This window comes from Equus quagga, chromosome 5, assembly GCF_021613505.1.
Source record: "Equus quagga isolate Etosha38 chromosome 5, UCLA_HA_Equagga_1.0, whole genome shotgun sequence".
NCBI lineage: Eukaryota > Metazoa > Chordata > Mammalia > Perissodactyla > Equidae > Equus > Equus quagga.
The window spans coordinates 25224393-25358617 of NC_060271.1; the positions used below are offsets into that span (position 1 = coordinate 25224393).

General features: G+C 46.8%; 4 protein-coding genes and 1 long non-coding RNA gene across 20 annotated transcripts in view; 2 read left to right on the forward strand and 3 right to left on the reverse strand.

Annotated features, from left to right (window-relative positions):
• The window catches only part of SERINC2 (serine incorporator 2), a 20800-nt gene extending 10116 nt beyond the window's left edge, over positions 1–10684 (reverse strand). Inside the window, exons 1-2 of one of the 5 annotated variants that reach the window (XM_046662059.1) lie at positions 10655–10684; positions 10048–10098 (exon numbers count right to left, since the gene is read on the reverse strand). In XM_046662059.1, coding sequence (XP_046518015.1) covers positions 10048–10098; positions 10655–10669 — 66 coding nt within the window. In that variant the 5' untranslated portion in view covers positions 10670–10684. Of the gene's footprint in view, positions 1–6842; positions 6915–7661; positions 7788–7860; positions 7891–10047; positions 10099–10654 lie in introns of those variants that run through there. The other 4 variants (XM_046662061.1, XM_046662062.1, XM_046662060.1 and 1 more) reach the window with 4 other exon arrangements.
• Positions 10685–30856: 20172 nt separating this feature from the next.
• LOC124239532 (uncharacterized) lies at positions 30857–34864 on the reverse strand. Of its 2 annotated transcripts, XR_006888654.1 has the most exons (3): positions 34503–34864; positions 32537–32646; positions 30857–32132 (listed from the first exon to the last, which is right to left on the reverse strand). It is a non-coding gene; the product is annotated as an uncharacterized LOC124239532 (long non-coding RNA). The 2 variants fall into 2 exon arrangements; XR_006888653.1 differs by lacking the exon at positions 32537–32646 and having other exon boundaries at positions 34503–34844.
• Positions 34865–34944: 80 nt separating this feature from the next.
• On the forward strand, positions 34945–42578 carry FABP3 (fatty acid binding protein 3). Its single transcript, XM_046661659.1, has 4 exons — positions 34945–35100; positions 38611–38783; positions 40765–40866; positions 42294–42578. Exons 1-4 carry the CDS (start codon positions 35028–35030, stop codon positions 42345–42347), a joined length of 402 nt encoding a protein of 133 aa, XP_046517615.1. The 5' UTR covers positions 34945–35027; the 3' UTR covers positions 42348–42578.
• ZCCHC17 (zinc finger CCHC-type containing 17) lies at positions 35480–88688 on the reverse strand. Of its 11 annotated transcripts, none has more exons than XM_046661649.1 (11): positions 88584–88688; positions 83557–83677; positions 76739–76796; positions 68196–68296; positions 66158–66249; positions 61041–61141; positions 59090–59235; positions 58461–58567; positions 44078–44233; positions 43706–43793; positions 35480–35896 (listed from the first exon to the last, which is right to left on the reverse strand). In XM_046661649.1, exons 2-11 carry the CDS (start codon positions 83620–83622, stop codon positions 35495–35497), a joined length of 1317 nt encoding a protein of 438 aa, XP_046517605.1. In that variant the 5' UTR covers positions 83623–83677; positions 88584–88688; the 3' UTR covers positions 35480–35494. The 11 variants fall into 11 exon arrangements, 9 of the variants coding, with proteins under 9 accessions (XP_046517605.1, XP_046517608.1, XP_046517607.1 ...); XM_046661651.1 differs by lacking the exon at positions 35480–35896 and adding an exon at positions 43317–43518; XM_046661652.1 differs by lacking the exon at positions 58461–58567 and having other exon boundaries at positions 35805–35896.
• A 134-nt stretch (positions 88689–88822) lies between these two features.
• SNRNP40 (small nuclear ribonucleoprotein U5 subunit 40) lies at positions 88823–121495 on the forward strand. The gene is made up of 10 exons (XM_046663035.1): positions 88823–89008; positions 91386–91515; positions 93619–93712; positions 94898–95063; positions 105514–105636; positions 112937–113057; positions 114910–114992; positions 116220–116281; positions 120155–120258; positions 120989–121495. The coding sequence occupies exons 1-10, from the start codon at positions 88865–88867 to the stop codon at positions 121036–121038; spliced, it is 1077 nt and encodes a 358-aa protein (XP_046518991.1). The 5' UTR covers positions 88823–88864; the 3' UTR covers positions 121039–121495.
• Positions 121496–134225: the final 12730 nt, after the last annotated feature.

Below are 134225 nucleotides of genomic sequence, written 5' to 3' on the forward strand. Positions count from 1 at the left end.
AAAATGGGAATCATAACAGCTCCTACTTCTCATGTGGCAGTTGTAGGGATGAAACAGGAATTTTAACCTGTAACCCCTCAGGCTCGCTCCTCCCTTCCTTGCTTAGTTTTTCTCCACAGGAGCTCCTATCATCTGATTGGCTTTACATTTTATTTCTAGCATGTAAGCTCCCGCAGGACCAGCAGTGGAGCTCTAGAAACAGCAGGTGCATGTAGACATCTGCTGAGTCAATGGAATGAAGGACTGTGAGCGGCTGTGATCTCCCACTCCGGGGCTTTCGATGGCAGCGGTGGGCTCACCCTTCCCCTCCGGGCTCCTCTGCCCCAGCTGGCGTCAGCCCCTCCCCTCCCTGGGGCTGGCTGACATCACTTAGGGGCTGGTGATGCCACACCATTCATTCATGGGTGGCATCCCGAAAGGAGACACCTTCTGGGAGCCGGGTCCACAGCCCAGCCTTTGAGAAAACAGGCTCACATCCGGGTCCATCTGGTCAACTGTTTACTGGCCTCCAAAGAGCCCAACTCCTCCCCCAGGTATTGAAGAGTCTGGGGAGCAAGAAGGACACGGGCCCCGCCCTCCCGGCGCCTCCAGGGGCAGGAAAGACACTCAACACGGCATCACCCCTCATGGTGAGACGTGCCAAGACGTATACGCTGGCATGAGAGTAACTGACGGGGCCACATTAGACTTGGGAGTGGCGGGTCACCTCCCTGAAGAAGTGACATTTAAGCCGAGAGCTGGAGAATGAGGAAGCACTTGCCAGACCCAGGGGAGGAAAGAGCGTCCCAGGCAGAGGGCACAGTGCCCAAGGCGGCTCTGCACAAGCCGGGCGCTGGAGAAACAGCGAGAAGGCCCCTGCAGCCAGGCTGGCAGGGCCGGCGGCCACGTGCAGGAGCTGGCGATGGTCTCGAGCAGTGGGCGTCCACTCGAGGGCCTGAAGCAGGACGGATGGGGACAGCCTCACCCTCAATGACCAGCTGGGGGACAGCAGGCCAAAGGGGCCCCTGCTCCTCGGGAACCCTGCGCTCTGCTTCCTGGACTGCTCACATGGCATCCAGCGCCCTCTGCTTGAGGTGTGGCTGTCTCCTGTCTCGCCGCCACTTCTCCCCAGACGGGAAAGAGTCCTGGAAATGCTCCTGTTCACCCATCTCTCTCACCCACAAAGCCAAGTACAACATGGAGGCTAAAAGAAATGCTTGCAGAATGAAATTCTCCCTCGTGGTCCAAATCCTAATAGTCCACCCAGCCAGCAACAACTGGCTACATCTCTGAGCCCCCACCCCAAGCCCTACTCCTCTCCATGGCCGCTTTCTGGGGATGAGGAGATAAGCAAATGCCAGAAGTGTTCTGTAAACCATAAAGAGCATTCTGGTCATCAGACAGAGCAGGCTCTTGGCCCCATTCTACAGAGGAGCAAACTGAGATCAGAGAGGTTAAGAAACTTGCCAGAAGTCACACAGCAAGTGGACGGCAGTGCTGAGATTCAAGTAATGACAGACAGCTTCTCTTCATAAAGAGTCACCTAGTCCCACGCACTGTAGTAAGCACCTTATCGACATTAAGCTTCACTGACACTATAAAGTAAGTGTGTTATAACCTCCCATTTACAAATGGGGAAACTGAGACTCAGAGAGGTGACACGACCAACGTCACACAGCAAGTAAGCTGAGGAGGTGGGATTTGAGCTCAAGTCTGTCTGCACCAAGGGCCCACTAACTCATCGATGGCAGTCTTATTTAATTTCCAAACACCCCACTGATGAAAACAATCCCTCTAGTGCTGGAGAAAACCAAGGGAGGCCCACAGGCACTGATCCCGGGAACCAGGGGCCCAAGTGCCCGGGTCTGGCTTGTTACCACTTGCATTTGAGACACAAGAAAAGCTGGCTCACTGCAGTCAGCGAGCCTGGCCTTTCAATTCACTCTGGCTCCTGGAGATCAAAATCCAGGTATTCCCGAGACCTGAGGCCTCAGGATTTCCAAGGGCCTGGTTGACACCAGAGAGGCCAGGTCAGGGAGAGGAAAACACACAGCAGCCCCCAGCTGCTTCCAGAGCATCCTTGGAATTGTCCATACGTTCTGACCCAGGCCCTCCACCTCTGGGGATCGCTCCTGCAAGAACCTCTTCCTACAGAAGCACCAGCCTGCGGGAGTAAGTGCATTCACGCGCACACGCACACACCCACGAAGTTCACTGTGGCACTGTTCACGCCAGGGCAACGACGGTGAAAGCGGAAGATAACTAAACGGCCATCAATACCTCCTGGAACTCCCCTGGGAGGGGTCTCTGCTGAATGGAGCAGTGTACACGTCACACTTAAATGAGCACGTGTACAAATACAATCAAATATAAATTATAGCCCAATCAAGTTGCTCTTGCTATTAAAACATAAAAGTTTTGAATTAAGAAAAAAACTAAAATAGGCATAAAGCTTTAGGCTTTATGAGCTTATTAGAATATGAAGAAACTGCAAATGACCCAAAGGCCCAACCCCAGGGCACGCGGTGGCCCATTTACTCCTGGGAATGTTAGAGGCAGGAAGATGAAAGTCACTGGGCTGCAGAGCAATAGGGACTGACGCCTATGATGCAACAGGAAAGCCCAGGCAGGCACAAACATGACAATCACCACCCCACCCCCAAAGGCACTCGGGGAAAGGCAGCAACGGAAAAGCACCAGAACACTGACAGTGGCCGAATCTGAGCGCCAGCCAGGATCTTGGAAGGGAGAACTCCGAACTTAGGAAGCCCTGGGTCTCAGAGTCTTAAAGCTGCAAGATTCCTCCACATTCAACTGGTCCAGCCTCTCTCTGATGAAGAAGCACCCAGAAGGCAGCTGGCCACCTGCTGCTTGCACACGGCCAACAACAAGGAGCTCACTACCTCCCAAGGAGAGCTGGACAGGTCTGGAGCTGTGCATGGTTTGGCGTGGTGGGAACAAACTGTCACTGAGTCACTCACACTCTCTCCCGGTTATCCCTAGAGCCAGGACCCAGGTTCTTAGAACCACTCCCCGGGCACTGGGCGGGGGGGTGGGGGGGGTGGGGTGGCTAAGGCCTAGGGCCACAGTTTAAAGTTGCTTTGTTTAAAACACACTGGCCCTCCACTTCTGGGTATTACTCAAAAGAACTGAATGCAAGGACCCAAACAGATATTTGTGCACCCACAGTCAGTGCAGCATTATTCACAACAGCCAAAAGGCGGAAGCAACCCAAGCGTCCATGGACCGATGAATGGATAAACAAAATGTGGTCTATATGTCCACTGGAATATTATTCAGCCTTAAAAAGGAAGGAAATTCTCATACACACTGCAACATGGATGAACCTTGAGGACACTGTGCCAAGTCAAATAAGCCAGGCACAGAAAGATAAATACCATCTGATTCCACTTATCTCGGGTACCTAGAGAGGTCAAATTCACAGAGACAGGAAGTAGAATGGTGGTTCCCAGGGGCTAGGGGGAGGGGAGGGGACTTATAGTTTAACCTGGAGGAGCTTCAGTTGGGGAAGATAGAAAAGTTCTAGAGACGGATGGTGGCGATGGTTGCACAACACTGTGAATGTGCTTAATACCACTGAACTGTAGTTAAAAATGCTTAAAATGTTACATTTTATGTTATGTATATTTTATAACTAAAAAGGGAGGGGGCAAGGAGTTTTCCGGGAAGAGTAGGAAGTTAGCTAAGTAAGGAAGGGAAGGGTATTCCTACAGAGGAAATAAGACCTGCCAAGCTGTAAGGAATTCTGCATTTTCAGGGTAGCTGGGCAAGAAAGGAAGCTGGAGTGGTGATGGAGAGATGGCCAAGGTCCCCGCCGGCCACGCCAAGGAGTCTGGACTTTATCCTGATTGCTAAAGGGGAGGCATGACATAGATTTGCAGTTTAGAAATATCACTGGGCCACAGAAAGGAAGACAGACCAAGGGAGTGGCATGCGGGAGCTTCAGGAACAGGGAGAGAGAGTCAGGGGCCGTTTCCAGTGACCCAGAGAACTGATACCAAGGAAGAGACCGATTCTAGAGTTCTCCTGGGGCGCTTCACCCAACATTTACGCCTTTTCTGACAATACCACTCATTGGGATCGATCTCACTAGGGCTGTATTTGTTAGACATCCATTTTTAATATATATATGTATCATGTCTCCTAAAATAAACTACAAGCTCCTGGAAAACAAAACAAAGACTTAAAATAGTCCATTTTATGCAATGCACATTTTGCCTCCGTTAAACAGAAAACAGGTGCCAGCAAGGATGGGATGGTGCTTGCAGACTTCATGAACACCTCCCCGACTGGCTGAGCCAGCCCAGGACAGCGCACACTGCCTGCCTCCCCGCTCGCAGCGCTAAGAACAGAGCGCCTGGTCTTGGCTCTGCCACCAAATGCCATCAGACCTCAGACAAGTCTCCTTTCCCCTACGTGGGACTCAGTTTCCTCATCCAGAAATGGGCTCCTGGGCAGGACAGTAAAGCGGCTGGAGCCCAGGCTCTAGAAGGGGACAGCCCTGGGTTTCATCGGCTGCACCACGCCCTTGAAAGAGTTGAGAGCAACTGAGAACTCTGCGGAGGGCCACGGCTTGGCAGCTTCGCAGTAAGGGTGCGGGCATGCTCATCTCAGCCCCAGCCACTCCTCACGACGTGCTGAGAGACAGGGGCCACTTACAAATGGGGAAACTGAGACTCAGAGAGGTGACACGACCAACGTCACACCGCAAGTAAGCTGAGGAGGTGGGATTTGAGCTCAAGTCTGTCTGCACCAAGGGCCCGCTAACTCATCGATGGCAGTCTTATTTAATTTCCAAACACCCCACTGATGAAAACAATCCCTCTAGTGCTGGAGAAAACCGAGGGAGGCCGACAGGCACTGATCCACTTTCCCTGTGCCCCCTTCACAGACAAGGAGAGAGGCGATGGGACGGCCCCCAGTCACGCAGCCGAGAGGGGGCCCAGCCAGGATGCGAGTCCATTTCAGGCTGACCCAAAGGCCCTTCTCACTCCCTCGCACGTAGAAGGCCCTCCCTAAGTATTTACTGACCGTCCAACTCATGTGCTGGCCTGCCCGGTGCCTCCCATCCCACCGGGGGCCCATCTTATCTCCTCCCAGCCAGGACTCACCTTCAGCCCAGTACAAACGCTGACTCAGAGCACTACGACAGGCAGATACAAATACGTCACAGCTGGGAGGGTATAAAAGTTTTCCCCACCGACGTATGTCCCCCCAAACTTTCCCCCTAAAAATGCCTGGGAACCCCCTTTAGAACATCACTTCTATAGGGCAAGTCTTTATGGAAACAGGTTGTTATTGGTGTCCAGTAGCGCCCAACTACACTACTTAATACTGTGTGGCTGTGAGGAAATCACTTTCCCTCTCTGATCCAGTTTCCTCATCTGTGAAGTGGGAATATTAACTGGCTCACTGCAGTTGCTGTGAGGATTAAATGGAAGGACGCATATAAAGTGCTCACTGCAGTGCTGGGCCTGTGCCACCACTGGGTGCGTGGTAAGGATGCAGTAAAAGTGGCTATTGTTAGTATCATTATCTGCAAAGTAGGATAAGTATGTCACAAGGCTGGGGGGAGAACCAATGAGATGGCAGGGGTGAGGGGCTGGCCACAGTGCCTGGCAGGCAGTAGGTGCTCAGTAAATGTCAGAGGTCAGAGCCCCAAGGGGAGGCCACTGAAAGGAGGGGCAGGTCCCTTGCAGACACTAGCCTCCCACTAAGTGAACCTCCCAATTCTACCTTGGGCCAGCCCTGTCCCCAGGCACCCAAGATGTGGAGGGAGGGCAGGTGTGGGCAAGAAGCCTGGACCAGGAATCAGATTTTAATCCTGACTGTACGGTTCCCCATGCTTTCACTGTGCAACCTTAGGCAAGTCAGCTAACCTCTCTGGGCTACAGGTTCCTCATCTCACGAGGGTTTGAGAAGACCTGTCAGGTGCCTTCCGGTCCCAGCACTGTAGGATTCTATGACTCAGAAACCAGCACTTGGCTCCAGAGGGAACTCTCCACCCACCTTTCAAAGATGATAACAATAGCTCCCATTTGGAGCACTCGCTATATGCCAGGAACCGGGCAGGGCACTTTCCAGTCTTCCCAACAGCATTACAAGGGAGGCAGAGGGAGAGACAGAGGCCCAGGGAACTGGCAGGTCTTCTCTCAACACCCACCACGCCCAGGCCAGCCCAGTCAGATGGACATCTGGTCAACAACCAGAAAGCTCTCCCTCCTCACCAGGAAGCAAACCCTTCCTGGGCAGACGCAGCCCAAACCTTGGTTTCGGGGCGGGATCTCAGGGACCAGCTCTTGATTCCTACACAGACACACGGACACACGGACACACACACACACACACACACACGCACTTCACAGATGGGGAAATGGAGGTCCAGAGAGGACAAGAGTTCTGTCCAGGGACCCTCTGTACAGCCTCTGGGCAGACAACGAAGCATTCTCAGAAAATGGCTGTAAAGTCAATCTCTAGATGCCCCAGCTCGCGCCTCGACACCAGCCTCCTAACACACACACACACACAACTCAGAGACAAAGGAAAGTAAGTCCTGGGATTCGGCAGCCGGCAGCCACCAGACGCCCCTCTTCCTCTCTTCTCCTCTTTGTTCGGGGCAAAGGGGGAGGGGGCTGCCTGAACGAAGCTCGGGTTTAATGAGGGGAAGAGGGAAGGAGAAGGGGCCTCCGCCAGGGTCTGGCCGAAGCTCCTCCCCGGTGCTGGCTGCCCCCCAGGTCCCCGAGCCCAGGCGACCAGGTACTCCCTCCCCCCACGGACCCCAGCCTCCCTCAATTCCTGGGTTTTTCAAGCCAGAGCTGGGCCCGGGCGGCACCCGCACTCACCGCACGGAGGGCGGCTTAGAAAGGCGCAAGGGGCTTCCTCCACACCCCGCACTGTGGCTCCGGGGCCCAGAGGGGAAGTGTCTGGGGCTCGCTGGGGAAGTGGCCAGGAGTTAGCCTGAGCCAGACTGAATGAGGCAGACACACGGACGCAGAGAGACAGACAGACTGGACGGGCGGACAGACGGACAGACACCGAACCATAGACAGACAACGACAGATGGAGAAGCGATGGATGAACAAAGACAGTCGGACAAACGAACAGACAGGGACAGCCATCAGACAAATACAAATGGACAAACGGAGGCAGACGAACAGGAACAGACAGACTGACGGACAGACTGCCAGAGGGACAAAGAAGGACACACGGCGGAGAGAGACGGGGAGCAGGCAGCCCACACAAAGAGTCAGAGCGTCCGGGAGAGAGATGGGAGGCGCACGGCGAGGGTGTCCCCAAGTTGGACGAAGTGAAGCCACAGCGCCCACTCCCACCCCGGGCTCGGAGCCTCAGTCTCCCCAGCTCCCCGTAGGGGCGCCGGCCGAGGGCACTCCCCTCCCCCGCCCGGGCGCGCCCCAACCCCTCCCCCGCGGTAACCCGAGCCCGGGACACCAGCTGTCGCCGGCGCCCGCAGGCCTGGGACGGGGACGGGGACGGGGCCCGAGGGAGGGGGGACCCGAGGGGCGAGGCGGCGGGCTGTGGGTTCAGAAAGACAAGTTTGGAGGAAGGAAAAAGAAGAAACTATTTGGAGGAAGAAGACGGGACACAAGCGCAGGAAGGAAGAAGGCGGCGGCGGCGCGGGGCGGACGCGGGGCCGGACTCACGCAGCTGAGCAGGGAGCAGGCGCCCAGACAGGCCCCCATGGCGGCGGCGGCGCGGGGCGCGGGGCGCGGGGCGCGCGGTCTGCTCGGGCTCCTGCAGCCCCGCCCCGCCCCGCCCCCAGCCCCGCCCCGCCCCGCCCCGCCCCACCTGCCGAAGCCGCCGGTCACTTTCCGGCGACGCTCCGGGCCTCCCGGGACTCACCTGGAGCAGGTGCATGGGCGGGACCCGTCGGGGAAGTCGGGTTGCCTGGGATCCCCGCGGCCACGAGACCCGCGCAAGTGGTCCCAACTCTGGCCCAGGCTCGTGTCCTGGTCCAAAGTGAGGGTTTGGAAATGGTGACGCCTGGGTTCGCCAGGCCACAGCTTGAGCTCGTAACGCTGTTACCCCACTTCAGGGGGCAGAATCCAAGAGATAGTCACCCCTGACTCGGCGCTTGACGTAGAGGCTCTGCCCAAGGCGCAGGTGTTGAATAATGAATAATTGGAGACAGAAACGGACAAGCCACTTCGCCTCTCTGAGCCTCAGTTTCCCCATCTCTAAAGTGAGGATGCCTACATTATAGGGCTGTTACAACACGTGGTAGATGCTTGACGAATGTGAGCTCCCTGTCGTCCCTGTTTCTCCTGAGACTCCTCAGCACTCTTTTCCTGTTCTCCCCTCCATCCACCTGCTCCTCAAGCCCTACTGACTCCTGTCTTGGGCCACATGCTCCCCCGAGCCACCCTACTTGGTGGCTCATTGCTCCCCATGGATGCCCTAACTCTGGGCCCCAGCTAAGGGGATCAGAAGGGGTGGGTGTGTCACATTCCTGGCAGCCCATCCCACAGGGGTAGGTGGGAGAGACCCAGGGGCGGGCTCTGTAATTAGTCTCTGTCCCCCTCTAGCCCTCTCCTTGCTCAGCCCTCGACAGGATAATGTTAGGGAAGGAAGTCTGGGTGCCTCGCAGCTGACCCCGGGGCCAAAGATCCAGCCTGACTGCATTCTTGGGTGATTCATAATTAATGGGGCCAGGCTTAGCCATTAATTGTGCCAGGACTGTTCTAGAAACATACCCTACAGTTTCCTCCCTCCACACTTTGGCCCACAGGATACCTCTCCCTGGAAAGCCCTTCTTCTCCTTGTTCCCTTTCCTGGCCATCGAAGCCTTGCTCACATGCCATGTCTTCTTGGTGAAGAGAACCACCACCCCAAACCACTGCTTGGCCCCCTTAGGAATGAGTATCCTCCAGTTTCTCTGTGTTTCAACATGGGCCTCCGTTATGGCCTCACAAATAAGTAAAGTTACCACAAAGCTTGAGCACGAACCAAACCCTGTCACCTGCATGGTCCCATCCAAGCCCCCACAATAACCCTGAGAAGTAGGTTAATTCCCTACCCCGCCCCAATTTGCAGATGAGGACACTGAGGCTCAGAGAAGCACAGTGACGTGCTAGACATAAACTGAGCTGTGACTATTGTCGTTGCTGTTATTGTTGCTCAAGGACACACGGCTCAGAAGGCAGAGCTAGAGGACCACCGATCTGGCCTTGATCTCAGAATGCAAGGCCCGTCCCTGACATTCCACTGCCTCTCCTGGAAAGTGGAGGTGGCAATACCCAGTCCCCCTCTTTTGCTGTCCAATAATGTGTTCAGTCCTTCCCAAGTCTGAGACCCTTAGGAGGCTGTGAGCCGCCCAAGGACTGTCTGATTCACCTCTGGCTGCTCCCTCCCCTGCCCTGGGTATAGCACGGGGCCTGGCGTAAACGTTTGATGAATGAATGTCTGAACTTTTACCACAAGCCCAGGTTCCTCGTTCTGCTGTGACTGACAGTCTGATCTAAAACCTGCCCCTACATGTCACCTTCTACCCAGCAACCCTCCGTGCCTGGAATGCCACCCAGCAGTTGCGGTGAGCCTGTCTCACAGCCCCCCACCCCAGGGGTCAGCTCCTTTTGACACTTCTGCCCCAAGGGCTGAATTTTCCATCCGTCAACACCTCCCTTTCCCATGACCTGGTCCAGAGAAAGTGCCCAAGACGAGATGAGCAACGCCTGAGACTCTTGCTCTGTCCCAGCCTCTCACACCCTCTGCCGTCCTAGGGGGGGCCACTTCCCCTCTCTGTCCCTCCATCCCCCCCCCAGAGATGGGGGTGGTTATCCTGCTTAACCTCCCAGAGCAGTTGGGAGCCTCGAGAAAGCGTTCCAAGAAATAGGCAGTGATCTGAACGGAGCAAGGGGTTAACATAACTCCGAGTGTAAAAGACGGCCTCCTGGTTTTAGATTGAAATTTTCCAGAGCAGAGTGACATGCTGCCATTGTCCTGGCCTTCCCCACCCAAGACCGAGGCAAGCTGGGCTCTCTGGTCCCCATGTCACCACACGCAGGGGGGCAGACTCTGCAGATGACTCACGGTGTGCCCTTGTCCTGGTGACTGTTGCTCTTTCAGCCTCACACTTCTCATCTGTGAAATGGAGATAGTCATTTTTGCCCCAGCTATCTCAGGGGATTATTGGGGAGATGAAATGAGGAGGTGATAAAGAGGCTTCATTGCTCAGTGTCCAGACCAGACCACCCGCCTTTCTCCCAGTCTTGAACCTCAAGCATGGAGCCAGAATCACTCTCTCTCACACCTCCAAAGGCAAGATCACAGTCAGCCCCTCCCCAGCCCCCCGATCTTGGCAAGTCACCCAACCTCTCTGAGCCTCGCTGGAGGGTTGGGATTCAGGGTCACCACAGCCCTTCCAACTATGTCACGTCATGTAAACTATGTCCACGGAGAGAATCATGCAGGGGTCCTTTGGTCCAGCCCCCTGTGCCTGTCACCCAGCCCAGACAGATGCTCAACTCCCCAGGTCCCAGAGGAAGTAGGCTCTGGCTTCTTGGGCCACTCACTCCAAGGGTTCTCTAATCTGATCTCATTGGGCCTCAGCTTTCAAATCTGCAATATGGGAACGATTCCCTGCTCAAGCCCCCAGGGCCCGCCAACACCCCCAGTTCATTCTTGCCCTATCCCTTACCATCCTGCCGTCCATGGGGACTCAGATGCACTCTGGCTTTCAGCCTCCCGTTCCCTGGGCCTTGCTGTTGGCACTGGCCTCCACTTCCTGCTTCTGACCCATTTACAGAGAGGGCTGAGGCTGTCCCTTATGAATATGCATGTGGGATAATGAGGGTTTGGGATTGGGGGAGCATCTGGAGAGAGGCATCCACGTAGGCCCCATCCACCCGCTCTCCCCATACACAGACCCCCAGCGAGGGCACCCTCCTCCCAAAGTGTGCATGCGAATTTGGGGCAAAGGCTGAAGAAACAACAATAATAATATCCACAGCAACTATTTTTAAGTGCTTACAACTTGCCAGGCACCCTGCTAAGAGCATCTCCCTTAAGATGCTTTTAAGGTGAAAACTATTTTCCCCATTTAACACATAAGGAAATTGATGCTCTGAGAAGTTGGGTGACGTGCACGTAGACTGGATGTGGAACGTGCACGTGGTTATGTGCAGGGCGAGGATGGAACCCAGGTTGTGCCGGACTCCACAGCTGGCACTCTTAACCTCTGCCACCCAGGTGTACAGGGCCAAGCCAGGAGCCCTGAGCGCGTGGTCCTGGGGCCACATCTAGAGCTCACACTCCAGCAGACGAGCTCACAGTGGCCTTAGGCAACCCAGACTTTAGGAAAGAACCCCAGGTCCCGCAATTGACTCCATCTGTGCAGTATGGAGATGGGCATACAGGTGTGTGCATGCAGTGCATGTTCACATGTGTGTAGACACACGTGTGATGCACGTGTGAGCGTAGATGTACCCACGGTGTGTTGTGCATGTTCGGATGCAAACATGTGTGACAGGGGTGTCCCCGAGGCTGCCAGGTGTATGCACTCCTATGCCACTTTTGTTCCTTCTTCAGCCAACACTTAGAGAGGAACCGCTGCGTGCCAGGTGCTGGGGATGTGGTGTGAACAAGGCCAACGGGGTCTCTGCCCTCCTGAAGCGACAGCCCGGTGGGCTTTGTACCCATATGTAGTAACACTCCAGAGGGAATCTTTGTGGGAGGTTTTCTTTGTGGGAGGTGGCTAGGAAGTGAGAGAAGACAGTGGTGAAGGTGGAAAAGGTGGGACACGCGGGGTGGGGAACTCCAGGGGAGCCCCTGACATTTGCCAGAAATGAGTGGGGGGGGGGGGAGTAAGCCAGGACCTGGCATGGACTTCACAAGGGTCACAGGTCTGAGGATCCTAAAAGGTCTCTGGATGCTTCCTTCACAGACATCAAGGATCTGCCGTGAATGCACATGTGGGCACCGTGTGTGTGTGTGTGTGTGAGTGTGTAGCTTTATATGTGTGTGCACAGGTGATTGTGCGTGGTGTCTGCATATGTGGATACATGTGGATATGCGTATGGAGTGGACGTGTGTGAATTGGGGGACATGGGTAAATCACATGTGGTGTGTGCACATGGGGGTTTTACATGAGGGGTGTGCGTGTGATGTGTGCAGCAGGGCCTGTTACTGTGAGGGAGAAGGAGAGAAGAGAGTGCCATTTGGCCCAGGCCCCACATTCACAAGCCTCAAAAATGCATTGAAGAATGAGATGGATAGATGGCGAGATAGAGAGACAAACAGATGGAAGAATGGATATGGATGGAGGGATGGATGGATGGAAAGAGGGATGGGTATGTGGCAAAGCAAATATGCACAATGTTCATTGTAGATTCCAGGCGGTGAGGATTGGGGTGTTCACTGTACAATTCTTTCAACCTTTCTGGGTGCTGGAAATTTTTCATAATAAAATGTTAGAAAACAAGGTACACTCAAAGGGGGCTGGATGTCTAGTCCCAGAGAATCACGTACAAGATGGAAAGAGCAGCATGCTCATCATACGATTTGACACTTAGATCCCACCTCCAGACCACACAGCACTGTGAACGCATATCTTTTATAATTCCTGCAATTAGCTTATGAATCTCTCAATTGCATTGCATTGTGTTTGTGAGTACGTGTGTGTGTTAAAGATACTAATTTATTAAATAAAAACAATGAAACAAAGCGCAATTGTGACCAGCCTTTCTTCATTTTTAACTTATGAAGAGCCTCAAAAATCAGAATTGCTTGGGCCCCTCTTGGCCTATGAGGGCCCCCGCTGTGGGAGGAGTGCGTATGCGTTTGCACGTGAGGATGTGAGAGCACGTGGGTGGGGGAGGCCAACTCCCGTGAGAGAGCCCACCCCAAGTCAGCCTCCTCCAAGCCCCCATGAGGCCAGCACCCTTCCTGGGGGGGAAGGGATGTCTTGGAACTGAGGAAGGGCAGCCACCAGCCCCAGGGAAGCCTTGGGGACCAAGAAAAATGTCATCTGAGGCTTGGACACGCTCAGGCCAAGCGGCGTCCCCTGGCAGCAGTGGGCGTGTGGGCGGCTGAAAGTGGGGTGTTTCCGGGAGGAGCATGGGGCCAAGGCCCCGCGGCTCCTCCTTTCCTCCCCATCCATGTGTTACCTCCTGTCTAAAGCCACTCCTCCTCCCCGCCCAGTGCCTATAGGCCCCAACTCTCAGCACCCCCTCATTGTACAGATGGGGAAACTGAGGCCTGGAGAGAATAGAGCTGCCCAGGCCACACGGCAAGTCAGCAGCAGAGTCAGAACTGAGGGCCAGGCTAAGTCTTGTTCTCTGTACCCACTGTCTGCCACCTCTGCGTCTCCTGCCTTCAGTCACTGTAGGAGGGGGCCAGGCCCAGGGTACCCAGCAGATGAGGCCCCAGAGTTTCCTCCTGTCTGGGTGGGTCACATACAGGATGCAGGAGGCCCTGCGGGCACTAGAAACAGTGCATGGCTGGGAGGCAGGACCATGGACCCTGTCCGAGGGACCCTGGACAGCTCCCTGCCCCTCTCAGGGCCTCAATTTCTCCATCTGTAAAATAAACAAGGTGAACCACAGCAGTAGCTTCCACGTAATGTTTCGAGGCAGAACCCCCAGCAGCTACAAGAGCTGCTGCCCTGGTCGATGTAGGGGAGGCAGGTAGATGTCCGCGCCCTCGGCCTCCTCATCTGCCCTCCACCAAGAAGCTCACCAGAGGAGGTCCCATCCAGTCGCAGAACCAGTGGATAAGAGATCAGGCTTCAGGACAGAGGGGCCCAATTCCAGCCGGGCCACTTCCCAGCTGCGTGGTCCCAGCCAAGGCTCTCCAAGCCTCAGCTTGCTCCTCTGGAAAATGGGGTAACAATACGAACCTCCTAGGACCGTGTGAGATGAAATGAGATCATTCGTGTCCAGTGCTTGGCATGTGAATAACGTATTAAAACTTGAAGCCACAGTGGCCGTTATTACTAGTTATCACCAGATGAGAACCATGCGTGAGCCCATTGGCTTCACAGCCAGTGGTGTCTGCTGTTCCAGACCCTAAAGCCAATGCATTTTGGCAACTGCTACCCCAAATTCCTCAGCCCGCCTCTCTCTGCAGCTGCTCCAGGACAGCTGGGCCTGCAGAGGCTGCTTCGAGGCCAGGCCCGGGCCCCAGGGAGAGGAAGCACAGGGCTCCCTATAATCAGGACAGGCCTCAGGGAGACTGAGGCCCCAGAAGGCCATCATTAGCTCCCCCACCCCTGCCCTGCCCCAGGCCCTGACCTGGCTGCTGAAGCCCCAGAGAGAGGGCAGTGAGTATTTAGCCAAAGCCTTTCATTTCCAAGGGCCTCCCCAGGCCGCAGGGTTCAGAGAAGGGTGCCTGGTGACACAGGCAGGAGGGAGAGCCTGTCTGGATCCAGGGTCCCCATCCCCCCAGGCAGCTGTCGGCCCCATGGGAGGACAGAGTCGGCACTGAGAATCCTGCAATGCTGGAGCTAAAGGAAGCTCAAACCACCTAATGTCTATATGTACCGTGGAATATTATTCAGTCTTAAAAAAGGAAGACAGTTCCCATACAGGCTACGCCATGGATGAACCTTAAGGACATTGCGCTGAGGGAAATAAGCTAGACACAAAAGGACAAATACTGTATGATCCACTTCCGTGAGGTGCCCGGAGAAGTCACATTCAGAGAGACAGAAGTCGAAGGGCGGCTGCCAGGAGCTGGGAGAGAGGGAAACGGGGACTTATTGAAGACAAACACACAAAAAACCACGTCGAGCGTCTCCTCTCACTTAACAGATGGGGAAACTGAGGCCAGAACAGGGGAAGGGACTCCCCAAGTGCACACATGGGTATGGAGAGGTGTTCCCTGGCTTTCTGCTCCCCATCAAGTGAGTCCTGTCCCACACCCTAGTCTGCCCAGCTGCTGCGACAGCCTGCTCCCTGGACCCCAAGCTTCCAGCTGGTTCCTTGGCGCACCTACCAGAGCAATTTTATTCGTCTTTTTAAAAAATACTTCACAGGGCCTGCCTGGTGGCGGAGTGGTTAAGTTCGCACACTCTGCTTTCATGGCCTGGGGTTTGCAGGTCAGATCCCGGGTGTGGACCTACACACTGCTCATCAAGCCATGCTGTGCTGGTGTCCCACATACAAAACAGAGGAAGATTGGCACAGATGTTAGCTTAGCAACAATCTTCCTTAAGCAAAAAGAGGAAGATTGGCAACAGGTATTAGGTCAGGGCCAATCTTCCTCAACAACAAAAAAATCTTTTTACTCCTTTACTCTGGGTTTCATTTCTCCCACTTACAAAATCATACCTGTTCCAGGAAAGCAGGGGCCTCATCTGTCTGGGTCACCACAGGACCCCACCTCCCAGATTGGCCTCTGACAGGATATTGCACAGGTTGAGCATGTGAATTTCAGGAAATTGGGAAAATAGAGGAATGCTTGAAAAAAGTAAAAAATCACCTGTGGATTCCCACCCTCAACATGTTTTAATGTAGCTTATTCTAATCTATTTTAACACTTAAACGCTTTTTAAAAAACAATCCGGACTCACACTACATAAATCGTTTTGTGTCCCGACTTTTCCGTGTAACATCTACCATGAGCATTTTTCCTTGCCACTAAAATGCTTTCTTAGCGTTGAGAGTGGCTTTGTCCGTGGATGTCGCCCCTCGGAAGTCACCTTCTCAGCAAGGCTCCTGGACCACTCAGGCTAAATTAGCCCTCCACTCGCATCACTGTGCGTTCTTTGTGACATTTGTCACTATCGGAAATTACCTGATTCTGTTCACTAGTGTGTTGTCTGTCTGCTTATTAAACTGTCCGTGGGCCGGCCCGGTGGCGCAGCAGTTAAGTTCGCACGTTCCGCTTCTCGCTGGCCCAGGGTCCACGGGTTTGGATCCTGGGTGTGGACATGGCACCACTTGGCAAAAAGCCATGCTGTGCAGGCGTCCCACGTATAAAATAGAGGAAGATGGGCATGGATGTTAGCTCAGGGCCAGTCTTCCTCAGCAAAAAGAGGAAGATTGGCAGTAGTTAGCTCAGGGCTAAACTTCCTCAAAAAAAAAAAAAAAGTCACTCATCATCAAATAAAATCAACTCCTTTTGAACGTGCCCCCTGTCGACCATGTGGCTCAGAGGACCCCAACACACCCCCCCAAGTACCTGGGAGGACAAGGGCACAAGCCTGATGTGTGTGGATTAGTCATTTCCAAAGTTTTGATATTGCAAACCACACTTTTTGATAATAACCAAAAAATTACTTTTGTTTTAATTTGTTTGATTACTAGTGAAGTTGAACTTTTTTCACACGTATTTTTATTTTTGTAATATATATATATGTATTATTATTTATATTTTTCATATGTTTATTATTTGTATTTCTTCTTAGGTGCCAGAATGATCTTTTTAAAAGAAAATCTGATCACACCCTTGTTTAGGACTTTTGGTGGTTCCACACTGCCCAGGGAATAAAGACCCAACTCCCCAACACGGTCCACAAGGCCCTGCGCCATCTGACCTCTGCCCCTCCTCTCACCATTGTCTGGACAACTGGCAGTTTCCAGAAAGAGTCCTTCAATCTCTCTCCTCCTGCCTTTGGCAATTCATGAACATCACCTCCTCCTGGATGACTCCCAGGTTTACCTGCCACCACACGCATCCTGGTTCTCACACAGGATAATACACTCCTTGACCTCAGCGTCTGTCCTACCCCCTCTGTGCCGCCAGTGCTTGGCAGATGCCAAATGATGAATGCCCAAAGCGTATGAATGAGATGAATGAATGGATGAGAAGGGAGGGAGGGAGGGAGGGAGGAAGAAGACTGGAAGAAATTAATCTGTTGCATATTCCAAGGAGGCCCTGGGAAATGGGGAAATTTGGTTGCTCCGGCCCCAGCGGAAGCCCCAGGACCTGGGGAGGCGGGAGGTGTAGGAGATGTGCCTGGTCTCTGGAAGGAGCTGCTTCCCTGACGGGGGCAGAAGAGGAGGGCTAATTAGTGGCCTCGGAGGGGAGTGGGAGGTCAGGCCAGGAAGTGGAGGGGAGCCAGTGGGACAGCTTGGCTGAGGTCCAGGCCATCAAGGTTGGGCAATCTTAATGACTCCAATCAAAATGGCTTTGCCACCACTGGGCCAGTCCCCAGGGCCTCTCACTCAAAGGTTAGCACCTCCCACCTGGAACCCCATCAGCAAAAAGACTTCTCTGGGCCCAGGCCCTTCACCCCAGCCCACCCTTGGCCCCTTTACCCCAGAAGCTGGATGGTCTTCAGGGTCCCAGGACCAATAAGAGGTTAGAAGAGGCCGCAGCAGCGGGTGACCCAGCTGCCGTGGGGTGAAGAGATAATGACCTCTTGGGGTTTATGGGCATAGGGCTTGGCCCTGCCTGGCTCAAGGGAAGAGGCCTAGATGGTTGCACACCCATTACAGAGTTTTATCTTGCCAATATGGGCCCCTCCACCCCACCTTTCGGTCCCTCTGCCTCTCTCTCCTTCATTCCCACCCTCCTCGCCACAGTGGCTTTCTTTCCAGCCCTTCACAAGTCAAGCTCTTTCCCATCTCAGGGCCTTTGCACTTGCTGTTCTCTCTGCCTGCAGTGCTCACCCCCAGATCTCGGCACAGCTGCTTCTTATCATCAGGCAGGTCTCGGCTCAGAGGCACCTCCTCATCGAGGAAACACTGTAAGCATCCTCCCCAGCTGGACGCATAGCCGGCCCTTCTCTACTCCATGACCTTGTTTAGTTTTCAGTCTGCCCAGGTCAGAATCTCGCCCCAGTTATCTACCAGCTTGGGTAAGTTACTGACCCTCTCTGTGCCTCTATTTCCTCACCTCTGAAATAGGTGTAATAGCAGCACTTATGTCATTATGTTGTTGGAAGGAGTGAATGAGCTGACACAGGGCCTGGCACATAGTAGGGCTCCATAAACGGCAGTCTGTATGACCATCACTGTCTGCCCCCTCCAGCTCCCTGGAGAGGAGGCCTCTGTCCACTTGCTCATAGCTGCCACCCCCGGGCCTAGAGCAGTGCTTGGTCCACAAGAGATGCTCCTGAAATAGGTATTGAGGTCATCGATGTGCTTGTTTCTCTCCTGGTGTTTTGCCCTTTTCCTACTTGTGCCCCACCCGGTACAAGCAGGTGGGCTGTTCAGCAGACCAGAGGCCTCCCCAGGCGGGAAGGAACAGAAGGATGGAGCGAGTGGTGAGGGCAGAGACATCACAGGCCCTGAGAGGGCCCCGCAGATGGCAGCCAGAGCCCAGAGGGGGACTGACCAGAATGACCCCAAACCACAGTGTGACCCCCAACCCAGCAGAACGACTCTAGTGCCCTCCTCCAGTGTAACCCGCACATGGAGAGCCATGTGGGCCCCAGAAGGGCCATTCAAAGCAAAAAGGACAACGGTGTCACTGAGGTGACCCAGGAGGACCCCTGGCTGGGAAACACACAGGCCTCCCACGCCTTAGCTCTGCACAAATTCATCTCCCACCCCAGCTTAGATAAAAGCCAGCACTGAAGGAAAAGAAAGTTCCGCTTCGCACACCCTGAGTCATGGCCCGGCAGTCATAGCTGGCGCTCAGCTAGAAAGTTTCCTTGTTGTTGCTCACGGCCTGGCCTCTGGGAGCCTCAGTTCCGTTGCCTGTAGGCAGCAGGGCGTTTCATGGCCCCCAGACAGCTCCCCAGGGCGTGCTGTGCCATCTCATTTAATCCTCTCAACAGCCCTGTGAGAAAACTCCTCTAATGTCTGCTTTACAGATAAGGAAACTGAGGCACAAACAGAGGTCCGAGGCTGAGTAGCTGGTCTGGCTGGAGCGGGACTGTCTAACCCCAGGCCCGCCCTCTCCACGCAGACGAAGCAGGTCACAGAGAGTGTGACGGTGTTTCCCAAACCACAAAGACCCGTGCGGATGACAGGAGGGCGGCGGGGAGGGTGGGGCCCCGGACGGAGCAGCGGGGACCGGCAGGGCGTGGCTCAGCACTGGTCAGTGTGCAGGGGCAGGTGCAACGCTTTGCCGGCTGGGAAGGGATGGAGCAGCCCCGCCCCGCCCCCTTCAGCCGCGCAGGGAACGCTCCTGATTGGCGTCCAGGGGCGCAGGTCAAGTGTCGGCCTTGGCTCTGGCTCTCACGGTGACCTCGGCAAGTCCCTGTCCTTTCCCGAGGCCTCGGTTTCCCCGTCTGGCCCGAGAGCGGATGAACAGTCCCGGGACGGAGACAGCGGGAGGCCCGCTCTCCCAGCTCTGTGCTGCCCCCTGGTGGACAGACGGGCGCACGCCTCCATCGGCTCCAAGACCGGGACCCGCCGAACCAGCCCACTGTCTTGACCCCTGGCCCTGAGCGCTCGGAGGAGGCGCCCACAAGACTCATTTCCAGGCCCCAGACGAAGGGGAAGGTCCCGAGGAGATCTGCGCGGGCCAGGAGAATTCCCTGGTTCCCAGGACTCTGGTTCTGCCCCTCACCTGCTATGTGAGTCTGTGCTCACCTTCCTCTCTCTAGGCCTGTTTCCCTGTCTCTAAGAAGGGAGTTAATAGGATGAACCCTGGGGTCGGACAGCTGGCGTAGTGGTTAAGGTCATGTGCTCTGCTTACCCTGCTGGGGTTCACCGGTTTGGATCCCGGAGGGGACCTATACACTGCTCATCAAGCCATGCTGTGGTGGCATCCTGCATACAAAAGAGAGGAAGACTGGCACAGATGTTAGCTCAGGGCCAATCTTCCTCAGGAAAAAAAAAAAAACAGAAAAAGGATGAATCCTAATCTGGGAGGCATAAGGCTTGGTTTCCATCCTATTTATGAGTCGTGTGAGCTTAAACAAGTCCCTGCCCTTCCTTGGGCCTCAGTTTCCCCATCTGCACAAGTTGATGTGACCAAATGACCTCAGGACCCCTCTGGCTCTGACATTCAGGGGTCCAAGTGGGAACTATGTGTTTAGGGAAATAAAGAGGAAGTGCAAGGGGCCCCAAGGAGAGCTTTCTTGAGGGAGGGACTGGGTCAAAATCATCTCCGAGGACAGGAGGCCACATGGCATTAAATATATATTCAGGTTTTTAAATTTGACATATTTATGGAGAATACATGGGGTGCCAGACCCTGCACTGGCCACTGGCCACACGATAGCATACAAGACAGACACAGTCCTTGTCCTTGAAGGAAAATTTACAGCCTAGTCAAGGGCACTGATTAGTAAACAAACATTCACACTCTTGTTTGAACAAGTAATGACAGGAATATGGACAAGTCATACAATAGCACTGTTGGAAGGGGAGAAATCAGAAGGGAGGGGTCGTGTGAGTAGGGTTTTAAAGGATGAAGAGGAGTATAACAGGCATTGCACTCTTTTAAATTTAAACCGTTTTTCCTGTGACATTGGCTTGTGCAAGGATATCAATGACCTTAGTGAAAGTTCTGTCTTTCCCTGGGAAAGAGGACAAGCAAGTTGTCACGGGGATGGAAAAATCTAACAAGAAAGCCTGCTCCTCTGGGGTGAAAACAGGGAACTACTCACCGTGATGAGTAGGGGGAGTCTCAGACACAGAGTGGGGTGCAGAAGGGGCTGGGGCCAAGGGCCAGGGAAGTCTGTTGTGCACTTATTAATAAAAACAACAATCTCCCATTTTAATGTGGAGGAACCAAAATGGCCATGTCAAACTGGCCATGTTGATGTGTGCTGCCCTTGAATTTGACAGTCATTGCTTCAAGTTTCTTCCTCTGCTCCAAGGCATGAACCAGCTCAAATCTTCCAGGGGCAAAAGGCTTCACCACAGTCTCTCCAGGCCTGGGGACTCCTCTGTTGACGATGTCCCCGGGATGCCTTTGGGTGGAGACAAGCCCAGCAGTGCGCCAGAGCTGGGCTCACCCCAGCTGGCAAGAGCCTGTGGCTAATGTTTCAGGAATTTTGCAAACCAGTTGTGGAACAGTCATTATTAAAAATTAAATTGTATAAATTTGCAATTAAATAAAATATATGAAAATAAAGATAATACTCAAAACTCATCACTTCCTGGTGATTTTACTACATTTCACTATTATCTATTCTCTTGAGGTTGTCTACAACTATCGTGTCTGGATAGTGGAACGCTGACATCACGTGGGCTTCTGACAGCTCCTCCCCACTCTGTGTTCGGTGATAATTACATTGGTGACTTGAAATCAGCCAGGGTGGGAGTATTTACAACACAGGAACGGGCAAACACCACAAACCAAGACTTGATTTATTGTTTTGTTGACTTTCTTTGTTTTTTTTTTTTAAAGATTGGCACCTGAGCTAACATCTGTTGCCTGTCTTCTTTTCTTTCTTCTTCTTCTTCTCCCCAAAGCCCCCCAGGACATAGTTGTATATTCTAGTTGTAGGACCTTCTGGCTCTGCTCTGTGGGACGCCGCCTCAGCATGGCCTGATGAGCGGTGCCATGTCCGCGCCCAGGATCGGAACCTGCAAAACTCTGGGCCACCGAAGTAGAGCGCGTGAACTTAATCGTTTGGCCACAGGGCCGGCCCCTTTATGACTTTCCAGACTAAGAAAAGTGATGGACAAAATGCTAACAGTGCAGACTAGACTGAAGTGCTGAAGCTGGGAAAGGCCTAGTTTAACAAATATATTTATAGCAGAGTGAGAAAGAGTGTAACGGTAGATGATATATCAGATTTAATGACAATAAATTTATTGGGAAAAGAGTTAATAGACTGGAATGCAACTCCATTTCAAATTTTGGTTGAATTGCAACCATAGGTTAACTACAGTTACAAGAGTTTATCAAAAATTAACAGAAGCATTCTGTGAGAATCAATTGACCGCCTGGGACTTACCATCAAGAGTTCATACATTGTGTTGTTATCAGTAAAATTTGGGCTACACATCCTTTATATCAGTAAAATTTATAATAAACATATGTACATATATCACGTATTCCTTGGGATTTCTGAAGAGCCAGCAGTCAGACCTTCGCCAGCACACCACTGCACAGATCCAAGTTTAATAAAGTCCTTTTCCAAGCTATTTTCTTGGGGGGGAGGCCATCTCCACTATGGGAAATATCTTCAGGACAGAGAGACAGGTGACCTCATGCTTCCACTGAGGACACTCCCGGGACACAAGTAGCTTTGTGGCTTTGGGGTCTGTCATTTTCAACAAGGACAATGAAACCAACACCTTCAAGAGTTTTGTGGTACTCCATTTTCTTTGACATCTTCCAGTTTAACTGCCTTAAATAAGGCTATGGGACTACAAGTGACAGCAGCTTCTCAGGGTAACTGAAAGGAAAGCGGGAGTGCTAAGGATGGGTGTGGGGGAGGAGCAGCCACGGTGGCCATCAGCGGGAGCGCCCGCAGCTCCCTCCTGCTCCCTGTGTCTTCATCTCCACTTCATTCTTCTCTTCCCCTGTCCACAGCTTCCTTCTTTCCTTTTGTGCAAACAGCAGCTGCTTTGCAGTCAACAAGTTTACCTGTCCCCAGGACAGGGACCAGCTGGAGCCAGCTGACATGCCATCCACATTCTGCAGACAAAGGATCGGATTGGCCCTTTTGGATCAGGCAGAATTCCTGGACCAATGAGTCATGGCCAGCAGGTTGGAGGGGCAGGGTCACAAGACAGAGACAGGGCCTCAGGGGCCACAGCGAGTGGGACAGGCTCCCGAAAGTCTATGATATTGAAGGAGGTCACACGTGAGGCCAGAGGGATGCCCAGGACTCACTAGGTAGGGTGGGTTTTCTTTCATTCCTGCTAGGGAGAAACTCCTCTAGATAACAGGCCACCATGTGGACTGCCCATTACGCAGCCATGCTCCTTGTTATCAGTGAAAACGCCTCAGTGATATAGTTGACATTTTTGTTTGTAAAAAGTTTAAAAGGAATATGTCTCTCGCTCAGACATCTTCCAAATATTGAGATTGTAATATAAGAAAGTCATCTGTTTCTGCAGTCTAGTGGCTACGCTGGGGCTCCCGGGGTCGTCCATGATCCCAGTCAAGGTGATGCTGAGTCAAAATCATCTTTCTCTTCATTTCACAAGAGGTCCTGAGCTCTCAGGCGCAGGCTCGGGGACCACTGGGTCCACTGTGCCTGACACGCTCCTGGTACCGAATGATCGCAACAACTGACAGAGCAGGCTCTGTGGAGCAGATGGCCTGGGTTCAAATCCCGCTCCCTTACTAGCTGTGTGATCTCAGACAAGTGAATCAGCCTTCCTGTGCCTCAGTTTCCTTATCTGTAAAATGGGGACAAGTAACAGTCCCTACTTCATAGGGTTGTGAGGATGAAATACGTCAGTATCTATAAAGTGCCAGAACAGTGCCTGGCACATGGTAAGTGTTCGACAAGTGTTAGGTATGATTATCATTATGATTGGCATCTCACTCTCAGCACCGCCCCTGCAGGCTGGCACAAGGAGTGGGCAGAGGGGCTGGCATTGCCCTCTCCTCTATCATCCACCCCCAAACCAGCAGGCAGGCTGGTATGTGTGGGGAGGAGCTGTGTGGAGCAGGAGAGTAGAAGAGAGCATGGCAGCCCAGACGAGGGGTGAGTGCAAGGGCACTGTGGCCACCCTGGTGGGGGCGGCTAGACCCACCCCGCTGGGAGGGGCTCTGGCTCACGTGAGGCTCCAGCAGCACAGGGGCTGGTATGGCTGTGTGCTCCTCAGGGGAGGGCAGTGTGTGCTCTCAGTGGGGGTGGGTCTAGGGGTGTGAGTGCCTGTCTCTGGGTAAGCATGTGGCTCTAGCAGGATGGTGTGTGGGACTGTGGGTCCCCAAGGGAATGGTTTGAATGTACTGGGGATGCGACCAGCTTCGTGGGTATGAGACACATGCAGCTGAACAGGGCCCTACGCTCAGAAGGGCCTCGCTCTTGGTTAATGCTCAGCTGTCACCATCTTGAACTTCTTCAGAATTTTTGAACAGGGGGCCTACATTTTCACTTCGCACTGGGCCCCACCAGTTATGTAACCAGTCAAGAGTGGAGGATACATGTGTATGTGTGTGGTGTGTGTGTGAGGTCGTGTGGCTTCTATGTGTGTGCGTGCATGTGCGTGTCTGGGATGTCTCTTCCTCTGGGCTTGGGGACCAGAATGCTGGTCTCTGTAGGAATTCCATAAATTACAAAGCAAACCTACCCCATCCCTACCCCAGACCCAGGGAGAAACCTCAGTCTTCGGTTCCTCCCTGTGTCACCCAGCCCAGGACCCCTCTGTCTCTGCAAAGTCCCAGTGCCCACTGCACCCTGATCCCACCCCGTGGGACGATGGGAAGGGCAATTGGAGACCTCCGAGATCACCAGCCCCGGGGAGAGCGCAGGACAGGCAGAGGGAGGAGAGGAAGGGTAAGTGACGCTGGCCAGGCACACACTGGCACCACACCCTCCACAGGGGTCATCTCGATCCTCCCCCGCCCGCACCCACAGGTCAGGGAGGGGTCAGTCTCCCCACTTCCCAGACAAGGCCACTCCCTGCACTTCCCAGTCAGGGCTCCCTGTGAGGAGAAGCTGAAATGGTGGTCAGGAGGCCTAGTTCTGATCCTGACTCCGCCCACAAGCTCTTCTGGGACCCTGGACAACTGCGCACCCCTCTTGCCTCTGTTTCCCCATCTGTAAACCCAAACTGTTGAATGTAATGGTCCCTAATTTCCCTTCAGCGCTCACATCCTACAACTCTCAGGTTTCCCCCGGCCATGAGAGCCAGTGACTCTGCACAATGGGACCCAAGCCCAGGGCCAGCACCAGACCCCTGCCCCAGGCACAGTCACTGACTCCTAGACTGAGAGCATCTGGTCCCCTTAGACAAATGAGGAAAGTGTGGCCCTGAGAGGAGACAACACACACCAACTTAGCCTCAGAGCCCAGGCTCAAAAGAAGTCTTCCTGCCAGTTCCGCCCCACCTGCCCCGACGCCCTCCATGCCTCTGATGCTGTGCCCACCATCACTGCCTCTGAACTTCCAGCAGGATTCCATCTCTCTCAAGAAACTCAGCACCTACAACACAATCTCCACCCCCTCTCCACCCCGTCTTTCCTCCAGCCACAGATGAGAAAGGGTTTGAGGACATCATCACACCCATCCCTTATTGTGCAGATGGGGAAGCCGAGCAGATCACTTAGCCCAGTGGCATCAAGTGCCTCTTGACTCCCAATCTCGTGTTCCCCCTCATTTCTCCTTTCCTCATCCTCCTACTCAGGACTCCAAACCCTGCTAACCCAGAGGCCCTGGCTCCTGAGGGACCCAGGGGCTTGGGGTGAGACCACCATATTTTCTTGGGTAGGGCCGGCTCCCAGGGATGGGAGGGTAACCTGGGGAGGGCGCTGCCTGCTCTTTGCCACAGCTGCTTGGGCACCCACACCCCCCACCACTCCTGCCCAGGCAGGGGTGTGCCAGCCAGGCCTGCTGAGGCCCAGAGATCCATTTCGGCCCTCTTTACAAGTGCCTCGCCCCACACAGGTAGGTCCCGGCTTCCACCGGTACAGCTCCCTTTTGTTTGTTTCATCTCCTGGATTTCCACCCAAGAATTTGTTGGAAGACAGATCTCTGGTGTAAAACAGCTCTCAAACCAGGGCCCCCGGCTCCCGTTAGTCAGATGGGGAAACCACGTCAGGAGACAAGTGGTTTGTCCCCGATCACAGAGCAAGGCAACACGGGAGCCTCGCCTGGGACCCAGTCTCCTGCCGCCCAGCTGGGCCTCCCCGCCCAAGGCTGCCTTTCAGATCTCCCCCGAAGCAGGGCCTGGTGGGGGGCTTCGTGACTGCCGCGGCAGGAGGCTGAGCCTGGAGTTCAACCAACGACCTCTGACAGCCCAACTGTTTTGTGGGGGCCCAGGTGGCGCCCTGGGAAGGCGGCAGAGGGAGGAAGAGGGCACCGCGCCTGCCCTCGGCAAGCTCTGCATCTGGGCCTGAAGATGGGCAGAAGGGGTCCCCCCAAAGCTGACTCTAGACCCCTCCCCGCTCACTTTAAGCTCCTCGTTTTCCCTGCCCACGAGCCCTCAATCTTACCACTCTGCCTTTTCCCTGACGTTGCTGTGTCTCCCCCACTCCTCCCTCCCGCCCCAATCCTCCTGGGCTCACTTCCTCTCCTTCCCACATCAGCTCTCCTATCTCACCCTGTTTTACAGCCAGTCGCCTGGGAAACGGAGCGCAGGCCAGAGGAGGGAGAAGGTAGGAGGGGCAAGCGGCTCAGCAGGACGAGCTGCGATGCTCCCCCTTCCCAGGAGGGGGCGCCCTGTCGTGGGCGTGACCCATCCCTCCCAGGGCTCCGCCCCGCAGGTGCAACCCACCTCCAGAGCCAGGACCGACCTCTTCACAGTCACGGGGCAGGAGGGCAGGGATAATGAGCCCCAGCTTCCAGATGGGGAGCCCCAGGTCCAGAGAGGGGCCAGTGGTGGTTGGGGGTCTGGGGTCACCAGCAGCTATGAGTCTGAGCCCTGCTTCCGGGGCCCTTGACTCAAAACTAACCACCTCCTGCTGGTCCTGGGAGAGCTGCTACCCTGCAAGAGGGCGGGGCTCCGGCTGGGCTTCCTCTGAAACTCCTGGGCCCACGCCTATCTTTTCTTGGGCCATCTAGTCTTCTTTTTTTTCTTCTCTTTCTTTTTTTTTTTTTTGAGGAAGATTAGCCCTGAGCTAACATCTACTGTCAATCCTCCTCTTTTTGCTGAGGAAGACTGGCCCTGAGCTAACATCTGTGCCCATCTTCCTCTACTTTATAGGTGGGACGCCTGCCACAACATGGCTTGCCAAGCGGTTCCATGTCCACACCCAGGATCCGAACCGGCAAACCCTGGGCCGCCAAAGTGGAACATGCGAACTTAACTGCTGTGCCACCGGGCTGGCCCGCTGGGCCATCTATTCTTGAATTCCCTCCAAAATGGACCTTTCTTTTCCCAGGATTCCCATGACCTGCTCCCAGCACCCTCTGCCTCAGCCAACCACTGGTTTGAGGGATGGGGGCGGAACGGTCCCGGCTGCCCCAGCCATGCGTCAGCCCCTGTGGGTGCCTCAGCTCTGCTAGGGAACTCAGGCTGCACCTGCCCCCGAGCACCCCCATCTCTCAGAAACGAAAGCCAGCTCTGGGCCCCGCGATGTGCCAGGCTCTGCTCTGAGACCTGGTGTGTTGGCTCACTGTACCCTCAGAGGAGGCAGCTGAGGCCCAGAGAGGGTAAGTGACCTGCCCACACGGCTGGTAAGCCATAAGGTGGCGCTTAAACTCAGGAGATCTGATTTCAGAGAGAGACTTTAACCACCCTGTCAGAGACCTCCAGTCCCCTGATAGCCATTCTCTCCTTTTTCTAGACCAACAGGCAGTCCAGAATAACGTCCGTGTTTCCCAGTCTCGCTTACAGCTAGACATGGTCAGGAGCCTAATTTCTGGCCAAGAAAGAGATGTGCACAGTTGCCAGGTCACGCCTTTAATTGGGAGAGGTGTGTCCCCCGCCTTTTCCCTTCCGGCTGGCTGCAGCAGGGGTGAGAAGCCCGGGACAGCAGCCGCAGCCTCCTAACCGGTCTCCAGTCCAGCGTCCACACAACAGCCGGAGAACTCTTCCCATGATGCGGGTGAGATCAGGGCGCTCCCCTGCCCCAAGCCCTCAGTGACTCTCTGTTGTCTTCAGAACAAAGGGCAGCCTCCTCGATGATGGGCAAGGTCTTTTCGTCTCTGGCCCTAAACCGTCTTCCCAGTTTCATCACTTGCCACTTTTGTCCTCTGCCCTCATCCCAGATCAATCATCAGGAAAATCTCATCCTTCCTTACCTACCTCTTCTTCCCCTGCCTTCCCAGTTCCTCTCCCCACATCTGGCACTCTCCTACGTATCCTTCAAGACCCAGCCCAAAGGGCACCTCCTGTGTGAAGCCTTTCCTGACCCTCCCGGCAGAGTGAGCAGCTCCCTCCCTGGTCTGCCGTGGTCGTTGACAGCCCTCTGAGATAGTGATAGCCTTTCTGTATTGTCACAGTCCACAGACACATTCACCTCTCTATAAGAGCAGGGACCAAGTCTGGTCATCTGTTGGTAGTCAGCACCCAGCATGGGGTCAGGCACCAAGCCAGTGGCAGTCAAGTTCAGTGAGTAATAAAGGAGAGAGAGGGAATGTGTGTGTGTCTGTCCCCTGAGCTGGCTGGAGGCCCAGGCCAAGGAGAGAGGGAGGACATCTAGAAATAGCCACATCCCCAGGCCCCAGATCAGGCCTAGTGCCCAGATAAACTGACTCTGAGTCAGGGGATGGTGGCCCAAAATGGGCGGGCGGAAACTAAGAGGTGTGGCTCAGGCAGCCCATGGCCCTGCAGCCCTCTGGGGTCTGCTAGCCAAGGCAGATGGGCCCTGCCTGCCTGTTGGCATGCAGTCCTGGCACTCAGACCTCAGTGACCCTCAGTGACAGTGAGTATTTCAGGCTGGGGCTGAGCATCACCTGTTCCCTTGGCCCCACAGCTTGTAGGGCAAAGGGTAGCCTGCCAGCCCCCCACTGTGGAGGGGGCAGTGTTGGGGCAGGGACACTGGAAACATTTGTCCTCTCCCTATTCTGGCCCACCTCACCCTCTTCCCCACTTGGAAGTTCCTTTCCTGAACTACCAGTTGCCAATGCTTAAAGGATTAGTGGGATCATCTGGTGAACCCGCTACCATGGAGCTGGGGACACCGAAGGGAAGAGACTGGCCCAAGGTCACGGAGCAAGGCAGGGTGAAGACTATGACAGGGAAAGGCAATGTGGAACAGCAGTATGCCACAGAAGATCTAGAGCCGGTCTCCCTGGGTCCAAATCCTGGCTCTCCTCTGTAAATTGGGGATGGGAGCATCACCGAGTTATGGTCAGATAACTAGAGTTGAAAGAAAGCTGCTACGTCCAGTGCCTGCACTCGATGAGTGCTCATCGATCATTAGCGATCATTTTCCGCACCACACTTTACAGCATACAATGCTTCTCTACACCCACTATCTCCCTTGTTCCTCCCAACAGCCCTGAAAGGTAGACAGTACAATCCCATCACACAGCGGAGGAAACAGGCAGAGGGACTGGCTGGCCAAGTTCACACGGCTGGTGTCATGTCCCCCAACTGCCCTGCCCGCGGTCTCTCCACCTGCTCCCCCTTGCTGCCCGCAGCTCATACGCTGCTTCACCCAGCGGAGAGGGTGACTGGGCAGGAGCCAGCCCTTGGCTCCAGATGCCACCCTGGGCTCCTCTTACCCCTGCACTGGACAACCCCATTACTCATCTGCCATCATCCTCCCCTGACCCTGATCCCATCCTTCAAATCTCCTGGTCTTCCCACTTCCCACCTGTTGAAGGGGAAATCTCTCGCCATAGGCTCCGGTCCTGGTCACCCCTCAGCCCACCCAGACCCTCCGCAAATGGCTCCTTCCTTTTCCTATCTAGCGTCTCTGTTTACTACAGAGCCCAGAGAGGCTGCCCCCCACCAACTCCCAGCCAGCCCCAAGATCCCAGGTCCCCAAAAAAGCCCATGCCAGGCTGACAGCCTTGGCTCTGCACCTGCTTCCTGGAACACACCTGGCCCCAGACTCCTGAGGCCAAGGTCTACTTCCTGCCAGCCCTCCTGCCATGGCTTGCCAACTCTCCTCACCTAAGGACACACAGTGGTCACCTGTCCACACCAGCCTGGCTCATCAGGCTCCCAGAGCTGCCCGAATCTTTCCAGAATCTTGAACAGGCTGCTCCTGAATGAAGCACACTCTGGGAAACGACCATTGAACCATCGTTTGGTGGCAGGTCACATGACACGTGAACACGCCACAGACCTCAGGTGAGGTGCTGTTTTATAAGCATTAAGTTTACTTTTCTAATTCAACTTTACCTAATCCAGTATTGTTTGTATTTTTGCAGAGGCAAACTTTTCATTTGAGAGAGGAGTAGTTTGGGGAAGGCGCCAGGGGCAGCCCTGAGTCTGGGATCCAGTCTGATTACCTCCTGGGAACGGCCCTGTCCCCAAGAAAGCTACTGTTGAGACTCGGGCCTCACTGATGCACCCAGGGCAGTGCTCACCTGGGAGGACGTGGGCCCCAGGGCGCAGCAGAAATGGCCCAGTCTCGTGGCCCTCGAGATGGAGTGAAAAAGAGACAGGATACTTGGCAGGAGGACAGTTGAGGTGGGGGGCGGGCAGAATTTTCAAACAGAGAAAACACTGAAGAGAAGTGACTTTCTTTGCTCCAGAGACTGTCCATCCCACAAATCCGTGCCAGGCCCTCTACCAGGCTCTGTGGACACGGCAGAGAGCTCTCGCAGGACTTCCGGTGTAACAGGAAGGACAGACTCCGAAACAAATGGACCACGTGAAAGCAGGACAAAGTGCTAAGATAGGAAGATGGGGCTTCCTGGAGGAAGGGACGGAAAGCTAAAAAGTGAATAGGAGTTAACTAAAAGAGGAGGGGCAAGGGAGGAAGAGTATTCTAGGCAAACGGCCAGAGAGAAACACGGCCCCTCTTCAAGGTACAGAAAGGGCAGAGTGGCCACAGGGTGGAGAGCTTGGAGAGGCAGGCAGGGGCAGAGCCCGGGAGCCCTGGGGCTGGGGCAAGAGATGTGGGTCTGGTGTGGAGGGCCATGGACAGCCAGGAAAGGAAGAGAAACAATTAACCTCTGTACTGCATTCCCAAGCTTATCCCACCTTATCTTCCCAGAGTCTTGGGAGGCTGGCTGGGTGGGAAGCGTAATGTGCTTTTTGCAGAGGAAGAAAACGAGACCCAGAGATGGTGACTTGCTCGAGATCACACAGCTGGTATGTAAGTCACCGGGCAGGACTGGAACCCAAGTAAGTCTCACTCTGAACCCCTAAAGCTAGAAAGGTAGATAGAGTCACTCACTCACTCATTCATTCATTCAATACGCTCATTCATTCAATGTCCAATATTCATTCCTGCCTACTACCTGCCAGGCACTCTTCCTGGAACAGGATTTCAGCGATGCATGAGACCAACGAAACAGACGGGACAAGGCTAGAGTTTGGACTTTATTCTCTCGGTAGCAGGAGTGAGGGCGCTGGTTTCTGGGAAGGCAGAGGTGACTGCCCCTCCACTCTGAGCTGCCCACGCCTCTCCTCCCTGTGCAGGGAGAGCCACTGTTCTTCCAGGGAGCATCCTGCCCCAGGCAGCAGTTTCTCAGAAGCAACGGGTGTGGAGTAAACCTCTGTCTTTGCCAACATTTGTTCTCTCAGCCCTACAGTACCTAGAACTCCTGGGGAATAAGGAAGCGATTTCCTGGTGGCAGAAAGAACGCTCCATTCCACCCGCTGTGACTGCACTCCCCCCGCAGGTCCAGGGAAGGCAGGCCCTCCCGTTCACCCTGGCTCCCCACTGAGCCCGCACAGCGCCTGGGCATAGGAGGTGCTCAGTGAAGATTGATGGAAGGGATGGATTATACAAAGAGAGAGAAAGGGAGAGCTGAGGAAACTTCTCTGCAGTGTCTGCAGGCACGCGATGACCTCAGTGAGGAGGAGATGGAGATATACGTGGGCCGTTTCCTATTGATTCAAGAGAGAAGGCTCATTCTTGTGCGCCTCTGGGACAACCGCCCTGGGGAGGACACCCAGAAGGGAGAAGGGAGTCACTGTTCATTGAGTATTAGTGTGTGTTAGGCTTTCTGTAAGTTATCTCTTTTAATCCTCGTGACAACCCTGAGAAGTACACGGCCTTCATCCATTTGGGCGAAAGGAGACTCAGAAGGCAGAAGGGACTTGCTCTGCGTCTCTAGCTAGTAAATGGCAGGCTTGGGATTCAGAACCAGGCCTCTTTCCAAAGATACTCCTTCTGAACATACATGAACCAAGGAAGGGTATGGAGGGTGTGGAGAGAGGGTTGTCTAAGACTTGATTCCACGGCAGAGACAGACAGCCCACCAGCACTGTCAGCCAAAGAGAAGAATTCCCAGTTGTAGGTACTGGGGGTGGGGTGGGGTGGGGTGGGGATGGTCAGCATTAGGTCACAGACTTAGGCCCTGAAGGGGGAAAGGGGGTCTCCATATTCCTGGGTCACTGGAGCCTCCAGCTCAGTTTCTTTGGCCTCTGTCTCTTGCATCTCTCCCCGTGCCAGCAGCACATCCCCTAGTGGAGGCGTCCAGATGGCAGGGAGGGTCCAGGGAACAGCTGAAGATGCTGAGTAGGCCTCCCGCTCCCCTCCTGCTCATGGCCCCATGGATCATCCGGTGCTGCCGGCCCATCTCATTGGCTCTCTCCTGGTTACTCATCTCTCCTCTTCTCCATCTTCCCAGCCTGTGGTTGCCGTGGAAACATAGAACAGTGACATCACCATAGGGCGAGGGCTGGGGAGATGCCGCTCTTGGCAGCGACTGGTCCTGCTGCCTGCCAGATGTTATTATCAATATCTGGATCTGCCAAGGGCAGGACAAGGGACAGGGCTCACCTTCCCTCCCCTTTCCCCCTTTTTCCCCAGATAGTGAACATAACAGGGCAAGGAGGATGCGGGTAATCAGAGGGATGAGAAGCTGTACACACTTAGAAGGGAGAAGGAGGAAAACCAGGTGTAAAGGAGATAGGGTGCAGCTTAGGAGTCAACTTTGGTGACCAGGTCCGAGGGGTGGGGAGATGAGGGTAGGGCAGCAAGAATAGTGGGTCTGGGGTTTGTCTCAAGTTCCTCAAAGCACCCTGCCGCTCACCTTAGGCAGGGCCCAAGAGAGGGAGCAAAAGGACTTTGTGGCAGTGTCCCTGCCAACCCGTCCTGAAGACCTCTACAGCCCCTTCCTCACAGCTGCAGCCATTTCTAATCCTGTCTCAGGAATAAGAAGACAGGATTAGAGAAGCAAGGCAACCTGCCTCGGTGGCCCGGCAGGTGAGGGCAGAGCTGCGAGCAGGTCCGGGATCCTGCACGGCCCTCGGAGACAATGACGAAAACGGCAGCAGTGGGAGCAGCAGGGAACAGGCAAGTCTGTCACGCTCGGCATTTGAAACATCTTATCTCATTGGATCCCCGATCACCTCTGTCAGGGTAAACATCGTCATTATCTCCATCTTCAAGATGAAACTGAGGCTGACAGTGGCTTAAGTGAATTGCCCACAGCCACCCAGCTAGCACCCGATGGAATGAGAACTGGGACACAGATCCACCTGCCGGCAGCTGTCAGCCCAGCCCCAGCTCTCCCCCACGGCGATAAAGGGAGCACGCCAGGAGGCAGCTTTGGTCCCTGGGGCTCCAGCACCCAGTTCTTGGGAGAGGAGGCCCTGTGTCCAGTGGCTGTGACCTTCAGTCACAAACCATTCCACACCCCTCCTCCGCCTGCACCTGCTCCGGCAGTGAGGTCACCAGGGCTCCATGCCCAGCCCCAAGGCCTGTCCCTGCAGCTTTGGCAGAAATAGGCCCCTCGGCATTCTGGCAGGTGGACCTGTCCAAAAGAACCGAGACATTGGGGGAGAGAGGGCTCTTCCTCCCTGGCCTCCTTTCCAGAGAGTCAGGGGAAAGTGAGCTAGGGGCAGACGTCCTCCACTTCCACACGGAGAAACAGAGGCCCAGGGAGGAGGGAGGAGGGGGGAGGGGGGATGGAGGGCCCGCCCCACTGTAGGTGTGCGGCAGAGCTGGCGGGGCCCCATGGCTCCCGTGCTGTGGCTCCTGCCTGCCCCCTGGATGCACCTCTGTCGGCTGAAGTTCAGTTGGGTGTGACTCCTTATGTTGGGCCTCCTTCTATCCGTCAGGACTTCGCTGGCACCACACTTCCCCTGGGAAGTCTCCCTGAACCCTCAGATCAGGACAGGTCTCCCCCTAGTCACCACACTAGTTTTGGGTCTCCCCACCCAAAGGGGAGCTGTCTGCGTCTTATTCATGGTGGTCTCCCCAGAGCCCAGCCAGGGCCTGGCACAAAGTAGGTACTTTAATAACTGCTGGATTCAGAAATGAATGGACTCCTCCAAGCTTTGGTTTGCTCATCTGTAAAACAGGGAGAATAACAGCAGCTGCTTCATGGACTTTGTTTTACAGGTTCAACAAGACAACATATTTAAAGCCCTCAGCATGCAATAAACATCAATACAAGGTGGATCTTATTATATTAAAGGTGCTTTGTAAGCTCTAAAGTGTCAAACGCCTTTGGCAGGCTCTTTAAAGCAGGTGACTGACGGTCTATGGAAGCGCAGGAGGCTTGCCAGGGGCGCAGAGGTCAGAGAAAGGGCGGCAGGTGGGGGCTGCGGCAGCCAGGTAGGTGGGGAGCTGCCCTTGGGCCTTGAAGAGCTGGCTGGTGGGACAGAATTTCCGAAGGAGGGTGACCTGACCAAATGCTGAGAGCTGTGCACAGAGCTCAGAAAAGCCTCGAGCACTGGCAGGTGGATGGGGAGCTGGACTGCAGGGCGGAAAGGCGCGCGCAGGAGACATTCCGAAGGGAGGGGCGAGCACGCGTGAGGTGGCGCGGCGCGGCGGGAAGGGTCACGCTGCCGCCGGAGCAGACAGAGGGCGCAAGGGCAGCTCAGCCGCCCACGGTGCCCCTGGTGACTCTCCCCGCCAGCGGGCAGTGGGGAGTGGCAGGAGAGCGCGAATTCTGGCGCAGGCTGGCCCAGGTTTGCAATCTGGGCTCCAATCCACCCTCTCCTTATTTCCTGCGACCTTGTTAGTTCCCCTTTGAGCCTTGGACTCCTCACCTGTAAAATGAGGACCAAGATGCCTGCCCCGCGAGAGTCAGCCAGAGCCTTTCCGGCGTGGGCATCCGCTCGGTGCGAGTTTCCTTTCTCCTCTAGTCTCTCATCTCTGCTCTAACGCCAGCCTCGGTGACTGACGATGTCCGTGGCGTGCGCCCCAGTCTGCCGACACCGTGCCCCCAGCTGCTTCCTTCTCAGATTCAAGAGCTCCTTGAGGCCGGGAAAGAGAGCAGGTCCGGCCAGCCCAGGGCAGCGCCTTGGAGGCCGGGTAACCGCGCCGACGCAGGCGAGCCGGGCGTTAGTGACTGCCCCCTCCCCTGCTCTGCCGGTTGGGGGATGGGCGGCCAGCCCCGGGCGAGTGAGCTGCAGCCTGCGGCTTCCTATTTCGGGAGCCCGGGTGTGGGCCACGCCTCATCACGTGATACAAGGGCTATTTAAAGCGGCAGCGCGGGCCGAGAGCTTCGGGTCCCGGAGTCCTTACACGCCTGCTCTCTTGGCTCTTCTTTGTTGACCTAGGACAGCCTCACCATGGTGGACGCCTTCGTCGGCACCTGGAAGCTAGTGGACAGCAAGAATTTCGATGACTACATGAAGTCAATCGGTGAGCGCAGCTTGGGATGCTGGGCTGGGGAGGGGCTGGCTGCGTGCCCAGCCCAGCGCAGCCCTCCCGCCCTGACTAGTACCCTGCTCGCCGGCTGCATCCCTCCCGGTCAGGGCTGGGGAGTAGGGAGACGCGGAGAAGGTGGCAGCCTGGGCCAGGGCATACGAGGCCTGTTGGGAGGGGGCTTTCACAGTCTGAACCTGGCGTGAGGGATTCCCAGGTAAGGAGGAGCGAGGAGGAGGCAGATGTGCCGGGCGATGTGGGGGCAGGGAGGCGCTTTCGAGGAAGAGGGGTATATGATCTGGAGGAAGCGGGTGGGTCTGGATAAAAAGAGCATTGATCGCAGAAGGTGGAAAGCTGGCTAGGGGAGGAAAAGAAGAGGTGCATGGGTGGTTTAGGAATTGGAGATGGAACACAGAAAGGGAATGGGGCTGATAGGGAGTGTGCTGTGGCTCAGAGCAGTCGGGAATCCCCAAGAGGAGGGGGAGGAAGAGTGGGGAAGCACGGGGAGTGGGATGTGAGGAGGGGGTGAGATGGGGCCTGCACAGTTAGCAACAACCCCTGCCCCTCCATGTTGGGTTAGGGAGAAGGATTGTCGCTGGAGGATGCCCTCTTTCTCACCAGCCGGCCTCTGACCTGGCCCTGCAGTGGTGTGTAACCAGGCTTTGATCGCTGTCAGTGAGCCTAGTGGTAGGATGGGGCTAAGGGCCCATGACCAGCTACAACCCAAGGCTCGGGCTGCTCGTGGGGACGGACTTCTGGGGTGCAGCACAGAGCCGCAGAGCAAGGCCAAGACCTGTTAAAGGCAAGGAGGGTCTTTGGTGTAGGAGAGTGTGGCATTGGGATGGGGAAGAATAAAGTTTCAAAGAACCTTACAGGTGAGGTCCTTGGAGATTCCCATACCTTGCCTAGTTCAACAGATGGGGAAACAGACCCAGAGAGAGGTGAACCTTGTCATATCAATTCTGCAGCAGAGCTGATATGAAAACCCAGATTTCTAGATCTACAAGGCAGAACAGGTCCCACTATGGGCCCTGGGGCTGGGAGTGGTAGGGACTGCTTAGCTAATGATTGACCTCAGCCCTTCCCCTCCTGGAATGGGCTTAGATGGAGCAGGTGATACTCTCTGAAATCCTCAGCTATGAGATTATCCTAGTCCCCCAGGCTGGGACAGGGAAAACCAAAATGTTGTGTATGGTGGAGCTAGGTTCCATACCTTCCTCCCAGGGAAGGGGGCCTGGATTGTGACAGATACCCAAAGAAGTGGGGGGGGGGGGGGTCCACTCCAGACACCTCTCACCTCTGTTCCTAACCCTTTTCTGAAATAGGGACCAAAGCCCTCCACTGCCCCTACCCTATGCTGGGCACTCTGCCCAGTGACTCCAGGAGCGGAGCCATTCTTTAGAAGCAGGGGGCCCCAGGCAGCTGTTGGGGAAGTTGGGATGCCCGGGGTTAGTTCCTCCTCCCCAAACAGACATTCTAACTGAAGACCTGAGCCCCTGAAGTGGCTGCAACATCCTTGTCACCCTTGTTCCATTATTTTGCCCCAACTTGGGCTAGGGGGCTGAGAATCCATCCAGCCTGCTTTTCATGTGTACAGATGGAAAGGATGAGGCCATGGGGGAGAAAAAGACTCCCCTCGGCTCTCTCAGTAAATAGCTTCAGCTTCATTTTTGAGTAGAACCCAGCTCTTCCCGAGTCTCCTAAATTCTGTAGCTCAGTTTTCGGTCATAGTTTCTCTTAGCTTAGTCCCTCACTCACCCCCAGTGGCTTCCTTCCTCAAACACTCCATACCTCTGGGTAGGTCCTAAGCAAACAGAGCTCCTTGTGCGGTGCAAGGCCCTGCTCTGTGCCGGGGAGGGGACGGGCCTGACTCACTGTGATAGCAGGGGCAAGGCTAAGTCCCTCACTGCCAGGCAGGGCAATAGCACACTGCAGAGCTGCCCGTGCTCCTCTCGTTTTAGACCAAGGGTTCTGAGGGGCAGAGGCCCAGCCTGGTTGGTACCAGTGACCACAGGCACACCCGGTGGCCTCAGTGCCCGGATGAAGTATGTGCTGGCAGGCAGAATGGTCCAGGATGAACAATGAAGTTTTGGAGCCTAGACTCAAACTGAGATCACTCTTTGACTTTGGGCAAATCACTTCACTCTCCAAGTCCCATTTGTAAATAGGAGAAAATAAAACCTGCCGTTGAGGGCCGTTAGGAGCAGTAAGTAAAACCACCTGTGTACCGCACAGGCCAAGTACCTAGCTTCCAGCAAGCACTAGGTAGCCAGGCATGTACGGGGACTTCACACACACCACCTCGCCACACTGGGCTGCTCCAGCCTCGCCTCTGCCCTGGGGGACAGCTCAGCATAGGCGGCTGGGGGCAGAGGCGTGGGGCAGTCCTGATGGGAGGTTAGAGGCAAAAGGACAGATCTCAGGGAAGCCACAACCTGAAGGGCTGAAGGCTTTCCTAAGAGCTCTGTTCCACACACTGGCAGGACACTGAGGGCCTCGCCCAGCACCCAGGGAAGCCGAGCTTGGGTTGGGAGGGGAGTCCCCGCAGGGCCTTAGAATAAGAGCCAGGAGACCTGGATTTGAGTCCTGACCACGCACCACTTTAGGCCTCTCCTACATCTGTACACTGAGACAAACACTCCCGTCCGCCTCCCTCCTAGATCATGGATAAGAGGCTTTGAAAACATCTTGTTGCCATATATGGGGGACAAGGGCACCAGTATGTCTCAGGGCAAAAAATTCCAAAGGTGGAAAATTCTTATCCCTAAGGCTTTTGGAAGCCAAAGTCCACATTTCTCTTCTTTCCTCAGCCTGTGGCTTGGAAGCTGCTCAGGTGCCCTGGAAGGGAGCCCTGTGCTCCAGCCTTGGGACGCTGGACAGCTGAGCAGTTAAGTGAGCTCTGCCGTCAAACAGTTCTGGGTTTGAATTCCAGACACGTGATCCTGGGCTTCACCTCTCAGTGTCTGCATCTGTAAAGTGGAGATCAACCCTTCAGGGAGACTAGGATTGAGTGAGAAAACACTTACAGTGCTCACCACACAGAAAGCACTTTAGCAGCTTATTCTAATCTCAGCTCTGCCAAGACCTGCTGTGGCATGCCTGTCCCTTAAGTTTCTCATCTGTCTAATGGGCTCAATAGTGTCTCTTCATTGCATAAAGCTAACAGGAAGACTGAATTTAAAAATGGCCCGGTGGCGTAGTGGTTAAGTTCATAGGCTCTGCTTTGGTGGGGTTTGCAGGTTCAGATCCTGGGCGTGGACCTACACACTGCTCATCAAGCCATGCTGTGGCGGCATCCCACATACAAAATAGAGGAAGATGGGCACAGATGTTAGCTCAGCAACACTCTTCCTCACCAAAAAAAAAAAAGCCACGCAAAGTCTTTGAAAGTTCTCATCCTCCTTTTCCCTCTGCCCCACACCCAGGCCTAAGAGTTGTTCACTGAGCTCCCTGTACCCTGCCTCTCCGCTCCAGCTCATACACTCATAACCTTCCCTCTGCCCTCAGGTGTGGGTTTTGCTACCAGGCAGATAGCCAACATGACCAAGCCTACCACAATCATCGAAGTAAATGGGGACACTATCACCATAAAAACACACAGCACCTTCAAGAACACGGAGATCAGCTTCAAGCTGGGGGTGGAGTTTGACGAGACAACAGCAGATGACAGGAAGGTCAAGGTGAGTCAAGGAAGCAGGCCTGGGGAATGGAGGGTGTTGAGACTCTGAAGGCGAATAGGATGGTAGTCTTGGCGCCCTATTTTTGCAACCTGAGGGGTAGGCTATTATGCAGGATTAAAACAAACAAGGTCCATAAAGCCTGTGCAGTGCTGCAATGTCCTCAGCACTAAACGCTGAGTCCTGTCCTCTTGTTTTGCACCCTCCATTCTTGGGAAGCATCTGCTAGCTGCTTCAGAGAATGGGCGACACAGGGCCAGCATGTTCTTCTGACCTCAGTGTCTGCTCCAGCTCCAGCCGGGTGACCTTGTGCATGGCACGCAATAGCTCTGGGTTTCTTTCCCCTTCCATAGATGGGGGAGTTATGTTGCCATGGCTGTGACCTCAAGTGCTTTAGGAATGACACCCAGGGGAATTCAGAGCTCTACACTGAGTGAGCAGGTCATCCTGACTTCCAGCAGCAAAGGAGGCACCTGGGGACAAGAGGTTGAGACCTACTCAGATGCTTCCTCTTCTCCAACCTCCACCTCCCAGGCTTGGCCAGTGACGCTGAGGAACTATTTCTGATGCTGCTAGCCCACAGGCAGGAAAAGCTACCTTCTGGACGGGGCATTGTCTCCGGTGTGTTTGTAGTGTCTTCCCGCTGAGTCTTGGTGCCCCTCCTCCCAGGGAGGGAGGGGATAGCCACCCCCAGTCTCAGGGCTTGTCAGGCTGCAATGGCTATCTTGACAGCTTGCCTCAGGCCTCCCAGCCCCTGGGCCAGGCATGGGAGAGAGAGAACTAAGGGCTTTGACCTCTACAGGGTGTCCCTACAGCAGTGTCCTCCCACCAGACCCTGTCACTCAGCACTTCAGCTGTTTCCTCTTCCTCACGGCTGCCCCCCAGGAAGGACAGGGGAGGGTCTTGTCTCCTCCTTGTGGAGGAAGCTCATTCCAGGATCACATAGGATCACATAAGGAGGCGGGCAGCAGAGCTAGGATGGTGCCCAAAGATGGCAGCCTACCTTGGAGAGGTAGCTGCCCTACCACATGCCTCTACCTCCTTGGAAAAGCCCACCTTCTTGAGGGACAAGAACCCCAATTAAACACAACAGTAGTTCCCTGGGATGCCTAGGCTAAAGTAATCTGCTCTGAGTGGGCAAAAAACTAGAGGAATGGGAAGGAGGAGTAAGGTGGTGGTGAGGATGCACACCCAGCCTCCACCCAGCCCCAAACACACACACAGCCTTCTCAAGATTCTCCTACTGAATCCTGCTCAGTTAGGGTCCCCTAGCCCGGCCTAGAGCCCCCAAATTCCTCGAGGAGAGGGACCTGGGAGAGCTACCAAATGAGAACCAGCTGATGTAGGCTGGCAGCACCCAAAGACTGAGTGGGCATTTGACCTGGGCTGTGGAACACACCAAGGGCACCCAGTCCCAGGACCTGGCAGTCGCTGCCCACTTGTCAGCTGAAGGGTCACGTGATGTGGACAGAGAAGAGGGGTAGGAATACAGGGCAGGAAGTCTAACTTTCCAATACCTCCCATCCCCAAGCCTACTTGAGACATTATGTGTGGTCACCACTAGGCTGGAGAGTCTCAGGACTCCTCCTCACCAGTCTTTCTTGGGGATCTAGGCTAGTACGTGCCCCCTCTGTTTGGGGGTGTGGGGCTGTGGGCATCACCTAGAGTACAGGCCAAGTGCCCATCTTGAAGGTTGGTGGTGCCTTTCAGAGCGAGGCTGTCTGGCTCCACAATACTGCCTGCCTCTGCCTACTTGTCCAACACCTGAAGGCCCCTCCCCCGACCCAGCAGTAGTGGAGCAGAGGCTGGTGGGGAACTGAACATCCTGCAGGGCTGGGTTGGAGGTGGGCTGCCTGAGTTCTGTCCTAGCACCATCATTAGTTTGGGTCAGAGGCTGAGTCCTCTGTGGCCCCAGTGGCTGAACCTCATGCTGTCCCTCAATTCTGGCTTGGATCACAGCTCAGGCTCTACCCTTTTTCCACAGTCCCTTGTGACACTGGATGGAGGCAAACTTGTCCATGTGCAGAAGTGGAATGGGCAAGAGACAACACTCGTGCGGGAGCTAATTGATGGAAAACTCATCCTGGTAAGATGGACAACTGTGGAGCCTCACCCAACTGGTTACTACTACTGCCCTTTCAGCCAAGCCTGCTGTAGAAAGCCAAGGCCTCTCCCTGAGAGCAGTGGAGGCTGGGACGATGGAGGGGGAGGCAGGGTCGGGTGGTATAGGTGGGAATTTTCTATGTAGTGGCTTTGGACTCAACCAGGCCTCGGTTCAGATCTCCGCTTATAGGCTGTGTGACTCTGGACAAGTCACCCTCTCCAAGCCCAACTGTAAGGAATGGGTATTACTAACATCAGCCTTGCCGGGCTGCTGGGAAGTCGAGGAGACAGCGGAGGCACAGCACAAGGCATCCCTGAGTGGGAGGATCCAGCAGGTGCTCCAGAGCCTTAGCTTCCTCCTCTGTGTTGCCGCCCTGCGTCACCCCAGGGAGTAGAACGCAGGGCTGACTGGGATCCCAGGCCCCGAGGAGAGGCTCCCATCTCTATCCCAGCCTTCCCTTCCCTCCTCTCCCTAGGACTGCACTCCCCAGGCAGAGCCTTTGGGTAGGGACAGGCTGGTGACGGGGGGCACTGACTGCCAGCACAGTCCTTCCACTTCACTCCAGCCCCCCTCCTCTCAGTGCTTCCTATGCCTGGCCTACTGCAAGTACCTGACTGCAGCCTGGAAGGAAGTAACAACCAGGCTAGCAGATCTCTCTCTTTAGGGACAAACTTGGGGACTTCACTCAGAGAATGTAGCCTTGACTGAACACCCCCAGACCCAGGGGCAGAGACAGCAGCCACCTGCAGTCTGCCTCCTAAATCTGTAAGGCCTCAGAATCTTCACTGCAGACCTCCTTGGGGCAGTGTAACCTGCTCACTGCGTTCTTGCGTTCACAGAGGGCAGGGGCCCGGCAGAGTGAAGACTGAGGTGCCTGGCTTTGGTGGGAATATGATATGCAGGACCAAACACTCACTGGACAACTGGGCTATGGGTGGCCGTGGGCCTGGCTCTGCAATGCCAGGCTGGATGGTGGGGTTCAGGCCTCTGGCCCTGGCACTACCCTAAGTAAGGGAAGGAATGGAGAGTTGGTGCCCTAGCACAGTCCCTCCCCAAGAGTGTCTGGACACTTTTATTGACCTATTGTCTACTACGTGCCAGGCCTCACCTTGAGCACTGGGGATGAAGGGAGAGGAGTAGTGCAAGGGAAAAAGAAACGCTGCAGTCTTGACCAAGTGATTTCCTCTCTCAAAGCTCATTTTCCAAAATCTCTGAAAGAGGAACTATAATGCCTAACTTAAAGACCTGGGGTAAGTATTAGAAAAAATACATGCAAAGTATCTGGCACATAGCAGGTAGTAAATGAAGACTTAGGATAAAGGTAGGGGACTCTCCCCACAAGAACGGAGAGTGCTCCCAGTACCTCCGGTGCCCTCACCCTGCCCTAACCTGTCTGTCTTTCCTTCCAGACACTCACCCATGGCAGCGCAGTGAGCACTCGTACTTACGAGAAAGAGGCCTGACCTGCCGGCTCCTTCACTGACTGCGCCTCTGCCAAGTGGCTGCCTGTGGACTCAGCACCAGATTGCCTCATTTTTTCCTCTGGCATTTTGTATAAACCCAGCTTGGTTGGGGAAGTTCTTCTGGGCTCAGGGGGCACCAGCCTGGATCTAGTTCCAGTTCCCATTGTGTATGTGTGTTTTTTAACTGCATGCAGAGTGTGCTCTGAAGTCAATAAAGCAGAGCTAAGACCACCCGGTTGCCTTTTTGCCTTTGGTGACATGACTCTGGGAGTCTCAGTTTCCCTGTGTGTCAGAGAGTGGGCAGAAATGACTGCCTGAAGGCCAGTCAGGAAGAGCACTGGAGACTGAGATGGATAGTCTCAGGGACAGTGGTAGCTGACCACCTTACACATATGATGATAAAACCGCTGGACCTACACCTCGCCTTTACACTGTCCCCTCCCCGTGGCCAAATGAGCTGGTCCAACCTGGGGTAATCAACCAGTGATGGGGCTTCCCCTGGCTTGGCTACCAACCTGTCCCCGCAGGCCCATCCTGCACTGAATGCCCCTGGGTCTGGACAGTTGCTCCCTCTGTGGAATGCTGTGGTCTCTCTCCAGAAGGCAGGCTCAGGACACAGGATCCAGGCTTGTACCATGGTGGTGGGAGAAAATGCCCACTGGCCAAGACGACTGCTGAGCTCCCACCCATGCCCCAGGCCACTGCTCATGGTTACAAATGCTTACTGGTTCTCTAAGAGCTCTGAGGGCAGAGATCATCTGATCATTGCAGAAGGGAGGGGCTTATAAGTGATCTCCTGAGAAGACTGTGACCTGCGGGTGCCTCTGGCCCTGTGCCTTAGCTGGGCTTCCGTCCAAGGTCTAAGGTAACATATTAAATGCTTTTCTGTCAACTAATGCAGACTCAGTGACTTTTAAGTCTGTAAGTTACCCGGGAAGAGGGATTATATCAATAAGAACTTGCAGTAAATTTAAATCCAAACACACGTCCATTTAGTGCCAGGGATTGAAGCAGAGGCCTGACGTGGAACCAAGTGACTCACAGCAGTAAATACAAAGGGAAGCAATGATCTTGGCTTGAGCTGCCTGGTTCAGTGGTCTGGCAGAACGTCACACACAAGCGCAGTCACTGCAAACAATAGTCCTCTGGCTGTGACCACTGGCTGTCACTTCTAGCACAGAGGAATCATGTTAGGGGGAATGGAAAAAGTGAGCACCACTTCTTCCCATGTTCTCCCTCATACTGGCAGTCTCGCTCTGCCCCGACGCTGGATGCAGCAGCGATCAGCCACCCATCAGCCCACGGCAGACCAACAGGGAGGGCCAATCACTCTGCTCTCCACCCACAGCCAGACGCACCTCCACAGCAGACCCTGTGGCTCCCGCCTGGACTCCTGTGCAGGAATCTGGCTTTGGCAGTGGCAGCTGGAGAGGGTAATAGGACCGCCTGCTGAATGAAGGAAACTGGGTGAATGAATGGGTGAGCTGCAGGGGTCACTTGCAAAGGGACCAGGGGTGATAAGGAAACAATTCATTCGGGCAGATGCTTTTGACATCTAACTCCCAAACCTGCCTGCTGCATGAGGGGAAGCCACCTCCCATGGGAGAAAAGTCAGTGGGGTGGGAGGCCATATTCTCACTATCGAGTCTTTCCAGGAGCCAGGGCTTCAAGGCACAAGGCTCCTGATCCCTCTTCTCTCAGCCACCCCTCCACTCTTTCCACTCTCATTCCTTGTGCTTCTTCTTATGCTTCTTCTTCTTTTTCTTCTTCTTTGCTGCCTTGCTGTCTTTTGATGTGTGTCTTGCCTTCTTGCCTGTATCACTCTCAGAGTCTGAGCTGTCAGAATCAGATGATTTCCTGTCTCTATGTTTCTTTTTCTTCTTTTCCTGAAAAGAATTTAAAAAACCAACATTGTTATGTGTACATTTGCTTTAAAAAATCATGGCATGTAATCAGCAGGGGGCCACTTAATAAATTAGAAAATGTTAATTTGAAACAATAAATTAAATTTTCAAGTAATGCCCAAAACAAGTTAAGTGGAAGGGTAAGTCATAATACAGTATGTATTTTAGATTGCATTGTTTAACATATATATGTGTGTGTGTGTATATAAATACACACATATATACATGCATACCATATAATGTGTGTGTCTGTGCACATGCGTACACATATATATCTACCCATTGTTCTTGTTAGTGCCGTCGAGTCGATTCTGACTCCTAGTGGCCCTGTGGACAACAGGGCGGAGCCCCGCTCAGGCTTTGTGCACCATCCTCTCCTCTCCCAGCGCTCTATCAGACAGTGCTCCGCTGCTATGCAGAGGGTTTTCATGGTCAATGTTTTTGGAAGTGGGTGGCCAGGTCCTTCTCCCAATCTGTCTCAGACGGGAAGCTCTGCTGAAACCTGTCCACCATGGGTGACCCTGCTGGTATGTGAAACACCAGTGGCATAGCTTTCAGCATCACAGCAACACAAGCCGTCACAGCATAGCAACCCACATACAGGTGGTGTGGTTCCTGAATGGGAAATGAACCCAAGCCACAGTGGTGAGAGCCCCGAACTTTAACCAGTAGACGACCAGGGCTGGCTATCTTTACACACGGCTGTATATATTTAAAATATACAGAAAACAATGGAAAGGACACAAATTGGCAACAAGCGTTACCGTGGGAATTAACTGAATAGGGGGAAGGATAGAGGTCTTTCACTTTTTACTTCATAAAATTCTGTTCAGTTTGATTAAAAATCAAACAAACACATTTATTACTTTCATTTTTTAAAAGCACAGGATATTAAAGCTGAAAGGAGTCCTTATAGATCACGTAGTCTATCTACAGATAGGGCCTCACCTGCCCAAGGTCACAGGCTAAGAGTAATAGATTTAGGACTCCTGACTCACAGTCTGGTTTCTATTAGACTCTGCTGCCGGGGAAAATAACTGCCATCTATTAATAAGGCTCTACCTGCTCCCCTTGAATATTTATCATCTCTAACCTTCACAACAACCTTACAAGATTATACTGATAAAGAAAAAAGGTCAGAAAGAACTTTCTCAAAACTATACCCTCCACACCATGCTGTCAAAGTAACAGCACAAACTCATACAAAGGATGGGAGGCAGATTCCCAGGCTTCTCTGGGGTGCTCTGTTTTTTAAGCACTGCACAAGTCTTTTCCTTGAACTGCAAATGTTTATATTGCCTGAGTAAGGTTTCTAAGAAGGAGGAGAGATTACAGGAGGAGAAAGAGACAGAGCAGAAGAGGGCAAGGCTCCCGCTCCCCCTATAGGCTTCCAACCAGCAGCCTAAGAGCTGTAAGTTTGCCTGACTGATACAGCAGGTCTTAGGAGCTGGCTGTGAGAAATGGTGGACAGAACACTGAATCAGACCTGAGTTCTCACACTGTCACTTACTATCACTATTCTGTAACCATGGGCATGTCATTCCACCTCACCTCAAACGTCAAATGGAGATAGGAATAGCACCTATGTCATATGGCTGTGGTGAAGATTTAATGAGATAGTATCCGGCTGGAGAAGTTGAAAGCCACTTGCCCCAGAGATCACACAGGCAGGGTTGGGATCTGCATGTCGATTATACGACTGGAGATGTGAGTTTTCCTCTGCAGCCCAGGGCCCCTCTTCCTGTAGAGATATGGGAAGCCTCATGCTATGGTAGTCAGAACAATTTTGGGATAAGAGAGAATTAAGTTCAAATTCCACCTCGGCCACTTACTAACTATGTAACTTGGAACAAGAGACTTTAACTTTTTTGAGCCTCAGTTTTCTTTTCAGTAAATTGCAAATAATAAACACCCATTTCAAAGAATGCTATGAGGATTAAAGAAGAGAAGTACTTACTATAGTGCCTGATACATGGTAAGCACTCTGTGATAGCCAGAAGTACTGTATTATTCTCTCATTTCAGAGAACTCCCAGAATGTTCTGACAGTCTGGCCAAGTATCTACAGCAAATGACTCAAAGTTTTGAGAGGACATTAAACCAAAATTGTTCCTTGGAGTCTCCAATGGAGTAGAGGGGGGAAGCTCCCCAGACTCACATTACTAAGCTGTAGGAACCATGGCTGGGAGGAGCTGAGAGCTGGCAAATCAATGGTTTGGCTTATGATGTTGCACCCTCCCAGATGGCAAGACCAGGGAGCCCACCAAAGGCTACATAGGCGTGGGAGCCTTACCAGGTCCAGCCCCGTAGGTAGGCCAGGGTCCTAGGAAAGCAGATAAGCAAATGCAGAGTCTGGCACCAGTTCCCCCCAAGCCTGTCCCAGCTAGGATAAATAAATGAGGAAGGAGAGTAATAATACTTCCTCGCATCCAAATAGCACTTTAGTTTATCAAGATTTCTGTGTCCCTTATCTTATAATAATAATCTGGTAAGGTAAAAATTCAGGAATTATTATTTCCATTTCACAGATGAGAAAACTGCAACTCAGAGAAGTAAAGCGAACTAACCACACTAAAGCGACCTGAATGTGCACATTCTAACTCAGAGTCTGGCGTTATTTCTGTTCTGCTCTCTCTCAAAGACAAGGGCTTAGGAGGAGAAAGGAGAAAAACAAAACACTAGAGAAGCCTGGCATACTGGAACGTGGACTCTGGCTAGCAAGGGGGACTGGGGCAGGTGGTCTTCCAGACCTCAAGCCAGATGCAAAGGCTCTTTTGTAACCCGAACAAAGAAAATCCAGTTCTCCAGCAGATGGCGTGCTTTTCATCGTATATTTAACCTTGAGCTGGAGAACAAAGAACAGTGACTTCCGAAGTTGCAGACCAACAGGAAAGCCGAGAGTCAGGGTGAGGGGAGAAGATGGAAAGCCAGAGGTGAAACTAGCTTTTGGTGCCTCGACTGCATTCAAGGGAGAAGTGGAGCAGAAGATACAGGGTAAAAAAAAATGACCCAGGGGTGTAAGCCACGGAAGACAGGCCAGGAGGGACATGGGAAGCAAGTCTTTACTCAAAACTGCTCTCTGGGAAAAGCACACGCCCCGCGCTGCAGCAGCTAGCCCACTGAGTTCCTCTACGTTCCGAAACAGGAGAGCAGCAGCCCTGCTGGAGAGGAAAACAGAAGCAAACCTGAGACAGAGGAGTAACAGCAGCTAGGATTTACTGAGACCTTAGTTTTCTAAACGCTGGGCTGGGCACTTCACAGCCATACCTCATCTACCTCCACAACAAACCTATTAAGCGGGCATAATTATGCCTATATTTTCAGGAAAGAAAATTATAACTTCAGAGCAGTTGACTGAAATAAAATGACTTTACCACTTACTTGCCCAAGTGGTAGAACCTGGATTTGACTCAGGCGGGGTCCCAAAGTAGGTGTTCCTTTTAGCCCAGCCAGTATTAAAGGCAGCACCTAACTTAGCACCTCCCAACTAAAATACACTGATTTGGCCAGAAACCAATCAAGCAAACATTTATTTTTTTTTAATTTATTCTTAAGAATTATTCTTGAGAAATGACTATTCTTTTATTCCTGAGAAATGACTGATTGTCAAAAGATGATTTGATTCTCAAACTGACTCTCTGGGGTGAACTTTTGGGAAGTAGGATAGAGGGCAATTCCTGGCTAGAAATTTACCTATAAGGCACCAGTTCATCATAGCTTGGAGAGGGGAAGACCAGAAGAAAAAGGTATATTAATCAACTCACAAATATTTACTGAACTTTAGTTCATACAAAGCACTTTAGAGAGCCCTAGTTACATACAATGTTGCTTAGGAGACAAGGAGAACACACAGATTTTTAATAGAATTCAGACAAACAGAGAGTATCCACCAGTGAAAAGCAGTAGTAGGCGATGCAAAGTAAACACACTCCACAGTAGAGCCTGGCGCCATTCCTCCAAACACGAGCCAAGTTCATCACACAAGGGAAAGAGCAACTCCTTATAACCACACAGTATACTCATTCAACAAATACATACTGAGTACCTTCTAGGAGCCAGGAATTATCTATTAATTAATTTGTCTCTTATAATGGTTGAGTGAGGTAAAAAATCAGGGATCATGAGCCTTCAAGGAACAAATTATCTAATTAAGAAGAAAGACTAATTAAAAAAGTACAAAAAACATGCCATGGACACACAAGGGAAGGAAATCGATTATGTCCGAGGAATTGGAGGATGGCTGCATGAAGGACACGTCACGTGTTGTACTTCTGAAGGATGAATATGGTTTTGGCAGGTGGAGTGGTGGTGATACTGCTGATGCAGAAGGAAAGTGAGGGCCTTCCAGCCAGAAGGAAGACAGGATGAGGCAGAGGCTTGAAAGACCTTTCAAGGATTGACCAATTATCCTGTGTGGCCTACTGACTAGGCACTGGATCCCACCCCCTCTCTACTCAAAGACATTGGTCCAGGAATTGTCCCCTTTCTCCTGCATCACTTTTTCCCTTTTTACTGGCTCATTCCCAACAATAAAAAAATATACTATAATAGTTCCCATTTTTAAAAAAACTCTCCTGAACAATTTTAACCAGGTTGTCACCCTACCACTCTAGTGAAACAGCTCTTGTTAAAGTTACCAATGACCTCCACATGGCCAAATCCACGGTCAATTCTTGGGTCTCATTTACTTGATCGATTAGTTGAATTTGACACAGTCCGACTTCCTTGCAACACATTCCTCACTTAACTTCCAATACATTCTCTTATTTTTCTGCTGACATCCCTGACTGTTCCTTTTCAGTCTCCTTTGCTGGTTCATTCTCATCTCCATAACCTCTAAAATTTGGAATACTCTGGGGCTCAAGTCCTCGAATCCCTTCTCTTCCTTATTTTTACTCTCCAGGTGATCTCATATATGAACTTAAATACCACCTATGTGTAGATGACTCCCAAATTTATATCTCTTCCCTGGGCTTCTCCTCTGAACTCCAAACTACACATCTAACTGCCTCCTCTACATGGCCACGTGGATATCGGATAGGCATCTCAAGTCTTATGGCCGTCCCCTCCCAAACTATTCCCCTGCAGCTTACTCTCCCATCTTCACAGACAGCAACTCAAACTAAACCCCTGGCTGCTCCCCACTCATGCTTACTCCTGCAATCCTTCTCCTTCTAACTCAAATCTTCCAGTCAGTCCCAAAACCTTACAGTCATCTCCAACTCTTCTCTTTCCTACCTCACAGCCAATCACTCAACAAATTCTGTCAAGTCTACCTTCAAAATAAATCCACACTTCAACTCTCTTCTCACCACCTCCACTGCTATCATTCCAGTCCAAGCCACCATCATCTCTCACCTGGATTATCAATAGTCTGCTAACTAGCTTGCTGCTTCCAACCTTGCCTTCTGACCACCTAGTTTCCACAGAGCAGCAAGAAAAATTCTCTTAAAAGGTAAGTCAGATCATGTCATCCCTCTAGTCAAAACCTCTAATGACATCCATCTCACTCTAAGTGAAAGCTCGAGTCCTCATATTCTCCTGTAAGACCTTCCATGATCTGGTTTCCTTGAACTTCCTCTCTTATTCACTTCACTCTGGCCACAATGGCCTCCTTACTGTTCCTTAAACATGCCAAGCTCATTCTCAACATCCGGCTACTGCACTTGCTGAAATGCTCTCTCTCCACTTATCTGAGTAGCTTGTTTACTGTCTTCCTTCAAATATCCACTCATATGATGCTTTATGAGAAAGGCCTGCGCTTACCACCCTATCTAAAATGGAAGTCACCTATGCCCCCAACCACCAGTCCAGTCCTCCCTATCTCTCATAACCAAATTAATTTTTCTCCACAGCACTTATCACTATTTGACATATTAGTATTATTTGATATTTGTTTACCAGTTCATTGTCTGTGACCCCCATTAGAATATAAGTACCATTAAGATAGGGATTTTACCTGTTTCATTCACTATTTTGCCTGCAGCAACCACAACAGAGCCTAGCACATAGTAGAAGCTCTTTTAATGAATGAGGTTGGAGGACAGTGTGTGTGGGAAGGGACTGGTGAGAGATGATGCTGGGAAGTCGACAGATTGTGAAGTCTTAAAGGAACTCAGTCTTTATTCCATAGAAGAAAGGGAATCACTGAAGGTTTTTGAGCAGACTACACTGGACAACTCTGTGCTCTATCAGAACAGGCCCAGGACTAGCAGCCTCTCTCTCTCAGATAGGTACCAGAAGAAGTTCTCTGGATAACAGGACAGAGCCAGCGCTGTAGCCAAGGAATGGCATTCCTATTTCTGTTCTATATACAGTACAGCAAAGAGTAATTATCGTAGCCACATCAAAAGAAGAAAATCATGTTCTGGATCAAATATAGCTAAACTTCACTATAATCAGTGGGCAGCCTGATTCCCGAGGCAAATGCTTTTCATAAGATAGCACTGATTCAGAAAGACCCATAACGGCATATGATAGGCGAAAGAAGTTAGCAAAGCACAGACCACAGGTTCATGGAAAGATTACCCAGGGCTTCACTACAAAAACGTCTATTCCTATTTTACCAACCACTTCATATCCCATTTCCATTTTCATTTGCACAATCCTGCCCAACAAATATGACTTTCACTTTTCAGACACAGGGACAAAAACTATCATGGTACTGAATAGGTACATAGAACTAGACCAGTGCATACTCGATTTGTGGACAAGGGTATGCCTTCAACGCATGCATCTTTGATAAAGAGGTGAGGGCTCAAGGCTAGGAAGATCTCTTACTCCTGCCCCTCCTCCTTCACTATTACCTACTGGCAGCAGCAGGAGCCAGTCCCTATTACTCTCCAAACTGAGGGCAAATCTCACGGAGTGAAAGAAGCTGAGGAGCTACAGATAGCAGAGATTATGGAGTCTATCTATTCAAAGGTAGCTAGCACATGCCTATTATGTGCCAGGAATTATTTGGAACAAGTGACATCCCTTCTCTATCCTGGTTCCCCAATATGCCTAGCACCTACTCCCGTCTTAGAGTTTTTACATTAGCCATTCTTTTCCAGGAGACTACAGAAGCAAGTGAGACAATGAAGAAACCTTGTGAAGCAGCAGAGATGAGAACCCAAGAGCCTGTTTCCAACTTTCCAGTTCCAGTTCTGGGTGGCCCAACCATACTTCATTTCCTGTCATTGGACTTCTATGAGACACAATATCCCCCTTGGAGTGAGTGTCTATCCTTTGCCACCAGATATACCTTGAGTGCTTATCTTTCTCCTTATGCTATTAGCTGCTTGAGTGTAGGTGCTATGTATAACCTTTATTTCATGTGACTTGCCTGCCACACCCTAGGAGTTCCTGCTACCAACTGACCTATTCAGCAACATGGACTGCTGAAGGCATTTCCCTCCAGATGAACCTATTCGGTTCCACATTTGGCGCCCAGAGGCAACTAGTGCTGGGACAGGTGTCAGAATCTGCCACTCTCATACACTCCAGAACATATATCTGGGGTAGAAGATTTTACTGGTAAGGAAAGCCAACCTTCTGCTGGAATCAAAGATTTAGAGGGTGAAAGGAAATAGACAGGAGGCCTGAAATCTTGACTTATGGTTGTGAACAGAAATAGATCAACAGCTAACATCAGATGGTTGCCAGGGGTAGCTGGTGACAGAGCAAGAACTGGCAAAAAAGTGACCTTATGAGCCCTGTTAAGTCAAGCACCTAACACAACGCACAACAGACATATATGAGACACTCAATACACATTATTTGTTGAGTAAATAAATAATTGAAGAGCTAAATGAATTAATGGTTGAAGTGTGGTATATAGAAAAGAATACTGAAGACCTGGGTTCTCGTTTCAGTACTATTTCTTATAGTTGTATGACTTCAAGTGAGATCATTTCTCTTAATCTCCATTTTCTTAATGCGTAAAATGGGAGAATAATAATATTTACTCTGGCTACTTCACAGAATTGTATAGGATAAAACAAAATAAAAAATATAAAGATATTTTATAAACTATAAGTACTCAGCAAATATAAGGCATAAAAGACAACAAAGAGATTAACAACGAGGTGAAAAGACAACGATGCTAGATGCTATCTTGGTAGAAACAGTGGGCATCAAAGGGGAAGTTTTAACGGTGTCAACTCCCTAGAGCACTTTTTAATCAAAGAGAACTCGTGAGTTAGAAGTTCATACACACAAAGGTACTTTAAAAAATAATAGGGCATGGTGATTATTACTGCCATTGTTCATCAGACCATTCCTCTCCTAAGTGAAGACTGATGGAGGCTAGGACAAAGGGTTGACTAAGCAGGTCTACAGAGCCTCATACCTAGCAGATGCTTAATAACTGCACTGGTGAAGTGAAAGACGTATCTCAAAGCAGCTTTAGAAATAAAGCAATAACTACTTTCACCAGATGTATTAAACAATACAAAAACAACTTAACCAAAGACCCACAGAAGTGAGATATCCACAGAAACGCTTTAGAAATCTGACAAATATAATTTACCCTCTAAAAGGTTAAAAGAGAAAGAAAAATGCTTGGAACATATAAACAGAATCATGGTAAAAAATCTAGCTCTACTAAAGAAGTAAATTTACCTGTTTGCAGACAGAATCTTATGTGTAGAAAATCCTAAAGATTCCACCAAAAAAACTGTTAGAACTAGTAAATGAATTCAGCAAAGCTGCAGGATACAAAATCAACACACAAAAATAAGTTGCATTTCTATACACTAAGAATGAGCAATCTGAAAAGAAAATTAAGAAAACAATTCCACTTACATGAGTATCAAAAAGAATGAAATACTTAGGAATAAAACTTACACTGAAAACTACAAAACACTGCTGAAAGAAATTAAAAACAACACAAATAAATCTCAATGACATTTTTTGCAGAAATAGAAAAATCCATCCTAAAATTCGCATAGAATTTCAAGGGACCCCAATAGGCAAAATAATCTTGACAAAGAACAAAGTTGGAGGACTCACATTTCCTGATTTCAAAACTTAACACAAAGTTAGTGTAATCAAAACTTCAAGTGTGGCACTGGCATAAAGACAGATACAGCCCAATGGAACAGAATAGAGAGCCAGAAACAAACCTCACGGACACGGTCAACTTTTAACAAGGATGCCAAGACCATTCAAGGGGAAAGGACAGTCTTTTCAACAAATGGTGCTGGGAAAACTGGATATCCACATGTAAAAAAATGAAGTCGGAACCTTATTTTACACCATATGCAAAAAAACCTCAAAATGGACCAAAGATCCAAATGTAGGAGTTAAAACTGTAAAACTCTTCGAAGAGAAGGAAAAGCTTCATGACATTGGATTTGGATTTGGCAGTGATTTCTTGAATATGACACCAAAAGTACAGGAAACAAAAGAAAAAATTAATAAGTTGGACTTCAAGATTAAAAATTTCTGTGCATCCAAAGACACAATCATGTGAATAAACTTAACACTACTACTGAACCGTACGCTGAAAAATGGTTACGATGCTAAGTTTTATGTGTATTTTCACCACAATTTTTTTAAAATGTAAATCTGGAAAAAAAAATAGGCAACTATCAACAGAGTGAAAAGGCAATCCATAGAATGGGAGAAAATATTTACAACAAGTCTCATACCTGATAAGGGATTGATATCCAGAACATATAATGAACTCCTTGAACCCAGCATCTGTACTTGAGCGCAGTCTCTGACTCCAAAGCATCTGTTTTTAAGCAACACCTACTAGCAGCGGACACGCACTGGGCTTTGCTTATGCACGGCACTGTGCTCAGAGGTTTACAGGCATCATCTCATCTTAACAACCTTAAGAAGTAGATGCTTATTATTCCCATTTTATAAATAGGGAAACAGATTCAGAGAAATCTAGTAATTAACTTAAAAAGTTCCACAGTGAGGAGGTGACCAAGCAGAGATTAGAACCCCGGCAGTCTGTCTCCACAGCCCAGGTTCTTAATTACCATCCTCTACTGCCTCCAAAAATGCAATTCCTCAGCATCCATCTGATGTAATATTTTTAGACATCACAAATGACTATTACAAGACTGAATGGCAAAAATGGAAAGATGCCTATAACAAAGGAAAATAGTAGGCAACAAAACTGTCCATACATTTTGATTACATCTAGTAAAACATGCATTTGAAAACAGCTGGTAGAAAACATGTGCCATCATAACATAGGTTCTGGTAAAGTAGTGAGATTATGGGCTGCCTTTCTTTTGTTTTATATTTAAATGAGGTTACATAGCAGAAACTTCCCTTTTTCCTCCTTAAATCAAGTCCTCAGACCTCTATGAGGAAGGCTCTAGAATCACTAGCATCAAGAATAAAGGTATGTAAGGCCAAGCCGTGTACTCAGAAATAAGTGACACGGCAGGCAGGGTGGGCCTGGGGCGGCCTCTGAGAGGACGCTGGGCTGCATCCAGCAACGCCGAAGGTCTGCAGAAGGCTTCCAGAGGGCAGCACTTCGAGCAGGGGCTTTCATCAATTTCTATTTCTTTGGTCCACAGGAGAATAGTACCAAACTAAAATAATACCTCTACTGCTCTAAATCAGCGTTTTCCAAGTGCCACTCATTCCTATAAATTGCCACAATTTCTACTCCATGTGTTTACAACCTACTTTCTTAACTTAAATTTTTTCTTAAAATTTGATTGTTTCTCTTTTTACTTTAAACAGTTTTACTTAAAAGGGAAACTGTATAACACAATTGTAAATAGAAAGCTTGCACCCCTTGCCTTAAGTAGAAGGTAACTGTAAAAATAAATACTGTATATGAAAAAGACAAAACAAGGTTTTAGCTTATATAACTTACCGCCTGCTAAAGGCAGCGGCTGAAGAGGTAGGGTTAGACAGTTTGTTTTCACAGGAGGCAGTTCGGATTTTAAGTACAATGGGGAATCACTGAAGGATTTTAAACAGGAAGAGACATGGTCTGACAATATTTTAACAACCCTCTCCCAGGAATTAAAAAAAGAATAAGAAAAGACACAGAACAACTGAACAACACCGTCATCTACTTTTACCTGTTTATAATTGTAAACACCACACCCTACAAGAACCCTTGTGCACTCTTGGTGGGAATGTGAAAATAGTGCAGTCACTGTGAAAAACAGTATGGTGGTTCCTCAAAAGATCAAAATGGAATGACCACATGAGCTAGCAACTCTACTTCTGGGTATACACCCAAAGGAATTAAAAGCAGAGTCTCAAAGAAATATTTGTACAACTATGCTCATAGCAGCATTATCCACAATAGCCAAAAGGTGGAAACAACCCAAGTGTCAACGACAAATGAATGGATAAACAAAATATGGTATATACGTACAATGGAATATTCTTCAGTCTTAAAAAGGAAGGAAATTCTGACACATGCTAGTACATGGACGAATCTTGAGCACATTACATTAAGTAAAATAAGCCAGTCACAAAAAGACAAGTACTGTATGACCCACTTACATGAGGTTCCTAGAGTGGTCTAAATCACAGAGACGAAAGGAGAGTGGTAGCTACCAGGTTCTGGGGGTTGGGGGTGAGGGTGGTAGACGAGGAGTTACTGTTTAATGGGTATAGAGTTTCAGTTTTGCAAGATAACAAGAGTTCTGGGGATGGATGGTGATGACGATTGCACAACTATATGAATGTACTCAATGCCAAAGAAATGCACACTTAAAAACAGTTAAGATGGGGGCTGGCCCCATGGCCTAGTGGTTAAGTCTGATGTACTCCACTTCAGCGGCCAGTTCTGTTCCCAGGTGTGGACCTACACCACCTGTTAGCAGCCATGCTGTGGCAGTGACCCACATACAAAATAGAGGAAGACTGGCATAGATGTTAGCTCAGGAGCACATCTTCCTCAGCAAAAAAGAAAAAATAAGGGGGTTAAGATGGTAAAATTTATGTCACTTATATTTTACAATCAAAAAAACCCCACTGGGGCCGGCCCAGTGGCACAGTGGTTAAGTGCACACATTCTGCTTCGGCAGCCCAGGGTTCGCCAGTTCAGATCCCGGGTGTGGACATGGCACTGCTAGGTGGGCCATGCTGTGGCGGGTGTCCCACATAGAAAGTGGAGGAAGATGGGCACGGCTGTTAGCTCAGGGCCAGTCTTCCTCAGGAAAAGGAGGAGGATTGGCAGCAGTTAGCTGAGGGCTAATCTTCCTCAAAAAAAAGAAACAAACCAAAAAAAAGAACCTCACAATTTAGGGGCTGGCCCAGTGGCACAGCAGTTAAGTTCGCACGTTCTGCTTCGGCAGCCCGGGGTTCGCTGGTTCAGATCCCGGTTGCACACATGGCACCGCATGGCAAGCCATGCTGTGGTAGGCGTCCCACATATAAAGTAGAGGAAGATGGGCACGGATGTGAGCTCAGGGCCAGTAATCCTCAGCAAAAAGAGGAGGATTGGCAGCAGATGTTAGCTCAGGGCTAATCTTCCTCCAAAACAAAAAGAAAAAGCCCCACTGGGGGCTGGCCCCATGGCTGAGTGTTTGAGCTCTCACGCTGTGCTTTGGCGGGCCAGGGTTTCACTGGTTCGAATCCTGGGTGCGGACATGGCACCGCTCATCAAGCCATGCTGAGGCGGTGTCCCACGTGCCACAACTAGAGGGACCCACAACTAAAAAAAAAAAAAATACACAACTATGTTCACGGGGGCTTTGGGGAGAAAAAGGAAAAATAAAATCTTAAAAAAAAAAAACCCAAGGGCTGCCAATTTGGGCTTCAGCATCTTGGTGAATGGTGATCTATTCACTAAGATAGGGCAGACTGTGGAAGGCACAGCTTTGGGAAAATTAAAGAGTTTTGAGATGTGTTAAGCTTGATGCAAACTCAACAATGAGATGCAGATTTCAAGAAGGCAGCTGGGTATCTAAATTTGAAGTTCCAGAGAAAAAGTCAGGGACAGTATTACAGATTTGGATAAAAATAAGAATACAAGTACTTAATTTGGGGATTATTAGCATATAAATGGTATTCAAAACCAAAGGACAGGATGATATTACTTAGGGAGAAGTTAGAGAAGAGAAGGGAGTGACAAGACAGCCTCGGACACTCCAACATTCAGAGTCAAAGCAGAGGGTGAAAAATCATAATAATGAAGAGAATCCAGCAGTGAGATAAAGACAGTGCTTTTAAAAAAAGAATCAGATGCCAGACTCAGGCCCTGTGAACTTGGCAATAAGAGGTGGAGGGCAAACAGGTATGTTTAAAGTCTCCCTAGGCTAGTTCAACAGTCCAAATGTGAGGGAGAGGCACAAGGGATGAAATGCACAGTAGCAGTGGGAGTGGAAGGAAGAAACAGAAGCGAGATACTTAAAAGATCCCACCGACAGGACTCGATGACTAACCAGACGTGGGATGGAAAGGGGAGGAAAATAAAGGACATACTGGTTTCTTTCTTGGGAGACCGGCAGGTTATTGCTGTCATTAAAATAAGTAATACAAGACAGAAGGCTAGAAACCAGAGTTTTGGTTGTTTTCATAGTGGCAGGGGTGGGGGTGTGCAGGGAGAAAGGCTGAAGAAGAGATAATGATAGTCATGACAGATAGCATTAATTAAGCACTTACTCATTAGCGCTTTCTATCTGTTTTTGGGACTTGGGCATCCCTCTGCAAGGAACACTGTCATCAGAGATCACAGCACCCTCACTTTGAAAATTAAGGGACTGAAGTTAGAGAGCCCAAAGTTACACGGCTGGTCAGTAGCACAGAAGGGCCTCAAACCCAGGTCTGATGGACTCCAAGCCAACGTGTGAGGTACCTGTGGGTACCAGTTAGGGATGGGGAAGTCATCACGGCAGCTGAAGTCTTAGGACAGGTGTGACCACCCAGGAAGAGAATACACAGATCAACAAATTATTATTCATATACTTGGCTAATTCTTACAATGGCACAGCGGGCTTTTTTCCTCACCTATAAAATGAGGAATACTTAATTTGTAGATAACACCCACTGAGGGCAAGGACCTTATCACAGTTTTTGTATTCCAACGTTTGCAATGCCTGGAACAAAATGATGGCTAACAAAAGTTTGCTGAAGCTTTAAAAAAACACAGCAAAACAAAACTCCAAAACTTAGTAACTGGCCACAATTAGAAAAATACTACACAACATAAGAACTACTTCCTGATCAACTGTAGCATGGTTTTTTCATTTCATCTCTGTAGCAGGCTACAAATGCACTGTTTTTTTCCATACCACAATAACGTCTGTTTTACAAATTGTTCTGCTGTAAGTAGTCGACAGGAGACAGAACCCAGTGAGACAGGCTCTCTGAGCCACTGCTCAGCGCAGATGCGTACTTTCTGGAAAGACAATTTGATAAAATGCATCAAGAGCCTTAAAGCCCTAACTCTTATTTAGGAATCTAGCCAAAGAAAACAATCACAGATGTGGCCAAAGATTTAGGTTGAAAGTAATCAAAAATATCCAATAGTAGAAAAATTATTAAATAAAACATCATACAGCCATTGGCTACAATATCATATGTTGCTCTTGAATCAAGTTTTTGAAGAACATTTAAGGATACCAGAAAATGCTTTTGATAAGAATAATGAAAAAAGCAGGATATAAACTACACCTAGTAAGACTGTAATTTTGTGTTTATATGTATATATAGTCAAATATACATACACAAAATTATTATTACCTAGAAAAAAGGTTGGAATATACCAAAAAATACTATAAGAGTCCCTCTCGGTTGGAAAGATTACAGAAGATCTCAATATTCTTTATGTTTTTCAGTATTTCTAAAATTTCTGCAAAAAGTACCTCTTCGTTTTAAAACTCAAAAAAATGTGATAAAATAAAGGCAAGCCAGCACTCACCTTCTTTCTTTTTCTGGAAGAGTTCCTTGTGGGGTCAGGCTTCTCCAGCTCCGCCGACTCTGCCTCTTCCTCCGCCTCTTCCTTATCAGGTATCAGAGAGTATTTGGTCCCACCTGGCTGCATGAAACAATCCTTCGCAAAGTGGCCTGCAAGAGAAGCAGACGAGGTGGGGAGGGGAGAAGCAGTCTCTCCTCTCAGCAGGTGCGCCTTCCCCAGTGGCTCCCGAAAGGGGCTGGCGGGCTCAGGAGATGTCACTGCTCACTCAGAGCAGCTGCTGGGTTCAGGGCAGATTTCCTGTCACTTCAAGATGGCACTGCTCACTCAACCAGAGCCAGATCAGCAGCTGGTCCTAGAGCTGTGGGCGCCACTGGCACTGATTTGGAAATGGCAGAGGATATGAGGATGCAGGCTTGCGTTGCCCTCCATAAGCAAAGGGGGTTAGTAATTTTTAAAGGTCTATTTGGAACTTACTCCTGACAACGAAACGCTGCTCCAGAGAGCAGAATGCTTAGCAGAGGGAGCTGAGTGGCAGGCCAAGCCCTAAAGGAAGATAGCTCTTAGGCAGCTGGCAGGAAGGCAGCACTCACAGCCAAGCTAAGACACAGAGAGACGGGCACAGTCACCCGGGGACACTCAACATTCACAGACTGTCAGGTCTGGCAAGGGCCTTAGTGATCAGCAAATCCAACAGTGTATTTGCAGAGGATATGAAGGCCCAGAGCAGAGAAGTAGCTCAAGGTCACACAGATAGCAGCAGAGCTAAAACTTACCCGGGGTCTTGTGCCTCCCTGCCCTGTGCTCTTTCTGCTGCACCAAAACCAACCACCTTTGGCCTGACCTTTGCTGACTGGGCCAAATTCCATCTCTCATTATTCTTCTCTGCCTCATGTAACACCTGGTGGACACAAGTTGAAGGTAAGAGGACCCCACCCTCCCTGAGCCTATAGTACTATCAAGGGGCCCTTTAACAGATGCTACAGAGCTGTTTTCGTCTGAACTTCTTGTAGATCTGGTCACAGGGACACAGAGCATTTGATGAGATCATCAACAAGCTATGTGTAAATTACTTTGCAACTCTGAGTCCAGAAGCTGGACAGTGCTTGGAAGGGAAATACAGCATAAAGTTCTCCAAAAATCTGGAATGTTTCCACAACTCCCCCGAGGAAGTATTCTTCTCTCAATCTCATTTTTCCATTCCTCCCTCTACATTAACAATAAATAGGGGCTTAAACCCCACAATCTCAACCAGGACACAAACCTGCTACCAGTCATTGTAGAACAATCAAGACAGCAGGGTAAATGCAAGGCTAGGGAGAAGGGGTGACAAATTGAGGTCACTTTGAAAATGAGAAGCCTGGCAGTCCCTCTCATTATAGCTCCAACAAGGGAAGGGAGGCTGAAAGAGCTCTTTAATATTTGAGTAAGACTAGAAGAAACCTGAGGAACAGAGCTAAAAGGAAGTGACTAGCTTGTATTCTTTATTACTAAAAGGATATTGTGTTCAGAACTCCGAAGTTAAAGAGAAAAAGATGAGCAAGAAAGAGTTGGACATGGATCCTTAAGGATTATATTTCCATTTAATTTTTGTAGCAGAACAATAATGGTCCTTAGAGATAAAAATTTAGAGTGTTAATCCTAATCAACCCTCTTCCCCCGCCTGGCCTAGTACGTGGGGACCTTGCCGAGGCAGGGCATCCGTGAAGAGGCAGGAGTGGTGGTGGTGGGGGCGGGGTGCTATAGTATCCAGAGGGCCAGCATTCAGAAAATGAACCAGAAAAAGCGTCAAGCCACAAACTCGGATTTGAGTCTAGTAGGAATAACAGCATGAGCAGGTGAGGCCGTCACTTGACTAAAAAACAGGGTGGGCAAAACTCACACTAGCTGCCTCCTTCATCCAGTAAGGGGTCTGTCCACAAGGAGAGAGACGGAAGTGACAGAGGCGTCACCTTACCTTTGCAGCCACACTTCTTGCAGGTAGTGTTCAGGACAGCCTCAAGGGTGATCTTCTGCCCGGTGTAATCCTGGAAGGACCGCCTCCGCCTCTCTTCCTGCCTGTAACGAGAAAGATTCTGAGTGTTGGCCCTCTTAAGAGATGTGGCTGGAGATACTACAAGGTAATGCTGCCTGTTGGTTTTTTGTTTTGTTCTGGCAGGCAGAAGAGAGAAAGAAGGAAAAGCACTGGGCACAAGGAGACAGGCAGTGAAAGCAATGACGTGAAATAGACAATTTTTTCATTCAGGTCAAGGCTGTGAATTAATCACTGAGACTAGACCTCATGTCACAGAAGCACAAAGGATGAAGACACACTCACCTCACTAAGCCCACTACAGCCCCTACAAGGTCACTCCTGGGTTAAAAGACTTCCAAAGATTTCCTTGAAAATCAAGTCCCAATTCCTTACCTTGGTGTTTGAGGCCTTTCCCAGTCTCTCTCTAACCTATTTTCCAGCCTCATCTTTACCTGTACAACGTGCTCCAGCCAAGCAGACTATTTTACCTCTCGAGATGGCTCACTGCTTTTGCTCAGGCAGCTCCTCTCTCTCAAATGCTCCGCTTCCCCTCTTTACTTGACACCTTGCCACTTCGCTACACTCAAACATTTCAAGGCTCAGCTCAGTCACCACCCCTCCTCCTATCAAGTGTTCTTCCCTGAGCCCCTCAGCCAGAATTCATCTCTTTTTTCATATTCCCACAGCACTTTTTTATCATTCTAAACTGCTGACCAAAGTATTACATACAGAAAAGTGCTCATAAGTACACAGCTTGACTGATTTTCACCATCTGAACACGTCCACGTAATCAGTACTGAGATCAAGAAACAGAACATATCAGCACCTCACAAGCCCCTCCAGTAACGCTGCCTCTCCCAAGGGTAACCACTATTCTAATTTCTAACAGCATAGATTCACTATACCTATTTTCGTAAATTATATAAATGGAGTCATAGAGTAGGCACCCTCTGTGTCTGGCCTCTTCTGCCTGTTTGTGAGATCCAACCATACTGTTGTGTGTAGTTGTGGATCACTCATTTTCATGCTGTAAAGTACTCTGCTGTTGATGGATATCAGAGTAATTTCTCTTATAAACACGGCTTCTATGAACTGTCTAGCACATGTCTTTTGGTGAACATATATAGATGCATTTCTTTTGGGAGATGCCTCCTTCCCAGTAGGAGCGGACCACTGGGCTGTAGGACATCAGCTTTAGCAGACACTGCCAGATAGTTTCCACAGCGTGTTTACCAATTACACTCCTACCAGTAGGGCCTAAGCGCCCCAGCTGTCATAGCTCTTATTTTTACCTTTACTATAACACACAGTCCCTGCACACAGTAGGTACTCAGAAAATGTTAAATTGAGGAGTATCGCCCTCCATCACTCTCTTTCAAACTAACTGTATCCTAAACACCCTTCGATCCTAGAACATATCCCACTTTATTGCACCATATATTTCTGTTTCTTCTCTAGCTCAGGAGCCCTTTTTATAATATCTGACTCGTATTTGTCTCCCTCACACCTCAGCCCAAGGCTTGGCAAGCATTAACAAATGTTTGTTGAAATTTCTTTGCTCTTCACTCAAAATATTTTTTCTTTACCTGAACCTCTTTAACCTTGAACTCTGAATTTGCCTAAGATTTTTCAATCATTCACTAGGTCTCTATATATATAGAGTCCAGCAAAAACAGAGAAATGTTCTGCCAAAAGAACCACATTACCCAGAGAAATGCAGGATAACAACGTCAAAGCAGAACAAAGCTACCCACTTCACATATCTTAGCCAATAGTTTCATAGGATATGCGGGCTCAAGAGAGGAAATGCAGAGGACAAAGTTACTCCATGTTCTGTCCCATTCATTCTTCAAAGTTCAACTCAAATATCGCATCTTCTATAAAAATCCCTGCTGCCACAGGCAGAGTTAACTACTCATTTTATTTTGCCAGATTTGTCTACATTTCGCCTCACTCTCTGTCCCATGAGCAGGACTTCAAAGGCAAAGTCTATGTCTTATTCTTCTCTCTACCTGAGCAGGGAGCACACCATCTAACACACCATTGTACAACAGAATGCAATGATGGATATATTCTATAAACATGTCTGTTCTACTGAACATTTATGTCTGATTATTTATGTCTGTGGCTATTGAGCACTTAAAATGTGGTTAGTGTGATTGAGGAATTAGATATTACATTTTAATGTTTAATGTTTGGATATTAATTGGATATTAAATTTATTTAATTTTAATTAATTTACACTTAAATAGCCATATGTGACTAATGGCTACCCAATTGGACAGTGCTGGCAAGCATATGATTTAAGTTCTGAAAATGTCTGCTCAAATTCCTAGTTTTTGCTCTAGAAGAATCTTACTCAAAGAATAGGGGGTCATCTGTCTGGTATGGGTCATAGGAGAGGGTTGTTCCAAAGAGTGAAGCTTGAGTAACAAAAACCAAGGTGCAGGGTGAGGAGGTGGAGAGAAATGGGGAATTACTTATCAACTGGCATAAAGTTTCAGTTAAGCAAGACGAATAAATTGTAGAGATCTGCTGTACAACATTGTACCTATAGTCAACTATACTGTATTGCACCCTTAAAAATGTAAGAGCGTAGATCTCATGTTAAGTGTTCTCACCATAATAAAATTTTTTTAAAAAACGAGGCAGGATCTTTGGGACATAATTTGAACAAGTCACCAACTCCATGGCTTTCAGGCATCCTTATTTGTAGAGGTGAATTTCAAGTAGCTGTGAGTCGCATAATAAAACCCTCATTATAATCAATTTCAATATTCTGTGGATTCTAACATACTACAAGCCAAATCATACCTCTCACCTAACACTCAATTCCTCACGTCACTCGCCACATCTCCCTTTCTGTCCTCAGTGCCACCATGCTAGTCTAGGCTTCATGACATTTCACCTAAACAGTAACAATCCCCTCATTGGTCTTCCTGCCTCCAACTTTCCTCCTCCAATCCATCCAGCACACAGAGTTAGACTAATCTTTCTTTTTTTCAGTTCAACGAATAAGTAGCCAGCGCCAGTGCTAGTACCAGTGATATGAGTAAGTAGATTCGAATGATAGGACGTGGTCCTTTTCCTCAAGAAGCTTATAGTCTAGCAGCAGAGGCAGACATATAAATGGGTAATGATAGTGTGGTGAATCACAAATGTTCTTTCTAAAGAATATGTTATGCTGGCTAAAACCAACTGGAAACTGCCTTTAGCCCCTTTCCGTTTGCAGACTTACTTTTTCAATTACCTTGTTAACACTTCGGGGCCTGAGGGAATGAAATATATGAAGGCCAGATTTTGATGGAAAATGAAAGGTAGCTGACAAACTGTGGGTGGCTAGAGACAGCCTAAGGATATTGATCATAACACGGTGAGGCCAGAGAACGGGGTACTCGGAGAGATTAATCTGATCAGGAGCCCCTCCCACTCAAAGGCTTAAGAAAAATTCATATTCTTTGAACTTCTTCTTCCTTTAAACAAGACTCCCAAATGTGCCGTGTGCTTCCCTGACTCAAGGCTTTCCTCAAGCCCTTTCTTCTGCCTGGAATACCACTAAACCAGGGAGCCCTTTCCCTTCCCTACACTTGTTCTGAGAAAGAGAGGCAGCTCTTTTATCTTACTTGTTTTATGTTTTACCTTTGTGAAGGTGGCTTTGGGAAATGTTACTGCTTTTTAATGAGTCTGTATAGCAGAGGATTCTTTAGAGCAGGAGCAATTTATTACAATGCAATCAGTAAGTGCCAGACTTAAGTAACATTTCTGAGCTCTGAGTTATAAAAGATTTCCACTGTAACTGGAAAGTATTTTGTCAATAATCAGCTCTATAAACATGTCAATATTTAAAGGCTAAACTACAGAAGCACGAAAAACTCTCTAAGTCACATGCAACATCTAGAAGCATCACGTGGTGAAAATTCCACGAGCTTTACTGGCAGGGAGACCTAGATTCAAGTCCTGACCCACTATAATCTACTGTATAACCACAGGCAAGTTATTTATCACCAAGCAGCACGCGAGAAACTAGGACTAAAGCAAAATGGAGAGAAGATCCATTTTGCAAGTTGTTACGAGAATTAGATGCACTAAAGTATATAAACTGCCTTCCGTGACGCCTGGCACTTGGTATGTATTCAATAAATATCACTTCTCTTCCTTTTAGGTAAAATTCCTTCACATCCAAAGTGATTTTGCTCAGAACTATAAACATAAGGGTTTCCAAACTTTTCACCACCAAGATCCCACTCAAACAACATTTATTATTTTTAATTTGTTTTTTAAAATTAATCAATAACATAGCCACTGAGGGCACCTGATTAGCATGATAAACAATGACATTTTATCATTAAAAGCCACAAAATAATGTCATAGTTAACCTGAGGATAAATGTATGATTTGGGTTGGCTTTCTATAACACTGGAAACAGTTCATAAGCCCCCAAGACTCCTTCAAGGGATCTAGGGATCTAGGAACCCCTGGTTAGAAATCACTGGCATATATTCAAGAAAGACTTTGAGACGGACAGCAATTTCCCTCTATCACGAGACACTATCCTACATAGACAGAAAATCTTCCATTTCTAAATGAAAGGTCAGAAGAGCCAATGAAAGTAAGGTGTTGTGTTCAGAACACAGTGCATCCCAAGACGCAGGAGTCTAAACCCCACTGGACTTGCTCCTAGATTACCCTACCCTCCCACGTGGTCTCTGCCTCTCTTCAACCCCAGTTTTGAGAAGCAGGTAACAGGTACTTCATGAATGCTTGCTGGCTAACTGGCTAAAGGTCAGAAGCATAAAGAGAGTAAGGGGAAGGAAACAAAACTGCTGATGGAGCATGTCTACGCTGGGAGGGTTATATGGTAGCATTTCATCTTAGAACTCTACGTGGCAAAGTGTTATCTACAATACTCTATACCTCTAAAAACCAAAGATCACAAAGGTTACACACTCATCAGTGTCAAAGTCTATAAATGGTAGAGCTCCCAGGTCAGCCTGATTCTCTGGAGCATTCTGTGGTGTGAGAGGAAGTAGGATTTTAGCCTTTCCAAACCTTTTACCTACTCAATGATAACGTTGTTGGGGTCGAGGTCTTTCCCAGTCCCTTGGTTCACAACTTTCATAGAGAGGGATACTTTTATCCTATCATTTTTCATCTGAAAAAGACAAAGCAAGGTCACCAAAAGCTCAAAGTACATCATTTAGACTGTTGATCTAAAATTATCTAAGAATCGAAGCTTTTATTATCATAACAAACAGTGAGCTCCTCTCACAGCGGCGGTCCTGGGTTAGGAACCTTGGGGGTGTTAACAGGCATAACAGGCAGATCCTGTGGCAGAAGCATTTTAGTTAGGAAATGGTTTTCATCTCACTCTTGTCCCCCTGGAGGGGAAAGACAGAGTGGTTGCTCAGAAATCCAAGGTCTGTGGAGATAACTAGGCAGAAAACAAAAGCTGTTTCTTCCAGTAACTTCAGCATAATGATCGGTTCAGAGATCCAGGAACCCAGAATGGGTTTCAGAACATTCCAGTAGACTAGATCTCCTTTTGGATTTTGCTCTAGAGCTTCTTTAAACATGAAGACAATTTTTAGCCACTTTGGTCTTCTTTCGCTTCCTCTAACACTTGAAGCCCATCTTCACTTCGGGGTCTTTGCATGAGCTGTTCTCTTTGCATGGAATATTCTTTTTTAATCTTTTTTCTTTTTTTAAACATTTTATTTTTTATTTTCCCTTCTTCTCCCCAAAGCCCCCCCAGTACATAGTTGTCTATTTTAGTTGTGGGTCCTTCTAGTTGTGGCATGTGGGACGCCGCCTCAGCATGGCCCAACCAGCGGTGCCATGTCCGTGCCCAGGATCCGAACTGGCGAAACCCCAGGCCACCGAAGGGGAGCGCACGAACTTAACCACTCGGCCATGGGGCCGGCCCTGCATGGAATATTCTTATCCCAAATTTTCATGATTCATTCCCTTTCCTTCAGGTCTCAGCTCATACACCATCCCCTCAGAAAACCTGTTCCTGACCACTTTATTTAAACCTACCTCCAATATTGTTTGAACCCATTATAGCACTTACTATAATCTGCAATTATTTTTTTTTCTTAAGATTGGCACTTGAGCTAACATCTGTTGCCAATCTTTTTTCTTTTCTTCTTCTTCTCCACAAAGCCCCCAGTACATAGTTGTATATTCTAGTTGTAGGACCTGGCTCTGCTATGTGGGACGCCACCTCAGCATGGCTTGATGAGAGGTCCTAGATCCGCACCCAGGATCTGAACCGGTGAAACTCTGGGCCCCCAAAGCGGGAGTGTGCGAACTTAACCCCTTGGCCATGGGGCCAGCCCCTGCAATTATTTTTTAATTATTTTAGTTCGTTTACTTTTTATTTGTCTCTTCCAGTTATATTCTATATAAGCTCCACAACAGCTGGGATCATTTACGCCTGGTTCACTCTCGTATCCCTCAGACCTTTGAGGACACATTAAGCACTCAAATATTGTTGAGTAATGTCTCTCTCAGATCTGTCTCCCCGGCCACTCTCTGGTACAAGAGCAGGCCTTGGCGTACGTGCACATTCTTCTGTGGTCTGTCCACACACGGCCCGCATGCCCTCAAGTGAGTTGTAGTTAACAGCGTCCTTCAGTGCTTTCTCACTTCCCTCATGCTGCACGGTGCCAGGTGTTAGGAACAATGACTGTAAACTCTATGTCCTTTTTCAGTTGGTCCAAATTGAAGTGTCCCTGGTAGGTATTCCTTGAAGTCTGTAATAAAGCCTGGTCCCAAGATTAAGTTTCCCTTCTCTCTTTTTGGTTCTTTACTTTTTTGGTTTTTCCTCCCATCCACCACTCGGGTCAACTTCAGGGAGGGAAGTTTTATAAACATGCACCTGTGCACCACATTTACTGTAGTTCACAGCGTTCCTTCGGAGTCTGCAGGACAGACAGCCAGAAGGCTGAAATTCAGGTCCGATTATAGTGGTAGGATTCAAAATAATGTTATGAGCCACACTTAACAACATATACACACTTACCATTATAAAACACCAAGAAAATCTCAGCTTTTCCCCATCTTTTCTAACCACACGAAAGTTGCCCAGAACTTTACCTCTCGGCCAATAAGCTTCACCCACACCTTGTCTCCGACATCGACAATCTCAGAGGGCTTATCCACACGACAGGACGACATGTGAGTTCGATGGACCAGACCTGGGCACAAGAAGAAGAAATAAAATAAAGCACAGGCTGCGTCTGGTATTTATACTCTAAATAACAATGTAAGAAGAAGGTGGGAGTTGGGGATTCACTGAATCGTTAATTTAAACCCAGTCATTAATTTAAAACTGAAAATTAAAACAATTTGAGACTGCTTTTCATACCTAATCAACTAACAAATATTCTTTAAAATAATGGCCAATGTTTGTAAAAATGTGATAGAGTAACTACACTTATGTAATACTGATAAAAATACAAGTTGGTAAAATTCTTTGAAAGCAGAGGGCATAAGAATATTTATACTATCTTTGATGCAACAATATCACCATTGGAATTTCTCCAAAAGAAAAAATTCAATAGAGGCAACAACCTATAGGCATACAAAAATACTTGCAGTATTGTTACCTACAAAGGTTAAAAATAAAAATTACAAAACAAACTAAATGACCAATAATTGGAAAATAGCTTGGTAAACTATGATATATCTATCATAAGGAAGAATAAGCAGCCATTTAAATTACAGTCAAAGAAAATAATTACCATAGATGCTAAGTTAAAAAGTAAATATAAACAAGATGCCATTTTTAATCTATTAAATTAGCAAGATATTTAGAAAATAGTAATAAGCAATGTTGATGTGAGTAAAGTAAAATAAGAAATACTGCTAGGGCTAGTATAAATTTTTAGAAACCATTTAGCAACAGCTATCAAGAGTGACAAAAATATTTAATAAAATTAATTTACAATGAAATAGTTAAAATATAAACTAATTATTAAATAACTTCCTGCCTGTCCAAGGTCCCTTCCCGGGAGAACCACCTTCCTCATACTCTAAAATAATCTGGTCAGTCCGTGTGATTGGTTGGAGCTGGCCTAACCCCCAACCGTGGACGCATGACAGTCTTGGTCAATCAAGGTACTTCATCCCCTGGCCACAGTAAGCAGTTGGTTCAGGGATAGAAACTAGCTAATCATACCATCGTTCTCAAGACTTTTGTCAGGATTATAAACTGCAGACGCCAATGCCCATCTTTACCACCAGATGGCAAGAGTCAGCCAGAGGGAAGCGAGAAAGAGCATCAGCAAACAAGAGCCCTGGGGGTGTGAGCTGAGCACCTGATACAGCCCTGGCAGAAGCAAGGTTTATCCTGCACTGCCCAGCAAAATTAGCCAAAACATAGCTCAGCTGTTTCTCTCCCTTGCAACCAAAGAGTTCTGACTAGTAATTAATTTGACAGTAATCACTTCTGGAACTCTGTCCTAAGAAAATAATCTTTTACATGGAAAAAGCTGTATGTACCTGGAAAAGCAACCTACGTCAAAACATTCGTTGTATTTTTGAGACAGAAAAATTAGAAACAACCTAATATCCGACAACAAGGTAACAGTTCAGTGAACTATGGTATAGCCACTTGGTTCATTAAAAACGATGCTCAAAAGATTATGTAAAACACATCAATAATTCATTCTTTAGTAAATATTTATTGATGGCCCACTATGTGCCAAGCACTGTAGGCAACTAGCATTTTCCCCTATAAATAACAAAAATACAATGAAACATTATATAGTATGATTATGAATGCTTAAAATGGATCTTAAAAATTAGAAAGAATGACCCAAAATGCTATAACAATGGTTATACTAGGGTATAAGATTACAGGTTAATTTTTTTCTTTTGTTTATTTTCAAATATTTTAATAGAGAAAACCCGTCTATTCTGGGGGAAATTAACATAATAAACAATTATTTTGAATGAACATAAACCAGGAATCTAAAGCAAAACCTGATATGACAAAGATTTATGACTACAATAATCGCCCTCCTTGAAGTTACTTGGTAGAATTACTAACCTTAATTCTCTTTCTCTCAATTTCTCTCACACTCATGCATCCACAAGGATATTGGCACATGCCCGTAACTCAAAGTATCTGCCCTCTCTGCTTACCAGAAGCCACTGCCTTCTATGACTACGGTCACTTAGTCTCACAGACCTCCTTCAGCTGATCTGGAGGTCGATAGCCCATCTATCTGAATAACTCTGGGGCCTCTAAAATACTTTATATTATTATACTATCTATGTTTTTAATTTTAGACCATCACATAATCTCCAAATTGGGTAAAATTCATGAAGCTGGGTTTTTTTGTTCCCCATGATAGTGTAATGAGCAGACCAGCCTAATTGGAAAGTCTGGAGAGGAAATTCAGATGCCCTAAAGGAAAATCTTTCATTTTGACATTTTTTGGCTGTAACTGTCCTCTGATTCTAAAATTCACCTCTTTTCTCTATTGCTAATGGAAGTTGTGAAATTAATGTTGAACCTAATATACTTGAAACAAGTCTATTTATTGGAATACCACAAAGAAAGAAATAAAGGCATTAACCATTTGTCCTTCTCCAACCTGATCCCAAAGTAGGATTTTTTGGTCCAGGCATTTCTCCTGGTTAAATATGGCATTTCTCAAAGTAGTCATAGCAAAAAATTGGAAACAAAAGGGAATACAAAGTTATGCTAGGGTGCAGGATTTTTATAGTTGAGACAGTAATGGCTTACTAACAAAAGGCCTTGGCTTATAGGGTAAATTAAACAAGGGGAATGGTCCAGCCCTCAGTCTTGAATGCAGATGTCAGACAGGCAGTTGGATATGCAAGTCTGTAGCTCAGAGTTGGGGTATGACTGAAGATGCCAACGTAGGCATCTTGGGCATGCAGATGTTTGTATACCAATATATTAATCAGACTGTCGATTTACTGATTGTTTTAGGGAAAGACACAATTCACAAATTTATTAATTTACAATAGAGGATACACTTTCCTTACACCTGGAAAGTTCCCAGTCCTTATCTAGTTAAACTACCCATGGCCCCCAGTATCAAACACTTGCAAAGTTAGTGATCAGAAATTGCCTCAACATGGAATCAGAAAAAAAGGGAGACAAATGTTGTGAGACACATTGCCAGTCTGTGAAGGTTTAATGGACTATCACTTCCTCATAAAAGAATCCATCTCTCTAGTCTTATCATCAGATTCATTTCTGCCCTAGATAAGGCAAGAAAAACAGTGCCAACTTCAGACTCTCAGCCTTTCTTATACTCTGTTCCAGGCTGACAACTCCCCACCTGTTCATATAATCTCTCTCTAGACAGAACGATGTAATCAACTGGATTTCAGTCTCCTAAATTCCAATTTCATTCCCATCCCTTTCCATGGAATCAGAGCCAGATTATCTTATCCAGGTGTTGAGTGCTCCCATCTCTTCAGTCACACATTTACAGATAATTACCTGGTATATTTCTACCAACGGCTGATCCTACAGTCTGTACAGGGGGTTCCTCACCACTTTCACTCTCAGAAGACAGTCTGAATTCTTGGGAAGTACTTCATTTCTCCCACATACACCACCAACAGTTGGATCGAGTGAAGGGCAGAGAGAACCAAATAAAATATTGGAGGGCCCCCTCACTGTGCTGGGTACCTTACTAAATACAGTACACCAACCCATTCACTTAATCCTTACATCAACCCTGTGACATAGGTTCCCATAAGGAAATAGCGTAGAAGTTAAGTAAATTGTCCAAGGTCACAAAGCTGATAAAGAAAGAGCTGCAATTCAAACATCAGTCTGTCAGGTCTTCTACGACACATTGATATTTCTCCATTTTTTTTCTTTATTATTGATCTGTGTTATCTTTTCATTAAAAAAGAGAAAGATGAGCTCATCTACAAATAGTAGAAACACACCTGATTCTGTTTTAGCATGTGCTCCAAAACGAAACAAAAACAAACAAACAAAATGTTTTGCTCATCATGCCACATGGAAGGGAGTTCTGAATTCAGAGCTGTTTGTGCCTGGATTTCTGACATCAAGCCAGAAACACCCGAAGGCCTATCAAGTCTGTCATCATGTTCAACAAACCCAACGTGACAATGAAACAGAATGAGTCTCATCTGAATGTCTGCTAGTAAAAGAAGAAAAAAAAATCTGACAACTTGGAAAGAGTTAGTATTTCAATCACCATATGAGAAAAAGAGAGTCTATTATGGTTCCTTTAAACATATTCTCCCAACTGCGTTGTTCTTTCACAACTTCCACTGACAATAAAGGAAAGAGGTAAAATTACAAATCATTAGAGGACAGCTGCAGCCAAAAAACGTCAAAATAAAAGGTCTCCTTTACGGGGTCGGCCCCGTGGCCAAGTGGTTGAGTTCACGCGCTCTGCTTCAGCGGCCCAGGGTTTCGCTGGTTCAGATCCTGGGCGCAGACACGGCACCGCTCATCAAGCCATGATGAGGCGCCATGCCACATGCCACAACTAGAAGGACCCACAACTAAAAATATACAATGATGCACCAGGGGGCTTTGGGGAGAAGAAGGGGGGGAAAAAAGGTCTCCTTTATCTTTGGGGATGTGAATTCCCCCTTTAGACTTTTCAAATAAGGTATCTCTAAGCAACAGTATATAACAATAATGTAAGCACGTAAGTTAAAGTGCTTTCACATCCTTTATCTTGTTAGGATTATGGTTTCATTCAAACATTTACTATCACACACTATATTGTAAGCAAAAATGGATCCAAGGATGAATAAGACATGATCCTGCCAGTCAAGAAACTCTAAAAATGCACATCATTCCCATTTCACAGCTAAGGAAACTAAGGTTCAAGGACTGAGCACTTGCTGAAGTCAAGAAGCTGGTAAAGGATGGAGCTGAGACTAGAATTCACGTATTCATTTAATAAAATTTACTGAACACCCACTATGCCTCAGGCACTGTCTAGGCCCTGGCATCCCAAGCCCTGACTACTCCACAGCTCAGCAGATAAGTGCAGCCTCACTCATTCATTACACTGCACTGTCACTGATTTACATCTCTAGACTGTGAACAATCTGAGAGCAGCAGGGACCATGTTATCTTATCTCTGTGTTCTACTTAACACAGTGACCGGAAAACAGAACTCAGTAATTATTTGCTAAACGGAATTCATTACTAAAAATATTTGAGCTTCTATCATAAGCAAGGCACTTTAAAAAGTCTAACATTGAACAAATAAGCTCTGTTCTCAAAATTTCCTGGTTTAGTGCTGGTGGGCAGAGGATAGTGGAGACAAAAAGAACTTCATAAGCTATTTTAAGTTTAAATTTAAATTAATTAAAATAAAATTAAAAAGTCAGGGGCTACAATATTGGACAGCACAGATGTGGTATAATACAAAAATATATTTGGTCTTTGTCCCTGATTCCTACACAGAACTCCTAAAACTCTTGGAATTTCCCTAGTAATAGGAGAGTTTTTTGTTATTCATAATAAGCCCCTTGTGATCACACCAGAGTTAATGCTAACGAGGTGATTTAGGGTGGGACCCCTAGATAGTCTCTGGATGGGGCTGGTGACCAGCAAAACCAAATAATTAAGAGGACTGAACCTTTCAGCCCCACCAACCTCCAGGAAAGAGGGTGAGGGACTGGAGACTGAGCTCTATAAAAACTCTCAAACAATGAGATTCCGAGAGCTTCCAGGTCAGTGAATTCGCCAGCTTACTGGGAGGGTGTGTGCCAGAGAGGAAATGGAAGCTCAGAGCACCCCCCTCCCATACCCTGCCCTATGCATCTCTTCCATTTGGCTGTTCCTGATTGTATCCTTTATAATAAACCAGCAAACACAAGCAAAGTGGTTTCCTGAGTGCTGAGAGCCGTTCTAGCAAATTATCAAACTTGAGGAGGGGATCATGGGAAACCTTGCTTCATAGCCTGTCAGTTAAGAAGTACAGGTATAGGGGCTGGCCCTGTGGCCAAGTGGTTAAGTTTGCATGCTCTGCTTCAGTGGCCAATGGTTTCACCAGTTCGAATCCTGGGCATGGACAGGGCACTGCTCATCAAGCCATGCTGAGGCGGCACCCCACATGACACAGCTAGTTAAGGACCCACAACTAAAAATACACAAATATGTACCGGGGGGCTTTGGGAGAAAAAGGAAAAATAAAATCTTTTAAAAAAAAAAAGTAGTACAGGTAGCTCGGACTTGAAACTGGCATCTGAAATGGGGGCAGTCTTACGAGTCTGAGCCCCTTTAACTTGTGGGATCTGACAGTAACTCCAGGTAGATAGCATCAGAATGGAATTGAATTGTTAAGCACCTAGTTGGTGTCCAGAGAAGTGGAGAACTGGTTGGTGTCAGAAAATACATCAGAACAGATAAAGAGGGGCCAGCCCAGTGGCATAGTGGTTAAGTTCATGCTCTCCGCTTCAGTCACCTGGGGTTTGCAGGTTTGGATCTTGGGCGTGGACCTAGCACTGCTTGTCAAGCCACGCTGTGGAAGCATACCACATAAAATAGAGGAAGACTGAAACAGATGTTAGCTCAGTGACAATCTGCCTCAAGCGAAAAGAGGAAGGCTGGCAACAGATGTTAGCTCAGGGCCAATCTTCCTCACACACACACAAAACAACAAAAACAACAAAAAAAGAACAGATATAGAACATTTCCATCATCACACAAAGTTCTATCAGACACCATGAGAGGGGAAAGAAAATCTAGTTTAAATCTGAATACTTGGAAGAAGTCTTCAACTCAGTAGTGGTTAAAGAATTCTGAGAACAGAAATCTGAGAAAAATAACTCAAATTAGAGTCTACCTTCCTGAATCAAAGATGTTAAAATCTGGAGACCAGTTATTTCCTAAGTCAGTCCTTTCAGGATGGGACTTAATAATCTTCCCCCTTTAAGGACAGAGAAGCTAAAATACATTGTAGGAAAGTTAACTGCTTAAGTTATCCAATAAACCTATGGAAGAGCCCAGGATTAGAACTCAGTTTCCTCCGAATTGTTTGGCTCCCTGAGCTCCCCCTCTGAGGTTCGTCTCAGCACAGCTGTCAGACAGATTCTCTGGAAGCTGCCAGCCACAGTCAGAGGCATCACCTGACAGGGTACGGACATGAGTGAGTTGAAGACTGACTGCTGGAAGGTGGCAGGCCTTTAATCCCCAGTGTCACACAAATGCTCAAGTGAGGATGGGATCTTCAGGTACTGGCAGCTATGGCAAGTACACTAACAAGACTATCTGTCTGAGGGGCACGCCTATAGGGATGGGGAGGAGTTCCACCTCATTAAACCCTAGCCAACAAAAAATGAGAAACTTTATTATTGCTGACTGCTGGCTGGAAACTACTGGTAAGCCATTTCTAATGCCAAGATGCGATTTGCAGCACAGTAGTCTCCAATGCTAGAGATATGGCTTTATTAGCCAAAGGTTAGCTGTTGTTTTTTTTGAGGAAGATTTGCTCTGAGCTAACATCTGCTGCCAATCATCCTTTTTGCTGAGGAAGACTGGCCCTGAGCTAACATCTGTACCCATCTTCCTCTACTTCATATGTGGGACGCCTGCCACAGCATGGCTGCTTGATAAGTGGCGGGTAGGTCCCCACCCAGGCTCTGAACTGGTGAACCCCAAGCCACCAAGGCAAAGTGTGCAAACTTAACTGCTATGCCACCAGGCCGGCCCCTGAATTTTTTTTTTGGAGGAAGATTAGCCCAGAGCTAACATCTGCTGCCAATCCTCCTCTTTTTTTGCTGAGGAAGACTGGCCCTGAGCTAACATCCATGCCCATCTTCCTCTACTTTATATGTGGGACACCTACCACAGCATGGCTTGCCAAGCAGTGGCGGGATCCGAACTGGTGAACCCTGGGATGCCAAAGCAGGATGTCCGAACTTAACTGCTGTGCACCAGGCCAGCCCTCCATTACCATCTTTAATAAATCTTTATTTTAGCACAAGGACTTAGCAAGTTGAGTCTCTGGATCTACTAGCAGTGTGATATAGCAGAAAGCCCACTTGGCTAGGCATTAGGAGGCTTGGGTTCTAGACCTGGCTGTGCCATTACCTAGCTAAATCACTCTGAGTGAGCCAACAGTCTGTGGAACTTGCCTTTTCTACTTAGCACCGTTGTTTAAGAAACAAATAAGATCATAGATGTGAAAGAGATTCTCCAAAAATGTTCTACAAATGCCGATCCAATTACAAAGAAAATTTAAAGCATTATATATACAACATATATTTGTAGTGGCTACAATACTATTTCCATTCCATGTGCTATATACTAGAAAACTCACAATGTCAACCTCAGAGTAAGTAGTTGTCCTCCCCCAAAATCCTAAGATTTGGGACTTGCCTAGGGTGGAATTTAGGTAAGAGCTGATTCCAGAAGTGAGCCTAAGTGGCTATACCCCAGGCCTCCCCCCAAGTCAGAGAGCACCATTCTTCTGAGTTAAGATCTGCTAAAAATGAACTGTTATCATTTGCCTGTATTTATATCTCCACACTAAAAGCAAAAACAAGAACAAACTACTGTCTGAAAAATGTAGAGCTTATAATTGGGATGTGGTGGGAGTAACAGCAGAGAGTGAAATGGCAGGGCTGAATTTCAAGTTATAGGCTCCCACCTTGCTTCCGACAGCCTGGGATTTTGATAAAGGCTCCATAGTCTGTCACCATAGCAACCTATAAAAACAAACAAAAAAAGAATCAACGTCACACAAATGAGAATCTCTCCTGTGTAGCATTTAACCTAGTCTCCCTGAATTTCTACTTGGTACTGACTGCCTCTGTCTACTGCAAAACTGACTAAAAGTGATGTTCTGTCAAACATTCTTTCTGTTCTTTTTGAAATTTAGACTGACAGGTATGTGTGAACACATTAAAAACACTGGTGAGATAGCACTGTCGTCAGATGCTATGACAGTACCTAGGAATGCCCAAATCCCACACCTTGGGGATTTCCAAAGGAGGTATATGAAGAAAAGAAATAAACAGCAGAAAATCAGGAAATAAAATTACACTTTATATTAGCTGGGACTGCAGCCTCCAATCCCAATACAGAGAACTTTAATACTGTGCAATGGATCATGTAGGACATCCCTTTTTCCTAAACTTCAAATCAAACCAAACCATACAGCCTGCTCTATTTCACTCCAAACCTGTCTTGGGTTTTATCAAGACAATTAGAGAAAAAGCCCACACACAGACATCTGACAGAACCTGAAAAGATATGATTAGAGAGAAAAAGGGTTGCCCCCAGGTCTTTTGCAGAGCTGACCTCAGATGGAGAAGTGAGAGGCTTGATGCATCTATGAAATATCTAATAGCAATGAAAGGCCCAGAACCCTCAAGATAAATCACTATCCCAGACCACCTCTCCCTCTCATCCATCCTCTAGCCCACCCCCAACCCATGGATCGGGATCAAAGTTGCCACTGCATTCTATATTTATCACTCAATTCATTATTACTTGTAAAATATTCATTACAGTCTTAAACATATAAACGTTATTTTCTTCAGTAACTTGAATTAGTTGTTTCATCTAATCTAACAGAGGCAATCACTGTTTCAGCTTCACCATAACGAAAACAAGGGGACTGAATAAGACAATCCCTACCACACTGCTATTCATTAACATATACTGAACACTCACGACACGCAAAACCCTCTTCAAGAGCTTTACATAATCTCCTGACACCATATGATGTTGGCACTATTCTTATACTCATTCGATAGATGACAAAACTGATGACTAAATAACTCACCCAATGTTCAAAGCTAGTAAGTAGCAGAGCTGGGATTTGAAAGTAGTGAGTCTTAACTACACTAGAGCTGCTCATGGGTTCCCTTTAACTATACAATCCTAACAGCCAAAAGCAACGTGACAGGGGCTGGCCCCATGGCTGAGTGGTTAAGTTCACACACTCCACTTTGGTGGCCCGGGGTTCCCCGGTTCGGATCCTGGGTGCGGACATGGCACCGTTCATCAGGCCATGCTGAGGCAGAGTCCCATATAGCACAACCAGAGGGACCTACAGCTAGAATATACAACTATGTACTGGGGGGGTTTGGGGAGAAGAAGAAGAAAAACAAAAAAGAAGACAGGCAACAGATGTTAGCTCAGGAGCCAATCTTTTAAAAAAAAATTGTAAAAAAATGCAATGTGTGAGGCCAGCCCACTGGCACAGGGGTTAAGTGCACATGTTCAGCTTCGGCGGCCCAGGGTTCGCCAGTTCAGATCCCGGGTGTGGACATGGCACCGCTTGGCAAGCCATGCTGTGGTAGGCATCCCACATATAAAGTAGAGGAAGATGGGCACGGATGTTAGCTCAAGGCCAGTCTTCCTCAGCAAAAAGAGGAGGATTGGCAGCAGATGATAGCTCAGGACTAACCTTCCTCAAAAAAAAACCCAATGTGACATTTGACATCTTATCTGCTCCTGGCAACAACCTTCGGAAGTACATATGGGTATATACTTATGTATATATATGGATATATGATAAGTATATACGGAAGTATATACAGTAGGTCCCCATGTTGCAGATAAGGTGGAATAGTATAGGTACAGAAAGAGCACAGGATTTGGAGGGAAAACTGTGGCTTCTACTCCCAGCTCCGACACTTCTTATCTGTGGAATCTTGAACACAACTTGCCTTTCAGGGCCTAAGTTCCCATTTGTGTTCACTTTGCTGCTACAGATAATAAATGATGTGCATATAGTACCTCGCACTGGTATCTGGCACCTAATGTGCATTCAGAAAATTGCAGCTTTTTAATAATTTACAGTCCAAGATACTGAAGCAGAAAAAGGTTAGTAACTAGTGGAAAGGCACGCAACTAACTTAGATACAAGCTAGGCAAAGAACCTCGATCCCATCAGTCCTAGTCCAATGCCTCCTACTTCACTAAGTATCATCATTACTCACTTCAATGTTAGGATGGGAATAGATAAAAACTTCCATTCTTCTCATTTTTTTAATGGCACTTGAACTAACTCTCCAAGATACAGCATTAACAATGGGTTAAGACCCAAAAGTTCAAAAATCCTGTTTTACACTGATGAATATGCTATGCTGGGGTATAGACCAGGCAGTCCTAAAGAAACAGTACAATCAGGCAGATACTAGTACTTAAAATCAAGGCAAGGGGGAACTGGAGGAAGGACTTTAGAGAGTAACCAGTCCACTCCTGCCATTTTTCAAATGAGGAGAGTGAAGACCAGAGACACGAAGTGCTTACCCAAGTTCACAAAGCAAGTTGTTCTCTGTAAAACAGGGCCACACGGATAAAGAAGAAAAGACTTTAAACTTCTAATTACAATAAAAGCAAATCCTTTCTTTCTGGACAAACTAAAGACACTTTGGCTTTTGCTCCAGGGTTCTAGAGAGAGGGTTGAGATGTCTCATATTGTATAATAACATTATTAAAGGGCACAATTATCTACCAAAGTTAAAAGTAGCATCTGGAAGTTGGAGCCCAAATCACCTTGCTGGTGTAAATTAAGACAATCTCACTTCTCAATCCTGATGCTCCACTGTCACATTAGAATCTTTTGAGGAAATATCATAACAGATCTTAATTTGGCCTCTCCCAAAAGGAAAGGTTAATGTGCTCCAGAATGGATGCATGCAACTGTTCAGTTAGGAAAAGGCATTCGTGCCTATTTCCAGCACCAGGTGTTTCCATCGCTGTGTCCCCTAGGGTGCAGTCAGAGTTGAAATTAACAGAATGGCACCTGCTGCAGATGATCACACAGTCTGCCTGGTGTCCCAAGAATAATTAGTCAAATAGCTCAGGGGAAAAAATTCAGTAATTATCTCAACTGAACTCAGGGTTTGGGCAAAATGAATTTACCATCTTCAGATTAGAGGTTGCAGTGGCCTTGAAACCAGGTACCCACATAAGGTAAGTGAGAAACTGGAGGCTCAAAGACCTAAGTCACTTGTCCAAATCACAAAGTTAGGAAGTAGCATGGCTAGAATGGAAGTGTTTGACTTCTATTCCAAGGCCATTTCCACCTTAGCAACACCAATCTCCCCTCAGCATTTCTTCGGCTAAGGCTGGGCTGAGCGAAATCCCAACTCGCAGTGCTGTGCTTGTACCACTACCATGCTTAACCGACTCCAGCACCTAAACGCCTCTCAGAGGATGAGAGATGGATGAATACTGGCTTCTCAGCTATTCGGTCACTGGGCCCCTCAGTCCTGCCAAGCCTGCTAAGAGAAGAAGTGCTAGGTATGGGCTGTGCCACCAGTTTCTGGAAGGACAATTCGTCCTAAGAGGCTTGGGTTCAACTTCATTCAAACATTTACTGAGCACCTATTTGCAAGATACCAAGTCAGGTACTGTGAAATAAAAACAACTTAAAAAAAGAGATGCCCAGCCTATTTTTAAATGAATTTCAAGTAGTTACCAAGATACTTGAGACAAAGCATGGCTTCTGCCCTCCTTAGTAACTCACTATCTAGTGGAGGAGACAGGCACTTATACAAATAACAAGAGTACACAACAGACTGTGATAAATGCCGTAATTGAAGAACAATGACTGGGGAACAACCAGATCTGCCTTCCTCCTATACCTCAATTCAGTCAAAAGAGTTCTTACAGGTCTTTTGGTTCCTCCATGCGTTTACATACAGCTGGACAATCCCAGGTACAGTTTAGAAGAAAGTAGACTTGGAGAGAGGACTTGATTTAAAATCCCTGTTTTGCCATTTATTAACCACTGGGCAATTACCTAACTTTTCAGAAGAGTTTCCTTATCCATAAAATGAGAGTAACAGTTTCGTTGAAGAGAGTCAATGACACAGAATGCATGACAATGCTGACATACAATTAGGCTTACAAAATTATTTTTGAATTTTAATGTAACTGAGTCTTACTTGTAAATATTAGGCACTCATTAAATGTTTGTTAGATGAATATTTTGAAAAAATTTCTTCTTTGCAATTTATCAGGAAATTTCTATTTCCCTAATTCTAGTCACCAGTTTTTTTTTTTTTAAAAGATTGGCACCTGAGCTAACAACTGTTGCCAATCTTTTTTTTTTTTTCTGCTTTTTCTCCCCAGATCCCCCCAGTATACAGTTGTACATATTTTAGTTGTGGGTCCTTCTAGTTGTGGCATGTGGGATGCCGCCTCAACATGGCCTAATGAGCCGTGCCATGTCCACGCCCAGGATCCGAACCAGTGAAACCCTGGACAGCCAAAGCGGAGCACGCGAACTCAACCACTCAGCCACGGGGCCACTCACTTCTAAATGATGTTTCAAAATGTGCTCCTGAATACTAAGCTAGAACTATAAAGTTCTCTCTGAACACTCCCCTAGCCCAGCCATCTTCGACAGCAAAATATAAAACCTACACTAACTTAAGCTCCCCCTTATTTAAGAAGAAGCTGTAGGTCAGGAGTCACTTTAGAACTCTGAGTGAGTCTGTGGAGGGCAGAGCATGCTTGTCTTTCCTTCGTGCGACACCTGACAGGTGAGGGCTTCACGATCAGAAAGATCAACTTCATCTTCAGTGCTGCTACTTCTTTCTGAGCCCTGGTACTTCACTGACCTGTGGGGATACCACGGGCCTTGAAAAAAGAAGACAGAGGCTTCAAGAGCAGAACTGTTTGTTATTTGTTAGAAAGTTATCCTTTGTATCTTAACTGTTATGTTACCAGTTGGGATCGACTTAACAGAAGTCGAGTCACGATTATCTATAACCGACTGACAGTTACAAAGTCTGTCCTCAAAAGCCTCAAATGATTAGAAGATGAAACTTTTGTCAACTGTAAAGCAAGTACGAATGCCATAAGAAAGATAGAGCTAAAATACTACCTGCACTCATAAAGATGCTGAAAACAATTTTTTGGCTTTAGTTTTGCTTCAAGAAGAGGGAGATAATATTAAGGAATTCCTACCATGTCTCGGGCATTGTCTTTTTATAGATGATAGCTTATTTAACTATCATGGCAATCCCATGGAAGCAGTTAGTATCTCCACCTAACAAATGAGAAAACTGAGGCTCAAAGAGATTAAGTGACGGTCTCAAGAATCACACAGTCAGTAAGCAAAAGAGCTAGGACTGGAACCCAGGTTTTGTCCGGTCCCAAAGCCTCTGCTCTCTAAACAAATACAATCCTTCTCCTTCAAAGGTTGATCATTCATACAGTCATCAAAGATGGAATGAGTACCTATTATTTTCTACCCTCCTCCCCGGGATTGAGACATACACCAGTGAATAAAACACACAGGGTTCTGTCCTCATGGAGCTTAGAGTCTTGTGAAGAAGACAGATATTAAACAAGTTCACAAATAAATACAGGGTGAGCCTATTTACTTATGGTGGGAAGAAGATCACAGAGGAGATGACATTAGGGCTGAGACACAAAAGATAAAGAGAAGTTGGTGGGAGAGTGGGGTAGTTAGCAGCAACTCCGCATGTGTGAAAGTCCTGAGAAGGAAGCAAGCTTAGAATGTTCAGAGCTGTAAGGAGACCAATGTGGCTGGAGTATGAGTAGAGTAGAACAAAACATCATTGTCAGGGTAAGCAGAGGCCAAGTCGTGTAAGGGTCATGAAAATGAGTTTGGATGCATTCAAATACAGTGAAAAGCCTAGAGGAGCTGTGAGAAAGCAGCACAGTCCAACCTGTTTTCAAATGGCATTCTGGCTACAATGTGAAGAACAGAGTGGAAAGGGGCTACAACAGAAGTAGAAAGCCCAGTCAGGGCCAGGCAAGAGATGAAGAGCTTAAACTAATGGGGATAAAGAAGTATAAAGAAGTATTCAGACTAGTGATATACTTAAAAGGTAGAAATGGACCAAAGTGGGAGGGAAAATCAAGATCAAATCAAGAAGACAGATCAAGGATGATGCCCAGTTCTAGCATGGGTACTTGAATGGATAGTGGTTCCATTTGCTAAGATGGAAAAGACCAGAAGAAGAAGAGAATTGGTGAGAAAACCAAAAATTTAGTTTAAAACATAAATTAGAGGGGCTGGCCCCATGGCCGAGTGGTTAAGTTCGTGCGCTCAGGCTGCAGGCGGCCCAGTGTTTCGTTGGTTCAAATCGTGGGCACGGACATGGCACTGCTCATCAAACCACGCTGTGGCAGCGTCCCACATGCCACAACTAGAAGGACCCACAACAAAGAATATACAACTATGTACCGAGGGGCTTTGAGGAGAAAAAGGAAAAAATAAATAAATAATAAATAAATAAATAAATAAATTAGAGATGCTGTAAGGTATCCAAATGAAGATGCCAAGGATGCAATTAGAAGTCTGGAGCTTAGAGCAGGCACATGTGGTAGCCAGACACTCCACGAGCCCTTCCCATTTAAACTGTAATGCCCAAGATATTCTCAAGCAGACAGGAGCTCAAACCCAACTGCTTTTCACCCCTAATCTATGCTTAACATAAATGGCAGATTTTCAAAGCTGAAAGAATATACCTCTCCTTGGAAAATAGTGTAGAGAGCAGGCAGGTTCTCCATGGTCTCGGGTCTTCCTGAATTCATCCTTAATGTTCTATGGCTCCTCCATTTCTCTTCTGCTAAAGCTAATTCAAGTGTCCTGTCACAAAGAAATAAGACAGACAACAATTTGAGAGACATCTGCATTAAAGAAGAAACGTGCAGACAATCCGCAGCTAGTCTCTGCAGAATAATACCATTAGATTTAATGCCATGTACTCTTATCCAAGTCTCTCTTGTCCACTCTAATTGTGGAAGTTTTGGAAGCCTTGATCTTATTTCTTTTCACTTTGATACTTACCCATTAGTCTACTGTTTTGTTTGTTTGTTTTTAATTGCTATTATTGCTATTCTTTTGCCAAGGGAAGGCTTTGGGGTGTGTATGTGTGTATGTGAATGGATTCTAAAAAGGGGAATAATAATAGTAATAAGAGTTAACCTTAATCAAGCACATACTATGTCCAGGCACTGGACATTCAATATCTCATTTATTCCTCAAAACTCTCAAGATGTAGGTTCTATTATTATCATACTTTATAGATGAGAAAACCAAGGCTTCCAGAGGTCAAATTACCAGGCCTATTTCAAAAAGCCAGCAAATGGTAAAGGCAAACTCTGGTTAACACCAGAGTCCACACTTTTAACCACTATGCTAGGCGTTAAACCTGAAAAGATTTCAAAAAGAAAGAAAATAGCTTACTTTTTTTTCCTGGTAAAATTAAAAACGCACATGCTCATTTTAAAAGTTCAGACAATACATTAACGATGAAAAGAAAATCATCCACAATTCAATGTTATTTATATGCTCTGACTTTTTTATATGTTGAAGTGTTTTTTTTAGTGGAATCATAAAATCACTAATCATTAATAGTCATTTTCTTACTTTATATATTTTAGCAATTCATACACACACACACCCCTTTAACGCCTACAAAACAATCCATTGTTGGATGCATCAAGTTTATTTAACTATTTATGAATCATGTTAAAATGCAGATTGCAGTTCAGCAGGTCTGAGGTGGTACCTGAGATTGTACATTTTTAACAAGCTCCCAGGTGATGCTGTTGCTGTCCGAGTAGCAAGTCTTAGAGCGCTGGATCCAGTCAGAAGGGACCTTGGAGATACTCTCACTCAGCCTTCTGGTTTTATCCAGAGAGGAAACTACCAATCTAGTAGCTCTTAATCATGCTCGTTTACTCTGCTGGATAAATCACTGCTACATAAAGATAAATCGAATGGTGCTGCTCTCAGTGCTCTTTTTCCTCCCAATTATACCTGACAGCTATACGACTTGAAACTCTATTGTCCTTGGGTTATCATAAGCAAATACTTTCTTCTCTCCTCAGCCCCCAGCACACTCCCTCACTTTCAGATGATGACTACAGGTCCCACTTGTGGAAAGTCTTCCTGACTTACAATGAGCATCCATGAACCGAACCGCCTCACTTGAAACAGAAATGAATGAAAAGTCTGTCAGCCTTCTGAAGCTTAGTTCTAGTACCATCCCAAGGCCCAGGAACATCACCATCCTTGAGTTCCACAGGACAACTTTGTACTGTATGATAAACTTGCCCTTTTCTGCTTAGGTCAGCCAGAGGTGGTTTTATTACCTTACTAATAGCACATAGAGAGAGTGGATGCATGTTTGTCAGTTCTTGAGAAATGGCTGATAAACAGCTTAAATCCAAGTATCACAGCCTGGTTGGATCCTGCCTCTTCCATGTCCCAGCTACACAGTCTCATCTCTAGTCCTTCCCTTCCTGCTGCCCAGCACCCTTCACCTCAAAAAACCATCCCAGAACAGAGGTTATTAATCTGAGGCCAATGGCTCTATCAAGACACCTTAATTATCCCACCAACTCTTGGAGCACTAGTGAGGTACAGCATCCACAGAGGCATCAGAGGCTAGGACATCTAAATTGGGCTCAAACATCTTAGTCTGCCACTTGTTCCTCTCTACACAAAGGTCATGGAAAGAGCAATAAAAGCGGAAACAATCTTAAGTTGTTTCTTACAGATTTCTGCTGTGATAAGAGTACGAACAGCTATGTTTAGGGCTCTCCTGTGCTCCTTCTGTAGAACAGCAGCCTGAGAAGCCCTATGCAATTCTTCAAGAAGGAAACTGATATGCATTTTTGAGGGAAAGCCTGAAATACCACAGTAACAGGTTTACAATTTCAGGAAAGTAAAGGGTTGCCACTTTCTAAAAAGGGATTTAAAATTTTTTTTCAAATGTTGTTCCACAGAAACCTAGGGTTCTATGGTGGGTTCTAGGGTTCTGTTAGAGGCAGGGATGCACTGTTAACTTCCTGACTTCAGTAGTCATATTGTGCTTATACAGAATGTCCTCGTTTGTAGGAAAACTATTCAGGGGTGATGGGCATCAGGTCAGCAACTGGACTCTCAAATGATTCATAAAAAAATATTATTTGTACTATACCGCCATAATTTTGCGGTTGCTTCAAAGTTTTTTTTTTAAAAAGTGCATACAATTAGGAAAAAACATAACCACACCATGTCCTCCCTCCTCTCGAGCAATGAGAAGTTCAGAGAACAAGATTAAATTGGTAAGATACTTTATAGCCTCTTTGGAGTTTCATTTCATGTGTCACCTTACTGATCTGGCCAAGATTTTCTTTGCTTTTATTGCTGCTTTTGTTTGTTTGGATTTAGACCTGTTGTTATTACTTCATAGTACTAATTGGATAGAACCCTGAGAGTAAAGGGATTTTAATTTATCTTTAACCCAGGTATAAGAATTGAGGGGAGAGGGCCAGCCCGGTGGCACAGTGGTTAAGTGCGCACGTTCTGCTTCTCAGCGGCACGAAGTTTGCCGGTTTGGATCCCAGGTGCGGACATGGCACCGCTTGGCAAAAGCCATGCTGTGATAGGCTTCCCATGTATAAAGTGGGCACGGAAGATGGGCACGGATGTTAGCTCAGGGCTAGTCTTCCTCAGCAAAAAGAGGAGGATTGGCAGTAGTTAGCTCAGGGTTAATCTTCCTAAAAAAAAAAAAAAAGAATTGAGGGGAGAATCAGTTGATAGGTGAAAATACTGGGGTATGAGCAAAGGCAGAATAATGACTCCAGGGCCTGTATTCTCAACCACTATTCTACACTGCCTCAAAAAGAAGTCGCAATCCACACCCAAATTTTGCAGAGTACAGCTCTAACACTAACTGGATCCCAATATTAGAGATTCCAATGAGGAGTAATCAGAAGGGCATCAACATGGAGGTGGCTGCGATGAGCAGGGTCTGGATTCATTCATTCACACACATAACCAAGGACCATTTCTTATTTGGTTTTGTGTTTCCAGTGCCTAGTATACAGCAGGTACCCAAAGTTTTCTCAAATGAGTGAACAGAGCCTTACTATGTGCCAAACACAAAGAAAGAAGGAAGAAAGCATTCTGATCTAAAGAATGTAGGAGAAGGAACTGAGTTCCACACAATATGCTGGACAGGTCAGAAGACAGGAGACTCAAATGCCAAATTAGTGGCCCAGTCTTCCTCACAACGTTCCTCCGGGGGGCCTCTCTAGCTCTTTCTTCTGTTTCTCTTGTAGGCTCATCCTCCTGTTCTTGGGCATTAAACGTTGGAACTACTCAAGGTTCCGACTTACGTGCTCTTACCCACACTTATGGCTCAGTTATCACCTATATGCAAATTACTCTCAAATTTCTACTTCCAACAAAAATCTCTGCGTTCCAAAGCCATAATTCAAATTGCCTCCTGGACGTCACGAATGACCTCTCCCTTCCCCTGCCAAAAAAAGAACTACTCGGTTGCATAAGCCAGAAACCTAGGAGTTACCTTTGATTCCTCTCTTTTCACGCCCTGCATCCAACCCATCACCAAGTCCTACCGATTTTACCTCCTACATATCTCTAGAATCTGGTCATTTCCCTGCAGTTTGTTCCACCCATACCTCAGTCCACGGCGACAACAACAACGCTCACCTAAGTGTCCTATCTACATCTAACTCTCTTCAGATCAGTTCACACTACTGAGCCTGAGGGATCAAGCCACCTCCTCCATCACACACTCCTTCCCCGTCAAACAGAAAAAAGGAAAAAACCCTCAGTGGTTTCCCATCAGTCTTAAAGTAAAAGCTACAAAGTCCTGCAGGGTCTGACCTCCACCCGCCTCCACCTTCATGGTGTACCACACTCCCCTTCATCCTCTTTGTACTGGTCACAATGGCCTCTTTGAGCTTTTCAGTCTTTTTCCTCCCATTTGCCACAGGGCCTCTGCACAGGCTATTCTATGTGGAATATTCTGCCTTCCTCTCTTCACTCAACTAATTAGAATTCTCCCTTCAGGTACCAGTTCAGGCGTCTTTTCCTCAGAGCTGCCTTCCTTCTTCTTTCAGGCACTCATAGCCTCAGGTACCTCTCCTGGATAGCACTTATTTTACGTTTCTTAGTGGGATCATGGTTTAACATGTCTTCTCCCCGCCACACTCGAGCCCCTGAGGTCAGGGCCCATGTTTGGTTCATAATGCATCCTCAACGCTTTGCACGGTAAACAGCAACAGGACGATTAAAGAGAAGGCCTCGTTCACAGGTAGAAGTGCAAATTTCTCAATAAGACCGTGCTCTGGAGAAGCCAGAGTCGGACGTTTCCTTCGTCCCTGTCTCTCTCGGGGACATAGAGCAGGCCCTAGTAAAAGGCTGCAGAATCAGCGGCAGAAACAAGCCGGTCTCCTCACTCAGAGAGGATCCAGGCCTTGTCTCCCCGGGAGCGTCCGGCACCGGGCTGGACACAGCAGGTGCCCGCTTAAGAAGTCAGCCGTCGCGGGCCCCAACAGCCGCGGAGACCCCCAGGCTCTGCTCTCGCCTGGAGAGGGGACCCAGGCCACTGCACGCCAGACCCAGGACCTCGGGGCCCGCCTCTGCCCTCTGCCAACAAAACTTCAGCTGAGAAGGGCCAGGCTCACACCACACCGCTGAGGCGCCGCCTCCACATTCCGCAGCCACCCACCCCGACCTTCCTAATACTCACTCTCCGTCAGCTCCAGACCCCTCGGCCGCAGCATTGCGCGACACGCCACAACCCAGTCAGCGCGCTGCCACCCACAAGACACAGCGCGCCTAGGCGGGACTCCACCTCCATCCACCAATCCTGAAATCCTATTCCAGTGACGTCAGAGAGAGCTGACCAATAACAGAAGACTGTCCAGGGGGCGGAGCATAGGGGGTATTGGAAGCCGATTGGTTTCTCCAAGCCGGAAGTGCCGGGTGTCGGCGCGGTCTGTGGCGGCGTTAAGGAGAGCGGCCGCCGCCATGATAGAACAGCAGAAGCGCAAGGGTCCGGAGTTGCCGCTGGTTCCGGTCAAGCGGCAGCGGCATGAGTTGCTGTTGGGAGCCACGGGGTCGGGCCCCGGAGCAGGGCAGCAGCAGGCGGCTCCTGGAGCTTTGCTGCAGGCGGTGAGTGAAGTAGAAGCGGCCTTCCGTCCTCGGCTCATCTTCCTCTCCTCGGAGCGCTGCGCCGGGCGATGCCGCGCCGGCCCTTTCTCCGCTCTGTGGGGGCGGAACGAGGATTTCTATTTGGAGTTAAGGCCGAAAAACGCTGTCCAAGCGGCCCACAGCCCTCAGAGGCTGCACCCGTTTCCCGGGTTGACGCCGGTTTCGCCGTCTCCACCGCCCGGGATGCGGCGTTAGAATTAGAGTTAAGGATCTTGAACTCAAAACCGGGACCGGGGCTTTCGGATCCTAAATCTTTCAGGATCCAGCATAGGGTAGACATCCAGAAAAGTTTGTAGAGTGGTTGGAGGAAGGAAGGAAGGAAATGAGTGATACTGGTTCGCTTTGGGACTTTGGACGAGTTGCTTTTCCCTTTATTTCTCTGCACTAGCGCTGTTAACAATTGAATAATCGCTCGCGGTCATTGAGCCCGTGTGCCAAGTGCTTTGTCTGTGAAAACTCCGTTAATCTTGGTAACAGCTTAAGAGTAAGGAACTGTTATTATTATGGAAAACCAAACTCTTTTTCTAGTAAGTGATAGGAACAGATTTTAAACCCAGAGTCCATGGTCTTAATTACGTTTCTTGTAAGATGGAGGTAGTGATCACACCTCTCCTTCTGTGCTGTTAGGGTCAGATGAGGAAATGTGTGTGTCCACTCAAGCAGGGGTCAGTAAATCCTATTTGGCACCGTCCTCAAAATATATGCAAAATTGCTACCACTTCTCTCACCTCTATCCTAGCTTTGAATCTATTACCTCATTATTATATTATTGTTTCATTATGGCAGTAGAGTCCTAACTGGTATTCCTGTTTCTGCTCTTATATGTCAATCTATTCTCAATCCAGCAGCTGGAGGAAGCCTTCTAAACATCAGATCGTGTTACCCTCTGCTGAAAACTGTCAGTGGCTTTCCACTTCACTAAGAGTGAAACCAGAATCCTTACATTCTTTTGCACGCTTTTTTTTTTCCCCTCTACCTCTCTGATCTACCAGTTTTCTATGGCTCGCCCTGCTCCAGTCACACTGGCTTCCATGCTCCTGTCTCAAAGCCTTTGCATTCGCTGCTCCCTCTGCTCTAGTGCTCTTCTTCCAGATGTCTGCACGGTTTACACACTCAGCTCCTCCAGGTTTTTGCTCACATCTCACTTTTTCAGTGAGGACTTTCCTGACCACCCTATTTTAAATTGCAGTACCTCGTACTCACTAACTCACATTGCTGCTTTGTTTGTCTCCATAGCACATACCACCATCTGTAGGTTTTACTTCTCTCCCTCCATCCCACTAGAACATGAACTCCATTGTTTATTTTGTTCACTGCTGTTTTCCCAGGGCTGAGAACAGTGCCTGGCATGTGGTATTTTTTCTGATAAATGAGTAAGCTGGAAACTACTGAAGAGATTTGAGGATTATTGATGGCGTATTTATTCTTCCACTAAGAAGTAAGGGTATCAGCTGAGATTTCAGTGAATTGCCCAAGCCTAGGCTTAGTGTCAAGACCATAATCAAAACTACTTTCCCCAGAGGGCCACCCTGGTGGTGTAGTGGTTAAGTTCACATGCTCCGGTTCGCAGGCCCGGATCTGAGGTGTGGACCTACACACCTCTCATCAAGCCACGCTGTGGCAGGCGTCGCACATATAAAATAGAGGAAGATGGGCACAGGTGTTAGCTCAGGGCCAGTCTTCCTCACCAACCAAAAAAAAACTACTTTCCCCAATAATCTGTGTCTTGCAGGTTTGTTGGAAAGCTCAGTTCAATCATTCATTCTTTAATTGAGCTAGAGACAGAAAACAATGTTGAATGACATAGGCAGGGGCCCTGCACTCAGAGAGCTTCTTTTCTAGTAGGGAATAAAGACAAAATGTGTAAACATACATAAGGAGGGTGATTTCCAGTAACAGTAAGTGCTGTGAGGGAATACAGTAGGGTTCATGGAGTAGAGGGGCAGTGGGGTGCCACTTGAGTTTGAATGATCCAGGAAACACTTTCTGGAGAGGAAACATTTGAAAGGAGCCAAACACAGGAAGCTTCAAGGGAAGATCTTAGAACCAGTGCAAAGATCCTGAGGCAGAAATGAGTTTAACTTGTTTGAGCAATTAAAAGTTGGCTATGGGACAGGAGCCGAGTGAGGAAGGAGGAGGTACACGCTGGAAACTTCAGTAGGAGAGTGTCGAATTGGAGGCGTAACTTATGTGAGAAGAGTTGTCTTTCTCTAAATTGAAAGAAAGCCATTCAATCATTGTTTTCCTTGTCGTCTTCCTCCACCCCCCACTCCCCTGTTTTGCAGCCACCTTTGTCTGTATGCAGTGACTACCCTGTACTTCTCTCTCTTTTGTTTAGGGCCCTCCCAGGTGTTCCTCCCTTCAAGCCCCAATCATGCTTCTCTCGGGACATGAAGGGGAAGTGTACTGCTGCAAGTTTCACCCCAATGGATCCACCTTAGCGTCTGCAGGATTTGACCGACTAATACGTAAGGCTTTTTGGTTTTTTTGGTGTTTTTGTTTTGAGGAAGATTAGTCCTGAGCTAACATCTGCCAATCCTCCTCTTTTTGCTGGGGAAGACTGGCCCTGAGCTAACATCCATGCCCATCTTCCTCTATTCTATACGTGGGACGCCTACCACAGCATGGCTTGCCAAGCGGTGCCATGTCCGCACCTGGGATCCGAGCTAGCGAACCCCAGGCCGCCGAAGCAGAACATGTGCACTTAACCGCTGCGCCACCAGGCCAGCCCCATAGTTTTTGAATTTGAAGTAACTGCCCTCTGCCCAATAGTGATTATTTTTTAAAACCTTCACTGCCACAGAAGGTATCGGTCTGAGTTGGTCACATCATAAACTACGTGGCTAACATGCTAAAATAGGGTCATGAAAATGCTGAATGGTATTGGGTATAAAACTTGGGGTCCATCTGGTAAATACAGAAGGAATTATGGTAGTAGTTGGAAAGCGAGTTGCTCTAGTTTGGGAATATCTTCCTCATGGAGGCAAATCATGAGCTAATGTAGCAAGACAAAGAGATCCAGATTTAGCGGGTTAGCGGGACTGATAAAGAGAGAACTTTTTCCCAAAGGTGTGAGGCTCTCTCTTGATCAGAATCTTAGCATATAGGAAGGAAGGAGGGGATGCTAGAGTGACGACTCACTTGGATAATCTACCTGTACATCATTAGGATCTGCTACCAGATTCCCAGCTACTAGTCAGGAATACCCATTTTTGAGAAATAGGTGGAAAAAATCAGTTTGGGGTCATTAGAAAAAGCAAGAGAGGGGCTGGCCTAGTGGCGCAGTGGTTAAGTTCGCACATTCTGCTACTCAAGCGGCTTGGGGTTCGCCGGTTCGGATCCTGGGTGTGCACACGGCACCACTTGGCAAACACCATGCTGTGGTAGGCGTCCCACGAATAAAATAGAGGAAGATGTGCACGGATGTTAGCTCGGGGCTGATCTTCCTCAAAAAAAAAGAAAACAAGGGCCGGCCCGGTGGCGCAGCGGTTAAGTTCACACGTTCCGCTTCTCGGCGGCCCGGGGTTCGCTGGTTCGGATCCCGGGTGCGGACATGGCACTGCTTGGCAGCCATGCTGTGGTAGGCGTCCCACGTATAAACTAGAGGAAGATGGGCACGATGTTAGCTCAGAGCCAGGCTTCCTCAGCAAAAAGAGGAGGACTGGCAGTAGTTAGCTCAGGGCTAATCTTCCTCAAAAAAAAACCCATTTCAAAAAAAAAAAAGAAAACAAGAAAAAGCAAGAGAAAAGATAACGAAAACATCTGACTTTTTTTCTTCTGGCGTCATTTGCCACATTGTGAGATGAAATGAGTCCTTTGGCTCTGTGCTTATAACCCTCTACCTCAGGGTGGATGATATCTGTCTTCACTGTCTGTTTTGATTTAGATGTTTTAGTTCTGTGATCCTTAAATTTACTGGTTGGCCAAGTATCTGGAAGGCTTAGGGACCTTTGCAGAACATCCTTGAGTTGCTGATATGCTTAATTTCATCGAACAAACCAGGAACAGTTTTATCAGCAGAAAAATAACTATCTGTGTGTGCTCCTTAATAGTGCTCACCAAACTTCTGTCCTTGCTAGACCAAGCTCCCTCAGGATAGGAACTGTCTATTCAGTTACCCCCTTTTACCCCAGCGCCTGGCATGTAACAGGTGCTTAGTACATGTGGAACAAGTAAATGTGGTATAAAATCATTGCTGTGTGACTTTCAAGTCAGTTGCAGCTCCCTAGGTTTTCCATAAGTGCCATCATTTTGCAATCTGCTTACACATTTTGCAATCTGCTTATACTCATAGCAGACAAGTAGTAGTGAGTGTCAACTTTTTTTAAATTACAGGAAAAAAACTTAAGATTTAAAAAATTATATCCATTAACTCAATTTTTTTAACATGAAAAGTGAAAATATGTGTTATTTTTGTTTTAGTATCAGGAGAATTGGTCCAGCTGGTAGAACTAATAGTGTTCCAGTATAATTTCAGAACTGTTGTGGTACATTCCTGAGTCCCCATTCCGTGGCAGATAATGAGTTTCCTTTTGCCTAGTAACGTTCACAGAACCCCTGTCTCCCTCCAGTGCTGTGGAATGTCTATGGTGACTGTGATAACTATGCTACGTTGAAGGGACACAGCGGAGCAGTGATGGAACTGCATTATAACACAGATGGCAGGTGAGGATTCTGCATCATCGAATGACAGCTGCTTCTCATACTAATTCTTGGCATCCTTGAGCTTTCTCTCAGGGACCATGCTGTCAGAAACTACTCCATTTTGGGCAACTGCTTTATTATCCTATCATCGTCACACCAAGTGAGCTGTTTATTGTTCCATGTGTGCATTTATACATACATCATCTCTGTCATCTAAAATCTCAAGAGCCCAGACAAATTTGTTTCTAAGATGTAAAACAAAGTATAATTTTCATATGTAGAAATTAGCTTTTTTTATTATAAAAGTAATGATATTTATTGTGGGAAACTCAAAAAAAAACCCAAAGAAATAGCCAATATTCCTACCACTGCAAAGATAATCATTGTTAATATTGTGATACGTTTTTCTCGAGCCTTTTTCCTACTCAAAATTGTTTGGTTTTTACGTATATGTTTGAGCTACATGTATGATCTTGTCTGCTGTTTTTTTTCCCCTTAACCTTATTCACCTATGTATCTGTTTATCATAAACATTTCAATGATTGCATAATTTTAGAATAACTAGATAATATAGAAATGTGGTTGTACAAAGTTAATTAATCCCACTAGGTATTTCAGTAAACATTCATTGTTTTACACCTCTGATCTCTAAAATCTTAGGGTTCTCTGAATCAACTGGTACGTAGCCTTGTATACATTGTCCCTATTAATATTGGAGTATAGAAAGCATTCTAAAATCAGTTATAACTTAGAAATCATCCTCAGAGACAACATGAAAGCTTTGATTTTTAAAGGAAGGGTTGGAATTACCGAGCCATTGGGTCTGGAGTTGCCACAGTCTGTCTTCCCTCCACAGCAGGGAGGGGTTAAACCTTTTCAGGTGGGAGGACGTCTTATGCATAAAGTGTTGTCTGTCACAAAGGAGAGAAGGATTGAGAAAACTGCTTATTCAGTGTACAATATGTCATGGGGACTGTCAGAAGGAAATTTCTTTCACAGTTCATAGGGTGGACCTTGTAACTGGGTCTAGGGGACCAGTAGGATTTTAGTAGGTAGGGTGAGGCGTTCCAGCATCACATGCCAAACTGTCAGAGCACGAGACATCCATGATCTTGAAGAGTTTGGCACATGTTGGCAAGGGGGAAAGATAGATTGCTATTGTCTGTCGTCACTGATTTCTTTTTTGTTCTTCCTCTTACTTTCTAGTATGCTCTTCTCAGCATCCACAGATAAAACTGTGGCCGTGTGGGATAGTGAAACAGGCGAGAGGGTTAAAAGGCTGAAGGGACATACTTCCTTTGTGAACTCGTGTTATCCGGCCAGGAGGGGCCCCCAGCTTGTCTGCACTGGCAGTGACGATGGCACAGTGAAGGTAAGTGTTGGCTGTCTGTGTGTGGCAGCTTCTGAGGTGACGTAATGTGAACCTGATCGTGCCTTCCCACCTGTGCTGTACCCTCCTCTCCAGAACTTTGCCCTAGCACTCGTTTCCCAAAACAGACACTTTTTTTTTTTATTGAGTTATTGATAGGTTACAATCTTGTGAAATTTCAGTTGTACGTTAATGTTTGTCAGTCATGTTGTAGGTGCACCACTTCACCCTTTGTGCCCACCCCCCACCCCACCTTTCCCCTGGTATCCACTAAACTGTTCTTGGTCCATAGTTTTAAATTCCTCATATGAGTGGAGTCATACACAGATTATCTTTCTCTCGCTGGCTTATTTCACTTAACATAATTCTCTCAAGGTCCATCCACGTTATTGCAAATGGAATGATTTTGTTCTGTTTTGCAGCTGAGTAGTATTCCATTGTATATATGTACCACATCTTCTTTATCCATTCGTCCCAAAACAGACACTTTTTAAGTAAGGTTAAAATAATTAGCAGTTTTTTAGGTATCCTATAGAATAATACTAGAACCATATGGAACCATTGTGACTTGGAATAGAATGGACCGCCTGAATTGGATTCTTGACTCAGCTGTTTACTTAGTTGTGTGATCTTGGGCAGGTCACTTTTCTGATCCTCAGTTTCTCAATCTTTAGAACAGTGACAGTAATATACATGTCTTACAAAGCTGTTGTGAAATTACAGTCAGTGTGTAAAAAGGTGAGTACATGGTTTAGTAACACAGAATGGGATCTTAAAGGTCATTTAGTCCAAAGATTTCCAACCTGTCTGCATATCAGAATCACCTGAAGAGCTTGTTAAAAATACCCAGATTCTGGTTCAGTAGGTCTGCAATTGGGAATTTTTTTAAAATTAAGACTTTATTATTTTAGAGCCATTTTAGGTTCATAGCAAAATTGAGGGGAAAATACAGAGATTTCCCATATACCCACTGCACTCAAGCATGCATAGCCGCCTCCGTTATCAACATCCCCCACCAGAATGGTACATTTCTTACAATTGGTGAACCTACATTGACACATCATCATCGCCCAAAGTCCATACTTTACATTAGGGTTCACTTTTAGTGTTGGACAAACCTGTGGGTTTGGACAATTGGATAATGACATGTATCTATCACTATGTTGTTATACAGAGTATATTCACTGCTCTAAAAATCCTGTGTTCCACCTATTTATCTTCCCAACCCCTGGCAACCACTGATCTTTTTACTGTCTCTGTAGTTTAGCCTTTTCCAGAATGTCATATGGTTAGAATCATACGGTATGTAGCCTTTTCAGATTGGCTTCTTTTCGCTTATTAATATGCATTTAAGATTCCTCCGTGTCTTTTCATATCTTGATCATTCATTTCTTTTCAGTGCTGACTATTTCATTGTCTGGATATACCACAGTTCATGTATCCGTTCACCTACTGAAGGACATCTTGGTTGTTTCCAAGAGTTGGCATTTATGAATAAAGCTGCTATAAACATTCATGTGCAGGTTTTTGTGTGGAACTAAGTTTTCAACTCCTTTGGGTAAATACCAAGAAGCACAATTGCTGGGTCATATGGTAAGAGTATGTTTAGTTTTGTAGGAAACTGCTGATCAGTCTTCCAAAGTGCCTGGACCATTTTGCATTCCCACCAACAGTGAATGACAGTCCCTATTGCTCCACATCCTCATCAGTGTTTGGTGGTGTCAATGTTTCGGATATTGGCCTTCCTAGTAGGTGTGTGGTGGTATCTCATTGTTGGTTTAATTTGCATTCCCTGGTGACAAATGATGTGGAGCATCTTTTCATATACTTATTTGTCATCTGAATGTCTTCTTTGGTGAAGTGTCTGTTAAGGTCTTTAGCTAATTTCTTAATCAGCTTGTTTGTTTTTTTATTGTTGAGTTTTAAGAGTTCTTTGTATATTTTGGATAACAGTCCTTTATCAGATGTGTCTTTTGCAAATATTTTCTCTCGGTCTGTAGCTTGTCTTCTCATTCTCTTGACGTTGTCTTTCGCAGAGCAGAAGTTTTTAATTTTAATGAAGTCCAGCTTATCAGTTATTTGTTTCGTGGATTGTGCCTTTGGTGTTGTATCTAAGAAGTCATTGCCATAACCAGGCTCATCTAGGTTTTCTTCTATGTTAGCTTCTAGGAGTTTTATATTTTACGCTTTACATTTGTGATCCATTTTGAGTTAATTTTTGTGAGAGGTGCAAGGTCTGTGTTTAGATTCATTTTTTTGCATGTGGACTTCCGTTTGTTCTAGCACTGTTTGTTGAAAAGACCACCTTTGCTCTATTGCATTGCCTTTGCTCTTTTGTCAAAGATCAGTTGACTGTATTTATGGGGATCTATTTCTGGGCTCTCTGTTCGTTTTTTTTTTGTTTTTTTTTTTTAACGATTTTATTTTTTTCCTTTTTTCTCCCCAAAGCCCCCCAGTACATAGTTGTATATTCTTCATTGTGGGTCCTTCTAGTTGTGGCATGTGGGACGCTGCCTCAGCGTGGTTTGATGAGCCGTGCCATGTCTGTGCCCAGGATTCGAACCAACGAAACACTGGGCTGCCTGCAGCAGAGCGCGCGAACTTAACCGCTCAGCCACAGGGCCAGCCCCTCATTCTTTTCCATTGATCAGTTGGTCTGTTCTTTGGCCAGTACCACAGTGTCTTGATTACTGGAGCTTTAGAGTGAGGCTTGAAGTCAGGAAGCGTCAGTCCTCCAGCTTTGTTGTTCTCCTTCAATATTGTGTTCGCGATTTTGGGTCTTTTGCTTTTCCATATAAACTTCAGAATCAGTTTGTTGATCTCCACGAAATAATTTTCTCGAGTTTTGTTTGGGATTGCATTGAATCTATAGATCAAGTTGGGAAGAACTGGCACCTTGACAATATTGAGTCTTTCTATTCACAAATGTGGAATCTCTCTCCATTCATTTAGTTCATCTTTGATTTTGTTCATCAGAGTTTTGAAGTTTTCCTCATATGGATCTTGTACATATTTTGTTAAATTTATACCTATTTCTCTTTTTTTGAATGCTAGTATAAATGATATGGTGTTTTTAAAAATCAGAATTTTAAACGTGTTCCTCAAGTGATTTGATGTAGCAAGAATGACATTTTAGGAACTGTTGATCTCATCCAGCATCTTCATCTTACAGATGAGGCAAATGAGACCTAGACATGATACCTTATTTCAAGAACACACTGCTTTGTAGTACCAACCATTTTATTCTTTCTTTGACACTAATTTTGGACTCTGGGTGGTGTTTTCACGATTAAACAGGGGGGCCTTCAAAGTAGTACATCTGAGAAACCACACTAAACTTGTGATTGTTGCTTTTTAAATGAATTTGATTTTTTCCATAATTAGAGGTGGTGACACTGACATACTGGATTATCTGCTTTGAAAAGTTTTTCTACTAACTGGTTTTTTTAATAAACCTAATCTCTTGGGGCCCCCTTGGTGCTTGGCTAGGAGGAGAGTCTGTGGCTTCAGAATGGTTCCACAGCCCAGAGCTCTTAACCTATTTGTCCTACAGTTGGAGAGGCTTAACAGTAGCTGGTTCGATAATTGGCATTTCAGAGGGAAGTCAGAGATGAGAGTGCCCTGATGAATTTTGTTAACAGACCCTTATTGAGGGCCTGCTGTAATAAACATCTAGGAACTTAATGTTAATTTTTGCCTTTCCTTCCTTTACCTTTTCTCTCACTAGCATTTTGTCTTTTGTTCTTTATATCTGTCCTCCTGTTTCTCTTTCTGTCTCTCCTTAGCTTTTTCTTTTTCTACTACACTCTCTTGTGAATATGTCTGTCTTTTTTGTCCTTTGCTTCCTTCAGTTTCTTCTCCCTTAATTAAACTTGATTTGAAATGATTATTTTAACTTTATTACTCAAGGTAATATTTTTTTAAATGTGCAGTATGTCACATCACCTAAAGGTGACTGCTTTTTGACCAGTTCCTTATTTTTAATTTCAACATATTATTTCTAATTAATGCTTCATTGAACAGCCTTTTACATATGCTTTTAGGTACTTGTCAAGTTGGAATGCTTTGTTATTTTCTGTTACGTGGTTTGTAAGTACAGGAATTTAGTAACAGCTGCTTATCTAAGGGGGAAAATGTCATGTTGCTTTTTACTTGTCAGGGTTCTCAACAGAAAGCAAAGGCTTCAATAACTCTTGCATTCTCAGTCTAAACGTGATATCCTGGGCATTATCCATACTGATAGTTTGCAGACTTTTTAGCAGTTCATTATTTTTTCTAATAAAGCAATTAAGTGAAATCATAATATGTGTAAATTGTTCCCTGTCTCCAACAATTCAGTCCTAGTGCCTTTACATAAACCAAAGAAGGGAAGGCTATTCGAGTTAGGTGAGGTGGGCCAGAGTGGCCCAGAGTGGGGTGTCAGAGCCCAAGTGAGGTGAGGAGAGCATCCATACAAGATGGGGCAGTCAAGTATAGGGAGATGGGGACTGAGGAGGGTAAGGAGGGCATCCACACAACACAGGGTAGGTATTGCGGTGTGGAGAATTAGAGGGGGAGCAAGAGGGAGCAGCCCAGCATGGAGAGTCAGTGCTCTAGCGGAGTAAAAGGGTCATCTGCATGTTGGTGGGGGAGACAGTGTGGGTGTCAGAGCCTGAGCTGAGGGTGTGCCCACACAGGGTGGGAGCAGTTCAGGTAGGGAGGGTGAGGCTGAGCAGGGTGAGGATGGCATCCCTGGGGAAGGGCAGCCTGGAGATGGTTATTAGAGCCAGACAGAGTAAACAGGGCATTCACACAAAGAGATGATCCAAATAGGATAGGGAGGGGGTCCACATAGGGTCAGCCCCGAATGGGAATCGCAGTTCAAACCAAGGAAGGGGGACATCCATGCAGGAGAAGGATGGAAGAGGATATGGGAGATTGGTTACGTACAGGAACCTTGATCAAGTAAGTAAATATAATAAGTATAATGGGAGGCAGATTTCTCAATACCGAAAAAGAGAAAACTAAAGTGCGTCTTCTATTGTTGGTGTTGAATTGGAAGTCTCAATGTGAACTTAGAAAAAATAGATGTAGACGTGAGTTTACAGATATGTGTGTGCCTCTGTGTACACGTATTGCCTAACTGTCCACTGAGAGTTTAGGAACAACAACACCCCAATAGCAATGAGTGCATCTGCTGCACAGGTCTTGGCCTATACCATTTTCTGCTAAAAGGAACCAGGGCTTCTTAATTTAGGACTGGGCAGAAAAAGTACATGATGAGCCTGGAACATCTTGTGCAAGAAAGCTTGTCAAAAGAACATCTTATTCAGATGATCAAATTGAACATTACCAGTAATGGGACAAATCAAAATCGTGAGCCACTCGATAGAATGTGGTGAAAATGCAGCATCACTTCAGTGATATTCTGCAAAGATTTGTAACTTGACTGTAATCATGAGGAAACATCAGACAACCCAAAATGAGGGACATTCTACAAAATAACTGTCCTATAATTTTGAGAAGTGTCAAGGTAGTGAAACTCAAGGAAAGTCTGAGACTCTTCAGGCTGAAGGAGACTACCTGATAGCTAAAGTCAACATGTGATTCCGAACTAAATCTTTCTGCAATAAAAGACATTACTGGGACAAGTGCTAAAACCAGAAGGAGATCTAAGGATCAGATGGTAGTAATGTGTCAGTGTTAATTTCTTGATTCTGATGGTTGTGTTGACATTATGTAGGAGAATATCTTTGTAGGATAGACACACTAAAGTATCTAGGAACGATAGGCAATTAGGTCAGCAACTCTCAAATGATTCAGGCAAAACAAATGTTCTCTTCCAACTTTTTTTTTGTCAATTTGTGAATATTTCAAAGTAAAATAGTCTTTTAAAAACGATGGTTGTCTAGAACTAAAATTCTGAAATATTTGAATCAGATTTTAAGTGGCTGCCATAGCTTTTAGAATAAAGACGAAGATTGATTTGACCTGAGTAGAGAATATCTGTTAAAACAAAGATTGTAGTAACTCTGTTAAGATATGTGGAGCTAGATTATCAGGGCCTTGAATTCCAAGCTAGGAGGTCTGGGCTTGATTCTGTAGCCAGAAGGGTTGAGGTGCAGGGGTTGGGTCTCTAGAAGAGGAGAGAAGCACTCTTTTTGGACCATTGATCTGAGTAACTAAACCTAAGCCTTTCTAGCTCATGTTTCCATGAATGAAGTAGAAACTACGTTTCATCCTAAACTATGAGAATTGGGAGGAAGAGGCATCTTGGCACAGAGACAACGCAGTCTCTACTTGTTTACCACAGGATTGAATTTAATCCCATGGCCTTTACTGAGATTCCATGGCTGGTCCCTTCCTTTTTTATGACAACCTTTTAAAACACAGTCACCCCAAAGTCTTTCTCTTCTGAATGAAATGACCCATACTCTTAAAACATTTCCGCGTGGCTCATCTTCTCAAGTCTGTCAGTATGAAAACATCTCTAGGCCCTCTCTATTATCCTCACTTTAACAATGTAGACCCTTGTCGTATTATAAGCTTATTTTTTAAAAAAGAGAACCAAATTGTTTAAAGTATGGTTTTCTAGAGTGGTTATACCTAATCATCTTCCTTCCTCTCCTTTTATTAATAAATCAAGCAGCCATTAAAAATGTTAATTTTCTAAAATAAGCATATATTACTTCAGTAATTATAAGAAATTAGTGCACATTTTAATACTTTTTAAGTTAATACAACTTTAATGTAATAGAATCTAAATAGAATTTAGAATAGACTAAATTCTAGTCCTCGTTTTGCTGTTGACTTGCCGGGTGTTCTTCAAGTCAGTTCTTTCTTTGAGCTTTAGTTCCTCATCTATAAAAGTTGGGGTTAAACTATATCGTCTAAGCACAGTAACTTTTAAATGTTTTTTATCACAGCCCACATTAAGGAATGCATTTTATACTGTGACCCAGTATATACTCCCCTCAGTACATCTATATGCTTTATGAACCAACCCTTTCTATATGTGACATTTGCTATCTTCCTTTCTGTAATTTTTTTGAGATAAAATTCACCATTTCAACCACTTTAAAAAGTACACAATTCAGTGGCTTTTAGTACATTCACAATGTTATGTGACCATCACCACATTCCAATACCAGAACATTTTCATCACCCCCAAAAAGAAACTGCATACTCATTAAGTGGCCACCGCTTTTCCCCTACCTTCCAGCCCCTGGCAGCCACTAATCTGCTTTCTGTCTCTACAGACTTGCCTGTTGTGAATATTTCATATAAATAGAGTCATACAATATGTGGTCTTTTGTGTCTGGTTTCTTTCACTTAGCATAATGTTTTCAGAGTTAATCATATTGTAGCATGTATCAATACTTCATTGCTTTTTGTAGCTAAATAATATTCCATTGTCTGACTGCACATCTTTTGTTTATCCCTTCATCAGTTGGTGGATATTGGATTATCTCTACTTTTTAAAACTATTGTGAAGAATGCTGCTACACACATTCATGTACAAATTTTTGTTTAGTCATCTGTTTTTGTTTCACTTGGGTATACATCTAAGAATGGGATTGCTGGGTCATATGGTTATCTGTGTTTAACTTTTTGGGAAATGTCCAAACTTCTAACCAGCCATATCGTTTTATATTCCCACCAGCACTGTATGAGGATTCCAATTTCTCCACATCCTCACCAACACTTATTTTCTTCTTTCTTTCTCTTTTTTTTTTCCTGCTTATCTCCCCAAACCCCCCCCGCACATAGTTGTATATCTTAGTTGCAGGTCCTTCTAGTTGTGGGATGCCATCTCAACGTGGCCTGACAAGCGGTGCCATGTCCGCAGCCCAGGATCCGAACCCTGGGCCGCCACAGTGGAGCATGCGAACTCAACCACTCAGCCACGGAGCCAGCCCCATTTCTCTCTCTCTCTCTCTCTCTTTTTTTTTGTTTTTTTGGTGAAGAAGATTGGCCCTGAGCTAACATCTGTTGCCAATTTTCCTCTTTTTGCTTGAGGAAAATTATTCCTGAGTTAACGTCTGTGCCAGTCTTCCTCTATTTTCTATGTGGGATACCGCCACAGCATGGCTTGATGAGCAGTGTGTAGGTCTGCGCCTGGGATCTAAACCCATGAATCCCAGGCCTGCAAAGTGGAGAACATGAACTTAGCCACTCCACCACTGGGCTGGCCCCAGCACTTGTTATTTTCTGTGTGTGGTTTTTGTCTTCTGTAATAACCATTCTAGTGAATGTGAAGTGATATCTAATTTTTGGTTTGATTTGTATTTCCCAAATGATTTATAATGTTGAACATCTTTTCATGTGCTTTTTGGCCATTTTTATATATCTTCTGAAGAGAAATGGTTATTCAAGTCTTTTACCCATTTGTTAATTGGGCTTTTTGTATTTTTCTTGTTGGGTGTAAGAGTTCTTTATTCTGGGGCCAGCCCCATGGCCTAGTGGTTAAGTTCGCACATTCCACTTTGGCAGCTCAGGGTTTCACCGGTTCGGATTCTGGGTGCAGACATGGCACTGCTCACAAGGCCATGTTGAGGTGGCACGTCACAACTAGAAGAACCCACAACTAAAATATACAACTAGGTGCTGGGAGGATTTTAGGAGAAAAAGCAGGGCAAAAGAAAAAAGAAGACTGGCAACAGTTGTTAGCTCAGGTGCCAATCTTTAAACAAAAACGAGTTCTTTATTCTGGTTACTAGACCTTTATCAGATATATGATTTGCGAATATTTTCTCCCACTTCCAGTTGTCCTCTCATTTTCTTGCTACTATTCTTTGATGTACAAAAGTTTTTTATTTTTATGAAGTCTAGTTTACCTGTTTTTTCTTTTGTCGTTTGTGCTTCTGCTGTCATATCTAATAATTCATTGCCAAATCGAAGGTCATGAAGATTTACCCCTATGTTTCATTCTAAGATTTTTATAGTTTTAGCTTTTACATTTAGGTCTTTGATCCATGTTGAGTTAATGTTTACATATGGTCTGAGGTAAGGGTCTAGCTTCACTGTCTTGCGTGTGGTTATCCAGTTGTCCAAGCACCATTTGTTGAAAAGACTGTTAATTTCTGTTTTTCTTCTGTTTGAGCCATACTTCTTTGCTCCTTTACATGCCTCAAAGTTTTTTGTTGAAAACTGGATGTTTGAGTAGTATTATGTGGCAACTCTGGAAATTAGATTCTCCCCAGGGTTTGTTGTTGCTTCTTGTTGTAGCTGTGTTTGTTTCATTAATTCTCTGAAGTACTTTTGTGAAGTCTGTATTCTTTGTCGTGTGTAGCCATTGATGTCTCTGTTTGTTTAGCTTAGTCATTTGCTAATGGTTCGGCAGAGATTTTCTTAATGAGGAGGAGATGCTCTCCTGGTCTTTGCAGATTGGCTCTGTGTGTGTGTGTTGGGGCCGTTTACTATGCTGCATTAGCCTTCACTTCCTGTTGTGCAGAGCCTGTGGGCCAGCGAGAGGTGAGAGCGTGGGGCCTTCTCAGCTCGTTTCTGAGCATTTGCACAGCCATGGGCATGCGAGTGGCCTTCTAGAGTCCCAGGAATATGTCAGAGCTTTTCACAGCCCTTATTCTCCGAATTGTCCCAGTCCCCAGCCTTTCCTTCCTAGCTTTTTGGTTTGTCTTTTGTTTGCCCCAGCTGTTACCACTCTGCCCTGGGAGAGTTCCAAGTTAGGCAGAATAAAAGCAGACCCTGAGCTCATCCTTCAGGGAGCCACTAGACAGGTAAAAACAACTACAGTGCTTTCAGAATAAGGAATAAGGTCCATTCTTCTCCCTCCGGTACTGGGAACCTATATGGAGAATGTGGGCTCTTGTCTTCAAAGCTGTGGCTGAGTAGGGGGTGGAGCCAGGGTAAGTTAGAACACTACGGAACTCTTTCACCACGACTCGGGATTTTTTCCTCATCAGGCGTTTGCCTGGTTGCTATAAACTCTTGATCAGTTTCTAGAGGCCTGATAAAGTTGATTCCGCCAGGTTTTTTGCCAGGTAATTTTATGCTTTTGTAGAGGGACAATCTTTGGGCATTCCCTACTCTGCCGTTTTTGCTGATATAACCTCCTGTCTCCCTGTGTATTTGTTAATGTAAATTGTAGCCCACTAATGAGTTAGGATCTACAGTTTGAAAACACTGGTCTAATATCCTTGCTGTGCTAAAAATATGTGAACTAAGCAAGTAAAGGATTTCCACTCTAAGAGAATGTTGATTAAGTGTGTTTATTCAAGCTTTAACAAAGGAGCCTGAAAATATAACCCAAGTGATTTGTTCCACCAACCTTTAGATATCTTGGCAAAATTGTGGTCATTTCCCACCATCCTGCTAGGATCTGCAGGCAAAATTTCTGAACGGTGCCCCTATTAAAGATGTGCTCACTTCCACAAAGTCCTTGAACTTAGGGGTGTACTGTGCAATTACTTTTTAGAGTAATGTTGCTGTAGACTCTGCTGTTCCTCTATTTCAGCTTTGGGACATCCGAAAGAAAGCAGCCATCCAGACATTTCAGAACACCTACCAGGTGTTAGCTGTGACCTTCAACGACACAAGTGATCAGATTATTTCTGGTGGTATAGACAACGATATCAAGGTATGTTTGGTATTTATGTTATGTTTCTCTTTCATCTGTCTTCACTCACAGAGGTGAATCTTCTCAAACTTCTGAGATTGTAGTAGCTTTACACTTAATAGCAAACTAAGAGGAAGATAGTAACTTAGATCTTGTTTTCTTTCTGTCCTGTCCTTGATGACTTCCTAAGTCAAGGCTCGCATTATAGCACACACAAATGCCATCAGGGACCAGGCAGTTAATGTGAAGTGTGAAGCCCCTGTGAGGGGACTCTGTGAAAATGAAGAGTGCATTCCATGTCTAAAGACATTTGAAACCTTTCTTTTTAACTACGTTAGCCTAGTGAGATAGCAGTGAACCAGTTTGGGATTCTCTACCCTAAGCTCTCAGTGTGTCTTTCCCTCTGAGACTATGAAAGGAACGTTGTAGGAATCTGTAGCTAAGAATGAGAGAAGGTAATGATGCTGGAGAAAGAGGCAATGGGGCAATAGGGTGTAGCTTAAGCTTTCAAGTAGTTGACGTGGATTCTAATTCCAGTTCTACCGTTTTCTAGTTGTTTGCAACTTCAAGCAAGTTCTTTGCCTTCTTTAAGCCTCTGTGTGCAGCGGGGGTAATAATAACAATAACATCTACCTCATAGGGTTGTTGTGGGGATCTTCCTTCAACTCTACATCCTCTTGTTACTGCCCTGTCAGTCCTCCCCTCATAGCCAAACTTGCTTGAAAGATGGTGATGGTGGTGATGATAATGGTATTATCATTGTCATCTAACACTTACATAATTCTTACTTTGTGACAGGCATTGTTAAAGCTTGACATTATTAATTCATTCAAGCTTCACAGGAACCCTGTGAAATAAGTGCTGTTAATGCCATTTGACAGATGAGGAAACTGAGCTAAGAGAGGTTCAACAACTTGACCCAAGGTTATAAAGCTAATAGGTGATGGAATCTCAGTTCAAAACCTAGAGTTTGGTTCCAGAGTCGTGCTCTTAATACCTATGAGAAATCCCCTGAAGATTTTTCACTGTCTTAATTCCCTGTCTCCCTTTTATTCCTCAGTTCTGTGTCTCTTGATCACTCCTCAACAGCCTGACTTTCACCTCCATTGTTTCATTAACCGTGTTCTCTTCAAGGTCACCAATAATCTCTCTGTTACTAAATCCAGTAGATCTTTGTATTCCTTCTTTTTGGTTCTTTTTAAGTGGCTGTGACAGCATACTCTCCTGCCTTCTGACATACACTTTTCAGATACCTCTGCAAGCTTTCTCTCTGTGCATTCTTTAAATGTCATTATTCTCCGGAGTCCTTTCCTAGGTGCCCTTCCCTCCATATACCTTTTCCCTGTACAGTTCTCATCTACTTCCATGACTGTAATTGTCCTCTCTGTGCTGATGACTCTATAGTCCCAGCCCAGATCTTCAGCTGCAGAGCCCTGTATACAACCAGCTGCTCGGCATCCCTCACTTAGATGCCACATAAATACTTCAGAATTCCCCATTTCCAGAATTCAACTTCCCATCCCTTTTCCACAATACAGAGAATGTGGAATCAGAGCATGGGAACCTACTTAGATCATCTTAAGAATTAATGTCTTATTTCCCATGGTGAAGTTCGGCATTAGCTTTAGAATCACTAGAGGGCTTCCTGTACACGGGAGAGTAGGTTGGTGACATTAAGCTATGACAAGGTATTTTCATACTTCTAAGGATAGTGGTGGTCGTAGTAGTAGTATTTAAATTTGCATAAAGTGAAGTACAGTTCTATGAATTTTAATGCTTGCATGGATTCATGTGACTACCACAAACGGTCCAAAACAATTTCTATCACCTCACAAAATTTCATAGTGTTCCGCTATGTCAGACCCTCTCCCCATCCCTAACCCCTGCCAATTATTGACCTGTTTTTTCCTCCTATAATGTATCATCTAAATGGAATCATACAGTAAGTAACCCATCAAGACTGGCTTCTTTTAAGCTAGGAGAATCTGATGCCCTCACCTCCACTGTGGGAATAGACTAGCCTAAGAATAATACTCTTGTGCTGGTAAGGTCTTCTTGCCACAGATAGTATGGCTTACTCCAGGCTCTTTCTCTAGACTGTTCTGAGCCTTCTGAAAAACAGATATATTCAATTGTGCTGTACTCCTTAAGGGAAACCCAGTCCCTTTTTAGAATTTGAAGGTTTTCCATGTCTTTTGAGACACATCCTGGATGTTATACCTTCTCTTAGTGTAGGTCATTTCTGCAGATAGCTTATCCCAGTTGTTGTCTGTGATATATACCAATTCTGTTCTGAAATCCAAACTAATCTCAAATATTAGGAGTGTATAAAGATAGTACCATGAGTACAGCAATTATGTGCAGCATTAGCTTGTTTCTAAAATGTTGCCTTTCATATTTCCTTGAGAAGTCCTCTGGTTCTAGTTTTGTATAATTTGGTGAATTAGTTCCCAGTCACTCTATATATTTTATAACTTTACATCATAGCTTTGTAGTCTTTATCCTTCTAAACCTAAAAAGTCTTTATTCTGTCCAAAAGCATTCAAATTTTTCTGCCAATGCTTTGTTTTCAAGGATTTTTTTTTTGTTAGAAGTGAACACAGTATCCCCAAAACTGGGCCATCCTTATTGTGTACCTGATCAAGATGCCTGCCTTCTCTTGTCAGCATTGAGAGCTCCCTATTTGTGCACTGTGTATAGTATATCTTATTTTCCAAACCAAACCTCAGGATAGACTTTCCTGATTTGTCTACTTATTGACCTTAGAAGTTTTGCACAGATGTAAAAATTGCATTCAAATGAATATTTACTAAATCAGCTTTATTGGGAATAAAATTATAAAAATTAAGATAAAATTATTTGTTACAATTTAAATGTTTTTAGTAATAGAAATGACAGTTTTTTCAGTCACTCTTGATGTTTCAGTATACTTCTTCCCCGTGTTTTCCTGTGCCATAGTGTTTTGTATGTAAACATCTTAATATTCACACTTTAGATAAAATCTTCTATGAAGCTTTTTTCGCTTAATAACAGTCCCTTGTCTGGAACAGCCCTGCCCTAGATATTACCCTGGCTAACTCACTCTTGCCTTCAATCTCAGCTCAGGTATCTTCTCTTCAGAGAGGATTCTTAGACAAAACTAGACCTTCCTGGTTTGTCTCTATCACATCACTCTTACCTTATTTGCATTGTAGTTAAAGTCACGTAGCATTATAGTTAGGATCTTTTTTCTCTTTTTTTTCCTCTAGTTTTATTGAGACATAATTGACATATAACATTGTATTCATTTTAGGTGTACAACATGATGATTTCATATGTGTATGTATTGCAAAATGATTACCACAATAAATTTAGTTAACATCCATCACCATCTTTTTTCTTATGATGAGAACTTTTAAGGTCTACTCTCTTAGCAACTTTCAGATATATATACAGTATTGTTAACTTTAGTCACCATGCTGTACATAACATCCCCAGAACTTAGGATCATTTTCTTGACTCTGCCACTTAATTGCCAGCTATGTAATCTTAAGAAAGTCATTTAAGAGGCCGGCCCCATAGTGTAGTGGTTAAGTTTGGTGCACTCAGCTTCAGTGGCCCAGGTTTGTGGGTTCAGAGCCTGAGTGGTGGTACTCAGGTGTAGGCATGGACCTACACAACTTGTCAGCCATGCTGAGGGAGTGACCCACATACAAAATAGAGGAAGATTGGCAACAAATGTTAGCTTAGGGCAAATCTTCCTCACTGAAAAAAAAAAAGAAAGAAAGTTATTTAACCTCTTTGAGTTTCCGTTTCTTATCTCTAAATGGGAATAATCAGCCTACCTCATGCAGTTTTTATATGGATTAAATGAGTAAAGAACGTACTACTCCCAGCAACATGGCAGTTACATAGTAACTGTTCAGTATGTCAGCTGCCATTATCATCATCATTTTTCTTTTCTTATTAGAATATCCAGTAATGTAGTAAACTAATAACCATGTCACTGGACATTGAGACTGTTTCATATGTATCATTATCACAAATTATACTGCTGTGGATATATTTGTACATGGAACTTTTTCCGTATCTAATTATTTCCGTAGAATAGATTTCTAGATAAAAATTCATGTGTTAACAGGTATAAGGATGTTTCCTATTTTGGATACAGGTCACCAGATTGTTTTCTGGCAATAGCAGTTAATAGAGACAGTATTTGAAATAAGGTTGCTATAGTTGTTTGACTTCATTTTGCCCCTGCATAACTAAGGGGAGTGCTGGAGAGATGTGACACCATTAGAATTTCAGTCTTCTCCCTATCTAACAACACCAGTTCTTACATGCTTACGGAAGAGTAATGGCCCCTGGACCCAGAAAGACTCTTTATTGTCCTCTGGCCCTCATAAATTTCCTTAAAAATGCAAAAGAGAGGCTCCTCTTCAATCAGAAATAGACTCAGAGAATATCAAACCTGAAAAGGACCCTAGGCATGTAGTCATCCGTCTTATATTACAGATGACTAAAGCGAAGCCCTAGGAGGGTAAGTGATTTGCCAAGATCACAGAGTCTATCACTCCGTCAGTGGTAGAGCCAGACCAGAACCCTGTCTCCAGGGGCGAGGAATCTTTCCACTCTGTCAGATTGCCTCCAGTCCCTTAACAAGGGCCTCTGAAGCACTTCAGTGCTTACCAGTCTCGAGCACGTGTTCGACAAGCCCCTGCGCTCCCTCACCACACTGGGGTGCTCCTGGAAGAGCATGGTGTGTTTGCTTCTCAGTCTGTCACAGAGCACTGCCTGTTCTCAGAAAGGGGTGCAGGGAATGGGAGCCCCTGGTAAAATCTGAGGGGAACAAGTTCCATGTGTGTTTGTGAGCAAATATGCTCTTCCTGCCAACCTCACAATTTTCTTCTGGGGACAGGATCAGGGAGTCAGAGGAGAATGAACAAAAGAAGGAAATGTGCCTCTGCTTGATGGCTTGAAGGTCCGACTGGTACTTCTTTGGCATTTCTTAAAATCCTGAGCTCTAGTCAGAGTGGGAGTTCAGTCAGTGGAGTTTTTTTGTTCTTTGTTTTGTTTTGGTTTTTTTAACGTAGTGGATAAGGGGGTAGAATAGATCCTCATTGGTTTTCCAGGCTTTTCTCTCATCCCTTCAGTTATCTGGGCCAGAAGGATCTTTCTAGAATGCAAATCTGGCCAACTCATTCCACTACTCTGAACCCTTCTGTGGTGGCTCCCCAGTGAGGGAGATAAAGTCCAAGCCAGGCATTCAGAACCTTTCATGAGCTGACTTCTGCCTGCTTACCTCTCAAGCATCGTCTGCTACCTCTCTTTGCCTAATGCCCTACAATCCAACGATTTTTTAGTGCCTCTCTGGTTTTACATATTATTTCTGCCTGGGAATAATCTTCCCCTTCATCTAAGGAAAAAATACCTCTTTCTTCTTCCATAGCCTGCCGACGTGCTTCATTCTCTGTGGAGCCTTCCCTTTCTCACTCCCATCCCTGTACCACTGGAGAGTTAACCCCTCTGCCCTCGGTGCTGTTGCCCCTCGTATAGGCCTCTCATCACGTGTTTCCATGTCTGTTTTCCCTACTAGACTGGAAGCTCCTTGAGACCAGAGACTGTGTCATTTTTTTTTTTAATCTCCAGCAGTGCCTGTCATTAATCAGATGCCCAAATGTCCACTGAACAGCTGATTAGGACATTTGCAAAGTGTTTTGCTTAAATTAGTGCCCTGCTCACTCTCTTTGTGGCAAATCCCAGATACGTTTTGGCTCTGCACGAACAGTGTATGCAGGCCTCAAGGAAGAAAGTCTGGAAATAGCACCCACGTGCTGTGAGGGATGGCAAATTTCATTCTCTCCTAGTTGTTACGAAACTAAAGATTTTGCCAATGCCTTCTCTGAAGAGGAGGAACACAGCTTGAACAAAAAATGTCGGCCATTTCAAGCTTTCCTGATTATTGAGGCAGCAAACATCCTGACACAAAAATGATTGTGTATCAAGTATGTTGGGTTCCACACATGAGTGAGTTATTGATGGAGAAAGTGGAGTTGTCTGTCTTATGTGTTGCTTTGACATAAAATGCTGATCTCATTTCTGGATGAGGAAAGTGCCTTGCTTAAACGGACAGCAAAAATAATTTTTCAGTTAGAAAATCTGCATGGCAATATTACATCAAATTTGGAGGAAATTTTGTGTAATACCAATGACCTTTACAAAATTGCTGTTCTTTTTCTATGTGACATTCCAGACCATTTCTATTGTCTTTAATCTATTTTTTACATAATTGCAGTCTATGTAAATATAAATACTGTTTTGTATTTTCCTTATTTACTTAATAGCTTATTATATAAACATTTTTACATTTAGTCTTAAGTTATTTTTAGGAGTCACTTAATAATAGCTACCAATTATTGAGGGCCTGCTGTGTACCAGGCATACGGGCATATATGTGCTAAGCATTCTATTTGTAATCCTCACAACAGCCATAAGAAGTAAATGTTGTTATCCCCGTCTTACAGACCAGAAACAGGTTCAGAGGGGGTCAGTGGCCCAATAACCATAATTGTTAAGTGGCAAAGACTGGTTCAGTCTGGCCCTAAATCTCCGTCTTTCCATTCTTCTGTATTATCTCTAGCATGGGAACTCATAGTGTTGCAGTGTGCTAAAATGAGCCATAACTTAATAAACCGTTTGTGTTCCCTGTCTGACATTGGGTTATTTTCAGCTGAACTGTTTCTCTTACCTTTCCTACCCAGGCAACAGTGAATCTGCAGTTTATTTTTGTTTAAATAATTATGCTTTTCCATGGTGTGTATATACATATATGTGTGTGTGCAAAAACATATTATGACATTAAATGAACATTTTTAAGCCTCTGTATTTTTGCATATTACCTTGTTGTATACGTTTTACCTGAAATCATGCCCTTTTCAAATGACATGTTTACTTGTTTTTATATAGTTCGAATAATTTATTTTTAATTGCTAAGAATCATAGTTAAAGCATTTTAAATGCTACTTAGTTTTTAATTCCTAATACATTTTGTTATGATTTGAAAATAACCTCTATAAATTCTATTATTTTTTGTTGAACTTTACCTTAATACTTGACATTCATTAGTTTGTCTCTATCTAGTCAAACATAGTAACTTTGATTCTCTTTTTAGAAAGATAAGGATTTTTTCCTTTGATAGAAATCATCTATTTTGTGGAAACCTAGTACTTGGCCCAGAGCCAGATTAAGAAGGGATAGCAATTTCTCCAGGCAGTTGACTCTGGTAACTTTATTTCTTTGCTGTTCACGATTTGATTTTTGGGAGCACCTTTTTGTTTTGCAGGTCTGGGACCTGCGCCAAAACAAGCTGACCTATACCATGAGAGGCCATGCAGATTCAGTGACTGGCCTGAGTTTAAGCTCTGAAGGCTCTTACCTTTTGTCCAATGCAATGGACAATACAGGTAACTTTGGAAAGGAAAGCTCTCCAGTGCCCAGTCTTTGTGGACCCTAAATAAAGTGGGCGTGGGGTGCTAGAAATGTGTGTTGGGATAAATGAGGGTCCACAGAAAGAGACAAGGATGGCTTGCAGGTTTGTTTCCACCAGGGCAATTAGGAGAACATATTGTAATAGAAAACTTTGGAAGAGATAGTCAAGAAGCCAAGATTGTAGTCCCAGATCTGCCGTCTAATCCATGAGCAACTTTGCGCGTAGCACTTCTCTCTGGGCATCAGTTTCTGCACTGATACTATAAAAGGACTGGACTTTACTTTTAAGGCCCATTTCAGCTCTGGCGTGCTATGAATCCAAGGCTGTGGATTCAAGTAGGGTGCAAGAAACTCTTGGTGATTCGTGTATTGAAAAAGGCAAGAGTCTGGTGGTGGATTCAAGGTGGTTCTCAAGCATTTTCAGAGAGCGTCAAGCCTGGGTGATCAGTAGACCTCTTGATATCTCAGTGGTGCTCTTTCTGCTGGTGTGTCTTCCCTGCCTGCTCCAAAACATTGATGTGATAAGAGGGCCTCATTAAAACACTTCAACAGTCTGGATTTACACAAACACACACTCTTGTCCTTTCTTTACTTGTTTTTGAGTTGTTGGGTGGGAGAATGGGTCTACATAGCAAAAAAGGAGGATGACTTGTTGGGTTATATGCTTAATTGGGAGAGTTTGGAAATGCCCCTCTGGCATAAAAATTTATAGGTTTGTCAGGAACTAAAATATTTTCACTGATATTTTGTAACAAAAATAGTGCCTAGCACTCAAAGGGTGCTCAATACATATTTGTTGAATGAATGAACATCCTTACCTTGTAACTGTATTCTCAGCTCAACAGCACACTGACATGCATAGCTTCACCTTTTTATGCCTGACTTCAAAGATTGTTGTCATTTTGTTCACACTCAAATAAAACATCTCTCAAATTCCACTATAGGTATAGCTTTAGTTAACAATGGCTATAGCCACTACTTACCATGGGTGTTTATAAACTATCTTGGTTTCAATGGATTTCCCATTGATTCATTCTAGCGTTGTTCACAGTAAGGAAAGGTCAAATTCCCTAAGTGGTTATTAAAATAATAATAAAGTTTTCTTTTTTATGGCTATATAGTAAAATTACAAATTCTTTATTTTTGTTTATTGCCTCCAATCTTTTAGAGCCCTTTCACATATATCATCTTATTTGATCCTTAAAATACCCTTTAAAAAAAAATCAAGTGGTTTTCTCATTTTACGTAGGAAACCAAAATACAAAGAACCTCACTATTTACCTGATGTCACTTGTATATACCAGGGCTAAAATCAGACTCAAAGTTTACTCTTTCTGCTTCTTGGTACATTTGACAATTTTAGACTGTCAGGTGCCCCTGTGAGCAAAATTAGAAAAGGTGAGTCCTGAGTTTGGCTTTTATAAAAGATTGATTGTCATAATAGTGGTCTTTAGGTTGTCAGATCAAAGCTTTGCTAGATGTGGCTCCTTGGGTTGGCAGAGGAATAATTTGCAAAATGTTTTGTTGAAATTAGTATTACACCCAACTACTTTCTTTGCAAATCCCCAGCAGTGTGTTTGACATTTTCCCTTCCTATCCCCTCAGCCTTCTTCTTTGCCCTTAGTTCCTGTTAATGGAACTTGAACGCATTTCATTCCTGTTAGAAAAAGAAAAGAACCTTTCCAGGTAGCAGGGTACCATGTTGGACCTCCCCTACCCAGGAAACAGCATCTGTCATTGATATCATTGATAGGATACTGATTTTAGCTGGATTCTCAGGAGGCCTCTGGCTGAATGCTGTTTTGCTTTATTTGTGTGAATTTGTAGTCCGGGTCTGGGATGTCCGGCCATTTGCTCCCAAAGAGAGATGTGTGAAGATATTTCAAGGAAATGTGCACAACTTCGAAAAGGTGAGTCCTGCATGGCAATGGAGTTTTACCATCCATTTGATTCAAGAAACATTTAAAATGATGCTAAGGCACAATGTTTACATATATCAAGTCATTATGTTGTGCATCTAAAATGAATACAATGTTGTGTCAATTAAATCTCACTTTAAGCAAAACAAATAAAAAAAAGATGGTGCTAAGGATAGAGAGCAGTAACTACTAAGGGGCTCCATTCCAGTAACACTGTTCCCCATCAAAACTGTTCTTGCCAGGAATAAAACTCACAGAGGCATAGGGGGGAAGGCAGTCACAGAGATGGAGAGTGGTGGGGCCAACCCGCAAATACAGGACTTCTGACTAAAACCAGACAGTCTTGTGCTTTTAATTCCTTGGAAACCATGACCGTCTTAGGTCAGTGTTAGGTTAGGCTTCCAAGGCTATTACCCAGATGGCCTTCCTCACCCTCCCAGTGACCAGCTATTAAGAGCCCTGAGAATGCATCCCTCCCTTCAGTAAGCACCATGGCCCAAGTTCTGAGAGAGAGAGATTTTTTCTAAACCCTCAAATCCCTGGTCAGCTCTTGAAAGCAGATTTTCCTCCAGATAATTTGTTAATAGAGAATAATGTCTTTCTTTTGAGAGTCCATTGAGATTCAGTTTCACTTTATAAATCAAATCCTACTTTTTATTGGATTTGGTTTTATTTCTATTTTCCTTCAGGATAAATACACGTTTTTTTCTTTTTCTTTTTTGCTGAGGAAGATTTGCTCTGAGCTAACATCTGTTCCAGTCGTCCTCTGTTTTGTATGTGAGCTGCTGCCACAGCATGGCCACCACCAAGTGGTGTAGGTCCACACCCGGGAACCAAACCTGGGTTACCAAAGTGCAGCACACCAAACTTAACCACTAGGCCATGGGGCAGGCCTCCCAGAAAAAATTTTTAGTGAGGATCAAGATAAACAGGGCAAAGGAGGCCTCCATTTGTAGGCAGAACAAAATTTTGTTGCCTGGTTCACTCTAATTTACCATAAATTAAGCATTTTCTACGTTTGGTTTTTATATGGTATGAAATAACAAAGAATGCTATCTTGGGCCACAGAATACAAGATAATTGCCAGTCATCTTTCTGGGGAGAATAATTAAAACTCGACTTAAAAAATTTAAAGTCTCTCATTGATTCTCTAGTCTAATAAAGAGGGATTTGGTATGTTACTGTATTTGTTGCATTCCTGCTTATTTGTCATTACAGAATCTTCTGAGATGTTCTTGGTCACCTGATGGAAGCAAGATAGCAGCTGGCTCAGCCGACAGGTAAGGGTCACTGGGTGTGAGGTGAGGAACGCTGTAGCTCTGCAGGTGTCTTATGTTTGGTACTTGAAGTGCTGGTACCGAGCTAGAGCAGATGTGGAGTTAGAGCTGTCCTTAGAGGTGAAACTGTGTGCGGTAGGAAGGGTTTAAAGATCATGTCAGCCAAACATGTCATTTCCACCCTCTTTGGACACATTTTAGACCTGGAGGGTAAACAGTTTCTTTGATTCTGTTGAATTCCTTTTGCCGTGATCATAAAATTCAGCAGGCGCCAGTTTTCCTCGTCAGGTTCCTCTGCGATGCTGCAGTTCATTCCCGAACATGCTGTGTCCTCACCTCCCCCATCATCCCGGCAGTGCTGCGCTCACGCTCGCGTGGAAGTTTCCCTCTTCTTTGATCCCGGTGCCTCCAGGCTTCTCTCTCACTTCCCCTCTTCTCCGTTGTCCAAACTCTGTATCTCTCCAGTAATCACCTCTGTTGCGTGTATCAACTTTCCCTGGCCGTCTCTCCCTTACCTCTTGGGCATAACTGATTGCTCTGTGCTGTCATCACGTTTTATACATCTAACCTTTATTAGCATTTATTACCTCTTACAGTCAGACAGAGTGGGACACGCCCACTAAATTATCTGCTCCAAGAGGTCAGGGAATGAGTCTTAGTCATCTCTGAGCCCAGGGCAGTGCTTGACATAAGCACTTAGTGAATATTACATGAATGGATTCCTAGCTCAAGGATGGCAGTCGTGTTTTACCCTACCTCTCAGTTCGGCTCTGGGTCATGGCTGCCTCGTTGGGGACAGTTCAAAGCTGGGTCTGGTTCACTGGGGGAAGTGCCCTGATTGCTGGGTGGTGGGCGTGGCCACATGTGGGCCAGGTCCTTTCCTACCGTGAGCTGAATTAAGAGACTGAGGCTTTCTTAGCTGTCATTTTAAACTGTCTAAGGCATTATGTGATGAATTAGAACCAGAAGGGAGAGAATTCTTCTATCAGATGCTGCTGTATTTGGTATGTCTATGGCAACCTGTACTTGGGAGGAAGTCAGAGGTTGAAGAGTTGAACACTGTTGGATGGTGAGGAATGATGAGGCCCTCTAATGGCAAACTGTTGGTTTAACTTCCCATTGGGAGAGGTCTTAACCCTGTTTAGCCTAACCCTTCATTCTCCCCATTACAGACTTTCCTGCCTCTCTGCTGAACAGGCACCGTCCTGTAAACAGGACGCCTTGCCTGGGCGAGCTCGGGCTTCCAGCGCATCCCAGGGTCTTCTGTTGGGGCCCTAGCACAGCCACAGGGAAGCCTCACAGGGAAGCCTTTCCGTTTGTGAACAGTGCTGAATGTAACTGAAGGTTCCAGAGTCCACCTTTTTTTCCTGGCAAGTTTAATATCTGGAAAAATCTGTAGAAAAAAGGGTCCAGGTGAAACAGTGCCGCATGGATGGTTTGAGTCCTGGCGGTTTAGAGAGCTGCCTTGAAGAGGGAGTCTAAGGGATGTTCAGTTGTCGGGTTACTAAAGAAGACCTTAAGAAACGGGTCTCCACAGCCTAAGGTGTCTTGCATTCTGATAGAGTATTCTAAGTGTTTTTATACAGTTTTCAGCAGAGATATTGTATCTTTCCTATGTAATTAGGCGTTTCAGTGATATTTGCATAAGCTTTTCCTCTGAGCAGTTTATTTGTGGCATTGGCCCTTTCTGACTTTCTGTGTCCTCTCCTCCCTCCCCACTGTCCTTTAAACCTTACGTGTGGACGCATGGCTCTGGTCTGGGGAAAGCCTGTGTGGCTGCCTGCTGGGGCTTGGCCAGATTTCACAGCCACCTCGCCAGCTAGCCCCAAGTCAGCGGGCAGCTGTGTTACATAAAGAGCCTGGTTCCTGCTGAATGTTGCCATGCCAAAGTGAGGGGCGGACAGGGAACCCCTCTAAATTTAGCATCTAATTGGCGGCCATGCAGAGGGAGGCCTTGAAGTAAACCCTTGGACATCTGGGGTTCTGCTGGCTTTTATGTGCCTGGGAAACGTACCCTTCCTTCTCCGAAAACTGCTTTTCAGCTTGGCCTGGATTTGGCAAACTGCCCCTCTCTACTTGCAAATCACCTGGCTCCTCCTGTTCAGACTTGAAACCCTTTAGCAGTCCTATCAAGGACTGCGGGGAGCCTGGCCAGTCTCTCTGCCATGAGTCATTTGGTCAGCCTGTTGACTTCACGCGATTCTCTTTTGAGAGGACATTCATCATAACAGGAGCTTCATTAATTCTGTGTGCAGCACTTGGCCTACATTATCTTCTTATTTCTCTCCACCAACCTGTGAGATCAGTATTATCTCCGTCATTACAACTAAAGAAAGGGAAGCTCAAAGAAGCTTAGTAATAAGTAATTGTCTGAGGTTACTTAGCTGTTACATAGTTGCATTGAGACTTGAACCCAGGTCTTTCTGACTCCAAGCTCATACACTTTTTCACTATGCCACACTGCCCTTAGCTGGATTAGTGAGGATCGTTACTTGTGCGTGGCAGGAAAGAAGACAGTAGGGAGAGCATGAGCATCACAGGAGTCTGTAGACAAATGGGGTTCCCGCTCCTCTTCCGTCCTCTTGGAACTTTGATTTAGTTCCTGTGGAGCCTCCCCCTGAGAGCTAAACAGTGTAATTGAGACCAGAAGTGTAATTTCGCATCAGAACTAGGCATCAAGGACTCGTGACTATACCAAGTAAGGTGGTTGACTGAATAAAATAAATATGTAAATAATTTTTGTAACCTGCTTGAAAACCACCAGCCCTTTAAATTTACCAACAGATTATTTTTGCATGGTTATATGAAGATAATCTCTCTTTATTTTACCCTTCAACTTGAAATAACCCAAGTACGGTTGAGGGCCACAGGAACTTCTTTTGGTGGGAGGAGCAAGGTGTTTGAGGGTGGTAAGAGAAAGAATACTGGACTATTTTAAGAGTACTAATTTTAGTTTAGCCACTGATGGACTGCGTCACCTTGGAAGAGTCACTGTACTTTAGTTTCCTTGTCTATAAAATGACTTTAGCTGGTTTCCACTGACCACTTCCCGTGCTAGAATTCAGCATTCTTTCTGGCCATGAGTTCAGTGCAAGCTTTGGATTGTGTGTATATTTGGGCCATGTTTGTATAGCAGAAATGTCCCTTCCCTTCTCTGAGCTCTGTGCTTTGAATACAATACCAAGAAGTTCAGGTGGATCTGCAACCTAGGCTCCCACCCTGCCATGAATTGGGTGACCTTTAAGATGTGCCTGGATGCACATGAGGTTAACTACAGCCTAATTATATCGGATGTTCTTTGAAGAAGATTTCTGTGTGAAGTCCATAGGGAAAACTGTTTGTCTTTCTTCTCCATTTTCTTTCCCAGTTCAGAAGCTAGTGTTTGAAAATACCAGTAATGCTTATATTTTTAGCTATTCCTATTTCTCCACCCAAGTTACTCAAGGGCAGGGTCCATGCCTCATTCAAAATCTGTATTCTTAGGGCCGGCCTGGTGGCGCAGCGGTTAAGTGCACACGTTCTGCTTCGGCGGCCCAGGGTTCGCCGGTTCAGATCCCGGCTGTGGACATGGCACCGCTTGGCAAGCCATGCTGTGGTAGGCATCCCACATATAAAGTAGAGGAAGATGGGCACGGATGTTAGCTCAGGGCCAGTCTTTCTCAGCAAAAAGAGGAGGATTGGCAGCAGATGTTAGCTCAGGCCTCGTCTTCCTCAAAAAAAAAACATTTGTATTCTTAGTTTCTAAAATCTAGAACACAGTTCAATAAATATAGAGGCAATAAACAAATCATTGCTTCCATTTCCCTTAAAAAGCCATGCCTCTGCCCTACCCTCAGCTCTGGGAGGCCTTACCCTTGCTCTTCATGATGCTTGCAGGTTTGTGTACGTGTGGGATACCACAAGCAGGAGGATTTTATATAAGCTGCCCGGCCATGCTGGCTCCATCAATGAAGTGGCTTTCCACCCCGACGAGCCCATCAGTAAGTCTAGGGAGGGGGGAACTGTGAGAATCTCCCTAAAGGGGCCCTGAGAATGCAGGGACAGAGGTGGACGTCTGTTTTATGTGAATTTCCATCCAGTCTTGATGGGTGTCATTGACAGTCCCACCTTTGTTCTAAGTGGTGAGGGTAAGAACAATGTTCCATTTTCTTCTCACTCTCAAAGGGAGGTTGGTTATTCTTCCTATTTCTAGTTCTTTTGAGTTTACTTCAAGTCTGTGTTTCAATGATGTATTTGGATAAAAAGAATGATATTTCTTACTATTCAGATATAGATTGCAACTTAACATAGATTTTATTGTCCAGCTTAACTAAATAATGGGCCTTGAGTTTGAGGAGGAAGTACAACTTTCCCCAGGGCTAAGTGTAGCAAGCAGAAGCGCATTTACAAAATGACTGCCACAGGCGTTGTTTCTCCTCTTCCAGGATGACTGAGGTCTTTTTCTGAGGGCCTGACTGACAAGGGACATGCGGATTTAGAGCCTGATGATGTATTCCCCTGAGTCCCGTCCACCCTTGTGGTTTGGAGAGGGCTTGGATTGAAAAGCCAGGCTCCGGGTCCCTGTGAATGGTGTTTAGGAGGAGGGGAATTTCAGCCAAATCGAATTGCTCTTTTATACCAAAATTGGCTCTTTACACAAGAGCCCTCGAGCACAATGTCTCCTTGAACCTTCGTTATTCCCAGTTGTCTTCTCTGTTCTTTTCACCTCAGTTCTCTCAGCATCCAGTGACAAGAGACTGTATATGGGGGAGATTCAGTGAAGATACGGAGTGGAAGACTCCAAGGCTGCTTGACCTGGAGGCCTCAGACTGCGTAAGTGGCATCAGATGGTGCCCGGGCCAGCATCTTCCCTTCAGATGAAGCCTGTTACTAGCCAACACTGAGGAGGTGGCCGTGTTCCAACCACCACATGTCTCCCATTTCACCAGGGTGACTAAGGCAAGCTTCCAGTGGCCTCTCAACACCACCTGCCAGATTTCAGGGACTGTTTGGTTTTTTCGTTGTTTTTTTTTTTAAATGAGTTTTCTTCAAAAGGACAGACATTGGTTGGTTCGTAATTTCCTGTTTTCTAATCCAGGCCAAAGACAGGGAATGTGACTGAAATTTGTTTGATGGGGATTTTTTATTTTTAATTCAATAACTGGCTTGTATGATATTTTCTTTCTGTATTTCTCTGAGTTATTTTGTATTAAAAGCCAGATAGATGCCTTTTGACAAGACTCGAGTGGACTGGATTTCTTGCCATCTTGTCTGGGAGGCTTGACCACCGTGAATCTGAGCGGGGCATGATGTGGCCGGGGTACGGTCCGTCTAAACTTCCAAGAAGCTATTTACTGGGATGTTTGGGGGGTTTCTTCCCTTCTCTGTGTTTTTAGATTTGCTCACTCCTGTGAAAATGACAGAGAGATAATAATTATTTTTCAGTAACAAATCCCTTCCGCTTCCTAGAAGCATAGCAGTCAAGAGGGGATAAAGAAGGTCTGAAAGAACCCGGTTCTCACGCACAGTCTTTAATGAGCAGGGTCTTTGTCCTCTCTGCCTCCTGCCAAAGGCACTTTCCTGAGCAGCGGTCCCTACACTCAGGGTGTCTAGGGTGGGCAGACTGGATGTGGTCTCAGCTGGTGGAAGTGACATGGCTGGAATGCTGCACGGAACTTGGCTCAAGAGGAGTGTGATAAGGTTTTGGTGGAGCTGGGCCATGACATTGTCTGAGACTTTTTTATGATTCTGCTTGCTTGTCTATCTTTTCCTAAACCGACAGGCACATTGAGAAATGCTCTTAGTTGCCTTCTATCCCCGAGGTACAGGTTCCCGTCTCCCCAGATCACTGGCTGACTGTACCAGCTACAAACCAGTGGTAATGAATTCCATGTGGCAGTAGGGAGGGGAACGTGTCGTTTCCAGGTCTCCTGTCTCAACACGGAGGTCTTCACACCTCTAGCCTGGGCTGAAGATGGTTGATTTTATACTTTAGCTCACAAACCTGGATATTCATCTTAAGTTATTAGAGAGAGGATAGTTTTAAGTGAGCATATGTTCAAGTTCATTTAACTCATTAATGAAGGAACCAGTGTAATAATAAAGCCGTCAAACCAATTACTTTTAATAGAGTGAATGAAGTTTGAATAAAGTGCACTGGAAACAGAAAGCAATTATTGTGCCTAGGAGATTTAACGAAGTTTCACAGATTATGTGAGTATGCTTAGGTTGAGACTTAGAGTCTAGAGCTTTCTAGGTGGACAAAGAAGTGTGCATTCCAAGAACCAGCAGGCACAAGCCTGAAAGCCTGGCAGGTTCATGAACCAGAAGAACTTAAGCATGGTTAGAGGTGGGGGCAGTAAAGTTGCAGAATTAAGTAGGAGCCAAATCCTGGAGAGCTTATACTTCGTGTACTTGATCCTATAGGTTGTGGTATCCTAAAGTGTATTCCACAGAACACTGTTTCCCAGGAATGTCAGATACATGGGGCATAAAGATCCCGTGCTCAAATACGTTTGGGAAAGACTGGGGTAAATAAAGCGAAACTGGTTTCTTCACTGCAGAACTGCTTGGAGCCTTTAATATACAAAGTATAGTCGGATCGTCAAAGGATGACTCAGATTTCTGGTCTAAGCAATAAGTGTATTTACAGTTATGTCTTTAACCAGGAGAGATTTGGCCAAAGATGGCATGCAAGCTGCTCTTCACGCCTCCAGCACTGTCCCAGGTTAATCCCCAATCCCTTTTAAACACCAGGTCCCCGGACCTCAGAATTGGTGCAGTCCCTTCCACCCACCTGCGTCTTCCTTGGCCTGGGGTAAAACAAGCCTTGAGCGTTGACACTGCACTTTTAAAAGCCTTGCGGTCCCTGGAGAAGTTGGCGATGATTGGGAAGCACCAAGCTCCTGGCGACTACCAGGGCTTCCCTGTAACGCAGCCTCTTCATCCTCCCAAGTGCCTGCTTCAAAAATTAGAAGCCCTTAGCAGGAAATGGCAGCACCACTCAGAACTTGAAGGGCCTAGAGGCCGTAGCCTGGGGAATAGAGCTTTGAGTATAAAATATCCCCAGAGGGTACAAATTGTATTCTCGCTTTGGGAGAGAGATCGCTCCCGAATGAGTAATGACATCTCTGGTTTTCAGTTAATTTCCGTTTATGACTTCCACGGTCTCTAGCCCTTAAAACTGTTGGCTCTTCAAGAGCCAAACCTCTAAGTGCCGAATCTTTTTCCCTGGGTGGTCGAGTTTTGTGGGTTGAATTGTCAGGGAAGTGGATTTGGACCAGTCAGGGCTCTTGTGGGAGTTGCTTCCTCACAGAAAACTGTGGTTATTTGTTCTCCCTCGTAGACCCAGAGTCTGCTGCTTGTTAATATCTCACAGGGTGTGGATGGAAAACTGAGGTAAGAGAGAAGAGCTCTGAAGAATTTGGGGCTGCAGGCAGTTGAGCCTGAGGGACAGGCTGTCAGGCCCTTTGGATTAGGACCGGATTGCTCCCTCCTAGAGCCTTTACGGCTTGACAGCTGCTACCCCAAGACAAAGGGAAGGGCCAGGCTTAAAGGACAACCCCTGTTCCCGTGGGACCAGAGGAAGCCAAGTCTGAGCTCTGAGCCAGCCCTCTGGTCACTTGTCTCTGCAGCCCAGACCCGTGTGATCCTTCTCTGAAAAAGCCCTGGGTGGGCACCCAGCCCCTCTGCATCAAGCCCTGAGCTACCCCGAATTCTCCTTTCTTCTAGGCCGCAACTTCTTTTCCTCGCTTGCTTCTGCAACCCACCTACACTCTTAGATTCTTCTTTAACTTACATTCTCTATAGCAGTAGTTCTCAACTTTGGGCAATTTTGCCCCCAGGAACATTTGGCAATGTCTGGAGACAATTTTTGATTGTCACAACTGGGGGGATGTGATGCACATCTAGTGAGCCGAGGCCAGAGATGCCCAAAGAATTAGGTCCTCCAAAACGTCAATAGTGATGCTCCTGAGAAACCCTGCTCCAGGGCAGCGATTCTCCAAGTGTGGTCGCTGCAGCAGCAGCGGTAGCATCGCTTGAGAACCTGTTAGAAATGCAGATTCCAGAGCCCCCCTGAGACCTACTGAATCAAACTTTGGGGAAAGGAGGTGTTCGGGAGTCTTTTAACAAGTCCTCCAGGTGATTCTGAAGCAAGTTTGAGAACCACTGCTCTAAAGGCTGGCAAAGTTTTCCTCTTTCCTAGGAGAACCACACAGGCTGTTTACTCATTAATAGTTGTTTGTTTGGTTGTTTTGAGGAAGACTAGCCCTGAGCTAACATCTGCCAATCCTCCTCTTTTTGCTGAGGAAGACTGGTCCTGAGCTAACATCCGTGCCCATCTTCCTCTACTTTATACGTGGGACGCCTGCCACAGCATGACATGCCAAGTGGCGCCATGTCCGCACCTGGGATCCGAACTGGGGAACTGCGGGCCGCCGAAGCGGGAACGTGTGCACTTAACTGCTGTGCCATGTGGCTGGCCCCTAATAGTTGTTCTTAACTCTTTAGCTGTTCCTTGTGGCTTAGTGTTACACGTGCATTATCTCACTTGATCGTCACATACATGGCAACAGGTTCAAAGAGGAGAAGTAACACCCAAGATCAACCAGCTAGTAAATGGCAAAGGCAGGATGTGAACCCCATCACCACACCGGAGGCCTTCGTGGCTTTTAACCTTGAGTGCACATTAGAATCACTTGGGGAGCTTTTAAAATTCCAGATGCTTACATCATACCCCGGACCAATTAAATCAGAGTCTCTGGGGTGATCAGTATTTTTTACAGCTTCCTTAGGTGATTGCAATGTGCAGTCAAGATTGAGGACACTAGTGTTAGCCGTGGCTATAACTGTAGCCAGAAGGGCAGCATAGAGCCAAGTTGATCTCTCCTGCCACCCTTTGGCTCTCAAGGAAACCGATGCTCTGACATGTGGTCTGTGTGAGCTTAAGAACATCTCCCAAAGCCCATGGCTGAGCTAAAATTTAGGAGCTTGACCAGAGAGCAGAGGTTGGTCCACTCTGCTCATCTCTGCCTGCTGAATATGGGCCTTTGTGTAGAAAAAAGACCACTTTCCTTCCTTGCAAGCGCTGAGTATAGCATCCACAGGTGCCAGAGCTGGAAAAAGGCCTTACAGATACTTAGGTCATCTAGTCCAGCCTCATTTTACAAAATGGGAAACAGAGGAGCAGTAGTTTTCCCAAGGTCACAAGCATATTAAGTCAGTGGTTTTGCTCATTCAGGAAGCATTTCTTCAACACCCCTCTGTGGCAGGCCTGTGCTGGGCTCCGAGAACACAAAGATGACTGAGTCATCACCACTTCTTTGGAGCCTCATGGGGCAGAACAGCAGAGACAGAAACAAAAATCAGGGCTTCTCAAACTTTTCCCCGTAAGCATCCTTAATGGCAGAGGAGAATAAACTGGGGCAGAAGGAGGCACTCCTGAAATTAATAGCTTTATTTTATTTATTTATTTTTGGTGAGGAGGATTGGCCCTGAGATGCCCATCTTCCTCTATTTTGTATGTGGGACCGCTGCCACAGCATGGCTTGATGAGCGGTGTGTGGGTCCGCGCCCAAGATCCGAACCCATGAATGCTGGGCCACCGAAGCAGAGCACGCAAACTTAATCACAATGCCACCAGGCCGGCCCCTGAAATTAATAACTTGAAAAGCTTACCTTGAATCTGTAAAGTGCATGATTCCCCTCCTCAAACTTTTCATTTTTAACAGTTTCAGACATAAAAATTGAAAGGTTAATATAGTGAATACCTATATATGCTCCACCTAGATTAAATTATTCAATAATCTCTACCTCTCTGTCACACACACACAGCTTCCAAGGACTATTGAAAGTAAGATGCAGACATAATTCTTCACTCCCAAATACTCCAGCAAGTAACTCCTAGGAATTTTCTCTTTCATAACCACAATACCATTACCATACCTAAGAAAATTAACAGCAATTCCATAATACCATTAATGATCGTATTAAAATTTCCCCAGTATCAAAAATGTCTTTCATGGCTATATTTTCAATCTGGAATCAATCAAGTTTCATGCACTGCTACTCTGTCTCTAGTGTCTCTCGATCTAGAACCGTCTGCCCACCTCTTTTCCCAGTGAAATTGGCCATTTAAACGTGTGTGCTTTGTGTGCTGCTTTATGGTACAGCTGTGCTTGTTTCCCATTAATAAATGTTTTAAATGACTGAGCATCAAGTAAAATTGACACTCCAGGAAGACATACCACATTTATGTGTGTTTTGTGTCTTCTCATGTACTTGTTTTAGAAACAGAGGTAAATAAGCAATTCAATACAATCTAATACATACTGTGAGAGGCATACCTACAAACTAGGAGGCAGTGCCTAAGGAGGAGTTAAAGTTTTACTGAGGCAATGACACTTCAAGGAGAATTGGAAATTGGGGAGAAGAGAAGGAGCTGGGATGGGGCAGGGGGCAGGTAAGTACAATCTAGGTCATGGAAATAAACATGGACAAACAGCACAGATCACCAAATCTGCTGATGTGTTCAGAAATGACACAGCACGCGGTGGTAACAGCCTGTTTGGGGAGTGACAGATGAGTGGGAACCTTGGAAGCTGTTGGAGCCGGATTGCAAAGTGTCTCGAAAGCCTGGTCGGCAGTTCTAGGTTTTGTCCTCTGGAAAGGGAGCCCGCAGAGTTTCTCAGAGCTCTGCACGGGAGGTCAACCGTACCCGAGGATGCTTTTGGGCCTGGGTACCCTCTCAGAAGACCACTGTGGGGAGCAGTGGGAGGAACCAGGGAAGATAGATGAGCTCACTGTCTTCAAACATCAAAAGGCTGCCTTGGAAAAGAGAAAACCCCTTACTCTGGGAGGCCTCGAAGCACACAGTCAAGACAAAGAAGATGGTGTGAAGGCAGATCTACGCTCAACAAAGAAACCAGGGAATCAGAGCTGTCCATACATAGCACGGTAGAGAGTTCCTCCTCACTGGAGGTATGCAAGCAGAGGCTGGGTGACCACTTGACTGGAACGCCTGTGTTGCATTGATTTAGAGGGATAGAGCTGCTCCTCAGAATCCCCAGGGAGTATGTTAAAAAATACCCGTAACCAGGTCCCGCCTCCAGAGATTGTGTTTGAGTTGGGCTGGCGTGGGGCCATGATTCAGGTGCAGGCGGTGTGCACGGTAACATCGGGAGCCACTGGATTAGAAGACCTCTGCGGTCTTTTCCAGCTCCACTGGTCTATGATTGAGATGCTATTTTCCTCAAATTCTAAGAGGGCAATTTCAGGATTCAGTGAATTATTTGCTGTGAAAGGGCACCTGGGTGAGGGCTTATGGCAAGCAATAAGGGGTGGGGAGCCAGCAGGGGGTTGAGAATCCTATCGGGGCATTTGGGACCTGCTGGATGAGCCAGGCCTGAGCTGGCCCCATCTGTCTTCCTATCCCCAGTTGGCCCTTGGACAAGCCCAGTGCAGCATAGTACAGGCCAGCGAAGTATGGGGCCAATTGGAGAGGGCCTCTTGGTCTCTCAGTGTCCCCAGCTCAGCTGGCCTGAGGGCAGACTTTAACTGAGAGTCCGTGTGGCTGCCAAGGCCCAGTGGAAAGGGAGATTTGTCTTGGCTGTCAGCAGATTCTGCACTAGGGATTCTGGACCCCACAGCCCCAGACAAGGAGCGTCAACTTTCTACAAGCCACGGCGCCGTCAAAGCTCTTCCGGGTTCCTGACCTAGACCCTGCCCGTTCACACGCCGCATTCTATCCTCTCCCTTTTTTCTCAACCATTCCTTCTTATCAGAGATTTTTTTTTCCTTTTAAGATTGGCTCTAAAACAGAAGATTTGAAGGAAGTTGGTTGGAGAGGGGTGGTGGCGGTAAGGAGGGAATAGAAAGTAAAAAGTACGTGCAAAAGTTAAAGAAGAGGGGCCAGCCCGGTGGCACAGCAGTTAAGTGCGCACATTCCGCTTCGGTGGCCCGGGGTTCACCAGTTTGGATCCCAGGTGCAGACATGGCACCGCTTGCCAAGCCATGCTTTGGTAGGCGTCCCACATATAAAGTAGAGGAAGATGGGCACGGATGTTAGCTCAGGGCCAGTCTTCCTCAGCAAAAAGAGGAGGATTTGGCAGCAGATGTTAGCTCAGAGCTAATCTTCCTCAAAAAATAAAAAATAAATTTAGGAAAAAAGTTTAAATTAAAAAAAAGTTAAGGAAGAGAAGGGGTCATAGTTCCCGAAATGTACCTTGTTGTTCAACACTTCTGTGTCTGCATTTCTTTTTCTGTCGGCAAGCTTTATTTCAATCAGCCACCATCTTCTCTCTGAAGTTTTCCATCACTACCTGATCCCAGGCAGTCAGCCATTCTTTCGGCCCCTCCGTTTCTGTACTTCATAGACGCTATGCCATTCTATGTATCGCTTGTAAGTACCTGTTTCTATGTTCTGCCTCTCCCACAGGCCAAGAGTCACACACTCAGATGCAATGAGGGGCCAGCGAGGAAAGGCAAGTGGGTGAGGCTGCTGGGTTTAAGGAAATCAGTGGTGGACGACATCACACTGTTGACCAGAATGCTCATTCCCTGGGCCTTCATCCCAAGGATTCACAGGGGCAACTACCCTGTTCATCTCTGATTCCAGAGCTCCTCAGTCAGTGCCTAGCACAGTAGCAGAACTGACCTGGAGGTCCTGAGACCCAGCTCTGCCATAACGTGCTGTGTGACTTTATAGAACTCACTCCCCCTCTCTGCCCTTTACATTCTCCCATTCTTTATCTCTACCATCTTCAAAAGAGGCATCTTGAGGGGCTGGCCCTGTGGCCTAGTGGTTAAGTTCGGCGTGCTCCACTTTGGCTATCTGGGTTCATTTCCCGGTGCACACCTACACCACTCGGTGGCCATGCTGTGGCAGTGACCCACATACAAAATAGAGGAAGATGGGCACAGATGTTAGCTCAGGGTGAATCTTCCTCAGCAAATAAATAAATAAATAAATAAATAAATAAATAAATAAATAAACCCTTGAAGACCCTCTAGGCCAGTGGTTTTTCCACTTTGCTCTTGAGAGACCTTGGATTGAGGGGCTGGTTGGGGCCCTTCACAGGAGGTGAGGGCAGGCTGAGAAGGCAGGTGCCAGTCTTCTTTCCCCACCAACCAGAGCAGTTCCACTTTTCTCTGTTTTAGAAATGTATATCACTTGGGGTCAACCCCGTGGCTGAGTGGTTTTAAGTTCTCTCCCTCCACTTCGGTGGCCCAGGGTTTCACTGGTTCGGACCCTGGACACAGACATGGCACCAATCATCAGGCCATGCTGAGGTGGCGTCCCACATGCCACAACTAGAAGGACCTGCAACTAGAATATACAACTATGTACTGGGGGGCTTTGAGGAGAAGAAGAAGAAGAAAGGGGGCTGGCCTGGTGGTGCAGCGGTTAAGTTTGCACGTTCTGCTTCAGCAGCCCAGGGTTCGCCGGTTCAGATCCCGGGTGTGGACCTATGCACCGCTTGTCAAACCACGCTGTGGCAGACGTCCCACATATAGAGTAGAGGAAGATGGGCACGGATGTTAGCTCAGGGCCAGTCTTCCTTAGCAAAAAGAGGAGGATGGGTGGCAGATGTTGGCTCAGGGCTAATCTTCTTCTTCAAAAAAAAAGATTGGCAACAGATGTTAGCTCAGGTGCCAATCTTTAAAAAAAAAACCTCTTGAACAGTGAGATCCAGAGCAGCTTCAGGGTTGGCGAACCTGCTGGGAGAGTGGCGCTCCTCAACTCCACGGGGACAGAAGCGCCCAGGACCCTTCCAGACCTTGCCGCATGTACCTCTTCACCCAGCTGGTCGTTTGTATCCTTTATAATAAACCAGTAAAGTTAAGTGAAGTACCTTCCTGCGTTCTGTGAGCTGTTCACAAGCAAATTTTCGAACCTGAGGAGGAGGTCGTGGGAACCCCCGAGTTACAGCGGGTCGGTGAGAAGTAAAGGGGACTGCAGACTTGCAACTGGTGTCTGAAGTGGAGGCAGCCTTGTGGGACGGAACCCTTAGGCTGGGGGTGTGCGCCCACTCCAGGAAGTTAGTGTCAGAATCGAATTGAATTGTTGGACAACCAGGTGGTGCTGGAGAATTGGTTGGTGTCAGAAAACACCCCAGAAACTAATCAGTGAGCACGTGCGGTCCTCAAACGTGGAAGGAGGAGAAATAATAGCTTTAATGTGTCAGCTCTCCTATGAGTGGACTTTCTCAGATGGCTTCAGTGTTTTCACCCACAGAGGGACTGTGATGGAAGATTCAGGCTCTCTGACTAGCTTGGTTTAGCGCAAGGGAAGAACTTCTTAACACCCCATGAATCTCATCAGTGCAGCAGCCCCTGCGGTGCCTCTCTTGAGGGCTGACCATGCTTCTGCCTTGTGCTCAGGAAGCGTGGGTATGTTCTGAATCATCTGTGTCCTTTATGTTTGAAGCCTACTTCAGTTTCCCCACAATCTTTCCCTGGTCCAAGGGTTCATCATTCTTCACGTTGACTACTACAAGCCCCTCCCGATGTCATCCCCAGCTCCTGACCCCACCCCCAGCTGCTTGCCAAAGATGTTTCTATCTGTTCCTACAATGAGACTGCCTTCCTCCTTAGAATCCTGGACTTCCAGGAGGTAAAGAGGGCACAAGGGATGCTGGGGCCCAAGGCCAGGAAGATCATTCATTCACCACTTATTTGCTGCCTCCTGACATGACCCAAGCCCTGTGGAATATAAAGATAATTGATGACACAGTCGCTGTCCTCACAGAGTTCACAGTCTATTGGAGGAAACCAACAAAATCAGACAAGTACAGCAAATCCTAGCAAAAGCTATCCTGGAGGTGGCACAGGCGACACGTGAGCCCAAAGGAGGGGCACCTCCCTCAGGTGGCAAGTGTTAAGGAAGGCCTCCAGGAGGAAGCGACAGCTGAACTGAGATTTGAACTTTGAATAGGAGTTCTCCAGGCTAAGAATTTGGATGGGAGATGCCTCCTAGACAGAAAAAACGACGTGTCAAAGCATGGAAGTGAGATGGCATGGTGCATGCGTGGATCCATCAGGGCAAGACTCGGACCAAATGAAACGCTCAGGGCCAGGAGCTAGTTCTGCTGAGACAGACGGACAGGCCGTCCCTGGTCCCATGGGACAGACTCAAGAGTGAGTCAGCCAGGCCTTGGGACAGGGAGCCGTAGGCATGATGTGATACAGCCAAGAGCCTGGCAAGGGCTGGTCACCGCCCCAGTGGAATCCACTGTTACTATAATAAGGATTAAATGAAATGTATGTCAAGTGCCTGGCTCAGAGTGAGCACTCAATAAATGGTAGCTATCATTGTCATTATTACTGAATTGTATGGTTAGCGTCACAGAGGGCAGTGGCAGAGGCGCTGTCTGCGAGAGGCCCCAGAGAGGACCTATTACAGAGCTGTTCCATCTGGCCTGAGCCTTTGTGATGCTGGTTCTTGTTCTCTGGTGGGAGATGGACTCTTTGGAGAATCTGATGAAAGCGATGGACCCTCTCCCGAGAAGAAGGCCCATCTGCTCACATGAAGCTTCCCGTATTATTTCAGGGACTTCACAGACTCCTGAAGGCCTGTCTAGTCATGGACGCTTGTTGGACACAGCTGTCACTCACCGAGCATGGCTGAGAAAAGGTCCCCCTGTTATCTCAGCTTATTATTCCAAGCGGAAACCTCAGTACATGTAGTGTCAGCTCTGTGAAATCAGCGAGGAACATCCTGTGTGTTTTTAGAGCCCCAGGTGGCGTGCTGAGGAAGGGGTGGAGCAGGGAGACTAGTGAAGAGAGCACTTCAGCAGTGCGGGGAGAAGACACGGCGGGCTTCAGGGGCACGCAGCCTCCGCAGTCAGTCACACGGGGCCCTCCCTGTGCCTGGTTTAGTGCTCTGCTGTGTCAGCAGCGTGAAATTCTTGATTTTTTAGCAAGGAGCCTCGCACTTTCACTTTGCGCTGGGCCCCACAAATGAGGTGACCACTCCTCAGAGGAGATGATAACGTACTTGAGTGCTTATTATGGAAGCAGCGCACGAGCGACGGTGCTGGGACAGGAACAGTTTGGGTCCAAACCATGGGTCTTAATCTATATCATACTGCCTTCTGAGTCAAGAGGTTGGTGAGAGTGGGAGGGAGGGAAAGAATAAGAAACATTCTGTTTCTGGGGCCGGCCCAGTGGCACAGCGGTTAAGTGCACGTGTTCTGCTTCAGCAACCCGGGGTTCACTGGTTCAGATCCCCGGTGGGGACATGGCACCGCTTGGCAAGCCATGGTGTGGCAGGCGTTCCACATATAAAATAGAGGAAAATGGGCACGGATGTTAGCTCAGGGCCAGTCTTCCTCAGCAAAAAGAAGAGGATTGGTGGGAGATGTTAGCTCAGGGCTACTCTTCCTCAAAAAAAAAAAAAAAGAAGAAGAAGAAGAAGAAACATTCTGTTTCTTCTGCCCGAACACTTCCCCACTCCTCTGCCTCTCCTTCCCTCCTGTTATCCTCTTGGTATCAATGTCATTTCCTCAAGCAGGCCTTTCCTAGTCTCCAAATCTAAATTGTGTATCCTTATCCTCTCTTTTACTCTATTATTCTTTAAGGCCCTCATCAGAATATATCATTGTGTATTTATTTGTATGTTTTCTTGTTTTAAAGACAGTTCCTCACGAGACTGTTCTCTGAGTGAAGGCAGATTGTTTCGAGTTCATCCTCTTGTTCCCAATGGCAAGCCCGGCACATAGTAGGTATTTCATAGGTACCAAATGAAAGGTAGTTTACAACATGTAATGACAGGTCGGAGTGGGGAGGGAAGCCTGGAGAATGACCCAGGGATTCCCACCTGAGTGAAGGGGATCAAAATGCATATAGGAAGCAGGGGTGGCGCAGGGATGACTGAGCGGAGTTGGGGTGTGTTTGGGAATTTGATGCTTTGGGAAGGCAGCCCTTTCTTCTTTGTTTTTTTGTTTTGTTTTGAGGAAGATTAGCCCTGAGTTAACTGCTGCCAACCCTCCTCTTTTTGCTGAGGAAGACTGGCCCTGAGCTAACATCCATGCCCATCTTCCTCTACTTTATGTGTGGGACGCCTGCCACAGCATGGTGTGCCAAGCGGTGCCATGTCCACACCCAGGATCTGAACCAGTGAACCCCGGGCCGCTGAGAAGCAGAACTTAACAGCTGAGCCACTGGGCCGGCCCCTGAGGCAGCCCTCTCTGACTCCCTCCCGTGGCAGCCCCTGGGCAGACCTCTGCCATCACTCTTCTCACCTCGGCCCTGGGAGCCTGTCTGTTCCCTGGACTGGGAAGCCCCATGGGTTCTGGCACAAACCTGCAGGGTTCATTTCTGGATCCCAGGGCCCCCAGGGTGCGTAAGCAGTTGAGGCTCAATAAATGCCAGCAAAAGGAAAGAGGGAAGAAAATGTGGCCAGGCACTCAGGAGGGAGGCTGGGATGAGGAGCAGATCTGGGAGTGGATAATAGAGGGCCAAGGTTGGAACCCGGAGGCCCTAGAGACAGGGTGGACAGAGGAGCGCTCCACCACCCTTAGGAGGCCAGGCCCAGGCCTAAGTGCTTCAGTCACAGAACAGTGACAACTCTGAAGCAGACAGTATGATCCCTACTTTAAGAAAACTGAGGCCCAGAGAGGGACGGCATTTGCCCAAGGTCACACAGCATGTGGGCAGTGAAGCCCAGGTTTCACCCAGGGTTGTCAGCCCCCAAGCCTGCACTCTTCCCGCTTCACTCCCTGCCTCTCCCCCACTCCCCCCTTCCCTTCCCCTCCCCTCCCCTCCGCTCCGCTCCCGCGGCCGCCCCGCCCACCCCGCCCCTCCCCTGCTTCCCTCCCTCTCGGTGGCGGCGGCGGCGGCGGAGCCACGTGGTGGGGCCGGGAAGCCGTGGCCGCCGAGCGCCCGGGCGGCCGCCCCAGCTGGGCAGTGCTGCTCTGCGCCGCGCCGCGCCCGGTGCTGCGCTCCCCGCCGCGCGCTCCCCGCCCGC

Excerpts from the sequence above, each read along its gene's own strand:
- FABP3 (XM_046661659.1), top strand. The coding sequence starts at position 35,028 with ATGGTGGACGCCTTCGTCGGCACCTGGAAGCTAGTGGACAGCAAGAAT. Across the intron at positions 35,101-38,610 it reads TGACTACATGAAGTCAATCG|GTGTGGGTTTTGCTACCAGG; the intron begins GTGAGCGCAGCT and ends CTCTGCCCTCAG. Across the intron at positions 40,867-42,293 it reads TTGATGGAAAACTCATCCTG|ACACTCACCCATGGCAGCGC; the intron begins GTAAGATGGACA and ends CTTTCCTTCCAG.
- ZCCHC17 (XM_046661649.1), bottom strand. The coding sequence starts at position 83,622 with ATGAATTCAGGAAGACCCGAGACCATGGAGAACCTGCCTGCTCTCTAC. Across the intron at positions 61,142-66,157 it reads CCCAACAACGTTATCATTGA|GCAGGAAGAGAGGCGGAGGC; the intron begins GTAGGTAAAAGG and ends TTCTCGTTACAG. Across the intron at positions 59,236-61,040 it reads CAAGAAGTGTGGCTGCAAAG|GCCACTTTGCGAAGGATTGT; the intron begins GTAAGGTGACGC and ends CTTCTCTTGCAG.
- SNRNP40 (XM_046663035.1), top strand. The coding sequence starts at position 88,865 with ATGATAGAACAGCAGAAGCGCAAGGGTCCGGAGTTGCCGCTGGTTCCG. Across the intron at positions 93,713-94,897 it reads CATTATAACACAGATGGCAG|TATGCTCTTCTCAGCATCCA; the intron begins GTGAGGATTCTG and ends CTTACTTTCTAG. Across the intron at positions 114,993-116,219 it reads ATGTGCACAACTTCGAAAAG|AATCTTCTGAGATGTTCTTG; the intron begins GTGAGTCCTGCA and ends TTGTCATTACAG.